The sequence below is a fragment of the Ictalurus punctatus genome, chromosome 15 (genome assembly GCF_001660625.3).
Source record: "Ictalurus punctatus breed USDA103 chromosome 15, Coco_2.0, whole genome shotgun sequence".
Taxonomy (NCBI): Eukaryota; Metazoa; Chordata; class Actinopteri; order Siluriformes; family Ictaluridae; genus Ictalurus; species Ictalurus punctatus.
In genome coordinates this window covers 7,491,245-7,622,500 of record NC_030430.2, presented here as the reverse complement: position 1 = coordinate 7,622,500, position 131,256 = coordinate 7,491,245, and the positions used below count along the sequence as shown (strand labels likewise).

At 39.6% G+C, this 131,256-nt stretch overlaps 12 protein-coding genes across 18 annotated transcripts in view; 2 read left to right on the top strand and 10 right to left on the bottom strand.

The window, feature by feature from the left end:
* The window catches only part of LOC108261346 (urokinase plasminogen activator surface receptor), a 15,567-nt gene extending 919 nt beyond the window's left edge, over positions 1-14,648 (bottom strand). The window contains 10 exon segments of the mRNA XM_053686070.1: positions 1-78; positions 81-115; positions 1,087-1,200; positions 1,348-1,407; positions 3,358-3,447; positions 3,617-3,727; positions 9,588-9,734; positions 12,350-12,460; positions 12,548-12,607; positions 14,534-14,648. The exon segment at positions 1-78 is cut by the window's left edge and continues 40 nt beyond it. Coding sequence (XP_053542045.1) covers positions 1-78; positions 81-115; positions 1,087-1,200; positions 1,348-1,407; positions 3,358-3,447; positions 3,617-3,727; positions 9,588-9,734; positions 12,350-12,460; positions 12,548-12,607; positions 14,534-14,633 — 906 coding nt within the window. The 5' untranslated portion in view covers positions 14,634-14,648.
* Positions 14,649-18,038: 3,390 nt separating this feature from the next.
* LOC128635099 (urokinase plasminogen activator surface receptor) lies at positions 18,039-20,916 on the bottom strand. Its single transcript, XM_053686069.1, has 5 exons — positions 20,758-20,916; positions 20,561-20,668; positions 19,288-19,434; positions 18,863-18,973; positions 18,039-18,649 (listed from the first exon to the last, which is right to left on the bottom strand). The coding sequence occupies exons 1-5, from the start codon at positions 20,804-20,806 to the stop codon at positions 18,447-18,449; spliced, it is 618 nt and encodes a 205-aa protein (XP_053542044.1). The 5' UTR covers positions 20,807-20,916; the 3' UTR covers positions 18,039-18,446.
* A 3,096-nt stretch (positions 20,917-24,012) lies between these two features.
* Positions 24,013-30,170, bottom strand: LOC108276002 (urokinase plasminogen activator surface receptor). Its single transcript, XM_017487239.3, has 5 exons — positions 30,056-30,170; positions 28,520-28,633; positions 25,182-25,325; positions 24,701-24,811; positions 24,013-24,531 (listed from the first exon to the last, which is right to left on the bottom strand). The coding sequence occupies exons 1-5, from the start codon at positions 30,105-30,107 to the stop codon at positions 24,329-24,331; spliced, it is 624 nt and encodes a 207-aa protein (XP_017342728.1). The 5' UTR covers positions 30,108-30,170; the 3' UTR covers positions 24,013-24,328.
* A 3,019-nt stretch (positions 30,171-33,189) lies between these two features.
* LOC108276000 (urokinase plasminogen activator surface receptor) lies at positions 33,190-35,274 on the bottom strand. 2 transcript variants are annotated; one of them, XM_017487236.3, is made up of 5 exons: positions 34,919-35,274; positions 34,668-34,778; positions 34,347-34,499; positions 34,120-34,230; positions 33,190-33,689 (listed from the first exon to the last, which is right to left on the bottom strand). In XM_017487236.3, the coding sequence occupies exons 1-5, from the start codon at positions 34,965-34,967 to the stop codon at positions 33,484-33,486; spliced, it is 630 nt and encodes a 209-aa protein (XP_017342725.1). In that variant the 5' UTR covers positions 34,968-35,274; the 3' UTR covers positions 33,190-33,483. The 2 variants fall into 2 exon arrangements, with proteins under 2 accessions (XP_017342725.1, XP_017342726.1); XM_017487237.3 differs by having other exon boundaries at positions 34,347-34,490; positions 34,919-35,273.
* An 8,113-nt stretch (positions 35,275-43,387) lies between these two features.
* LOC108276114 (urokinase plasminogen activator surface receptor) lies at positions 43,388-48,588 on the bottom strand. Its single transcript, XM_017487507.3, has 6 exons — positions 48,470-48,588; positions 45,833-46,092; positions 44,840-44,944; positions 44,608-44,751; positions 44,347-44,454; positions 43,388-44,016 (listed from the first exon to the last, which is right to left on the bottom strand). The coding sequence occupies exons 2-6, from the start codon at positions 45,999-46,001 to the stop codon at positions 43,799-43,801; spliced, it is 744 nt and encodes a 247-aa protein (XP_017342996.1). The 5' UTR covers positions 46,002-46,092; positions 48,470-48,588; the 3' UTR covers positions 43,388-43,798.
* Positions 48,589-48,643: 55 nt separating this feature from the next.
* On the top strand, positions 48,644-70,176 carry itchb (itchy E3 ubiquitin protein ligase b). 3 transcript variants are annotated; one of them, XM_053686232.1, is made up of 24 exons: positions 48,644-48,793; positions 52,345-52,435; positions 53,326-53,467; positions 53,911-54,035; positions 56,029-56,169; positions 56,309-56,354; positions 56,445-56,608; positions 56,726-56,909; positions 57,276-57,371; positions 57,705-57,879; positions 58,779-58,842; positions 59,197-59,281; positions 60,016-60,144; positions 61,235-61,307; positions 62,149-62,220; positions 62,454-62,542; positions 62,650-62,809; positions 64,414-64,547; positions 64,662-64,802; positions 65,222-65,342; positions 65,657-65,761; positions 66,660-66,756; positions 67,264-67,336; positions 67,590-70,176. In XM_053686232.1, the coding sequence occupies exons 2-24, from the start codon at positions 52,366-52,368 to the stop codon at positions 67,687-67,689; spliced, it is 2,586 nt and encodes an 861-aa protein (XP_053542207.1). In that variant the 5' UTR covers positions 48,644-48,793; positions 52,345-52,365; the 3' UTR covers positions 67,690-70,176. The 3 variants fall into 3 exon arrangements, with proteins under 3 accessions (XP_053542207.1, XP_017342995.2, XP_047016256.2); XM_017487506.3 differs by having other exon boundaries at positions 48,645-48,793; positions 58,773-58,842; XM_047160300.2 differs by lacking the exon at positions 48,644-48,793 and adding an exon at positions 51,133-51,419 and having other exon boundaries at positions 58,773-58,842.
* Positions 70,177-70,516: 340 nt separating this feature from the next.
* Positions 70,517-80,562, bottom strand: LOC128635136 (zinc finger protein 341-like). Its single transcript, XM_053686363.1, has 8 exons — positions 80,553-80,562; positions 78,883-79,073; positions 76,417-76,566; positions 75,996-76,211; positions 75,398-75,581; positions 74,841-75,024; positions 73,299-73,489; positions 70,517-71,272 (listed from the first exon to the last, which is right to left on the bottom strand). The coding sequence occupies exons 1-6, from the start codon at positions 80,560-80,562 to the stop codon at positions 74,906-74,908; spliced, it is 870 nt and encodes a 289-aa protein (XP_053542338.1). The 3' UTR covers positions 70,517-71,272; positions 73,299-73,489; positions 74,841-74,905.
* Positions 78,944-87,237, bottom strand: LOC128635135 (zinc finger protein 341-like). Its single transcript, XM_053686361.1, has 7 exons — positions 87,228-87,237; positions 85,615-85,805; positions 82,398-82,547; positions 81,979-82,194; positions 81,387-81,570; positions 80,830-81,013; positions 78,944-79,073 (listed from the first exon to the last, which is right to left on the bottom strand). Exons 1-6 carry the CDS (start codon positions 87,235-87,237, stop codon positions 80,895-80,897), a joined length of 870 nt encoding a protein of 289 aa, XP_053542336.1. The 3' UTR covers positions 78,944-79,073; positions 80,830-80,894.
* On the bottom strand, positions 85,668-106,301 carry LOC128635115 (zinc finger protein 341-like). The gene is made up of 7 exons (XM_053686233.1): positions 106,196-106,301; positions 91,532-91,722; positions 89,097-89,246; positions 88,676-88,891; positions 88,062-88,245; positions 87,505-87,688; positions 85,668-85,805 (listed from the first exon to the last, which is right to left on the bottom strand). Exons 1-6 carry the CDS (start codon positions 106,299-106,301, stop codon positions 87,570-87,572), a joined length of 966 nt encoding a protein of 321 aa, XP_053542208.1. The 3' UTR covers positions 85,668-85,805; positions 87,505-87,569.
* LOC128635116 (zinc finger protein 341-like) lies at positions 101,030-105,051 on the bottom strand. Of its 2 annotated transcripts, none has more exons than XM_053686234.1 (5): positions 104,835-105,051; positions 102,578-102,727; positions 102,157-102,372; positions 101,575-101,758; positions 101,030-101,201 (listed from the first exon to the last, which is right to left on the bottom strand). In XM_053686234.1, exons 2-4 carry the CDS (start codon positions 102,641-102,643, stop codon positions 101,687-101,689), a joined length of 354 nt encoding a protein of 117 aa, XP_053542209.1. In that variant the 5' UTR covers positions 102,644-102,727; positions 104,835-105,051; the 3' UTR covers positions 101,030-101,201; positions 101,575-101,686. The 2 variants fall into 2 exon arrangements, with proteins under 2 accessions (XP_053542209.1, XP_053542210.1); XM_053686235.1 differs by having other exon boundaries at positions 101,030-101,198.
* Positions 106,302-112,526: 6,225 nt separating the features above from the next.
* On the bottom strand, positions 112,527-124,897 carry znf341 (zinc finger protein 341). Of its 3 annotated transcripts, XM_017487583.3 has the most exons (16): positions 124,773-124,897; positions 123,384-123,491; positions 122,432-122,622; positions 121,473-121,622; positions 121,053-121,268; positions 120,407-120,590; positions 118,964-119,057; positions 118,282-118,478; positions 118,001-118,173; positions 117,716-117,924; positions 117,470-117,566; positions 116,825-116,957; positions 116,036-116,147; positions 115,233-115,303; positions 114,712-114,912; positions 112,527-114,444 (listed from the first exon to the last, which is right to left on the bottom strand). In XM_017487583.3, the coding sequence occupies exons 1-16, from the start codon at positions 124,801-124,803 to the stop codon at positions 114,203-114,205; spliced, it is 2,409 nt and encodes an 802-aa protein (XP_017343072.1). In that variant the 5' UTR covers positions 124,804-124,897; the 3' UTR covers positions 112,527-114,202. The 3 variants fall into 3 exon arrangements, with proteins under 3 accessions (XP_017343072.1, XP_053542373.1, XP_053542374.1); XM_053686398.1 differs by having other exon boundaries at positions 118,001-118,478; XM_053686399.1 differs by having other exon boundaries at positions 118,001-118,478; positions 118,964-119,054.
* A 1,491-nt stretch (positions 124,898-126,388) lies between these two features.
* Positions 126,389-131,256, top strand: part of e2f1 (E2F transcription factor 1) — a 7,251-nt gene continuing 2,383 nt past the window's right edge. The window contains exons 1-6 of the mRNA XM_017486341.3: positions 126,389-127,575; positions 128,014-128,116; positions 128,242-128,461; positions 130,573-130,725; positions 130,932-131,046; positions 131,170-131,256. The exon at positions 131,170-131,256 is cut by the window's right edge and continues 121 nt beyond it. Of these exons, the coding sequence (XP_017341830.1) occupies positions 127,336-127,575; positions 128,014-128,116; positions 128,242-128,461; positions 130,573-130,725; positions 130,932-131,046; positions 131,170-131,256 (918 nt within the window). The 5' untranslated portion in view covers positions 126,389-127,335. The remainder of the gene's footprint in view (positions 127,576-128,013; positions 128,117-128,241; positions 128,462-130,572; positions 130,726-130,931; positions 131,047-131,169) is intronic.

Sequence of the window (131,256 nt, the reverse complement as noted above, 5' to 3'; positions counted from 1 at the left end):
TTTGGCATTGTTGACTATTTTTAGTATGCACAGGTTCATGCTCTCGGTTACACACGAATCTACCGTGCCGCAGAGACATGTGTCTTCGTATTAACATCTTGCAACTTTGCACCACCTATAGGACATTATACATGTCAGTGTAAACACTTGCTCTACATAATAATAATAATCATCATCATCATCATCATCATCATCATCGTTTGTTAATGCGTAATTTTGGAAAGTAAGTTTATTTGTCTTTTGAATATAGTAAAAACAAATGTGTATTTGCTGCTGTGTGAAAATTCATACTCGTAAACATGAATACATGTGGGCATGGATGATCAATAGCCATGTTTTCAACACTAGAAGGTTGCATCCTCTAACATCGTACCGTTAAGCATAGTTTACAAAACAGACACCGAACTACGCCAGCAGACACGTTTGCCAAGCGTCCCTAATGTGGGTAAAATGGCAGATTTCTGGACGAATTCAGAAAAGAGATTGTGGATCTCTGGGAAAAGAGGCCAGAGCTTTGAGCTTTTTTTAGTGAAGGCTGAAGATAGAGCGGACACTGACATATTCTTTGTAAAAAAAAAAAAAAAAAAAAAAGAAGGTAATTATGTATCAATGTGATATTGAAATAAGTGTTTATTTTGACGCCTCGGTTTGCAGACAGAGAAAATTTTTAAAGCGCCACACATCCTCTGTCTGCAGTTCTCTGCATAAATTTAAGTAAATACCCCATCAAACTGTTTTTGTTTTTTTTAGAGCGAGAGAGAGAGATACGGGTGAGGGAATGACTGTTTAAAACAGTCACTAAAAAATTAACCAAAAAAAGAAACATTGTATTTATTGGCAAATTGCTGTGGTATAAGCAGAATTATATATATATATATGTATGCATGTATATATATATATATATATATATATATATATATATATATATATGCATATATATATATATATATATATATATATATATATATATATTTATATATATATATATATATATATATATATATATATATATATATATATATATATATATATATATATATATATATATATATATATGCGTGCACGCACACACAAACACACACTTACCAATGGTTAAAGAAGTGGTACTAGTGACACAGTGATCGCTTTGTAAACAGATCTGCTGTGTGCATGATCCAGATACTGAGTTACAGTTGCCAGCCATACATTTCAGTGAAAACCCTAATGAGAATGAAAATGAAAAACAGAGGCAGCAGCATGATGAAAAAAAAGAAAATATTTTCATTATACACAATATCTGAACTATAAACACAAAGGAACTACCGACCTACTAATTTACTGAAATGAGCTGCATGTGAGATTCAGTACCTTTGGAGAAAAGCATGCAGATGAGCAGGAGTGTGACCTGAGACTTCATCGTTGGTGTTTCTGTAGAAGTTAAGATGTAAAGGTCAAGCAGACAGGATTAAAATGCGAGTCTGACAGGAAATCTGGTTTTATGATGATGCACAATGGGGTCTGTAGATACAGAAAGGAGGGAGGGATTTATTTCACATGATCTAAATATGCCTTAGGGTTGTTTTTTTAAAGGGAGGGGGCTTAACAGTGGTCTGAGTTTTGGGGTTCAAGATTTCACACAATATTTAAACCCCATACATGAAATGGCAGTGGTTAACACCTTTTCCTCATTTCATTTTCTTCTCACTTTTTTTCTTCTAATTTTCGTAAAAATCATTCATCTTTATGTGGACTATTCTATCAATACACATTTTGCAAATGTTTATGCATGTATGTAATAAGGGTATTTGGCTTTGTCGTCAAATGTCAGTGTTTTAAAGGTGATGCTTGTGGCTACTTCGAGTACAACATTATTTTGTTGTATAATTGGAGTAAAGTTAATAAAATAATTGATTAGTATGCATAGTTCATATTTTTAATTTCATATAAAACTGTTTTTCTATTGAATGTGTACCCTTTGCCTTTCCATAATCAAAGCGTGGCCTCAGTCATTACAAGAAATCCTACATTGTAACAATGATTGTAAGTTTGAATGTATTAAGGACTGACACATTTTAATGGTTTATACTAGGGATGCACCGAAATGAAAATTCTTGGCCAAAGCCAAAATCGAATATAATGAAAAACTTGACCAAAGGTCGGAGGCCGAACACCGAACACGTTTTTTCCATTTATTTTGCCATTTTTTCACCATTGCATAAATTAAATAGTCAAAATATGCTTTTTACTATTTTGTCTTGCTTTTCAAAGAAAAAATCAATTACAAAAACTACAATTTAAAAATATTTATTTTACACAGAACATTTTTTTTCATTCCAGCAGGCATAGGCTACCAACAAGGCACAATATAACTTTAAATAAATAAATTAGTAAAATAAAAATATTTTTATGTGGTCATCTTTGAACCCCCCTTGAATAGCCTATGTTAGGCCTATAACTGACTGCTGAAAGAATGTAACACTCTGTCACGATCTCGCTGGCAGATGGCGCTGCGGCGGTGACGTGCACGGAGAGTGAGCATTCACGGAGAGCAGGCGTGCACGTGCTTTAAGTGCGCATGGATGATGGGACTTTGTTTACAATGGACTTGAGTCTGGCAATGAGTCTGGCTGGCAAACCTGCCCTGCCGTTTACCCACTACTATATGCAGGCAAAGGAGGTCAACCAGGCGACCTCAGAGCTCCAGCTTGAGACCTACGGGGAGGTCTCAGCTCCGGAGCTCCAGAACGAGGTCAACTTGGCGATGTCAGAGCTCGAGTTTGAGACCTACGGGGAGGTCTCAGCTCCAGAGTTCCAGCCCGAGGTCAACTCGGCGACCTCAGAGCTCCGGCTAGAGACCTACGGGGAGGTCTCAGCTCCGGAGCTGCAGCCTGAGGTCAACCTGGCAAACTCAGAGCTCCCGCTTGAGACCCACGGGGAGGTCTCAGCTCCGGACCTCCAGCCCGAGGTCAACATGGCGACCTTGGAGCTTCAGCCCGAGGTCAACGTGGCGACCTCGGAGCTCCCACCTGAGGTCAACATGGCGACCTCAGAGCTCCAGCTAGGGACCTACGGGGAGGTCTCAGCTACTGAGGAAGCCTTTTCACAGTCTTCTTTGCTCATATATAACAAGGGTGCCAATATTAATGGAGGGCACTGTGTGTATATATCACAGTCACAGTTAACTCTAAAACAATCAATCAAAATTTAAATCACATGCTAAAAAAAAAACTTCTACTTTTCATGAGCTGCTCCATCAGTGGAGATTTCAGTAGAAGAGGACGGAGGAGAGCAGAGGGACGATCATGAGCAGGAAACTCAGTGTGAAGTTCTCAGCACCGTTACACAGATTCCCCTCACAACAATGGATGTTTGATTTACCAATTCCTGGCATGCTTGTTGATCCAGAAGCAGCACAGAGGCTCTTGGATACACATCCTTTCATAGACGTGGTCTTGCTCCCTTCTTGAACTGAGAGAGAGAGAATTTATAAATAAAGCAATAAAGAACAAAACTTAAAATGCCCCGTGTGGTGAAAATTCCTAAAAAAAAAAAAAATCTGTTCAGAGCAGTATATATGTTCATTCTGAATAAAGTATTCATATTCCATTACATCCATAACAGAGATGAACATGTTCACCTGATACACTGATGCAGCGATTTTCACTTCCTTCACAGTTCACTGTTCCTGAGCAGCCGTTAGCATCACAGCTGTAACACGATCTCCCATTGGGAGCCTGCTTCGGAGGAGCTTAGCAGAGAAATAAAATCAAACAAGCAGCTCATTGTGTCTCACATCACCAAGAATTACTCCAATAATATCTAATACTATACTTGGAAGATAAAATATAATCTACTGTAATTATATAAAAACTTTTTAAAAATGCATTTAAACACGCATTATCCTCCATCACGCAAACAACACACCTATAAAGAGGAACTGCCAAAGATTAAGTAACAAATTCTAAGTTTTAACTGTGAAATAAAAGCGATATCTAGAATTCGAATAAAATGGAAAATAAAAACAGAGAACTGAACCGCTTTCAGAGTGTGTTGTTTTACCTGGCAGCGTTTCAGTGTTGCAGAGATCAGTTTTGCAGCATTTGGCATTGTTGACTATTTTTAGTATGCACAGGTTCATGCTCTCGGTTACACACGAATCTACCGTGCCGCAGAGACATGTGTCTTCGTATTAACATCTTGCAGCTTTGCACCACCTATAGGACATTATACATGTCAGTGTAAACACTTGCTCTACATTAATGTAAGAAGTACTGAACTTGAGATTGTGCAATAGTTTACACGATGTGGTTTGCTTGATTTAAAAATAATGTTGAACTGCTTATGTGAAAAAGGAAAACGGTGTATTGTGTAATCCTGCAGTAGGTAAGCATGTGATATGGTTGATAATGAAAGAAAAAAACAGCAGGAAAAAAAAACGGTATGTTTGGATTTTTCAGAAACTGCTGATTTTCTGAGATTTTAATACACATTAGTTTTTTAAAAGAAAAAACATTTTAAAAAAAAAAAAAACATCCAGTGAGAGGCAGTTCTGTGGCAGAAATGTCTTTTTGCTGAAAGAGTTTGAGGAGAATGGGCAGACTGGTTCGAGCTGACCGGAAGCCTACACTAACTCAAATAACCAGTCTTTACAGCAGTTGAGCAGAAACGCAACTCAGAATGCACAACACGTCGAACCTTGAGGTGAATACGCTACAACAGAGCCAGAGTTTCACTCCTGTCAACCTGGAACAGGAATTTGAGGCTAGAGAGAGCACAAGCTCACCCAAACTGCACAGATGAAGATTGGAAAAAGAGAAGGTGACATTCTTCTACTGTTATAACCCATCTGCTTCAATGTTTGACATGATTTAATTTCTTTATTTTTGAATTCATCTGTGTTTTACAGTATTTCTTTACATGTGCCCGAGACTTTTGTACAGGTTTATATATTGATGATGATTCTTTGTAGGTACAGTGGCAGAAAAAACTATTGAATGTGTCAGCATTTATTTTAGTAAATATATGTCCTATGACGCTATTCACATGAAATTTTCACTAGACATCAGTATTAACTCAAGAAATCCGGAAAAACTTTTTTCCTGTGTCATTCCACTTTATTACACATAACTTCATTTTTGGACTTTAATGTTGTGAATTCTTTATATTTCCGGATTTCTTGAGTTAATACTGATGTTTATATTTGCTGAAAAAAATGTTGACGCGCTCAACACTTATTTCCCCTATTGTACATATTCATAATTGGAGTTAAGTTAATAAACTAATCGATTAGGATGGATAGTTTATATTTCTTATTTCATCCAAAAGTGTATTTCTGTAACAGGTGATTTCTTTAAGACTACATGGGAAGCCTAAATTTTATTCAAATGCAGCAATGAAATGTTTCTGCATTAAAGGTAGGAATGTGTATGTATTATTCATCACTCCAGGTGAAAATGAAACAGCTGGTCACAATCACTCAGTGAGTCTCTCAGTGCTCAGAGAAGCAGGTCATTAGCCTGGTACATAACAGTTTTACACAACTACTGTAGCTTGTTATTTTATCATTGTAAATAAAGTAAGTATATAAAATAAGTATAAAGTTATGTTTGATTAGTTGCGTTTACCCAATGGGCTACAAGGACTGCAGTCCGGGTCTCAGCCACTAGGGGCCTCAGCGGCAGTATCGAGAAGAATTTTTAATCTGTTTATATACTTTAATAACACAGTTGTACTACCCCATTTTAAAAAAAACACCAGTGATTTCTATATGACCCCTTTGGCTTTCCATACCACTCCTGCGTATGCTAGCGAGACAAATACAGACTAGGAGTGTATTCTGGAGGAGACACGCAATGGGAAATAACGCCACACCCTTCCGTGATAGAGAAAAGTAGCTCGTGACAGGAAAACCTACATTATTACAGCGATTACAAGTTTCATTTTACTGAGGAATGACACTTTTTAATGGTTTCTAGTTATATTTAATTGTGTGGAACAGCTGTAAAGATGTAAAGGCATGGAGTCTTCAGCACAGAGGAGTTTACACTTTCAGTTTCTCAGAAACATGACAAGCTGTTTTTTTTTTTTGTCTTATTAATTTCACAAGAAATAAAGAAAAAACCCACTTCAGGACCTACTGTTATAGTAAAATAATCAACTGCCTTATTCCTTACTAGGTATACATAAATGTGTTTTATTTATTCATAAGGAACTGAAGTAATGATTTCTTTTACTAACCAGTGAACAGAGTGGTGGAAGTCACCTATTTAACCGTGCATGTTCTAGATATTTGTGTATCACACTGTTGACAAGTCAGTGACAGCGCTGAAGAAAAAGAATGAAGATTGAAGAAGATAAACAGTTGCCTGATGGAAAAAATGGACTAATTTACTGAAAGCTCCATGTGAGATTCAGTACCATAGGTGAAAAGCATACAGATGAGCAGGAGTGTGACCTGAGACTGCATCGTTGGTGTTTCTGTAGAAGTTGTGGTGTGAAGATGAAGCAGACAGGGCTCAAATGTGAGTAAGGTCTGAGAGGAAGCCTGCTTTTATGATGTGCAATGGGGTGTGTGTATGGAGGGAGGGAGGGATTTGTTTCACACATAAATATAGCTTATACTTCCTTTCTTGAAATGGAATGGTGTAACTTTTTTCGTTTTTTCTTGAAAGCCACAGATGGAGGTCAGACCCTAAAAACATGATAGTGTTCTGCAGTGTTTGGAAGTGTTCCGTGTACCGTGACATGATTTCTTAATTTTGCCTCTGTACACCACCGCAATGGATTTGAAATGAAGCAGTCAAGATGTGATTGAAGTGTAGACTTTGTAGTCAGCTTTAATTCAAGGGTTGAACAAAAATATTGCATTAACCGTTTTACAATCTTTTTTTTTTTACCAAGCCCCACCATTTTCACAGGCTCGAAAGTAATTGGACAAACCGATATAATCATAAACATAAGGGTTGTTTTTAATACTTGGATGCAAATCCTGTGCAGCAAATGACTGCCTGAAATCTGAACCCATGGACATTACCAAAACCAAATGAGTTTCCTTCCTTAGATGCTTTGCCAGGCCTTTACTGCAACTGCTTTCAGTTGCTGCTTGTTTGTGGATCTTTCTGCCTTCAGTTTTGTGTTCAGTAAATGAAAAGCAATTGGGTTGAGGTCATCGGACATTTCAGAGCATTCAGTTTCTTTGCCTTCAGAAGATATTGGATTGCTTGTGTGGTGTTTTTTGCAAAGAGAGATGTAGCATTTTGCACAATTACATTCTTTAAGAAACAGGATTTTACCCAAAATCACATGCTACAGCACATTACTTTTATTACTTAATTATTTTAAGCAAATATTATGCAATTCATGTGTATTATATTTATTAACCCCAAATCATTTTTTACAGTGTAGTACTTACCCGGCGCTGCACTACTCGCAATTCGTACAGAAATGTCTATAATATTAAAAATAAATAACTTAGGGAAATAAGATCTGGCATTTTTTTCAGGCAGAATAGTATGTTTCTTTATTTTATAAACAGCACAAACATCTCAGCCACAAAACAGTTTGGTTCTCTTACAATAAAGCATTTGGTAATAATAATAAATAAAGCATTTCATGGACAGTTTGTGATTTAAAATGTTTTAAAAGAAATATAACAATCTATAGGTATGAATATATATTGTGCAAGAGCGCACGGTGGCTTAGCACGTTTGCCTCACACCTCCAGGGTCCGGGGTTCAATTCCCGCCGGGGCCATGTGGGTGTGCGGTGTTTGCATCTTCTCCCTGTGCTGTGGGGGTTTCCTCCCCAGTCCAAAGACATGCATGGTAGGCGTGTCTAAAGTGTCCGTAGTGTATGAATGGGTGTGTGAGTGTGTATGTGAGTGTGCCCTGTGATGGACTGGCACCCTGTCCAGAGTGTGCCTTGTGCCCGATGCTCCCTGGGATAGGCTCCAGGTTCCCCCGCAACCCTGAAGAAGGAGTAATGTATTGCCCTGCAATGGATTGGCACCCTGGCGTCCTTGTGCCCCATGCTCCCTGGGATTGGCTCCAGGTTCCCCGGTATAGAAATTGTGTGGGTGGATAATAAAATCAGCACTCACCTTTCTGTCATTACGGAGCCTTTGTTCTGTGTTCCGATTTCCTGCTTCTTGATATACTTTTGCTATCTCATTTACAGTCTTGTATTTTTTTAGACTAGACTATTGCCTAGTCTTTGCTATTTGTTGATCAGCTGACCTCTGTCTGTTTCCCATTCACGGTGTTGATTCATGTTTTGGAGTTGTATGTCTGCCTTATAAATACCTTATGGAAAATAAGATCTGGCATTTTTTCAGACAGACAAGTATGATTTGTCTACAGTATATTGATATATTTGTCTACAGTCATGGCCAAAAGTTTGTGATCACTATAAATATATAATATATAGTATAGTGATCGCAAACTTTTGGCCATGACTGTATATGATATTTATAAACAAAGTAAACATGTCAGCCACAAAGATGTTTGGTTCTCTCGCAAATAAAACATTTGGTAATACTAATAAAAAGCTATAATGTATTTCATGTACAGGTTCTAATTTTGAGCACAAAAATGTTTTTAAAAAATAATAATAATTAAAAAATCTATAGACCTGAATAATATTCCGTTTATTACTGGACTTTTTAATTGCTTTACAAACAAAATAAATCTTTTTTTCCCCTTATAGATTCTGATCATAAACATTTGCATCATCATCATCATCATCATCATCATCATCAACATCATCATCATCACACACTCTCCCAATAGAACATTGAGAAACATGACTGAATTATTGAACAGGAAATAAAGTCTTTAAATGATAAGGCTTTAAGTGAGATGCTCCATCAGTGGTGGAAGCTCTCAGCACCTCAATTGCACAGATTTCCCTCACAACACTTCACATTTGACATATCGATTCCTGATGTGCTTGGTGATCCAGAAGAAGTGCAGAGGCTCTTGGATACACATCCTTTCATAGACATGGTGTTGCTTCCTTGTTTAACTGAGATAGAGTACATGCGAGAGAGACAGACAGAGAGGGAGAGCATTTAGAAATAAAGGAATAACAATAAAGAGCAAAAATCATGAAAATGCACCCGGTACACACCGCTAGTCTCAACCAGATGCCCTGTGTAGAGCTGTATACATGTTCATTCTGAATAAAGTATTCATATTCCATTACATCCATAACAGAGATGAACATGTTCACCTGATACACTGATGCAGCGATCTTCACTTCCTTCACAGTTCACTGTTACTGAGCAGCTGTTAGCATCACAGCTATAACACGATCTCCCATTGGGAGCCTGCTTCGGAGGAGCTTAGCAGAGAAATAAAATCAAACAAACAGCTCGTTGTGTCTCATACGTCACCAAGAATTACTCCAATAATATCTAATACTATACTTGGAAGATAAAATATAATCTACTGTAGTTATATTAAACAAATGTAGACATGTATTATCCTCCATCACACATACAACACACCAATAAAGAGTTTTTACTGCGAAATAAAGTAGATATCTAGAATGAGAATAAAATGGAAAATAAAAACAGAGAACTGAACCGCTTTCAGAGTGTGTTGTTTTACCTGGCAGCGTTTCAGCATTGCAGAGATCAGTTTGGCAGCATTTGACATTGTTGACCATTTTCATCACTCCCAGGTTCATGCTCTCGCTCACACACATCTCTGCCGTGCCGCAAGCCTTCATATTAGCATCCGACATCTTTGCACCGCCTATAGAACATTCCACGTATCAGTATGAACACGCGTCCTACACTAATATAAGAAGTACTGAACATGCGCTTGTGCAATAGTTTACAGCATGTGATTGATTTTAAAATAATGTTGAACTGGGAAATGGTGTGTTGTGTAATCCTGGAGTATATATTGATTATTATACTTTTTATGTAAATATCCATAATTGGAGTAAAAAAATAAACAAATCGATTAGGATGCATAGTTTATATTTTTACTCCGTACAAATTAAAAAAAAGTGGGAAAGATGAAAATCATAAAGCCAATGTTGGAAAGGGGTCAAATATGCGGAAGATTCTGGAAAACCAAAGAATGTGGACATTGGGCGGTTTAACTGCTCAGGACAAACAAGGGTCTCATGAAGAACTACCACAAAGCAGTCGTTGAATCATCCAGGTTACAACACACAGTATTAAAAACCAATTGTATGTAAATCTACGCTGGTGTTTTCATACATCTCCCAAAAACGTGTTATAGTTGAAAATGTTTTTGTTTAACTGGTTTCTATGCCTACGTACAACTGCAAATATATAAGCATACAATCTGTATTTATAGCTTGTGTTACATATTGAATGTGTTTTGCATTTATAACTTTATATACTGAAGATATTTCTGCTCCAGAAATTATTAAAAGACCCTGTTAAAGATATTAATGTAACTTAAGAAAAGGACAAGTGTAAACTTTGATGTCTATTTCAGTTTTTTGTTTTTCAATTCATGCCAGCGGTTTGCGTAATCTTTTGAAAAGGAAATCTTTATTTTTAGGGAACACATGCATGTAAAGAAGATGACAAGTTCTGGAGGAGTCAATGAGGAAGTGATATATGGTTTTCACATTATAGCACTAGATCAGCAGGGTTCGCTGTACTAAAAGAAATCGTCAGAGGTCAGGTCCTTTGCTATGAAACTGATAGTTTGGGAAGAATGGTAATAGTACATGTTAACATTGATCATACTCTTTAAACTCTTGTGAATTCATATGCCACCAATAACAGACAACAAAATTATACGTGTTTTTAATAATAATAATAATAATAATAATAATAATAATAATGGAACTAAATTGAAACAAATATAAAAATCTATTTCCCGGCCTTAGGACTAAGTATCTGAAGGAGTTCAATGGCCATCAAGAAGTAATGAAACACCTTGTGAAATTAAAACGTGTGTAATGATGGACTTTATAGGATCTTTAGAGACAAATTAGGTCCCTTTTTGCTGGCTCTATATAATGAATCTATTGAAAAAGAGGGATTTCCCACCTCTTTAAGACAAAGTATTGTTAGATTAATTCTGAAGCTGTATTCTTCATTTGGAAAAGTGGAGACCCGTAAGTTTATTAAATAACGATGACAAGTTATTTACCTACATTTTTTTTACACAATATTATCGACAAAAAACAGACTGGGTGTATTAAAGGAATTCACCTTAGTAATAATATCAGATTGATACTAGACATGCTGGAAATCAAGGAATATATTTTGGAAAATAATTTTATCCTATTTATTGATTTTCACACGGCCTTTAATACCATAGAACATATATTTCTATTTAAAGTGAATTTTTTGGGTTTGGTAGTTATTTTCTAAAATCTTTTTAAAAAAATACATTATACCAAGGATGCACCAGTTCTGTAAAATTAGCATGGGGCACTTCTGGTAGATTTGAAATGGGCAGAGGGATAAAACAAGGGTGTCCAATCTCCCCTTTTTATTGAAATTTTTTAGTTAGCATCACAAATAATGGCTCTTCACATTAAAAGGGGATATTTTCAAGGCATTACAGCTTTAGGAAAAGAATCCAAAATCGTTCCAATTTGCTGATGACATGGTTCGGTTTCCCCCTAAACAATACACTAATTTATGTAATGTTCCAATTGAAAATACAGTAACATATCTTGGAGTTGTTATTTGAAAAGATAAAAGCATGCACAGTGATTTAAATTTCAATATAATTATTGATAAAAAAAAATGGTAAAAGTTTTAATATGTGCTTGAAAAGGGATTTGTCAGTTCAGGGGAGGGAGGATATTTGTGTCAAAAGCTGAAGGAATCTCCATATGATAATGTTACATATGTGGTACAATTTTCCTTTTTGTTTTATTTTATTGTTCTGGTATATGACATTAATTTAAAAAAGAAAATAAAGATGTGTGTGTGTGAGATGGAGGAACGGCACTGTAAGGAAATTACGGTGTAGTGAGACACAATGCCACGCCCCTCCATGGTGGATAAAGTAGCTCTTTACAAGAAAACCTACATTATTACAGTGATTACAAGTTTGAATTTACTGAGGAATGACACTTTTTTAATGTTTTCCAGTTATTTTTCATAGTTATTATTATATAGTTTAATTGTGTGGAACAGCTGTAAAGATGTAAAGACAAGGGGAAGTCTTCAGCACCGAGCAGTTTACACTTTCGGCTTCTCAGAAACATGACAAAATGTTTTTTTCTCTTATTAACTTCAAGAGAAATAAAAAAAAAAGGATATTCTGTTAAAGAAAAATAATTAACCACCCTGTTGTGTTTTATTCCTTACTAATTATATATAACTTTAGATTTTATTCAAAAGGAATTCAATTCTTTTACTTACGCATGTACACAGAAGTGGTGGCAGTGAGACACTGATCTGCACAGATTATCTTTTCATTGGTGCATGTTCCAGATAAGTGTGGCACACTTTGGTGACAAGTCAGCGACAGCGCTGAAGAAAAATGAGAAAGAAAATGAAAAACAGTTGATGATGACGATTACTAATTTACTGAAATGAGCTCCATGTGAGATTCAGTACCTTTGGAGAAAAGCATGCAGATGAGCAGGAGTGTGACCTGAGACTTCATCGTTGGTGTTTCTGTAGAAGTTGCGGTGTGAAGATGAAGCAGAAGGGGTTAAAATGCAAGTCTGAAAGGAAGCCTGGTTTTTTGGTGATGTGCAATTGGGTGTGTGTATGGAGGGAGGGATTTATTTCACATATAAATATAGCTTATGTTTTGTTCTATGAAAAGGGAAGGAGTTTAACTTTGTCTTTCTTTTCTTTGTCTGCCTTTGACTGTTGTACATTAAAATTCAACTCGAATCAGCAGCTTCTGAAATACTCAAACCAGCCAGTCTGAAAACAGAAACCTTGCCACAATCAAAGTCACTTACATCATATTTTCCCCCATTTGTTAACATTAACCGAAGATCTTGACCTGTATCTGCTTGATATTATTCATTGTGCTGTTGTCATATGATTGACTGATTAGATGCAGTATTGTATTGAGCAGGTGGACAGCGGTTCCTAATAAATTTTTCAGTGAGCAAAAGAGTGATCAGAGGTCATAAAATTTGTTGTGGGTGTATAGAGTGGCCTGGGTGAGGTTTTTTTTTGTGACCCAGTCCAGTCCTGAATGCACAGTTTATTATTTCTCAATTTCAAACAAAGCTGCATTTTGATTCTGTGTGTCCCCTTTGGCTTTCCATATTCACCAAAACCAAGGAAAAACTCCAATCAGGTTTTATATTTTGTTTCTCCTGTAAGACAGCGAAGCAGATTTGGGAAGAATTACTCGAATAGAAAGTGTAATTATTGCTAGTGAAGGGGTCGTTGGAAGAATGAGTGTCCGAGATTGAAGTTAAAAAAGCAGTCTAGTGCTTCACCTACTAAATCTGCTGTGTTAGCCATTTCCTATTAGCAAGTCAAAGATAAGTAAAAATGTAACAGGTATGGAAAACATTCCATAAATTTATGGAATGTGTACCTGATGTGGCTGTCTGTTTGTCTGAGTATTTTTCCTTTTAATTGTCATGATGTCATTGGTTTGTGTAATTTCCTGTTTTACAAACAAATTCAAATGAGTACATAAGCATATAAATGATGATTTAAACAAGATTACAGAGAACTCAAAATCAAACCTACCTCTCCCATTCAACCGTAACACAAAAGGGAAGAGGAGGAGCCAAAACAGGAAATTACACAAACCAATGACATCATGACAATTAAAAGGAAAAATACTCAGACAAACAGAAGCCACATCAGGTACACATTCTTTTTGTGTAATTCTACACATTAAATTTAAGGAATGTTTTCCATACCTGTTACACTTGGTCGAGCGGCAGTTTAGGAATGGGGGTCAAGTTGGGAGAGGGAGTGGTAATGATTAGCCTGCACCTGTGGGTGATTTATTAACTAACAAGTGTTCTGTGTTTAGGTGAGTGGTGGTAAGGAGATAAATTCCCAGTGCTCTTTTTTTTTTTTTTTTTTTGTCTCTTAATTTTTTGGAACATTTGATGCCTTTGTGATGCATTTAGATAGCGACTCTTGTCAAATAATACTTTTTAGTTTTGGTGTAAAAAAAGAAAGAAAAAGTAAACGTTAAATGTAAATAGAAATATAAATCATACATGTAAATGTAGAACTTTATCTAAATTAGTCAGAATGGCCTCAAATTATTTTTTCTTCTTAGCCAATTATCCAATCACGTGATTTATTGAGGCAAACTGACATGACTTTTTGTTGGTGCTTATCAAGGAATTCATTCAGTAAGTGTTTTCATCATAGTTTATGTCTTCTTATCAAATAAAACATTTATCCGCCTCAATTGAGCGCATTTTGGAGATTTTATTCGTATCTAGTGTTTCCGTCGAGCATTGTTTTTAATGTGATATAGCAAAATTCACATAAAAATACATGGATGGAAACACAGCTAGTGACTCAGCTGTTCGGACATCTAGGGGACGTTCATTCCACAACTTACTGTAGGTGCTAGAACAGAGTGGAGTCTTGAGGCATGCCTACCTTGCACCCCGAGAGATGGCGGGACCAGTCGAGCGGTGCTAGGCGCTCGGAGAGAGCGTAGTGCAGTGCGGGGTCTGATAAGTGCTTGGAAGTAATACATACAGTACACCACATAAACTCAGATGCCTTTTAAAAATTGGGAAGTCAGAAAAATAAGAAGTGAGAAAAAGTAAGAAGTGAAGGGAAAACATAAGAAGTGGGAAAAAAGATTGCATTGCAGTTCTTCAACATCCAGTGTCTCATATACTTGAATATTCTTCAACTTAATGACGCTTTCTAGCCTTTTTAAATGCAAAAAGATTTTAATAAACATGCATGTTCTGAACCCAGCGCTTTACTGACTGCATTTAAAATCCGTGCTTCACCGTATGGGTCTTTCAGCACAATGCATGTATGCAGTGACCTCGTAGAGGCCCTTTTTAAACCGTGGTTGTGAAACCGTTTCCTAGAAGATGGGAAATAAAATGGCAGAAGTAAAACTAAAAGTTTTATCAGCTCCTTTAGCAAAAGGTTTGGTAAATTATGACTTATTGATTTAAAAAAAAAAAAAAAAAACCCTGACAATTTAAAGCAGATTTGAAGTGGAAACTTTATCTAACCTGCCACCTCTTTATGCTTAGTTTGGGTCTTTGCTTCTTAAAATTCTTGCCATTGCGTGAAAGACAAAAACAAGTCTTGTAAGAGGAAGTCCACGTGCATGAGCCTGCTGATGCCAATGTTTTGGAACTGGCTGATGCCATTAAAAAAATATAAAAAAAATTTAAAAAAAATAAAATAATAAAAACTACAAAAAGTACATTTTAGCAAGTAGAAACATGAATATAAGCACATTCAACAAATATTTTTCTTTCTCTTTTTTTGGCAGATACAAGATAATTAAGCATATTTCTGGATATTTTACTTTTGTCTCATTCTATTGGCAAATAATTTAGCTTATTTCAAGCATTTATTTTATGAACGAACCAGAAATCATGTGCCAATAATATTCTGCCTTACTTACAAAATCCTCTGCCAATTAAATAAGACCATTTAAAGCTTAAGATTAGTACAAAAGAAAGTCAAGAAATAGCCTTAATTGTCTTATTTATGTTATTTAATAATCCCATAATGACAAAGATTAGATAACCTTTACTTTATTCAGATGTCTTCACTTGCTAAGCTATCATTTTTATGCAGTCTATTTATTTATTTTAACACTAGGACAGTTGTTACACTAAGAGCAAACCACAGATTATACAGAGCTCTTAGAGAAGTAAAGTCATTTCACAGAAGCGTATTGCAGTCCAAATATATCACCGATGCACACTGACTACACAAAATTTAAGGAAGAGAAACTTCTACATCTAATCTTAAGGAAGCTAATAGACCTTATTCACACTTCCATGTCACAGAAGAATGAGCTGGCTGTTTGTTTTTTTTTCTTTAAAGTCTTTACACTTTAATTGTTAGTTACCTTTTTTGTAATTTTTTTAAAAAGATCAAAATAAAGAAGTTTTAAAATGTTTCACAGAAGCTCCATCCCTGCTGTGGTCATCATTATTCTAGGTTCTAATAAAGAACCTGCACATTTTGATTGGATCATGATAGATCAAAAGGTCACACGAGTACTCCAGGACGAGACCATTCAGAGGATTATAGTGCTTTATTAGTGACGTTTTATAATTAGTACCAAATTTTACTGGTTGCCAGGACAATATGGGTCAGATAGGGGTGATATGAGCAAACTTTTTGGTTCTTGTGAGGACTAGCTGAACTAATCTGGCATTTTAGCGGTGTTACTGAGGACGCTTTCTGAGTAATATTATATACCTGAACTTGGAGACAATAATCAAACATTTTAAGATGTTTGGGAAGATTCTATCTCTTTTAGACAGAATTTTGGAAGAGGATGTTAATATTATATTACCTTTTTTTGGATTCAAGCAATGGTGGATTGAAGTGCTGTTAAAGTGGTAAGGGATGCCAGAGCCTACCTACAGTTCTTGCCTGGTTTTCTGCTGAAGTTAAATAGGGTTGAGCCTGACCTGGATGGGAGAACTCCTGGGGAAAACTAAGGTTGCTGCTGGAATCGGTATTAGTGAGGCCAGCAGGAGGCGCTCACTCTGTGTTCTGTGTGTGGCCTAATGCCCAAGTATATTGACAAGGACACTAAACTTTAAAAATAGCACCATCTTTCGGATGAGATGTTAAACCGAGGTCCTGACTCTCTATGGTCATTAAAAATACCAGGACACTCCTCGTAAGGAGTAGGGGTGTTTCCTGGTGAAATTCCCCAATTGGCCCTGCTATCATGTCTCCCTAATAATCCCATCATGGCTCCTACTCCCATGGTTTTCCAGTAACAAGCTACTTTTTTTTCAGCAAGAAAAGTTGTACCGCTGGAGACAGGAGGTCTTCTATCTAGGAACCGTTATTTCTTTCCACTACTTTCCTGCTGCTTCATCTCTCGCTATCATACATCAAAGTGCTCATGAGGTCAAACTGTGACTACGGAAGGACAAAGAGTTCAAATATATTTTTTGTGGCCATATACTGTATATTTGAACACTTACACAGTATAATGCATTCTGCACTACATAATTAGCTAGGCTATTTGTCATAAAATAGTACTTATTTTATGTGAAGTGTAATAAACATTTAAATTTAATCAAGCCCTGTTTAAAACAGCATGCTGCTTTTCCAGGTGTGAATCAATACGCTAGCATACTAGAGCCAATGTAAGCAGAAGCTGGAAGATTCCTTCAAATGTTTATGGTCTGTGGTAAGAGAGCACTAAAGAAAAATGAGAATGAAAAACTATGAAAAACTTGCAATAATTAACTGTACACACAAAGGAGCTACTGACCAACTGATTTACTGAAAGCTCCGTGTCAGCTTGAGTACCTTTGGAGAAACGCATGCAGATGAACAGCAGTGTGACCTGAGACTTGATCATTGGTGGTTCTGTAGAAGTTGAGGTATGAAGATGAAGCAGTCGGGGTTCAAATGTGAGTAAGGTCTGAGCAACAACTACCATGCCACGGTCAAAGTCACTTAAATCACATTTCTGACCCTCCCAATTAATTGCGCTGCTGCCACGTGACTGGCTGATTAGATACAGTAGTAAATTGGTTGGTGAGCAAACATCAGGTGGGCAGTGGTATTAAAATTTATTGTTGGTGTATGGGTGAGTGTGAGTCTCCCAGCATGATTTTTTTTTGTCCCAGTTCAGGCCTGCATGCATAGTTTATATTTCTCAATTTCAAACGAGGCTCCATTTTGTTTCTATGTGACCCTTTTGGCTTTCCATAGTCACATGCTACATTATAGAAACAGGATTTTATCAAAATCACATGCGAATTCTTTTAAGTAAATACTATGCAATTCATGTGTATTATATTTAACCACAAATCATTTTTTACAGTGTAGTACTTACCCGGCACTGCAATACTCGCAATTCATACAGAAATGTCTTTGATATTAAAATTAATTAGTTAAAAAAAACTTAGGGAAATAATATCTATCATTTTTTTCAGGCAGAATGGTATGTTTCTTTATTTTATAAACAGTACAAACATCTCAGCCACAAAACAGTTTAATAATCACAATAAAGCATTTGGTAATAGTAAAAAATTGTTTGATATCCATGAGAGCGGAGTTTTTTTGGGGGAATTATTTTAAGAAAAGATCAAAAGGTTAAACAAATACAATTTTCACCACCTTCTTTGCTCATATTTACCAAGGGTGCCAATAGAAATGGAGGGCATTGTGTGTGTGTGTGTGTGTGTGTGTGTGTGTGTGTGTGTGTGTGTGTGTGTGTATGTATGTATGTGTGCATATATGACAGTTAACTCTAAAACAATCAATCAAAATGTAAATCACATGCTAAAAAAGAAACTTCTACTTTTCATGAGCTGCTCCATCAGTGGAGATTTCAGTAGAAGAGGACGGAGGAGAGCAGAGGGACGATCATGAGGAGGAAACTCAGTGTGAAGTTCTCAGCACCGTTACACAGATTCCCCTCACAACACTGGACGTTTGATATACCGATTCCTGACGTGCTTGTTGTTCCAGAAGCAGCACAGAAGCTCTTGGATACACATCCTTTCATAGAGATGGTATTGCTCCCTTGTTGAACTGAGAGAGAGAGAGAGAGAGAGAGAGAGAGAGAGAGAGAGAGAGAGAGAGAGAGAATGAATTTAGAAATAAAGGAATAAAGAACAAAAATTATCAAAATGCCCTGTGTGGCCAAAATTCCTACAAATAAATCTGTTAAGAGCAGTAAACATGTTCATTCTGAATAAAGTATTCATATTCCATTACATTCATAACAGAGATGAACATGTTCACCTGATGCACTGATGCAGCGATCTTCACTTCCTTCACAGTTCACTGTTCCTGAGCAGCCGTTAGCATCACAGCTATAACACGATCTCCCATTGGGAGCCTGCTTCGGAGAAGCTTAGCAGAGAAATAAAATTAAACAACCAACTCATTGTGTCTCATACGTCACCAAGAATTACTCCAATAATATCTAATACTATACCTGGAATATAAAATATAACCTACTGTAATTAAATACAAAAACTTTTTTTAATGCATTTAAACACGCATTATCCTCCATCACGCATACAACACACCTATAAAGAGGAACTGCCAAAGATTAAATAACAAATTCTAAGTTAGTATTGTGAAATAAAAGCGATATCTAGAATTTGAATGAAATGGAAAATAAAAACAGAGAACTGAACCGCTTTCAGAGTGTGTTGTTTTACCTGGCAGCGTTTCAGTGTTGCAGAGATCAGTTTGGCAGCATTTGGCATTGTTGACTATTTTCATCATTCCCAGATTCATGCTCCCGGTTACACACGTATCTGCTGTGCCGCAAGTCTTCACATTAACATCTGACACCTTTGCACCACCTATAGGACATTATACTGAACTTGAGATTGTGCAATAGTTTACATGATGTGATTTGCTTGATTTAACAATAATGTTGAACTGCTCATGTGAAAAAGGGAAATGGTGTATTGTGTAATCCTGCAGTAGGTAAGCATGTGATATGGTTGATAACGGAAAAAAAAAAACAGCAGGAAAAAAGACTGGCAAGTTTGGGTTTTTCAGAAACTGCTCATGTTCTGAGATTTTAATGCACAGTAGTGACTTAAAAGGGGAAAAAAAAACCCAGTGAGTTGCAGTTCTCTGGCAGAAAAGTCTTTTTGCTGAAGAGTTTGAGGTGAATGGCCAGACTGGTTCGAGCTGACAGTAAGGCCACATGAACTCAAATAACCACTCTTTACAACTGTGTTGAGCAGAAGCGCAACTCAGAATGCACATGTCAAACCTTGAGGTGAATATGCTACAACAGAGACGGAGTTTCACTCCTGTCAACCCAGAACAGGAATCTGAGGCTAGAGCTCACCCAAACTACACAGATGAAGATTTAAAAAATATGTAAAAAAAAAAAAAAAAAAAAAAAAAAAGTACTTTAATAACACAGTTGTACTACCCCTATTTCAAAAACCACTAGTGATTTCTATATGACCCCTTTGGCTTTCCGTACACCGTACTACTGCGTCAAACTCCGAGTAGGGGTGTATTATGGAGGAGACACACAGTGGGAAATAACGATGTAGTGAGACACAACGCCACACCCTTCCGTGATGGAAAAAAAACCAACTCGTTACAGGAAAACCTACATTATTACAGCGATTACAAGTTTAAGTTTACTGAGGAATGATACTTTTTAATAGTTTATAGTTGTATTTAATTGTGTGGTACAGCTGTAAAGATGTAAAGACATGGGGGGGTCTTCAGCACAGAGGAGATTACACTTAAAGTTTCTCCGAAATATGACAAGCTGTTTATTTTTTATTTAAAACAATTAAATTTTTTATTTAATCAGTTTCAGGAGAAAGAAAGAAAAAACCACACACTTCAGGACATACTGTTACAGTAACATAATCAACTGCCTTATTCCTTACTAAATACATATGAATGTATTTTATTTATTCATAAGGAACTGAAGTAATCATTTCTTTTACTTACTCATGTACACAGAAGTGGTGGAAGTGAGACACTGATCTGCACAGGTCTGCGTATCCGTGCATGTTGCAGATAATGGATAAATACACTGCTGACAAGTCAGTGACAGCGCTGAAAAAAAAGAATGAAAAAGATCAACAGTTGCCTGATGTGAAAATAAATGGATTAATTTACTAAAAGCTCCATGTGAGATTCAGTACCTTTGGAGAAAAGCATGCAGATGAGCAGGAGTGTGACCTGAGACTTCATCGTTTCTGTAGAAGTTGAGGTGTGAAGATGAAGCAGATGGGGTTCAAATGTGAGTAAGGTCTGAGAGGGAACCTGCTTTTATGGTCATGTGCAATAGGGTGTGTGTATGGAAGGAGGGGGGATCTGCTTCACACATAAATCTAGTTAGGTTTCATTTCTTGAAAAGGGAAGGTGTGTAACTTTTTAACTTTTTTCTGGGAAGCCACTGCCGGAGGCCCCACCTAAAACCTGATAGTCTTCTGCAGTGTTTGTATGGAAGTGTTCCATGTTGTCCAATTTTGCACGATTTTCTTCTATAAGACTGTACTAACCGTACTAACTCAGAATCGGACATGTTCTGAGAGCAGCCTATGCCTCATACCATGAAGAAAGGCGTCAATTACGTTTTCCCAAGAGTTTGTAAGATTTAGGATTGTGTATGCCTAATGCCTGGACTTCATCTATGCTGACCAAAGTTATTAAAATATTTTCTCGCTTGCACAGGGTAACTTTAACCCTACCCCTTATAATGCGGAGTATATGAAAAATCAGAACTGATCTTCTAGATGCCACAATAACAGCTGACATGTATGGCAGGGACATAGGATCATCCCTCACCAGAATATCTTCATTCGTGTCACGGTTCCCCTTTTAAGCAGAGTGCGGGAGAGAATGTGAGCGTGTATGCACAAGCAGGTGCATGAGGACCTGCTTTTGCTGTTTATGCCTGTTTGCCGATAAAACTGTTAAACTGCACTTGCAGCCGTCCCTTTCTGTGTTACGTCTCGAGACCCCTTTTTGTACGAGGCAGACAAAATGAGAGCAGAGCAACACTTTTCACAGTGTTACCCCAAACTTTCAGTTGTTTTCCGACAATACTGTCAATTACAACTATACTCCATTCAAAGAGAACTTGATCTACTGCAGAGATGTTCCTAATTGCGTGCGTTTTCAATCATGAGGGGCCTTGTCATGGATTGAGTTATAGCCTCAGCTGTGTGGGAATGCAACTTGCTTCAGGACCTTGTACACGTAGATGGCGTAGCTCTCCTTCCTGGACTTTCTGCGCTTCTTGCCTCCTTTGCCGGCCGTCTTGGTCACGGCTTTCTTTGATCCCTTCTTGGGCGCGGTCTTGGCTGGATCGGGCATGATGCTGCTTGTCGAATAAACGAACAGAAAATGACTAACGCCCGCCTCGCGCCCGCTCTATTTACAGACCCACATGCTAATGACGTCCACACAAGTCACCTTTTTTTGATTGGCCAAAATTCGATACCTCCTCCTGCATGGCGCCTCCTACTGCTCCACCCTCCTCCGCTACGCTTTGTTTCCCTTCCCGCCGTTGTATTTACAGTGCAACGTGCACTATGAAAAAACAATTGGCTTGAAAAAAATTATACACATATACATATTGCACTTGCAAGTGCATTGCATTGCACTTAAGAACTCTTAAGTTCTGTTTAAGTAGACATACTGTAACTATGGACTCCAGCATTATGTAGTCACTACTACTGTATACGAGGGTATAAGTATAAATGTCACCTGTCTATCTTGTTACCATTTAAAATAAAACCCGATGCCATTCCATTTTGTTTACTGTGATCGTGTTCATATTACACAGTATACACAGGACCGTTTTGTGGGAAAATATTTATATTCCTGAACACCAGGAAGTGCTTGATGACGAAACACAAAGTGAGTCCAACTTTGAGAATGTACACATGAAAATGAAAGCAGTAAATACATTTTCATCAAGTGTGTGTTCAACAGAAAAGCCTGTCAGGACAACATCCTGTCACATTTTCTAACTCTTATCAAATCCAGCTAGACAACTCCATTTGCCATAACAAGTGTAAGCTTGCTCTCGATCACTTGACTGCTGGTTAAGTTCTAAGTTGGGTCGATCTGGTCCAAGCTCCTTCATTCTTTTTTTTTTTTTCATTTGAATTTTTTATTTTCTTTTGTAAAGATAAAAATGAATTTTCTTTAATCTGGAAGAAATGTTGTGTCGACTTCTACATTATTAACAATCTCTTGCAGCGCCCATCAGCAGACACGCTGCTGAATGGTAAAGAGAGTCGTTGAGATCAGTCCAATCATTTTGATGTCAAAAAATATCAAAACAATATTGATTCACTAACAACAAAAGTGGGCGTGTCTGGGGCGCAATGAGCTGCACCCCAAGGACAATCTGAAGCAAGCCAAATAGAGAGCAGCCTCAAATCACATCAGCTGCTTTTCAAAAGTTTAAGGACGTACATATACACACATTTGGCGGCACCCCGCACACAGATATAAACGAAGTACTATATATATATATATTTTATTAACAAATGCTAACATGACTTAAAGGCAAATGGTACGATAATCATTTTATTTCATAATTATTTTGCAATATATATTTACCTTATGTTTAACATGTTTAAGTATTCAGGCTTAAAGGTTTTTAGATTTACAATGTGTAATCAGCATTCTGTAGTGGGTTCAACTTCTCTTGGCTCAATTTGATTCCCTGCTCTTGTTAAACTTGAAGCTGAAATATGCGAACTTTCTAGAATAAAATTAATAACCTTTTATTTTGCACAGAATGTTTTAGACGGCCCTGCCTCTGATATGGAGTTTTCAACCTCCTGTTGCGTTGCATCTCCTATCTCAACAACTGAACAAATTACACCCAGAAACAAAACTGTAACTCTTGGTACCTGCTTCCCGAATATTACTAAAGCCTCCATCAGAGGACGATCTGACATCTCATACTGCAAAAACATCCGGCAGGAACAAGAGAAGAGCAAGAAAGGAAAGAGCAGAAGAAAAGGCAAGAAGACTAAAGAGTCATTGGGAATCACTGACAACTACCATATGATCCTGCAATCGCTGAACGCTCAACAGATTACTTTAGCTGCAATGGCGGATGAACTTTGGGAGTACCATGGAGATGTTCAGAGACAGATAAGAAATGTCGTAAGAATACATAGAACTTTAAGAACTAAAATGTATGTAGAAAATATTGATGTTAATGAAGCAAACACACAAGTCTGCTCGCTGCGTGAAAAACCCTTCCTGACCCACACCCCAGCTTTCCCTATCATGTGACCTGGATCAACATCAATCTCTCTGAACAGGATACAGACAGTAAAAAGCGTAATAATTTATATATGAGGATTGGGTTTTTCTGTTTACTCATACCAGCACAGTACATATTCAAATAAATTCCTTCAGACACATAATTGTGTAGCTTTCTTTATTTTGTAATTCTGTAATTCCCACTTCCTGGTGGATTTCTATTCACAGTCTTCCTAACTACTATATCACAAGTGCAAATGATAAAAATCTAGCTTTAGGCGGTTTTATATACAGATCACCATCACGGACAGAAAAGTGGGTCACATCAAAACAAGTCACATTTGAAACAGCAATACAGCAGAGCTGATGCCACGAGAAACATATTCATACGACCCCTTAAATATAAAACGTCCGTCTATAGTTTTCGTAAACTTAGATAAACGTAGATAAAGTTTTCAGTGAGATGCTTCCTCAGCGCGTTCAGTAGAAGAGGATGGAGGAGAGCAGAGAGAAGAACACGAGGAGGAAGCTCAGTGTGACGCTCTGAACACCGTTACACAGATTCCCCTGACAACAATGATTATCCATAGTGTTCATTCCCTGCAAGTTTAATATTGCAGAATTATTGCAGGCGGATTTGTCTGCACATCCTTTCATAGTCACGGTCTTGCCTAGTTGATAAACTGAGAGAGAGAGAGAGAGAGAGAGAGAGAGAGAGAGAGAGAGAAGAGAAAGTTCCACAACATTAAATTGAACTATATAAGGGATACAAATGAAAATTTATGGAATTCAATGGAACAATTTCAATTCATTTCGTAGTTAAATGCAGAGATGAAAATAATCCATATTCACCTGTCTGAGAAATGCATTGATATTCGTTGCCTTCACAATCCACCGTTTGTGAGCAGTCGTTACCTGTACAGCTGTAACACATCTTCCCATTGGCCCGCAGCTTCGGAACATCTTAACCGAACAATAAAATCACCAAGAATTACTCGGACAATGTTCAAACATTCATACAATACAAACTCCAGGGGACCAAACCGATTTCCGGGGATCAGCCGAAAAAAACCTTACAGTTGATACACTGCCCAATAAGAACATTTTGATTTTAAAATAAAGTTTATATACAAAACAAACACACTCAGTTAATAAATAAATAAATAAATAGTAAGCATTATTATAATTGGCGGTTATGTTTCAAGATCGACTGCATTTAACATCTGGTACATTGAACAGCTGTTTCTCAGATTGAGCTTAAATTTGGTGCACTGCATTAGCATTTGGTAAAAAAAAAAAAAACATCACCTGCTTTCGTCATTCAGCCTTTTACCTGCCAACGTTTCAGTGTTGCAGAGAGTAGTGCTGCAGCATTTGGCATTGTGGGTCACTTTCATGTCTCCCAGGTTTACACTCCCAATCGAACACAGTTCTTTCGTGCCACAAGTCTTTACAACTTTTGTTGAACTTTTGCCATCTGAAAAACAATACACGCACCATGCGATTAGAAAATATGATGCAAACCTTAAAAGTGAATTTTAAAAAAAAAAATTACACCTATTTCTGATAAACAAGTACAAAAAAAAAGAATTAAAAGGTTTTTATTTGATTCAACCTTCTACAATCATGATTAATCGTAGGATAAATAAAGGCTCGGAAAAACATCCCTTGTGCAATGTGGTATGACACCTGGATTATAGAAAATACATTTATATAAACAAACAATAAATAAACAGAGCAGGAAACCCTGGAATAGGAGTATAAGAAAGGAAAGGATAGAAATTGTAGGCCTAATCTTAGATACTGAACTTAGGCTTGAGCATGCCCCAGTTCCTCGGCTACCTTTGCTCTGCCGTCTTCATACAAGTCCTTTATTTTTGCCATGATGGTGACTCTTGGAGGCAAATCATATGTACAGCAGTTGGATGTATTTACATTTACATTTACATTTACATTTACATTAATGGCATCTGGCAGCGCGACTCACGGAAGTCACAATGTAAAAGAATCAATATATCTATCAGTATAAAAAACACACAAACCACACACGTATGATTTTTTTAAATAATGGGCTTATTTAAGTACTTCATGACGAGGTAGCTACGGGAAACCAGTGGATGGAGCATATAGCAATGGGATGGTGTGGGAGAACTTGGGAGGGTTGAAAACAAGTTGTGCAGCTACGATTCCAACCCAAACCAGAAGCCATCAGAATTGTGTCATGCAATTATGGCTGCCACAATGTTAATTATCCTGTAACTACCTCGTAGTAGTGCACGGATTTCTTTTGCACGCTATCAAGTGTGGTCTGCTGCAGGTCCAGGGCTAACATTAACACTGGCTGAATTAGCTTCATACTTAGCTTGTAAATGTTATTTATTCAATTCAAAAAACTTTATTGTCCATCCCCAGGCTCAAACAAACAAAACAACAAACAAGACAATTAGAAACAAAAAAAAAAACACCACAACTCTTGTAGGAGACCTCTTACATTAGCTACGTTTATCTTAAGATCCTGTTTAATGTTTCAATTGCAGTAGGGATAAAAGTCTATATTCAGCATTTTTCACTAGAGGTACCTTATATTGTCTGCCCAGATGGAAATACCTGAAACGAATCATGAAGGGGGTGGAAAATGTCCAATGTAATAGTGTAAGCTTTCCTTTTGACTGCCACAATAGATGTAAAGATCAGTGCTGCTTTCCAATAATTTTACCAGCTAGCTTTATAACTCTTCACGGTTTGTTCTTGTTTTGAGTGAAAGGTTTAAACCAAGGTACAATGTTAAAAGTGAGTACAGATTCGATCAGTGATTTATACGCAACTCCTAAAATGTCCTTTTCGACATTAAAGCATCTAAATTTTCTCAATAAATTTAATAAAAGTGTTGGTAAGCCTTTTTTTTAAAATACTGTCTGAGTGTTTATCAAAGGTAAAATTGGAGGCACTCACTGTTCCAAGATATTTAAAGGATCCCACCTGCTCTATATCATCTCTGTTAAGTAACAAAGGCTTAAAAAGTGTGTGTGTGCCTTGTCAGCACCACAGCACATTTCCTTGGTTTTGTGCAACTACATGTGCAAACCACATTCTCTGACCTGCATCCATTTACCAACACATGTTGTGGGTGGTCCTGTAGAAAACTTTTAATCCACAAAATCAGGGTTTGGTGCACTTGTAGGCCCTCCAAACATCTCAAAAGTGTATTTATACACACTGAGTATAAAAGCAGAGGAGAAGTCAATTAATAAAATCCTAAAACTTGGAATCTACTAAATCAAAGTGCTTTGTGGCCTTATTCAGCAGGGTGAGGGTAGCATCTTCGACTCCGCGCCACACCCTGTATGCAAATTGTAGGGGATTGAGTTTGCCAGTAATTTCCTCGGAGAGTTGCTGAGAAGCCACTCTCTCCATGCACTTGCAAAGCACAGGTGTTAACACCATCGATCTGAAGTCCTCAAGCTCCTTAGCCTGTACCTTTTTTGGCAGTGGTATAATGGTATTTTCCTTCCAGGCCTGGGGTACATCATTACAGTCTAGAGACAGCTGAAAAAGTTGTGTCAGCACCCCTTCAGCTTAGTTGCATGTCACATCAGTACTTTGCCCTTTATTCCATCAGGCTCTGGTGTCTTTCAAGGTTTGACTTGAGATAGAACCTCCTCCACAATTTGTTCCTTGATGATTATAGAAGAAAAGTCAGGATGCTCTGTACGAGTCCTTTTTAGCAATAGTCCTATCTGATGAGAATTTGTAATTGAACTTGCCATTTATAAGACCTTGTCCTGTATCCATATAACAGTAACAATGCACCGACTTCTGGTCTAAACTATGGGTGATGCAAAGGGTCTTATGAAAAACGTGTGCTAACAGTGTTGAAAAAAAAATGGGGGGGGGGGGGATTGGGAGAAAAAAAATTCTCTCAGTGACTTTGAGCAGGTGATGTTTTACCATCCTTCAAATGCCAGGTTTGTGTGAGCCTCAGTCCACTGTATCCTCAGATTTTTTTCCTTGTCTGACAGGAGGACTGTTGTATCCCATCCACCTCAAGGCCCAGTGCATAAAGTATTCAGAGGTGTAACACAATTGTAAAAAGTGGTTATTTGAGTTACCACAGCCTGCCTGTCAGCAAGAACCAGTCTGTCCGTTCTCTTCTTACCTTTCTCATCGTTGAGATTTCTACCCGCAGCTCTACCATTCCTTCGTTAGACCCCCCCCACACACACACACACACACAGACACACACACACCATTGTGTGTAAATTCTGTGTGAATCCCAGAAGATCAACACTTTCTGAAATACACAAACCAGCCTGTCTGATCACTGAGATCACAGTTCTTCCCTGTGACGTGTATCTGCAATCTGTATCTGATTGGTTGTTTGGATAATTGCATGAATGTGAAGATCCCCAGATGTTCCTAATAAAGTTGTCGGTAAGTATTCTGACGAACAGTCCAGTAAGCAACTACAGTGTACTTCAGTAATAAGGGTAGAGGGGGTAAATGTTCAGTGTGGTGCACAAACATTCCAGTGAAACAGAACATATCAGACAAAAGTCCCTTGTATATGGAAATTTTCCTTATATTTACAATATACAGCAGGGCCTACAATGTCCTATGTAATATATATGTACAATTTAAGTAAGTACACATACTGTATATAGATGCATTTACCTGTATACTTTATGCTTGTTATACTGACACACTGGTTTGGACAGTTTATTTCTGTGCTTTTGCATTGTCCAGATCCTGACAGACAAACGCTGTACTGACACACCATCGACAGCACTGAAAGGCAAAGAAAGAACTGAAAACAAACAGCCATTTGCATAAAGAAGAATAAAAACAGCCCCCCTTCCTTCAAAAATAAAAGATATCAACGTAAATTGTTTTTTTGTTGTTGTTTGTTTGTTTGTTTTTTTGCATGTCGATCAGCTTATTTGCTGTTAAACCACAGCACTGTTGAATTCTCGAAACAGAATCTCTGGAGTAATTTGCTGTCGGCAACGATGAACGATAGATCGAAATCGTCAAGCTAGTTTCGTGAATCGAGTGTATCATGACACTTATTTCCTTATTTGTTTGTAAGACTATTTTGCAAGGTACCGAGGTAACAGAGCAACCAATAATAACTCTGCATTCATGTAAATATACTATAGCTCTTCAAGTAATGATAGCCGGAAAGAAAATAAATAAATAAATAAAACGATTTTCGAACAAATTTCTTTAAAGTACACTTCGATTCGTATTTCATTGTTGTGGCTTTTATTGCACTTTTCATGGCATCCTATGTGAGGAATTGCAGCATCAGGAAAACATTTCCAACTCTGTAAGCTGGAACAACTATTTTTCGAAGATATCATGACGTCTTGCCAATGCTTCATTATTTTCTCATAACGATTGCCTTTTTCCTACGTGTTTGTTTACTTCAGCGCTGTTTCCGGCTGCAGTGCTGTTCACATGCACTCACTGTGATATCAGGCTTTTGCAACACTCTTTCTCGAGCGCTTTCTTGGAGGAGAAACAAATTTATCGTGTTTCCGTGCCGATCTTGCCTTTGCGTATTTTTGTACGTTGTGTAAAACCTGACGATTCCATGTAATCTATGTTGAATCGTTTAGGCCTCCGTTTTGTCAGTCATGCTGCCAATTTGCCAAACGAACAGATGAATAAACGTAAGCTACGGACCTGCGTACTATTGTTTATGATTGGTTTGTTCACGTGTGGAGCGTGAGCTGAACTAGCAAACAAAGTAAAGTCGGTTTAATAAAACAGCTCAGGGTGCCATGACAACATTTTCAACTGAAAAAAAATAGCATCACGGTACATCGTAGCGATATCTCTCCAGAAACATATCATTCACAATCTAATCTCGTCATATCACTAATCCCTACTTAAATCTCCTTTTCAATCAGAGAGACCTCATGACATACTTGCTCAACATTATTGTAGCGTAGTAGTAACAGTTACTATTAGTTATTATCAGTAACTATTAACTGGTACCTAGTAGTATTAATAGTGTAATCATTTCATATTGCTAGTTAGATTTTTAGCCCTCACATCTAACATCACCACCAGTCATCCCTGTGTAAAAATACGGAAAAATTTAATAATGTATATCCCCAAGGAACGGCTCGAAACATCCCTGAGTTCTGAACATTTCAACGAATTCTGTTTCAAACTACGCTCACAAAATGGGAGACGTCTTACCTTCAGAGAAAAACATACAGATGAGCAGCAGTGTAATAGCCAGGAACTTCATTGTTGTTGGGTTGGAGAAGTTAATAAGGTGATGGTAAAGGTGGATTTCGAATGAATCAGGTGAAAGAATACATGTAGGATGTACCAAGGGAGGGATTTGTTACAGACTTATTCATTCCTTTCATAGTCATTGTTTCATAGACAACATCGAGAACATAGACAAAATAGGTGTTTCATAGACAACACCCTTGCTTTGTTTATCTAGTTTCATGTTTGTGTAATTAAGTATGAACACGTAATTAAGACATGAAGACAATATGAGTTCATATTTAACCTTCAAAGTACAGATCAGTGTGCGATCAGCTAATAGACCAGCTTTAAAGGTTAACAGATTCAATTTATAAAACAGATGTGCCTTTGTAGATTGGAATACTGTGATTACAAAAAGCCAAGACTGAGAAATATGAAAACATTTATTCTGAAAACACTTTGCAGGTCTTAAATGCTTCACTTAAATGTGAACTAAAGATAGAGTTACAGGAATGCAGGAAGTATTAACAAATAACCGTAACGGACGATAATAATGATGTGGTCCTACCGGCTGGGTTGGAAAAATGACTTTGGTTGATATCTCAAATCAAGCAGTGCTGATTCATTTTCTCTAACAGAAGCTCTGAGAGTAATACAAATCATTTATGTTTATATTAATGCGCACGTTCTAATACAGTACGCTATCATTTCTGTAGTAAGAGGTCGTTCACAGAAACTTGTATATTGGCACTTCAAAGAATATGATTTTTTTTAAGTACATCCTGTTATTTAAGAAAGAAAAATGTATAATTGTTGATGTGGACCGGCTTTCTGTTAGGAGATGTTTATATTTAATATTTATGGAAGGAGTCTCCAGTGTCAGCACTTTATAACTGTCATAGGTAAAGCTGTAATGTTAAGTTTTCAGGCATCTTCAGGACAGTGGAGTTTATGCTTTACAGTTTTTCTGCTTTTATGACAGATTTACGGCAGAGAAAACAGAGCGGATGTTGAGGGAAGGACCGTTTATACTGTAGCTTCTATAACATGAGTGAGAACAGGAAAGAAAGTTGTTAAATGTAATTATAAATGGTTAAAATCTGTAGGGAATAGCCCTCCGCTTTGCATTGGGTCATATCACAGAACCCAGGAGTGGATTTACTTACTGTATATAAGGGAATTATTCCTTACATAAGCATCACTACTGAAAGTTTCCATGTTTTCTAAAATTACTTCACCACTTAAACATATACAGACACTGCAGGTAGTCTTAAAGGGACTTTAAATGGATTAATTCTGCATCGAGGAGGTTTATTTAATATTGAATAGCTTTCGAATGTTTACATTTTACATGATACATTTCTACATACGTCATAAAGAAGAAAATATATAAAACAGACATTTTAAAGTGGACATTTAATTTGTAGTCAGTATGTAAATTAAATAAAAAGATTCTGAGAAAGTCCAGTTCCTAAAGACCTGTTAAGACACGCTTTTATGTTCACACGAGCCAAAATGAAAGATGTTTAAAATATGTATTTTTGTAAGATAGGTGTGATGAAGGTGAATGAAGTTACTGATAACACTCTGAAGCGCATTATTTTCCAATAATAGCATGCCCCTAAGTGTTTTATTCTTCATATATCACAGTGTTTTGATAAGAATTAAACTTTTTTTGTTTATTCAATAATGACACATCACATTTTTAATTGTTTATTGTTACATTGTGATGATGATGTTATGGAACATCCAGGAACCTGTTCTCACTTACTTTATAGGAGCTATAAACTGCCGCTGCCTCGCGTTTCTCTCTCTTTTGAAGTCGTTTTTGTTTTGTTTTTCTTGGACGGGTGAGTTGTTCAGTATTCAGAGGAAGCAAAAATACCTGTACAAGCTTTTTGCTGCGTTACTGTACCACGACCTCGCCCTGGTTGCTTACTCATCATTGGAATGCAGGGTAAATGAAAACGAGCTTGATTTGAATTTGATTCCCTGCCATCTTTCTATCATAATGCATTTAATAACGTAATTTACATTATAAAAGGTGTTTCTATGGAGATCTTAGGGAGTGGTTGATGTTTTTTCAGCCGGTAACCTAGCTGCAAATACAAAATATGTATTCAGCATAATCAGTTCAGGTCAACTAGTAACCCAGCCTACAAGGTTTTGCAGGTTAACTAATAAAAAAAATATATTAGAATAATCAGCAGCAGCAGCATAATTCTCTCTCTCTCTCTCTCTCTCTCTCTCTCTCTCTCTCTCTCTCTCTCTCATTTAATAGGACAAAAAATGTTGCTTGTGTGACAGAGAAACCACAGAACAATATGTTCAGCATTTATAGGAAGTTTAACACAATAGGCTTAATTTGTATTTGATTCCCGACTGTCTTTCTAGTGTGTTAAATAGCAACACTTTCTAGTGTGTTAAATAGCAACACTTTCTAGTGTGTGAAATAGCAACACACATACACACACACACACACACACACACACACACACACACAAAAGCGACCATTATTACAAGCAATACTGGTGATTAAATATCACTTGACGCTCATTTATGTTATATTAACTTACTTCATTTGAGTAAAATACAACTATATGACTTGATAGTGAACTGACTTCCTGTCATACCAATCTCTTTTGTCAACATTCTTTTCTGAAGTGAGAGAAGTGCTGAAATATATTGCTAAGAATGCAAGAAAAGTAATGAGTGTGCTTGGAATGACAGCGGTGGTAATGAGTGGAGGTAATGATCGATTCTGTGATTGTATCAACAGGCAAGCAGTATGTTTTGGACGCTTTTTTGAAGAAAGAAGCAGAGCTGTCGACTGATCACCGCTTCGTGGTGAGTGACGAATTGAACTCCTTTCCAAAAGGACTACTCTCATGTACCATGTGAGGTTGAGGACATCACGCACACACACACAAACTCGCATACCCATTTCCATAGGAGGAATTTGGATAAGATATGGAAACACTTTCAAGGTGCCGGACAGATGTTCTGGTAAACTGACACTATAGAGTAAGGAGACGAGACCATGTGCATGTTCATTGTTATTTGTCATCCTTGTATCAGTGTAAATATTCAACCAAGTGAGATCAGACACATAATGATGTACTTTAATTTATTATTATTTTTTATTTTAACTGCAGGATACCAAAAATGCGTTTTAGTTCCATTACACTATTACCAGGGTTTAGGAATTTTATGAACTGCCATACAATCCCAAATTCATTCTAGTATTATATGATTTTATACCGATCGTCATCACAGTCACCAAAAGGAAAAATGTGATAAATTGCATTTGAAACAGCAACACTGCAGAGCTGGGAAAAATGAAAAAGGTCTTCAATTAAACCAAATTTCTTGTTGTTTCCTTTTAAAGATTTTAAAAGTTTTCAGACTCAATGGAAGAGGATGCTGCAGATCAGAGGGACGATCATGAGGAAGAAACTCAGTGTGAAGATCTCAGCACTGTTACACAGGTTTCCAGCACAACACTGCACATTTACCGGGGCAACTCCCTGTTGGCTTGACACTCCAGCAGACGCATCACAGGCACTCTTGGTGGCGCATCCTTTCATATACAAGGCATTGTTCCCTTGTTGAACTGTGTGTGAGAGAGAGAGAGAGAGAGAGAGAGAGAGAGAGAGAGAGAGAGAGAGAGAGAGAGAGAGAGAGAGAGAGAGTGAAGGAGAGAGAAACAGAGAGAGCAAGAGATAGTAAACTCAGTTTATTAAACATTTTTTGCCCTGACGTGCTGACTACTTAAATATTGCAAGAACCCAAACTATTCAGAACTAAGCCTTCAGAAAGTCATTGATTATTATAGTTCTCAGTTAAGATAGAAGTTTTAATCAAAGTTTAATTTTAATTTTTAATTACAATTCTATATTATAAAGGGGCTCACTGTATGAGGTACGAGACTGTTCACTGTACGAGACTATTTACTGTATGAAACTGATTAATTACATTTACACTTTGCATTTGGTGCTTCCTGTATTTCCCCATTATAATTTGTGGCCTTACGAAAGATTCACCTGAGGCAGAAATGCAGAAATCTTGATTCCCCACACAGTTTACTGTTCCTGAGCAGCGGTTAGCAACACAGGTGAAGCAGGATTTGCCATTGGGGAACTGCTGTGCAGGAGCTAATAAAGAATAATAAAATTAATCACATACAATAAAACACAATCCAACAACATTTTGAGCAATAATTTAGCAACTGTAAAATACAAGCATACGTTATTTTCACCGCTATTTTTACCTGCCGGTGTTCTGTTGTTGCAGAGATCAGTGATGCAGCATTGGACATTGGTGGCTATGTTCATTATTCCCACGTTCATGCTTTCATTTACACACAAGGATGATGTGCCGCAAGTCTGTAAATTTACATTCATGTCTGTACCACCTATAGAACCTTAGAACATTAGGAAACATATACAGCGACATATATACAGAATTGTATTTACTCCAACTGTGTGTACTGTAAATAATTTAAATAGTATATATTACATATTATATTGTTGGCCCTGCTATATATTTGAGATAGATTTCAAACATCAATTCACAATGTACATTCACTTACTTGAGGACACTGAAACAGTTGCACTGAGACACTTGTCTGGACAGGTTATCTGTGTCCTAGTGCATGGTGTGATTCCTGATGGAATGCACTTCTGGCACATTAGTGACAGCACTGAAAGAAGAACGTAAAGGAGAAAATAAAAACTTGATACTATAAATCACAGCGCCAACTATACACACCAAGGTACTATGCAAACAATACAAACAAATTCCATTTCAAATTACATTCACAAAAAAAGTGAGATTTCTTACCTTCAGAGGAAAGCATAAAGATGAGCAGCAGCATAATTGAAAGCTTCATTGTTGGTGGATTGGAGAAGTTGAGAAGCTGGATATAAAATGAATCCAGGTGGAAGATGATGTTCAGTTTTATAGGAATTCACAGCCATGAGAATGAGCAAGGGGAGGGATTTACATTTGCATTAACATTTACATTTATGGCATTTGGCAGACGCTATTATCCAGAGCCACTTCATCTCATTTATACAACTGAGCAGTTGAGGGTTAAGGGCGTTGCTCAAGGGCGCATCAGTGGCTGCTGGGATTTCAACTCACAACCTTCCGATCAGTAAACCAGCATCTTAACCACTTTTTACGCAATCTGTATTCTACAGTAATACTTTCGTTTCTTTTACAAGGCATCCTGACAGTTTATTAGAATGTGCCAAACATCTGTAAATATATATATATATATATATATATATATATATATATATCGCAGGGAACCTGGAGCCTATCCCAGGGATCATCGGGTACAAGGCGGGGTACATCCTGGACAGGGTGCCAATCCATCACAGGGCACAATCACATACACACTCACATTCATACACTACGGACACTTTAGACAGCCTACCGTGCATGTCTTTGGACTGGGGCAGGAAACCGGAGTACCCAGAGGAAACCCCCGCAGCACAGGGAGAACATGTAAACTCCGCACACACAGGGCCACGGTGGGAATCGAACCCCCGACTCTGAAGGTGTGAGGCGAACGTGCTAACCACTAAGCCACCATGTGCCCATTTTAGTGATTTATTCACTTTAAAAAATGACATATCCTGCTTTTTTTAACCAATTAAATTTACAGTTTAAACAAGTTAAACAGCTAAACAAGTAAAATCCTGTTCATACGTACAGGGCATCACAATTACATTTGATATTCAGTCAAAAATGCAGGGTTGTAGATATTACAAATGACTTGGGCCTGAAATTGCCATCTTATTTTAAAGTGCACCTATTATGGTTTTTCAGATATTACCTTTCGTATAGTGTGGTATAGAGCTGTTTTTGAATGAAAAAACGTCTGCAAAGTTTAAAAAATCAAAGCACACAACAAACGGAGTTATCGACTCCCAAAAGAGGGAATCGATTCCGAACAGCTGAAACGAATCGTTATTGATTCCAGACTTTACTTCCTGTAGTAACCTAGGTAGGTTTGTAACAAAAAGCCCCACCTCTGGTCTTCATCGCTGCTTGCTGACAGTGGTAGACCAATCACAACAGACTGGCACAGTAAGTGTTACTAAAAAGAAACAGTTGGAGGAACATTTTGCAACTTATTAGGGGAAAAGGTCAGTAAGATGATTGGGTATGAAAAGAGTATCTTTGAGAGGCAGAGTCTCTCAGAAGTAAAGATGGGATGGAATCTGGATGGAAACAATACAGTATGTTGCTCGAAAACATGTATATACATTTCAGTATTGATGGTGCCTTTCCAAATGTGCAAGTTGCCCGTTCCGTAGGCACTAATGCACTCCCATACCATCAGAGACGCAGGCTTGTGAACTGAGAGCTCTCCTCTTTAGTTCTCTTTAGTTTAGAGGATGCGGCGTCCGTGGTTTTCAAAAAGACTTTTAAGTTTTGATTGGTCTGACCACAGTTTTTCCACTTTGCCTCGATCCATTTTAAATGAACTTTGGCCCAGAGAAGACGGCAGGCTTTCTGGATCATGTTCACATACGGTTTCTTCTTTGCATGAGAGAGATTGTGGATGGCACAGCGAAATGTGTCCAGCGTTTGTGGATGGCACAGCGAAATGTGTTCACAAACAATGAGTTCTGGAGTTGTTTCGGAGTCCATGCAGGGATTTCCATTACAGAATCATGAATGTTTTTAATGCAGTGCCGCTTGAGGACACGAAGATCACTTACATGCAATATTGATTTTCACTCTTGTTCCTCGGGCACAGAGATTTCTCCAGATTCTCAGAATCTTTTGATGATATTATGTACTATAGATGAGATATTCATTGTCTTTGCAATTTTAAGTTGAGGAACATTATTCTGAAATTATTCCACAAATTGTGGAAGTCTGTGTGTGTGTGTGTGTGTGTGTATGTGTGTGTGTGTGTGTATTAAAAGAGAATTTATTTGGACAAACACAACGATTAATGTAGTTATAAGTCAACAAAATTTATTGAGAGAACTTTGTTATAAATGTCAGTACAGTGAAGTGCGAAAAGAGAATAATCTCGTATTTATTGTGTAACATTGTAGTACATAAAGCTCTAAGTGAGATTTTTCCTCAGAGGTCAGTAGAAGAGGACGGAGGAGAGCAGAGGGATAAACATGAGGAGGAAACTCAGTGTGAAGGTCTCAGCACCGTTACACAGGTTCCCCTGACAACACTTCACGTTTCCAATAGTAGCCCCTGGTAATAACGATTGAGCCACGTCACAGAGCTGCTTTGTTGCACAAGATTTCAAAGTAAAGCTCTTGCCGAGTAAAGTAGCTGAGAGAGAGAGAGAGAGAGTGAGAGAGAGAGAGTGAGAGTGAGGGAGAGAGAAACAGAGAGAGAGTGAGAGAGAACAATTGGTCTCATTAAGTGCTACTAGTTTCTGAGTCCTGGATTACATAAACATTGTGTGTAGACTACGTGGCTGATTTATTAGTAATGAAGCATAATGCTTAATCATTTGTTTCAAATAGTTACTAATATAGTTCATGATTTGTTCTTACACAGGTGATAGATTATTAAGAATCCATAGTATAAAGTGTTACTGTGAATATTTTTCAACGCACACAGATTTGCATTATTCACCTGATGCACTGAGGCAGGAATCATAACCTGAAGGACAGGTCTCCGTAGTATATTTTGCACAGACAGCATCATTACAGGTGTAACAACTCAGTTGGCCAGCATCAGCTAAACGAGGGAAATAAAATAATAAAATGAACCAAGGTCAACATAGACGGTATACATGGAGCATGACAATTTATCATAAAATAAACAAACGCTGACTTCGTAAGCATAAAAAGTGTTAATTTCCCCTGTGTATGGAGACTTTTGGGATACTTTCTATCTCAAGCGACTGTATCACTCTCTTTCTCTTTCTCTCTCTCTCTCTCACACACACACATACACACACACACACACACACACACACACACACACACACACACACACGATATTCCTTACCTTTGGGTAAAAGCATGCAGATGAACATGAGTGTCACTAGTGGCCTCATCATTGCTGGTGGAGTGCAGGCAGAAGTGTGAAGTTGTGAAAGTGAAGCAGGTTGTCCTGAGAGAGTGACCTGACATCTGGTTTTATTCATGTGGAGTGAGGGGGAGGGGTTTCGTGCACAGGGGGAGGGGTTTATTGCATCTTTGCCTAAGCCTGTCAATTCTTTTAAATAACTTTCTAAACTGCGATCATTGAAGTTCTTCAGAATCTTTGGCCTAATACTGCACAGAACTGAACGTTTCTATAATCTCCGTCAGTGAAAGACATTAAATCTGCTTTATTTTGCTTTCATTACTTGTCCTTGAAAGGGTCATTAACAATATTCAATGTATTTCTCTATTTAATATTTCTCAAAACCACAGCTGAATAGACTGTATATCTGCATCAGAAGCACCTGTAACTTCTGGAAAAATAACAGTTTTTGATCTGCATCTATATTTCCTGTGTTGTTTTTCCATTACTGTGTAGTTTCTTGATGTAATGGTTTATTCCTTTATTTATGTGGAAAATTGTTTATTTCCATAAAGTTAAAACTCTCTATAAATGTGTGCATTACAATATGTTAATCATGTTGTTAACTCTGTATTGGGTCAGTTCATCTCAAGTGGTCCAATAAATGCAAAGTTGGTTGCTCGGTTGCTCAGTGATTACCTCTATGTATTGGCATTGCAGAACCACCAGTTTTCATTTTTAATTTTACTTGCTTTTCAATTCAATTCAATTTGATTTGCATAGCATTTTTAACAATGGACATTGTCTCAAAGCAGCTTTACAGAAACATATAAACACAGGATACAGATTTTAAGTGTGTGAATTTATCCCTATTGAGTGAGACAGTGGTGACAGTGGTGAGGAGAAACTCCCTAAGATGATAAGAGGAAGAAACCTTGAGAGAACCAGACTCAGAAGGGAACTAATCCTCATCTATGTAACAACGGATAGTGTGAAAGTAAAAGAAAGTTCATTATGGTTTTAACTTGAAGTCTGTTTGTTGAACTAGTCCACTGTTCACTAAAGGAGACCTGAGTGCAAAACTGTATGTGGTAATTGCAGTCCTAATGCCATAGCAGCAACCATACTTCCAGCAACATAGCGCAACTGCTCATGTGAAATTGAGGTCCAAAACCATTTCCATGGTATTTCAAGCGGCATCTTTCTCAGCAGTCTCCAGGCTGCATCGCTTGGGGTCATCCTCAGTGGCAGAACGTAGGCTCCAGTTGATGAGAGCTCCATCCAGAGGCTGGATCAGGTAGTTCCGGAGAGCAGAAAGGGTCAGGATCACTGGAATTTTCATAAAATCACATGTAGCTCGACAGAAGGAGAGAGGGAGAGGGAGGTAAAAAGATTGTTAGATATGCTTACTGTTCCGTAATGGATAAGACTGTGTACGTTATGTAAGAGGAAGACTATTCATAGTTAGCTTGAGTAAACAAATATGTTTTCAACCTGGACTTTAACACTGAGACTGTGTCTGAGTCCTGAACACTTATTGCAATGCTGTTCCATAACTCTGGGGCTTTGTAAGAGTAAGCTCTTCCCCCTGATGTGTCCTTCACTATTTGAGGTACCAACAAATAGCCTGCACCTTCTGATCAAAGTAGGCATGGCAGCTCATAAAATACCAAAAGTTCACTCAGGTACTGTGGTGCGAGACGGTTTACTGCTTATAAGTCAATAGTCCTTTAACCTCAATATCTCGGCTCAGCTTGGTTCTACCGCCTTCAAACAAAAACTGAGCTCTAGAGCACAGTACAAGGTACACAGACATATATAAACATTTTGTACCACATCAATCTTGATTTTTTTCAGAGTTACCTAGGTAAGTATAGTGCCTTTTTCATAAGATGAAGCTTGTTGAAACTGATATCATAATTTCATGTCAATATATCAGAATTAAAGTGTTCTGTGCAACAAGGACTCCTATTACCAAGAATATTTTTCATTTTAGCTAAAACATTACATTTTGGTCTATTTTACTTAGACACTTAGTTTCATTTCTGCTTTTCTCCAAGTTAAAATAGTTTTTTGAATTGGTGTAAAGGGAAAGCAGAATCTCACAAAACATCCTACCGTTATTTCTTTTAAATGTCAACACTGTGACCTCACCTATTTCTGTGAAATTACTTCAGTTCCCTGCAAGTATACTTCCTGAGTGATAACTATATAAATAGAGAGTTAGTTAATTGGTTAGTTATTAACTGCTGCACCTACATGATTTCAGTTGTACCAAAGGAAAGAATGTGATGCCTTTTCTTTTTATCTTAGCATTCACAGCATGGGTTAATGCTATATATTACAGCATGCACTGTATGGCTATGAAAAGCATTTTTAAGTGTAAAAAATGTTGTCCCCAAAGTCTCCATACATACGGGACATTAACACTTTTTGGCAAAATTTCTTCTAAAAAATGTTCATACTTAGTATTTTTTCCCCCAGATAGCCTTCAAGAATTCCTTCAATAAAAGTATTGAAATCATTCTCGGGGCCAGATCAGGAAGTTGTCACAGGGTCGCAATGGACGTGAAATTACATATATAACAGCAGATGTGTTAATACAAGTTCATCATGAGTCAGGGAGATGACGTGTGTTTTTACAAACAAATGGCAATCATGTACAGGATGTTTTGTAAAAAAATAAATAAAATTTTTTTTTAAAAGTGTTAATTTCGGCAATGTGTGGAGACTTTTGGAACACCTTCTATTTCATACCACTTTAGAAGTCTCTCTCTCTTTTCTCTCTCTCTCTCTCTCTCTCATTCTCTCTTTCTCTTTCTCACACACACACACATACACACAAATGAGATTCCTTACCTTTGGGTAAAAGCATGTAGATGAATACTAGTAACCTCATCGTTGCTGGTGGAGTGCAGGCAGACGTGTGAAGCTGTGAAGATGAAGCAGGTAATATATCCCCTATAAGAAGAACTGTTTTGGGGCATTTCAGTCACACCCTTTGCTAACTCATACCGAAGAGCTCTGTGACCTTCAACATGACATTGTCATACAGCAGAACTCCACCTTTCCAACAAGTCAATTCATCAAATGTCTGAGCAGCAAAAGTGACAGAAACTTGTGTAAAACCTTTCCTTAGTTGGCACCTCTCACTAACAAGTTCCAAACTCTGATACTTATAGCAGCAAAGACATGCCAAGTTGAAGATGATATTTAACAAGCACCTAAGAGGGTGATGCTCTGGTGTCCACCTACTTTTAGTTGCACTTTTTATCCACACCCTCAGTATAATTTTACATTGGTTATAAAACATTACTAATAAAGAACCATAAAGCAGTGAGTGGTCATGCCCCACACAACCTGAGTGAACTTTGGTCTGTTATGATCCAGTCAAAAAAAGTGCAGACTTTTTATGAATAAGTACACTGTAAACAATTGTTGTAAATTTTTTACAGTAACTTACTGGCAACTTGGGTTGAATCCATAAAAGCTACAGTAGTTGAGCTAGTTGTGGTGTCTCTGTGGTTTCGAGACACATGAAAATGCCGTGTGTTCAAATCTCAGAACCACCAAACTGCCTTGATTGGGCCCTGAAGCGGAACCCTTCAGCGTAGTTGTATCCTACATCGAGCAAGTGTACCGTGTATTATGTGTTATTTAATACTATGTATGATATTATGGTACTTTACTGTCAATGTTTTACACCTGTTGCCATCCCAGGTTTCCAGTAAATTACTGTGCAATTGCTAAATTGTATAAATTTTTTACAGTGTAGAATGATGAAGACAACAACAGGGGCCAGAGTTTTTTCCTGAATAACATCCGGCCACTCAAACGTCACAGTAGCTTAGCAAATTAAATAAATATGAAGAACAATGTAAATTTTTATGAGAGCTTTTTATCACCTGCTACTGCAGATAATGGGCTAATATACCGCTACTGATACTAACGTGGTGACAAATTGTTATATAAGTTTGTCTGTCTGTGTGTGTGTGTGTGTGTGTGTGTGTGTGTGTGTGTGTGTGTGTGTGTGTGTGTGTGTGTGTGTGTGTGTGTGTGTGTGTGTGTGCGTGTGTGTTAAATGAGAATTTATTTGGACAAACACAACGATTAATGCAGTTATGAGTCAACAAAATTTATTGACAGAACTTTGTTATAAATGGCAGTACAGTGAAGTACGAAAAGAGAATCATTTCATCTTTATTGTGTATCTTTATTGTGTAACCTTGTAGTAGCTAAAGCTCTAAGTGAGATTTTTCCTCAGAGGTCAGTAGAAGAGGATGGAGGAGAGCAGAGGGATAAACATGTGGAGGAAACTCAGTGTGAAGGTCTCAGCACCGTCCCCTGACAACACTTCACGTTTTCAATAGTAGCTCCCGGTAAAAAACGATTGAGCCGCGGAACAGAGCTGTTGTGCTGCACAATATTTCAAAGTAAATTTCTTGTCAAGCAAAGTAGCTGAGAGAGAGAGAGAGAGAGAGAGAGAGAGAGAGAGGGAGAAAGAGAGAGAGAGAGAGAGAGAGAGAGAGAGAGAGAGAGAGAGAGAGAGAGAGAGAGAGAGAGCAATTGGTCTCATTAATAGTTTCTGAAACCTGGATACATATTACATAAACATTGTGTGTAGACTATTTGGCTCATTTATTAGTAATGACGCATAATGCTTAATCATTTGTTTCCAATAGTTAATATCATAGTTCATGATTTGTTCTTACACAGGTGATAGATTATTAAGAATCCATAATTTAAAGTGTTACTCGGAATATTTTTTATAAATGCATAGATTTGTATTACTCACCTTAGGCAGTGAGGCAGTAATCAAAACCTGAGGGACAGGTCACCTCGACATATTTTTCACAGCCAGAAGGACTACAGGCGTAACAACTCAGTTGTCCAGCATCAGCTAAACGAGGGAATGTTTTTTTTTTCGCCAAAAAATAAATAAATAAATATTTTTTCTGCTCTCAGTTCATTCACTGTGGAAAATGCTGTTCTTTGTATTAACATCATGGAAATGTGATTCAAAGTCTTTTTCTTTCACCTATTTGTGTTTGTATCATATAATTAATAGAGGCTTAACTGATGTAACTATTATTTCACACATTTCACACATTTCACATGCGATCATGTTTTTGGCGTGCGATTAAAACAGTGTGAGCATTGTGTGAGTACTGGATGTGACCACATGAGAAAAACATGAACATTTCAACACATTATGTCCTAAAACTGGACATAATATGTTCAGAACGCATGGAAATACCATTTCAAAACCACACGTCCTACATGTGAAACATGAACATGGAAACACTCGACATTTTAATGCAATTTTAATACCATTACACCATATCATGATTTACATTCCCAGCAATTTCTGGTGTAACACCTCAACATCTCTTGCAGTTCAGACAAAATAAATTATTCTTTTATACGTTATTGTAGGTGGAGGAAAAAGTGTGTGACAGATAACTGATAAGGTAAGGTCAATGTATGTCCACGAGATTGTAGTGAAACTTTTCAGTTTCAGTAAGTGCTTTACAGATGTCAGGGTCACGCTGGATCTGGAGCATGTCCCAGGAACGTCGTGTGTGAGGTGGGAATACATCCTGGTTGGGACGCCAGTGTATTATCAACGTTGATTAAAATAATAATTAGTGTTATCATTAAATTTAACAGCGAGAGAGGACAGAAATGTAGACTGAGAGATCTGACTTGACCTCAAGCTCAGTAGAGGAGGAAAGAGGAAAGCAGGAAGAGCAACACGAGGAAGAAACTCAGTGTAGCACTCGCAGCACTGTTACAGAGGTTCCCCTTACAGCACTTCCAAGTCACCTGTCTGTTGGTGATAATCATTCTGGTTAAAGCCAGGCCAGATGGAGAAAAATCACACAGGATTTTACTTGCACATCCTTTTATATTGAGCTCGTGGCCAGTGAGAGCATCTGAAAGAAAAAATGTGGAATCATTTTCAAATATTTCACTTTCAATTCAGTTGCCAGTTAGGGATTAATAGTGATGTTGCCCACATTGATATTCAGACAGTTGTGCAGGAGTTAGGTTCTTAGGCAGAGTTTATGTAAAACACATGCATGTCTTAGTTAGACATGACTGATGTAGTTTGGTCTCATTTAGTCTGATGCCATTTGAGGTCATTTTTGAGTATATACACACACTTTATGTGTATGTGACCAAAGGTTTAGGAACACCTGACCTTGTGTTTGTTGAAAATCCCATTTCAGATTTAGTTCCCCCTTTGCTGTAAACAATTTTACCTATGTAAGTGATGCAGTGATCTTCAAGTCCCTCACACTGCAGATTTCCTAAGCAGTTGTCTCCAACACAGAAGTAACACTTTTTCCCATTGGGACGCAGGTCTACAGCTTAACAGGTAAAGAAGTAAAAATAAATAAATTAACCGCATTAGCATCCTGATTGCAAATTCCAAATGTTCGGTCTCATTTTGTATTGTTGCAGGTTGAAATAATATTAAAGAATGTGAATGTGTAAAAATGTGCAAAAATCTCTGGTTCTACCTGGAAAAGGTCCACTGTTGCAGAGATCGGAATTGCAGCATTCCTGGCTAATGGCCAGTTTGGCATATCCCAGGTTCACACTATAGTTTATGCATTCCCCACTATCAGCACATGACTTAAAGCCATATTCACTCTTCATGCCATCTAAAGAATACAAGAAATGATTTAGTAGAGAAATGTATTTCAGAGAGCATCTCACCAAATTTATTTCATACCGAATGGGCTTTCTTACTCTCATATGACATGACGTAGTTGACAGAACATGCGTGTGAGCAGTTCATAGTGTTTGAGTTAGTTTCACAATCATGGGAGCAATGATAACACTTCAGTGTCAGAGCTGGAATGTGATGAGAATAAATTCGGTTACAAACAACAAAAAGAGAGAGATTGAAAACCATAAATCCAACAGTCTATGAATTAGTACATTTATCCACATCTACTGACATTCAAATAACTTCAGATTTCAAAACCCTGCACTGAAAATCAAACTACGGTTTCAATAAGGAATAAAACACTCTGTCTCATATCGTTATGGAAAAATCATTTGTGGAGCGATGTGATGAAGATGAATTACTCTTACGACAACAAAAAAAAAGTTGATTAGTTTCCCATAGTAGGATGTCCTGAAGTGTCTTATTCCTCTTATACAACAGCAATTTGACAACAATTAAGATTTTTATTGATTAAAGAAAATCCACAAAGCTAATTATTTCCTGTCATTACACAAAGCGTAAACTGCTCGGACATGAAGATGTTGGAAATCCTAAAGCTACAGCTCTACATCTGACTGTTTCACAGCACTGAGACTGGAGACTCCTTCTATAAATGTAGCATTAATTTCACCATATTACGATTATGCACGTTATTCCTTGTTAATTAACAACACATTTTTTTTTTAATCTAGTTATGTTAAATCTCAGATTATCTGGAGCATCTGCCAAACAAGTCCCTGAGAACAAGCTGTTACTATAGAAACATATACTATTTAATGTATTAGACCGAGCGCATTGATATAAACCTGCGATTTGCAGCTGCGCTACTGTCAGAACTGCTGTTATAGAAAAAGAATCAACACCTTCTGACCAATCAGAATCCAGAATCTCCCAGCACTGTGGTATAATTAATAATACTATGTGTTAAGAGAATACTTCAATAATATATGTAAATGTTACACATTACACAAAGTCTTAAGTACTTATTAAATATTTAAAGAAATATCCCATACCTCTGGAGAAAGACAGGCAGATGATTACGGAAGTGAGCTGCCACATCATCGTTCGTGAGAAACCGTCGTTGTGGTAAAAAGCTGTCATTTGGATCATATATGAGTCTGATCTAAGGGGTGTAGCTCTTAGAGACAATTCAGATGATCTGAGTAAGCAGCATTTAGGCATGGTTGTGAAATGAACAGCTTGGCCTCGTAGCACACATCAAAGAAATGAAGCTGATAAAGTGATTTTACTGCTCGCTTCTGCATCTGTATACCTACAATAAAAGTTTATAAAAGTTTATTATTATTACACACATACACACACGCTTAAAGACAGATAAACAGGACAAAGTCTGGTTAGGGACCAAATATGTGGAAATGTATAACATGTTGAATGAAAAAATATTTCCCTGCTAAAAAGAAGAACATCTATTTACGTCTATATATAAAGTCTATTTTTAGGACATTCACCAGTACACAACATGACAGTGCCAAATAATCTTCTTGAAACATCAACCTTAATTATACTACATCTGTAATGTTATAATAAGCATTGTAAGATCTGATTTCATTTCAATTCATTCCACATCCAACTTCACCACGTGGGTTAAGTAACATTACTTTAAAAACGCCTGACTTTACAAATTGAAACAGAAGAGAATGTTATCATCTCATCATAATACTAATGTAAAAGCCATTTTTTCATATTCATAGATTATTTATATTTATTATTCATATTCATATTCATAGATATCTCATTGTGTGCCACTCTTGTGAATTCGCTCTGAAATTACGCTGGACTTTCTCTCCAGTGCTGTTGCTGAGAAACCTCCACATAATGTTATGACAATGCAACAGTGTTATGGTAACTCTCTCTCTTATCTGGTTTATCCAAAGACGTGAGTAGATAAGCAGGTCGTTATGTCCTTGTCTTAAACGCATTTATCGGCTTATTTTTTATTTATATTTTGAATAAAAGTTTACATAAATCTTCCATTTCTTAGTGAATAAGTCATTCCATCTCAAGTGGTCCAATGCAAGTTGATCGACTGTTTTTAATTTGTCTAATTTTCCAAAACTGAAACCTCAGTTTCTCGGCTCCGGATGGTTCTAGTGCCTTGGAACAAAAGTTGTTCTCTGGAGCATGTTACAGGGTACGTGTACATATATAAACATTTTGCTCATTCGTGTTTCTTAGACTTAGAATTTAAGTCCAATCGTAATGCTCAAGATTGCTCACAGTTCCACATTTAGGGTCATAGTGGGAAGGGTACGAGTCTCAGTCTTAATTTTTTAGGGGGGTAGCTAGACTAGTCTAGTGTGCATGCAGAACATTTCAGGTTTAAGACTTCTCTTATTTATTATTTATTTTTAATGGGAATGAGAAAGTGCAATTTAAAAAAAAAAATTCCCTCACTTTCGGGTTGAATATCTCTGGTGAAGGACCAGATACGAACCTGAAATTTTTTACAGAAATAAGTCCTCTATAGTAGCATTCTGCTGTAAAAATTTTGAGGTTCAGATTAGAGCTAAACTCTGCAGGACAGTGGACCTCAAGGGCCAGATTTGAAGAACCAGCCTGATCGATCATATTGATACAGGTGTAAAGTTGGTATGCATTAATCGATTTGATCTAAATATGGAAGTGCAGCGTTTAGGTAGGTGTTTTACCATTGAACAGCATCATAAACAAAGCTGTGGTGTTGTTTCTCCTGTGATAAAAGCAACAAGTGTAGTCACTTGAAATGTTCTACATGCACACTATACTTACCCAGGCACCAACTAAAAAAAATTAAGACTGAGGCTCTAACCCTTTATATATAATGCTCAACCCCATTATATATAAACTGACCCTAAAAGTGGAACTGTGACCAATCTTGATCGTTACTATTGGATTTAAGTTCTAAGTCCTAGGAACAAGAATGTGCAAAATGTTTATATATGTACTAGAACACATGTACCTTGTAATGTGTTCTAGAGACCAGTTTTAATCAGAGGATAATGAATTCTCAAGAAATCTCCTTAACTTTCCTTAATTTTTCAAAAGGAAAGAAAGCGTGACAAATGAATTAGTGTAATGTCGAATTAGGCCCGCAAGAGGGCAGTGAAATTTCACAAGAAATTCCACCAGATCAGTGCAGTTTAATTAAATACAGACAGGTCAAAAAATTAAATAAAAATCTTGAAAAATGTCCGAAGAAAATAAAAGACTTGTTTCTCAAAAAAAAAAAAAAAAATATATATATATATATATATATATATATATATATATATATATATATATATATATATATATATATATATATATATATATATATAATCGCCCTTAATTCTACTAAAGAACAGAGAGAGAAAAAAGGGAGAAAGCGTTTAACAATTAAATTAGTGTAATGTCAACTTATGTCCACAAGAGAGCAGTAAAGTTCCACAAGATTGCCTGTGAGACAGCTGAGTATACTTTAATTGTATACATGAAAAGAAAAGACGAAGGATGTGGCTGGAGGAAACTGCATATATTTAAATATGCTGACGTTTACTGTCCTGTGATTGGCTCCCGACTAGCACGTGACCCGGCTCAGCAACAGTTTATTTAACTGCTGTTGTAATAAAAAGCTATAATTGAATACACATAAAATAATGTAACATATTCACCATTCCTGCGTGTAACTCTTCTAATTGTATTCTGATTCTGAGTTTGATTTATATTCACTGCAGTTACAGAGTCTTTCAGACTGTGTGTGTATGTGTGTGTGTTTGTTTGTTTATTTGTTTGTTTTCTTTCTTTCTTTGTCTCCCACGGATTCACTAGTTGGCGCTAATCAGTCGCCCCGCCTTACTTCCGGTCACGCGACACCGACCGGGAACAGGAACATGGCGGAAGTTTATCTCCCGAAGTAAGCCGGAGGATTAAAAAAAATTGAAAATAAAAACAAGGAGGAGTTTGGTGCTTCAAATTTGACCCGCAACTCTATTAAGGTAGGAGATTTATTATATAAAAATCGATAAATATTCCCGAAACGTTTGTGAATATCGTCGCTGGCTAAGCTAACAACGCTGTCATTATTAGCTCGCCGCTGTCAGCGATACTGGGCCGTTATCAATTGAACGAGTAGTGCACTAGATAGTGCAGTTGAGGTTGTTGTTTTGCGCGCTATGTAGTGCGCCTGTGTAGGGAGTGGGAAAGTATTTGAGATTCCGCCACTGACATTTACTTGCCAAGCAGGTGCCTCCAGTTTCAGGCAGAACTCTTCTCCGTGTTAGTTTTGTTTCTGGTGTAGTTTTTAACTTTAGTTTAGCAAATTTGCTAGCTGGAGATTTATTTAACAGATTAAAACAAATTACATGTAAGAGATTCATGGGTCATTTAAAAGTAAAACATTCAGTTTAGACAACAAAGATCAAGACGTTTATGAATGCGGCGTGTTGTTTGGCCTTATTACTGATTTCACTAGGAAGTTTCACCTTTAGGTCGAGTTCTAAGACTTTAAAATTCTTTGTTTTAACATTAGTACATTAAAAACTGTAGTGGGAAAACATCTCATTTTTGTACTTAATGTTTCTTTTATAAGTTTACCAACAAAATGTGCAGTAAGCACATATACAACTCATCCTGATGAGTCAAGCCCTTGGTGTTGAGCTTTTACAGGAAAATAATCAACAACAGGGTGGTATGATGAACTGGTGTTACTCTTACCACCTGAAGTTGATTTTCCTATAACAGCGTGTTTAATTCTTGTTATAGGTACCACATACATTTGCCTACTCTTACAGGTGGTTGTTGTTTTTATTTACTCACTCAGGAACAACACTCTTTTTTTTATTTATGTAAGTTTACATTTAATGTTGTGGAACATCTGAGGAACAAGTTCACTTTAGAGTAGCATCTCTAAACCGCTTATTCCATCACCAAGCTCTGTTTTTTCGTCCCTCTTGTAGTTAATCGGGCAGGACAACAATAACAAAAACAATGCAACTCGTCACGTTACTGAGAAATCACAAAAAAAAACGTAAATGCCGGGAAACATAACGTTACGAAACTCGTCCACGGTGTCGTGACGTTGTTGCAACTTTACGTGTCCTGACATCTTCAGGACAGAAGAGTTTATGCTTCCATAAATGCTAAATGAATGTCCCGGTACAGAAAACGTCACCATGGCAACACGTACACACTTTATAAATAAATAAAACGTATAAAAACACTTTATGATGTGTTCTGTGAGACGAAAAGCCAACTTTGTGACGGTTATCTCACCGAACCCTACAATTTGCAAGATAGGAAATGTTCACAGAACAAGCGTGAAACAATTTAGATAGTGTCCTGATTAAAAGTCAGTTTTCACTCAAAAAGACGTCGCATAACGGTGTCGGTTTTACGGAAGTATTTACAACAGAACGTTAATTTCATGCATCGCCTTCTTCGTAACCGACACGCAGGCCTGCAAGTTAGCACGTTGGTTAATTAGCTAGCTATATATGTTAGGAACATATATACACGTAAAATCAGACCTTGTACACAACCAATGTCGCCTCAGCTTTATCTCAGCTATTGAGATTATTAAAACCTCCATGGGAATGATTTCTCAATCAATGTAGAGTCATTGCTGACGTCGATGTGACTAATTTATTTTGTTGTTGATCATTAAAACGTTCGGAAGTTCTCCAGCGCAGAAACGAGGATGTTCTTTATACTTCATGGTTCAGGATTATCTGCAGCGTTTACGTGTGAAAGTCTGGGATAGATCACGCAGTGTGATTTATTTCTCTGCTAGAGCAAGTTCTGATCATTGAGCACACTGTAATTTCATATTAATGACGTTTAACTTTGTTTCCTTCAAACTAGGTATGAAGAAGACGATATCACATGTACGGTCGGTCAGCTCGAGAATTATTGACACTTACTGTTACAATAAACAATTATTGTTGTTTTTAAAAATAATAATAATAAATAAACAGACACAACTTAATTTCCAATTAGATTTTTCCATGTTTGTGTTATTTTTCATTCAAAATGAATAATTATATAAACAAACAGCTACTAAATTAACACATCATTCTTTATTTATAAGTAAAACAAATAAAACATTAAATTAATAAATAAAATTTAAAAATCTAAATTGATAGATATTTTCCAAATTGTGTGTGTGTACACACCATATACACACTTTATTTTTGCGCACTTTATTTGCATATGCTTTTATTAAAAAAAAAAAAAAATCCACAGGGTTACTTGTGACAAAGTACAGCCACGTGAACATCAATAAATTATTAACCCCGAGCCTGAAAGTTTATACGAGTTGTGTGTGTGTGTGTGTGTGAGAGAGAGAGAGAGAGAGAGAGAGAGAGAGAGAGATGCATTGTTAGTAAGGTAATGTTAATGACGGAGTGAGTGTGTTGTATGTCGCAGTAATCAGCTCTGTGTAAGAGTCAGACCGTGAAACAGGAAAGTTTAGATCGGATTTGAGTCTGACAGGAGCGCTGAATAAACTGGAGTAATGAGTGAGGAATAAAGAGTAATGAGTAATGTAATGTGACTGTAGCGTAGCTCTCAGCTCGTCCTAGCAGAACCTGAGGTGGGACGAGCGATGGTCCGTGTCGTTTGCAGGTGCATGTTCTAAGCTACTGTTACACTGTACTGTACGTAAAGAGTTATTCAGTCCTGAGTCGAGATAACAGCAGTCTTACAACGAGTAACCTGAACGAATTTGCCCAAGACAAAACGTAAAGGAAGTATGATAACGTTTTTTTTTTTTTTTTTTTTTTTCGGGGGGGTGGGGGGTGATGATATCGTAATACCTCAAGCTGAACGTTATCACTCAGTCTGTTATAGAGCTCGGGCAATATTTTATTGCGTTCTCGTAAAGTGTGAGACGTAAAATCCATCTCGGAATTACTAGAACACCTTCCTTTTCCCTGAGAAGGGAACGTGATGTCAAAATGTTGCAATACAAGTTGCAGAGTTTTTGTGTTGTTTTTTTTTTTTTTTGCAGAAAACTTCTTGAATTGGAGAAATTGCAGTCGCACGCCCTTTTGCAGCGATGTTCGTTGTTTTGGTAAATGAGACGTTTTAGCTGTACTCATGTTCGACGTATGTGAATCGAAGAGGGCTTTGGCCAAGTGCGCGTCTTGGTTGTGTTGCGTCTCGGTCCAAATCTACAGAACACTTGCGAGCTCCTCTGAATATTGCGGCGTTTTTGTTTGATTCATTTCTGTGAGCGCAGAATGACAAAAGGCTGGAGGGGCTGTAAAAGGACAGCTACGATGATGTAGTGTGTGTTTTAAATAATGGGACGTATTTCCCTGTGGTGGTGTTCTGCTGTGTTTCGGAGAAAGTTCTGCTTAGTGAAAGCGTGTGAGCGGGGAGTAAACACAGGTGTGTGACTGGAGGAACTCCGCTGCTTTCTGATTCTGGCCGTATAAAGCTGGACAGTGTAGCGTGTAACCAGAGACACTAAAACACCTGCTGAGTATAAACTCATGTCATGACGTGGCTAAGTGTGTGTGTGTGTGTGTGTGTGTGTGTTATTCAGGTCGCAGGCCCAGCGTTGTTCATGGCCACCAGCGTTCCCAAACCAGGCCCTGAAAATGGCCAGCCCATGAAGGCTCAACTGCAGATCACTGGTACCTCATCTCTCTCGTTCTCGCTCGCTCGCTCTCTCTCTCATTTTCTCTATCTCTCTCCCTCTGTCTCCCTTTCTGTCTCTCTCATTTGTGTCTCGTTGGGAATTTTTCATTATTCGTTCTTTGTTCTTGGGTTGTTGTTTTGTTTTTTTGCATGTTTAATAAAATATGAGACAAATTGTGCGCTGTATAGTGAATAAATAATAAATAACTAGCTGGTGTCTGTTCTTTTGGAAGCAGAACACACAGGATACAGGTGTGATTATATACATGATTAAAAAAATCCCTGTAAAAAGGAATAAAACACTTGGTCATGCTGTTCGAGGAAAATAATCAAAGACGAGGTGGTGTGATGGTGTTACTGTTCCCACACTGAAGCAGATTATTTTCCTCCAACACTACAGCAAGCGTTTTGTTCCTCTTACTCCACAGCAGTTTAAATTTTTTTTTAAATACACATCATACTTTTTTTTTTATCCATTTATGGTTACATTTAATGTTCTGGAACATTAAGGAAAGAAGAAAGATGAGAAGAAATGGAGTGGTGACAGCTGAATATGGCTAATGAAATATTTTTGATTTAGTACATCGTACATTTTCTTCTCTTCACTCCGTAACATGAACAGAAAGAGCGTCCTTCGTCTTCACCTCGTGACGTGCGCTCGATGTTACTCAGCTTTTTTCCTGAAAACCTTTTTGACCGTGATGAAATGACTTCTTTTTTTTCTTCTTTTTTTTAAAAATAAATAAATAAGTAAAACATCGATCCAGTCAGTCGTGCTTCCCAGCACCTCTATAAACCTTCATCACGAGACACTTGATACTGAAAGTAAAAGCTGATCTGCTCGCTCTCGATTTCCTGATAATCTTCTCCTCTTTCGTTCCTGCAGTGATGTCTGCCAAGCTGAAGGAGAGCAAGAAGAACTGGTTCGTTCCCAGCCTGTATGTGGAGGTGACTGTAGACGGCCAGTCCAAGAAGACGGAGAAGTGCAGCAACACCCACAGCCCCAAGTGGAAGAACCCTCTCACTGTGTGAGTGTGGAGATGTGAAAGAATCGCTGGACCAGGAAAAAAAAAAAAAAATGAATAGCTGATTGATGAAGTCGGCTGCTTCTAGGATGTTTTTAATTATTTATTTATTTCTATGTTAATGCCAAATGAAATCATGCTAATGGCATGTATGATGTATATTGTGTGATGCATGCTGCGTACAGCTTTACCTCCGACACCGGAGACTCCTTCCATGAGCGTTAAATAAAAGCACAGGAAATGAAACCATATCAAAGGGTTACACTTTTACGCTGCGCAAGATCGGGACAAGGTCCTGTGAATGAGCTGTTTCTATTGAAATGAGTGCGTTTCTATACACCCGCTGTTGTGATAGAAACTTACTCTGCATTTTCTGACCAATCAGAATCCAGAATCCATAGTGTGATAGTTCCTAACAGGCTTGTTTTTGTGTTTTTCGTGTGCAGGATCGTGTCGCCCTTCAGCAAGCTGAACTTCCGCGTATGGAGCCAGAAGGCGCTGAAGTCCGACCTACTCTTGGGCACGGCCACGCTCGACATCAGCGAGGCGCTCAAGAGCAACGACATGAAGCGTGAGTGCCGTGTTTAACCGTAAAAGCCAACAGTAGGCGTTTTGATTAACTCACCGTGTTCAAGTAACACGAAAAATGTTTTTACATCACGATCTGTTTAGCGGTAACGAAGCTCGGGTAAGGAATAAAACGCTCAGCGTCACACTGCTGTATGAAAACAATCAGCGACGTCTGGCGAAACAGAATAAGAGATTTAAGATCTTGTCGTAGAGGTCATGGGTCAGCGGCTAGATTTGGCACATGGTGACGTTCTCCTGGCGTGAATGACGTTTCTGTCTGCAGCCTGTAAAGAAAAAGGTACGCAGACCGAACATATGTAAATTTATGCGTAAACTATGCAAAACAGTTGTGTCACTGTTAATACTAAGCAGGTGTAGGGTGTAGAGACGCTTAAAGCGGTGTATAGGAGGCTTTCTCAAATCTTTTGTAGCCAGGGACATACAGATTTATTTCATGAACGTTATTTAAACACGCACAATAATATTTTACGTTCAAGCTGACGTTATTAATAGCCGAGTTATTGAGTGACATGGCATTGCTGTGTTTCAAATCAGTCAAGAGAGCAAAACCTGAGTGGGGGGGTGTAGTGTCTCTTTCACTTGTCAGTCACAGTGACGCTGTCCAATCACCGCAACTGTGAGCTGGTGTACTGTATGTGGAAGAGGGCGGAGAGCTCTTTCCTCCAAGCGTGTTGCAGCACGACACGGGACTAGAACGTGCAAAACGACTTCTATACAAAGACACACGCAAGCATGTTTTTTGTTAAACTGGATGATGATCATGAGGTGTAATTTAAAAAAAAAAAAAAAAAAGTGCACGATTTTACTCGATAAACAAAAAAATATTTCCTTTACCATGCTGAGGTTAAGGTTAGAGTTAGGTTTAAGTGTAGATATAAGATTAAATTGCAATGGTAATCAGTGTGTCAATGGAAAGTCCTCACAAAGGTAGAAAAACAGGTGCGAGCGTGTGTGTGAAAGAGGGGGAGAGAGAGAGAGAGCGCTCGTGTGTTTCCATAAGCATGACACAATGAGTGTCTTGTGTACTGACTGGGCCTTTGTTTGTCTGTTTTGGGTTTGTGTGTGTGTGTGTGTGTGTGTGTTGTTGTTGGAGCCATATTCTCTGCCCAGTGTTTGTTTAGTCATTGTGGGTGTGTTTGCAAATGTACTCGTCAGTGAGTAGGAGCGTTACCTTTTATTACGTCAGCGATGTTAAACGTGTCGTTATTGTAAGAAGACCTCACATCATGTGACTTCACCACGTGAGTCATGTTTGTGTTTTTGTCCCCCGCCCCCAATGCATCCCGTTGTGACATCAGGTTTCAAGCTGAAGGATGTACGTTCGGTGCACATGCACAGAGGAACTGAATCAGTTTACCTGTTATAGGTGTGTTTGTGTGTGTGCACGGCATGCACAGCTTTCGGAGCACTCCAGCCAACTGGAGGGACCTGCTGAACCACATTTCACTGCTGTGAGAGAAACCCCGGAACATTATAGTGCGTGTCAAAAAAAAGGAACTCAGTTTAATAAAACTAAATAGAATTAAATGTAAAAAAAAATTTCCTTAAAAATGAAAATGTCAGTAAAAATGTACATTATATATAACTCGCATGTCACTAGTATGCTGGTCAGTTAGAACTTTTTTTTTGTTGCCAGGAACCTTTATAGTTCCTCTTCCAAAACTGGTACTGAACATCACTCACTCATCAAATGCAGAAGCTCATTTTCTGTAAGAGGTGGTGTTAGGGCACACACACTTGTAATGGCACACATGTTCATTTACTTGTTTATTCCGAGCTCTGTGTGTGTCTGTGTGTGTCTGTGTGTGCATGTGTTATTACACTACTGTTTAGTATATATATAACTAGAATGTCAAAATTCAAGAGAAATTGCAATTATGTGTGATCATCAGTCGAAATTTCATCATCCTGACTCTTCTGTTCTCTTGTTTGTATGTGTGTGTGTGTGTATGTGTGTGTGTGTGTATATACAGTGTGTGAAGTGACGCAGACGCTGACACTGTGCGCAGACAAGGAGCAGACGGATGTTGTTGGAGATCTGTTTGTTCATCTGGACGGCATGCAGGTCGACCCGGAAGCGTTCGCCTCCGCCTCCGCTGAGGCTAATAATAACAGTGAGTCTCTCTCTCTCTCCCACTGTCTCTTTCTCTCTCTCTTTCTCTCTGTCTCTCTCTCTCTCTCTCTCTCTCTCTCTCACACACACACACACACACACACAATGAGAAACTGATGAATATTTTTCTGCTGTTTCAGCCATGTCAAACGGAGAGTCACAGCAGAGTGAGGACGTCAGCACGAGGTACCCTTTACCCGTGTGTTATATACATCACTATTGTTTATAAACTGTAATAAGTCACTCAGCTGCACGCATGTGTGTGTTTCGTTCCAGGAGGAGCAGGGAGGGTTCTCCGAACATAGCAGGCATTCCTAATGGACGTGCCGTCAATGGAACCGGCTCTCCCTCCATTTCAAATCGAGGGTCACGACCCCAGAGGCCACCCAGACCCTCTCGACCACCGCCTCCAACCCCACACCGACCGCTGTCCTCTCCGGGTCAGTGATCATGATGTCATTAATGTCCTGTGTTCCCCAAGAGTCCACTCCTACACCGTGAACACTTCTCAGATTTTAATATTTATTTTGATTTTGCATCTTGTTTTTTTCCCCCAGCATGCCCCTCTAATGCTTCAGTCACAGACGGCAGCAGCTCGACTCAGCCAGAGACACCAGTGCGGATCCCTGGCCCCACCCCTGGTCCTGCCCCTGGCCCCACCCCTGGCCCCACCCCTGGCATCTCTATCGCACCTCTGCCGAACCAGATGCCCATCACGAACACCGGGCCTCTGCCACCAGGGTATAACTAACACACACACACACACACACACACACACACACACGCACGCACACACAAAAAAACCCTGGAAATCTTAACCTAACTTAAAGAAATTAGCACAATAATAATAATAATAATAATAATAATGTTACTTATATCTATTTTTATATACGTGTGCATAAAATGCAGCTCAATGTGCTTCATAAGGAAATTAGAACATTAGACATTAAAATAGATAATAAGAATTGAGTAGGAAGATAATTTGAGCAGTAATAATAATAATAATAATAATAATAATAATTGATTAGAAGACAGATCATTTCACTGAGGTAGAAGCGTGCAGGTACAGTATTTAAAGAAGAATAATGAACGCGTGTGTGGCTGCAGGTGGGAGCAGCGGCAGGACCAGAGCGGACGTGTGTACTTTGTGGACCATGTGGAGAAGAGGACGTCATGGGAGAGACCTGAGCCTCTGCCTCCTGGGTAAAGCTTCAGCTTCATCTGATGATTACAGTACTGACAGAAAGAAAAGTAAACATTTCATTACGGAGATATCAATTATGCCTTAAAATGTTAGAGCAGTTATATCAGTCAAATGCCCGTAAAATACCCGTAAAATGCAAGTAAAATGCCAATAATATGCCAGTAATATACCAATAAAATGCTCGTAAAATATCAGTAATATACCAATAAGTAAAATACCAATAAAATGCCAGTAAAATGCCAATAAAATGCCAGTATAATACCAGTAAAATGCCACATGACCAGCAGCTGCCTGAACACACATACGCTAATGTGTCGTGTTGTGTGTCACAGTTGGGAGCGGCGCCTGGACCAGTCGGGACGTGTGTATTTTGTAGATCACGTGAGCCGGACAACGACGTGGCAGCGTCCCACTGTGGAGACGGTGCGCAACTACGAACAGTGGCAGCACCAGAGGAGCCAGTTACAGGGGGCCATGCAACAGTTCAACCAGCGCTTCATCTGCGGCGTGAGGAACACACACACACACACACGCCAGGGTTACATTACATATTATTATCCTCATGTTTTGCCTTGATTCACATCTCAGCTGATGATTTAGGAAGCATGTTGTGAGGGGCAAAGTTCCCAGTTTCACAATTCCGTATCCAGATTCAGGACACTCAGTGTCGGTTTGTTTTTATTATTATTTAACTTGTCCCTGGATGTGAGAAATTGGAGCACGTTGATAGTCACTGTCAACTGTGAGCAATGAAAGTAAATGCAGGAAGTAGATAACAAAGTCCGCAATTGAAAAGTGTGTACGTCTGTGTGTGTGATCAACAAGAAGTTGGTACAGGAACACAGGAAATATTCGAAGCGTACACGTGCCCACCACGTGCCCTTTTTTTAATCAATAAATCAGACACTTAAAAATGAATAAAGAAAACCAAATAATTTTCATTCAAACAGAATATGGCCTGAAACCGTAATGCAGAATATTAATAACTCGTATACTACTGAGTTTACATCACTCTGCCGAACTGTAGCTCTATAAAACGCACACATTTCAGTTCAGGGCTCGACAACATCCAGGATTCTCTTTTGGACTAGTTAAAAACATTTTAAAGAACTACAGGCTCATAGCTAAGATGATCGTGTGATAGCTTAGGGCATTCTGCCATTATCGTATTTTACCTGACATCTGTAGTCTGATTTATTTAATTTTTTTCATATTATTCATCGTTAAATACTTTTCTCAAACGTAATCGTTGAAATGAAAAATTACTTGAAGTTTTTCATCTGCTTGACTTGTGTTATAACCGTCTTGTTATCAAACTCTCTCAAAAATCACTTTTATTATTTATATATTCTGCTTTTTGTTTTTTAGCTTTTCTTTAAAATGTCTGTTTTATTGTGAAGGTGCAGGATCAGGCTGCAGCCCCTCAGAATAAAGAGTATGACCCACTCGGCCCACTGCCACCCGGATGGGGTAAAAAAAATAATAATAATCTACTTTGTTTACCTGTGATGTTAGTTTTCTTTAATATGTTTTATGCTGTGTACTGTGATTATTATAAGTTGCTTGATATAAATCTTACGCTTAATAAAATCCCAGTATTGTATTCTCCACGGTGGTCTTATTTTTACATACATATACATACATTTTATATATATATATATATATATATATATATATATATATATATATATATATATATATATATATATATATATATATATATATATATATATATATATAATACATAAAATATGTGTGTATGTGTGTGTGTGTGTGTATATATATATATATATATATATATTTGGTCTTACCTTTGTCTTTCAGAGAAGAAAAAGGACGCTAACGATCGAGTGTATTATGTGCACCACCCGACTCGCTCCACGCAGTGGGAGGATCCACGCTCTCAAGGGTCAGAATTTCATTATTTATATATATATATAAAATAAATAAAATAAATAAAGTATATTATCCACGTCTGTATGAATCGCATCGTTATACGTCGCTCAGCACGATGATGTTTAGACCAATCTTAAAGATATTTTCGAATTCAAATGTTCACAGTGTTGTCTGGGTGGGCGTGGCCTAATATTCTAATGAGCATTCTTGATCGAAAATGGTGCACAGTGGTACAAGTGGAGAGAACCGCGGGTGTTCAGTGCAACGTGTATGAACTTGGATAATTATCAGATCAGACTACTTTGCTGAGATTTGAAATGCATTCGATCCTACCGGCCACGAGTCAAGAACCATGCCTTCTGTATGGGAGGGGCAAACTCGCAGTCCCAATCTGTCAATCAAGGAAGCCAGTCACTAGCCAGGAATCTGTGAACTCACGTGTGAGCTCACTGTGATGCAGCATGAGCAGCAGTTTGATAAAGATGCTAAGGTCGGCTCGGCGTGCTAGAGTAAGATTGTGCTAACCTTTGCCCTCCACCCCTGTTGGTAGCTGGCCTGAGATATGGAAGAATTAGCCAATGGGTGGGAATTGGCCAGACCGAACTGGGAGAAAATGGTGATAAAATCTGCATTAACAAAAAAAAAAGAAAGGAATTCATGTAATGTAAAAATGTACCAATTGTCCATGTATTGTACTGCATATGACAGATTTTACATAACTACGCTCTCGCCCTTTGATTCGTTCAGGCTGCTGAACGAGAAGCCGCTACCCGAGGGATGGGAAATGAGGTTCACCGTGGAAGGCATTCCGTACTACGTGGATCACAAAAGGAAAACCACCACCTACATCGACCCGCGGACCGGAAAATCATCATTGTGAGCCTTAACAGCGCACAAATACATACATTATTTTATGTATACAGTATATACAGCATGCTATGCACGTGTGTATATAGTGGGGTCCAGAGGTCACGTCAGGTCAAATTTATTTATATAGACACGCAGTTTAAAAATCAAATTTCTGTACAGACATAGCATAAAAAGCTAATGATATTAAGAATGACAAAAGCTAGAAAATAAAGCAGTGGAGCTAAGATTTATATATATATATATATATATACACGTACACGTACGGAGAGAGAAGTAATAAACGAAAGGCTATAGTTTTGATGAATAGTTTCTCAAACACGTTTACATTACGTCACACTTTACATTAAAGGTTATGTAGCATTATTTACTGCGTAGGGTAACGTTGACAAACCATAAACAAATAGAAATCGTTGTTGCGGTGCAGTTTTTTTAAAATGGAGAAATGCATTTGTGTGACGTTTACGGAAGGAGTCTCCAGTGTCAGCGCTTTGTGACGGTCTGAGGTAAAGCTGTAACTTTCAGTTAAGTACATTTATGGGGTTTTTTTGGGGGGGTTTTACATAACAAACTGCACTTATTTGTTTTATAACTTCATGAGAAAATGCAGGAACGACTGTTTATCGCTGCTGTAACGTAACATAAAAAAGCATGACGTGTCGTTCTGTAATAAATTTAAAAAGCTCTTCTTCAGGGCGTTGCAGTAAATCCACACACCGCTCTGTCGCTGATCTATATTGTTCTATAAATAGCATGACGCTGAATGTTTTATTGCATATTTTCCTTCTCTGTGTATACAGTAAATTAAATTCCATTTAACTGAAACCTATACCGAAACGGGTATAACGGGAAGAACCTGTTACAAAGCAGGAAGGTTTGCCATTGCTACTTCAACTGTAAACACTTCACTGGATCTTTACTCTCCAGGTCAAAATGAAAAATCGAGACGGCGAGCCAACCTGAGCCTTAGAGCTAACAGTCCTGGGATTTGAACTCGCAGCCTTTCAGTCCCAAATTTTAAGTTTAAACCCCTAGATATGTTTCAATGGGATTGAAGTAGATGCTCATGCGATTATACGTACGTGTCCTTCCTCCTCAGTGAAAACGGCCCTCAGATCACCTACGTGCGTGACTTCAAAGCCAAAGTTCAGTACTTCAAATTCTGGTGTCAGGTGTGTATTCACGAACACTGTTTAACTGTAGAATTATTCATTAACTCTAATGACATTTATTAATAATTAAAGAAATATGCATGTGATAATCCAGAGTTCACTTTTTCCCTTTACTTCTTTCTAACCAAAACAGTACCAAAAGAACCTTTTGCTTCCCCAATTTATGGGCATTTTATATATATATATATATATTTTGTACTGTATTTATATATAAATACACACACTACCGCGCAAAAGTTTAGACACACCCGTTCTTTATTTTAAACCGAACCCTCATTTTATAATAATAATAATAATAATAATAATAATAATAAAGCCATCAAAACTCTGGAACAAATGGAACTATGGGAATTATGTTGTTATAAAAATCACAAATAAATCTAATTTAATACTAGCATCTTCAAAGTAGACACACTTTTTGCCTAGAATTTCCAGAAATGTATTTTTGGCATTTCCTCACCTGATTTCTGGAGGAATTTCCCTGAGATACTTTTTAAACAGTATTAATGGAGTTCCCACCTACGCTGGACTCTTATCAGCTGCTTTTCGGAATATTTCTCTCGAGTCGTCCATTAAAAAAAAATTAATATGTTGGCATGATTATATTTTTGTCTATAACACCGATTTCAAACATTTAGTCATACACCTTCAGATCAGAAGATTTTTAAGATTATGAGAAACATTTCAGTCGTGTGTCCACAAACTTTTGACCGGTTGGGTGTGTATCTATCTATCTAACACATATATATATATATATATATATATGTGTGTGTGTGTGTGTGTGTGTGTATGTATGTATGTATGTATGTGTATATAAAATATATATTTTTCCTTGTTGTAGCAATTAGCGCTGCCACAGCACACCAAGATAGCAGTGAGCCGCAAATCACTTTTCGAAGACTCCTTCCAGCAGGTGAGCTCCATCTGTATTTATCATCAGATTTGAATATTTATTGTAATTTTCATACGTATTGTTGGCCAAAGTGTACACAGTACAGTGTCAAAAATCACATGCATCTATTTGAGACTCTGAACAAGTCCTCAATTTTGTGATGGCATAGTGCTAAACAGGAAACTGTAATTATGCGCGTGTGTGTAGCTATATGTTATTTCCTTAATTAATTATTAAACATTTTTCTGTGTTAGATAATGAGCATCAGTCCCCAAGACCTTCGCCGAAGACTGTGGATCATCTTCCCCGGGGAGGAAGGACTCGACTACGGTGGTGTCGCAAGGCAAGATCTCCAACATCTCCATCTCAATAGATTTTTATATATATATATAAATAAATGTAACATGATATACTGTGGCTTAACTCAACATGTCGTAACGTCTCCTGTAGGGAGTGGTTCTTCTTGGTGTCCCACGAGGTGCTGAACCCCATGTACTGCCTGTTCGAATACGCTGGCAAGGATAACTACTGCCTGCAGATCAACCCGGCTTCATCCATCAACCCAGACCACCTCAAATACTTCCGCTTCATCGGACGCTTCATCGCAATGGTAACCACTGAGCTGCACTCATCATTGTATTTTTTAATCATTCAAAAATGTGTTAACACAAGAGACTTGATGTAAACCAGTAATTACTGATGGGTCCTGTTGTTGCTGCTATTGTTTAGGGATGCACCGATACCAGTACTCGGGTGTCGGCCCGATACTGTGCTCATGTACTCGTAAAACTACCCCGATACCACTTTGACAACGTGACATAGCCTAACCTCTCGTCAGTTGAGCGGGTAGTCGGAAGAGGAGCAATGTCAGCAATTTGGAGATATTTTAAGAGAAGTGATGATGATAAGAGTAAAGCAGACTGCAAACTATGCTCTGCTAAACTATCAAGAGGAGGGGTAAAAAAATAGCTCATTTAACACAACCAATTTGATTAAACATCTAAAGAACAAACATAACGCTGAGTGCAAAGAGTTTGCTAATGCTAGCAGTGGGAAACAGCAACAACCAACTTTGCAGCAAACGCTGGAGAAGCGAGAGAAAATGTCCAGAGACAACCCACGGGCAGTCAAAATAACAGAAGCTCTTACCCAGTTCATTGCTCTTGTTGACCAACCGTTGTCAGTTGTAGATAATACAGGATTCCATCATCTTCTTGGTGTACTTGAGCCGAAGTATGAGATTCCCAGCCGTCACCAAATTACAGATATCGCATTACCAAAGCTGCATGACTTGGTGAAAAAGCACATCAGGAACCTGTTCCAGGACATTTCGGCCTTCCGCTTCACCACTGATATTTGGACTAGCAGTGTCAGCCTAATGTCTCTTATAAGTTTAACAGCACAGTGGATTGATGACGATTTTACTCCCCAGAGAGTCGTTTTACAAGCAACGCAGTTTAGGGGTTCGCAGACTGACCAAGCCATAGCAGGTGCGTTTGATGACATGCTTCAGACATGGGGCATTCCAAAAAGTGCGAAGTACTTGGTATCGGCAAGTACCCAAATGTAAGTACTTGTACTGAAAAAAAGTGGTATCGGTGCATCCCTACTATTGTTGTTAATAATAATAATAATAATAATAATAATAATATTATTATTAATTTGTTACTGTAATATTCAGTATTTCCTTCTATTCATCCTTTAAAAGAACTAAAAGGTAATGAGTTATTTTGATGGTCATAGTAAATAGCATTAACTGACGATAATCCATCATTAGCAGCTGCAGTAAAAATGTTTACGAATTAGCCGAATGTATACATTTACAAATTAGAAGCCCAGAAATGTTTTTTTTTTTTTTTTTTTTTTTTTGCTTGAGATGATTTAAAATAGCAGTTCCTACAACCTGTAGACTTACAGTATATTAATAATAAAATAGCCACTCCGCTGGCTGATGTGTAACGTTGTCGCTTTGTCCCATAACAATAACAGTTCAAACGGAGCATTGGTACTTGGCCCCCTAGTAAGGACAGACACTAGCAGTATAGGACTGCTTAGTCTTTAGTGCTTGGCCCTAAAAATGGCAACATTTAAATATTAAATATACCTAACTGAATGAACGACTTAATCAAACTAAGGTTGATTAAAACGTGCCTAAAATAACGTGATGACGTGGATATTTGAATTTCATTCGCACAATGCTGCGTGTTTCCTCAGGCTTTGTTCCACGGGAAGTTCATCGATACAGGCTTCTCGCTGCCTTTCTATAAACGTATTCTTAACAAGCCTCTGACTCTGTCAGACCTTGAGTCCATTGACCCCGAGTTCTATAATTCACTCATCTGGATCAGGTGAGTGTTGCAGCCTCGTACACTTACAGCATTATACATCACTCTGACACAACAGTGTTAGAGTTGTTTTATATTAGGAATTGTAATTGTGTGTGTGTGTGTTTGTCTACACAGAGACAACAATATTGAGGAGTGCTGTCTGGAGATGTTCTTCTCAGTGGATAAGGAGATCCTCGGGGAGGTCACAACGCACGAGCTGAAACCAGACGGAGGCAACATTCAGGTCACAGAGGAGAACAAGGAGGAGTACATCGGGTACACACACACACACACACATTCACCACAGCGCTGATGATTTCTGGATTCTGATTGGTCAGGAGTAGTTGTTGTTGATTAATTTTCCGTAACAGCAGCTACAAATACCGGATTTATATTAGCGTTCTAATACGTTATTGTTTCTATAGTAACGGCTCGTTCTCAGGGACATGTACCATTTAAACACCACTTGAAAGGATTTTTATTTTGTTTATTGTGGACGTTTTCTGTAAATTATACATGTATGGAAGGATTTTCCTGTGTTCGCAGACCATGCTTTTTTTTTCTTTCTATATCCAATATACCATGATGTAATAACACAAGCAGCACACTGAGGTTATTGTTTAGGGTTTATTCAGGGTGTAGGGTGGACATAGAGCAGGTTCCTGACTCTGTGTGTCCATCTCTCCGTCCTTCAGGATGGTAGCAGAGTGGAGGTTGTCCCGAGGTGTAGAAGAACAGACGCAAGCTTTCTTCGAGGGCTTTAACGAGGTCCTGCCTCAGCAATACCTGCAATATTTTGATGCCAAAGAACTCGAGGTAAGTCCCCTTATCGTTATTACGTTCACTACATATCGACTTGAGACACATTTTATGAGAAATTACGGCTTCCATATAGGGCTGAATGAAATGACGATGTAATATTGTCACAATAATTAATTGACACAGTATACTACAATTTTATTTTTTATTGCAGTTCTTCTGTGTTGCTGACCATTTGTTAACTAAATATTATATATCATGATGTGATATACTTTTGTCATATCGCTCAGCCCGACTTCAAAATTGACACACTCAGTGTGTTTGCACTGCATTTGCTCTAGGGTCTGTGTGTGTGTGTGTGTGTGTGGTAGGTGTTGTTGTGCGGGATGCAGGAAATCGATCTGGCAGACTGGCAGAGACACACCATCTACAAACACTACACACGCACCAGCAAGCAGATCGTGTGGTTCTGGCAGGTACGTCGCGTCTCGTCTCCTCAACGCTTCAGCAGCCATTCAGTTTTATTTATGCAAATTAGGTTTTCTGTAGTCAAATACACATACATTTGCATATTTATTCATTGTATGTTAGAATTTACATATTGACTTTTACAGAAGTGTTGTTCAGAAAATCATTTTCTTTTTTATTATTATTATTATTATTATTCAGCCATTTTTCAGTATAAAAACATACAGAAGCTCTGAACAACGAGGTTAAGTGCTGCGTTATTATTTTGACTTGGTATCTTGTTATTTCAAGATACTCATTATTTTTTCTAAGTTTGAGATAATAACGAGATACCAGGTTAAAAAAAATAAATAAATAATTACTCTCTTCATTATTACCTACCAACTCATTATTTTGACTTTCGCACCTTGCAGTTCATGGCTTCTTTAAACAACTTACATAAATCCAAAAATATATATATAAACAGCCTGTTGGGTAATTTCTCTGTAATATCCTTCTGAATAGGTATAGAAGTTATTGTTAAGTTTCATAAACGCAGCTTGCCTAGGAAGAGAATTTTTTTTTTTTGTATATTCAGGAAAAAAGGTTTTAAAAGTACAGAAAGTGGTATGTATTTCTGCTCTAGTGTGTATAAGGATTATGAAGGAAATGTGCATGTATATCATGATGCCACATTAAATTGGCATAAGTGGCTTCCTGAGATTCATCTACAATGTCCTCACAGTATTGTGACATGGGCAGAGCTTAAAGTTTCAGCTAACGTGGACAGAACATTTTTCTGTCGAGTTTTGATAGTTGATATCATCATCATCATCATCGCTGTGATTTGAGAAGACATGTTACAGATGTCGTTCACACTCGCACACATTCTTTTTGGTAATGAGCTTCTTTCCTCCGGTGCTGTAGTTGGTTAAGGAGATGGACAACGAGAAGCGAATGCGTCTGCTGCAGTTCGTCACCGGTACCTGCCGTTTACCCCTGGGCGGGTTTAATGACCTCATGGGTGAGTGCGTCTTTATTTATTCTTAAATCTTACTGTCTTGTAAAGTTGTACGGGGGTAACACACTGTGTGGTTTTTTGTTTTTTAAATAAATTATTATATACTTAATAGCAAACAGGAAAATAATTTCATACAGCTCTGATATAAAAGAATCAAACAGAGCTCAAATAAATGAATAAATAAAAACGTTTTCTTAAAAATTGGAATAAGGAATACAACACAGTGGGATGGGCCAATTGAGGAAAATAATCCATCAATCAACAACAAACCCTGAAGCATAAACTCCTCTGTCTCGAAGTTACAGCTTCTTACCTCCGACTGTTACACAGCACCAACAATTGAGACTCCTTCCATAAACGTCTCCTTATAGAAAGAGACTTTCACCATATCTGTCATTACACACTTTTTGAACGAGCTGTTACTATAGAAACGTATTCGAACGAGCGCATTAATATAAACCTGTGATCGAAACCTGACTTCTGTCCATCTTTTTTTTCTTCTTTTTCCAGGGAGTAACGGCCCACAGAAGTTCTGCGTTGAGAAAACGGGGAAGGAGAACTGGCTGCCCCGGAGTCACACGTGGTGAGTGTATGCAGACTTTACACACAGCGCTGTGGTATAAGAGGAATAAAAGACTATGAGAGAGTGTGCTGTTGTAGGAAAGTCAACTTCGGAGTGGTAACAGTATCTCCGCTCCATCGCTGATTAGTTTCCCCTTAACAGCATTCTCTCTCCCTCTGTTAGTTTATAAACAGAGTAATGTACGCATACATGCTGGAACTATTTCAGATTTCCTCATGATAGTGTTTTGTGATGTTTCCCCTCTCTCTCACAGCTTTAACCGCCTAGACCTTCCTCCGTATAAAAGCTACGAGCAGCTAAAGGAGAAACTGCTGTTCGCCATAGAGGAGACCGAGGGCTTTGGGCAGGAGTGACACGCACGGACGATATAATACCATGATGCAGCACAGAAACAAATTCTTCTCGTTAGATCTGGAGAAATCTGGAACGAGGAGCTTTTTCTAGTTCATGTCCGCGGTTCTCATTTCCTTCTTAACAGGGGATTAAATCCATTTTTACTGTTGGTCAAAGAAAGAAAACATCACCACATGACCAACTATAAACTCTCAATTTGTTAAGAGCTGAAATTATTCACCGGACTACCGGGAGTTGTTTGGGCATGAACATATTTGGCAGGATCAGGATCGTGGGCATTTAGTTGTAATAAAAGTTTAGAACTTTTCACAATTTAAACAAAATAAAATAATATGGTGGTTATATTGCAATATTATTTATATATAACTGCAGTCTTTTGATGACATCAACCGGGATCAGTCGCACGACCCAGCAGATGGTTTAGAGACTGGCTGGAAAATTATTATTGTGTTACTTTGTGCAGCTCTACTTATAAAATTACTTATATCACTAATCCAGACTATAATTCTTTTATGAAGTGACAGAGTGCGTTCAGAGTGCGCTCCTGAAGAGAAAAATCAAGACGGAGTCTCATTCTAAAGTCATGCTATACAAACACAAACGTTGTACATGAAGCTTTTTTTTTTTTTTTTTTTTTGAAGTAAATGGAAGTGGAGTTTGAGATGCAGGCAAATACTGCAAAATAGCTGGCTGGCCTTGGTCTCAGAAATGCTCTGTAGTCTGCCCTCAGAATCTCTTTAGTCCTATAACTCCCTTTAGTTTGGCCTCAGAGCCCCTAGTCTTAAGAACTTGTTTAGTCCAGCCTTGGGCACGCTTTAGTCAAAGGCTTCCTTTTAGTTGGGCCTTGGACTCTCATTCTCAGAACTGCCTTTAATCCAGCTTCAGGACTATCTCGAGTCCTAGAACTCTCCAAGTCCAAGTCCAGATTAATGTCTCTTTTGAGCCCTAGACCTCTGTTTAGTCCAGCCTAGGACTCTTAGTCCTAGAACACGCTTTAGCCCAAGAGGCCCAGGACTCTTTAGTACTACAATTCTTTTAGTCTGGCCTCAGCCGGCATAGTCTTTAGGTACTAGTCCTAGGAACTCGATTTAGTCCAGCCTTGGGCACACTTTAGTCCATTTAGTCAGGCCTTGGACTTTCTTCAGCCCTAGAACTGACTTTAGAGAGATCCAGGAACAAAGTCTGGCCCTGTACTCTGTTTAATGTGGCCTCAAGACTCTCGAGCCCGAGAACTCTTAACCCAAGCACTCTCTTTAGTCCTACAGTTCTTTTTAATCTAGCTTAAATGTTTCAGTCCAGACCTTAACATTAATACATTTCACAGCTGTGTTAATTGTAAGGAAAGGTTTATAAGTAGCGCTGCATAAGGACAGAGCTGTATTGCTATACTGCGTGCTAAAGTGAAACCTTAATGTGACTTGGCCTTTAAAGAAAAAGTTATAATCTTTTATTAGCGTGAAGGCACCAGTGAGCAATACATTTTGAAACATCACTAGTGAAACTAACATCTCACACACACAGTTCGCTTTCAGCAATAAAATACTTAATTTCTCACAGATGGAAAGCAGGTGCTGCTTGTCTACACTCTTAATGCCCTCTGTTTTATAGGGAGTTTATTTCTAAATGTCTTTTAGTTTCATTTTCTGGCACGTTACTGGATTTGTGCCGATAGCCATTTATAGATCGTGTTTAATTTGTACGATATTGTTATTATGGATAAGGAGTACTGTAATAGTACAGAAGGTAGTAAGAACAGGGATAAGTAAATATTTCAAAGCAGTAGTTAATTAAACGACTAAAAAGGACACCACCATACCAATAATACAAACTGTGATAAAAACCAGTAAATAATCGGCACATGACTGGTTCGTACCCAAAATATCACTTTAGTGCATTTGAAATATTGGTCTTTACCACGGGAGTGATTCAGATCGTATAAGTACAAAGATATTGATCTTTAGATTAAACCTGATCTAGATCAGCACCTGATTTCTTCAATCATCACACATCTACGCATGCTCTCTCTGTACATGGAACAAAAACGTAAGAAAGATGTAGCCTGGTTTAACACTACAACTGTGGGGTGTTTTTATTCCTTTCATCAGTTCTGGTTATTTTTCATTTTTTCAGGATTAAGCACAGCTCTCATCCCCTTACTGAATCGAACACACTTGTGATCATAAATAAGAAGCAGGAGTCTTCGGTTTCCCGCTGTATGTAAACCTCACGTTGACACCAACGTTAACGCGACCCTCGGTTATGGTTTCTTTTCTATCGACGTTAAATACCGGCTACTGAAACTAAACTCTGTAAACTATACATCAACTAAAATATTGTACATGGTGTGAATAATTCTCTATGAAACAAATCCTTTTACAATGCTCCTCTAAAGTTTCTGCACCCTCATTGGTCGATTTATATGTACAGTAAATTGTGTATAAATAAATAAAAACAAATAATAAAAAAAGCCTTTGATTTTTGGTGTACATGCAGCCTTGATTAAGTGTCTGGGGTGTGTTAACAGGGAAAAGAGGGGAACCGATGTAATAGAGGAAAACAGGATACAAATTAGTTTTTACACTGACTGAAAATATAAAGTAGGTAACAAGTAAGGCAAGTTAATAACGTAAAGAAAGGAACACGGAACAAGTCAAGAAAGTAAAGCATCATGCAAAGAAAAAGCAACAAGTAAAGTAAGCGCTGGAAGGTACAATTGTTAATAAGTACAGAAAGTAACGCATGAATTTATGTATGTAATTCAAGAATGTAACAAGTAAGTAAGGAAAGTAAACTTTATTTTAAGTAACAAGGAAAGTAAATAGCGTATGTAAGTAATGCTAGTAGATAGAATAGGTAACAAGTAAATAAAGTAATAGTAAGAAAAAAGTAATGCAAGCAGTAAGGTAATTCCAGTAAATAACAAGAAAGGAATGCAAGTAAATTGACTCAAGTAAACTTAAATTAACACAAATAAAGAAGCAACACAAACTGATGCAAGTACAGAAAACAGAAACAAGTACAGAAAGTAACATATGTAAGCAAAATAAGTAAAGTAAGTAATGCTTGTAGTTAGAAAAGGTAACAAATAAATAAATAAAGTAACAGTAAAAGTAAGCTGACAAGTAAACTTACAATAATGCAAGTAAAGAAGTAATGCATGCAAGTTAAAAAGTCATGCAAATGTAAGTAGAGAAAGTAACGCAAGCAAACTGGTCACCAGCACCTTTTCCACTCTGTGGAAAAGAAAAAGAAAGGGTTTAAAAAGTATTATTCCAAATTATTGCATGAAGCTTTGAATAACGATAACGAGTGCCATGCCCAGGCTTTAATAAACATCAGCAGGAGTCGTAATAACCACGCTTTCACTAGTTACAAAAGCCAGGCAGTGTCAATGCTAGGTTACAGCATCTATGGCAGATAAATGGTGTGTACCTGAGAGGAAGCCTGCATGGCCGTGACTGGTGTGTCCATGGACGTGAACGCCGAGATGGCCGACATGAGAACCTCGTCGCTCACCAGAACGTTCCCCTGCACCAGGGTGTGTGTGAGAGGAGACGGCGGCACCGTGATGTACGTCGACACCTGCACAAAGAGAAGAAAAAACACAAATACCTGAAGTACACCGAAAATTACACACACCCTTTAAGTTTTGATTTGTTTAAAGTTCACGTCACCTTTTTGTTTGTTTGTTTTTGGTGTAAGAGTGCCGGCACCTTTTTGTTTGTTTTTGGTTTAACATCGCCGGCACCTTTTTGTTTGTTTGGTTTAAGATCGTGACACCTTTTTGTTTGTTTGTTTTTGGTGTAAGAGTCCCAGCACCTTTTTGTTTGTTTGGTTTAACATCGCCGGCACCTTTTTGTTTGTTTGGTTTTAGATCGCCGGCACCTTTTTGTTTGTTTTTGGTTTAACATCGCCGGCACCCTTTTGTTTGTTTGTTTGGTGTAAGAGCACCGGCACCTTTTGAGTTCTTTTTGATGCAAGATCGCGAGCACCTTTTTGTTTGTTTTTGGTGTAAGGCCACCTTCACCCTTTTTGGTTTGTTTGTTTAAACAGCACCAGTATCATGTGTGTTCAGATGTGTGTTGGAAAAATGTGTGAAACTCACCTGTAGGGTTCCTCCAGGGTTCTTCAGCGCTCAGGAGATGTATTAAAAAAAAAAAATCACCTATATATTCATACCCGTGTGTGTTTGCACGTGTGTATAAAGTATCAGCACATCATCACAGTAATAATCATGATCATATTGAGTTGATCTGTATGTGAACAAGCAAGAATAAAGATCACACTGTGCGTGTGATTTTAAAAGATACCAGTCCCAGTTTGTACTCAGGTGATTTTGTTTGTTTGGTGTAAGATCGCCGGCACCTTTTTGTTTTTGTTTGTTTGTTTTTGGTTTAACATCGCGAGCACCCTTTTGTTTGTTTGTTTGGTGTAAGATCATCGGCACCTTTGTGTTTTTGGTGTAAGGCCACCCTCACCCTTTTTGGTTTGTTTGTTTAAACAGCACCAGTATCATGTGTGTTCAGATGTGTTTCACTTGTGTGTTGGAAAAATGTGTGAAACTCACCTGTAGGGTTCCTCCAGGGTTCTTCAGCGCTCAGGAGATGTATTTTTAAAAAATCACCTATATATTCATACCCGTGTGTGTGTTTGCACGTGTGTACAAAGTATCAGCACATCATCACAGTAATAATCATGATCATATTGAGTTGATCTGTATGTGAACAAGCAAGAATAAAGATCACACTGTGCGTGTGATTTTAAAAGATACCAGTCCCAGTTTGTACTCAGGTGATTTTGTTTGTTTGGTGTAAGATCGCCGGCACCTTTTGAGTTCTTTTTGATGCAAGATCGCCGGCACCCTTTTGTTTGTTTGGTTTTAGATCGCCGGCACCCTTTTGTTTGTTTGGTTTAACATCGCCGGCACCCTTTTGTTTGTTTGGTTTTAGATCGCCGGCACCCTTTTGTTTGTTTGGTTTAACATCGCCGGCACCCTTTTGTTTGTTTGGTTTAACATCGCCGGCACCCTTTTGTTTGTTTGCTTTAACATCGCCGGCACCCTTTTGTTTGTTTGATTTTAGATCGCCGGCACCCTTTTGTTTGTTTGGTTTTAGATCGCCGGCACCCTTTTGTTTGTTTGATTTTAGATCGCCGGCACCCTTTTGTTTGTTTGGTTTTAGATCGCCGGCACCCTTTTGTTTGTTTGGTTTTAGATCGCCGGCACCCTTTTGTTTGTTTGGTTTTAGATCGCCGGCACCCTTTTGTTTGTTTTTGGTTTGTTTGGTTTTAGATCGCCGGCACCTTTTTGTTTGTTTGTTTTTGGTGTAAGAGTGCCGGCACCTTTTGATTTCTTTTTGATGCAAGAGCGCCGGCACCTTTGTGTTTTTGGTGTAAGGTCACAGGCACCTTTTTTGGTTTGTTTGTTTAAACAGCACCAGTGTCATGCGGGTTCAGAGTTCACCTGTACCTTTTCGATTGTTAGTTTCATTTACAGATCACCGTACCATTTTTTGTTTATAGTTCTCCTTCACCTTTGTTTTGTTTGTTAGTATCGTTTACAGATCACCAGTACCGCTTCGTTGCGGGTGAGTATTCAGAGAACATGTACCTGTCTGTTGGCCGGAGGTTGTGCCACGGCGCTGACCGAGGGTACAGGTGTGTAAGTGCTGCTGGACGCCAGTGACACGGTGGCGAGCGAGGGCGTGTTCTGCTGGCACTGCTCCCTTTTGTGAGTCAAGAACGCCGGCAAGGAGTTGAACTGCTTCTTACACTTCCCACACAGGAAGATGTCATCATCATCTGCAAACAAGCAAAGAGGATTAGATTAATAACATTAATAAATAAAATAATAAAAATCCCTGGGCTTCGAACTGAGATTTGGGTTGAGCTTTAAGAAGAAAAAATTAAAATAAATAAATAAATAAAATAAAATAAAAAAAAAAAAAGGAAGACACAAATTAACGAAAAAAAAGGCAGCCTTATAATTAAATAAAAATATAATAAATAATGATTTAAAAAGAAACTGACGCACAAACAGCGAAAAAAAAAACCAAACAAACGGAAAAAAAAAAAAACGGGACACTTTTCATATATAATCATATACATATCTGCATCCTCCAACCGCTCCCCAAGCAAGCCCTTCCTTATTTAAATAAAAGGTTTTCCATTCCTTATTTGTATAATAATGCATTTTACACGTTTAAAATATTCTACTCAATAATCCGGTATAAACATAAATGTACACGTGGCGAGAGCACAAAGCGCCGTCCGAGCTCCGCCGCTCACAGTTTACTGCAGAGGTCCTTAGAGTCTGTACAGTGTGAGAGCGTGCGTGTGTAAGTGTATAATGATGTTGGCCAGCAGAGGGCGCCAGAGAAACGATGAGCAAAACACGTATTCACATATTGCACATGAAATCGTTCGGTCTGAGCCGGAGCAGGTCCGGCGCCACCTTCTGACCGTCCAGGAGAAGACATGAACAGTGAGTGGAGCGTGTGGATGGAAACCGCTATTCTGGACATGACGACGCACTGTTTTTTCTGTACAAGCTAGTGCAGAGCTGAAATTTACTAACCAGAAGCGCAGAAAGTGATCAAATAAAATGTCTGAAAAGGGGGGAGAAGAGAAAGAAAAAAACCCACAGGAAACGTTAAGTCTGTGATCGAGGCGTGGAGAGGGAGAGAAGCGGTTAACTGTCACGTCACATTTTCACGAACTAACATAGATAAACCAGCAAACTCCAGAGTGGACAGCGAGATAAAAGCAAATGAAAAGATAGTTTAAAAAAAGAAAAATAATAAAATCAGGATCTTGGAGAGTTGAGGAGAGGGGAAAAATGTATCCAATCCTGTAACAAATGGAGAAGATTGGAAAAAAAAAATTTTTATTAAAATTTTTTTTAATAATTTTATTTTTATTTTTTATTTTTTATTTTTTATTTTTTTTTGGGGGGGGGGGGGGTTGTATACTCGGTATTAAACTGCCACGATATCCAGTGGACGGTTTTATCTCGGAGCGCCGCAATCGGACACGTAGAGCACGTGCGTGTGAGACGAGCGCCCGAGTCGTCGCACCAGAAGATCGCTCTGTTATCTCCACAATAAAACGGCACATAAGCAAAATGTCATAGAAATTAAATGACGATCCGTACCGGTGTTTTGAAATCGTCGATTCCACCGGCTCCACGTGGAAGCCCTGGCGCAGTCCCCCGATCTCTCACGCTCGACTTCTACTCGGACCGTGCTCTTGCTCACTGGATGTGTTCTCTTGATCCTGAGTAACCTCGTCACAGAAACTGCACTTCAGCTTCTGACCTTTGGCTTTTGTTTGACCTGCTGAGAAACAAAACATTATCCATAAAGAAATCTGTTGCAACACAAACACATTACAGTGCTATTACACAAAGTGAATGCCATGTAGAACGTACTGCTTTTTGTGGGTTTTTACACACGAATATAAAAAAATTTGAAATGAATAAATAGAAATTCCATTTCCTGTGACACGTATGTATTAAGCATGATGTGTATTTATTTTGACACTTTCAGGGATTTAAATCTGCCATTAAGTGAATCTGAATCCAGCCTTTCGTACCCATGTTTCTGGCCCAGAAATGAGCTCTGCATATTTTAGGCAAATTAAAGGCTGTGAAAATGACAACCTGCTCCTTTAAATGAAATGAAAAATGGTGTTCGAAGCGCTCTCCATTACCTTCGTGGCCTTTCTTGGAGTTGCGGGTCTTTTTGGGGATGATGACCTTGTCGTATTCGCTCAGCTCGCTCAGAGTCACGGTGCTGCTGCAGCTCTTCAGCTTCTGTGCCGGTTTAGCCGAACTGTAAACGGGAGCGCTGCTGAAGGCTGCAGTCTGACTGTCCACACACTGACCACCACCACCCTGAGACACAGAGAGAGAGAGCGAATAAATCAACAAGAAAAAGAAAGGACAAAAAAAGAAAAAGGACAAAGAAGAAAGAAACAAACAAAAACAAAGAAAGAAAGAAAGGACAAGTGCCAAAAAGACAAGCAAGAATGAAAGAAAAATGAAAGAATCAATAGGCAGGTGGAAGTGTAAATAATTTGTTCTAAAATAAAAAGCACTGAGTAAAAGGTGGTGAAACGTCGTATACAGTACTGTCAGTACCGACTGCATCACCAGTTCTACTTTACGACACATTACACTTACACTGTCACAAACATTCTGTGGTCAGTATCTTTAACTCTCAACATGATGGACAACAAGATGAGAAGGGTCCCAGTACTGTAACCTCATCTCTCTCGCTCACACACACACACACACACACACACACACCTGAACATACTGGAACTGTTGGAGGCCGAGCGTGTGGACCTCTGCATTTCCTCCTCCAGCCATCGGGGGCAGTGTGCTGTACACCTGCATTATGGAGCTGTTGATACTGGTGGGAGCCTGTGCAGAAAGGGGTGGAGCCTGGGCCAGTGGGAGGGGCTGAGAGGCCTGTGGGTGGTGTTGCAGGTATGATGCTGCACTGGGCAGGCTCAAATTACTCTGTGGAAAAGAAAAAGAAAAAAAAAGGGTTTAAAAAGTATTATTCCAAATTATTGCATGAAGCTTTGAATAACGATAACGAGTGCCATGCCCAGGCTTTAATAAACATCAGCAGGAGTCCTAATAACCACGCTTTCACTAGTTACAAAAGCCAGGCAGTGTCAATGCTAGGTTACAGCATCTATGGCAGATAAATGGTGTGTACCTGAGAGGAAGCCTGCATGGCCGTGACTGGTGTGTCCATGGACGTGAACGCCGAGATGGCCGACATGAGAACCTCGTCGCTCACCAGAACGTTCCCCTGCACCAGGGTGTGTGTGAGAGGAGACGGCGGCACCGTGATGTACGTCGACACCTGCACAAAGAGAAGAAAAAACACAAATACCTGAAGTACACCGAAAATTACACACACCCTTTAAGTTTTGATTTGTTTAAAGTTCACGTCACCTTTTTGTTTGTTTGTTTTTGGTGTAAGAGTGCCGGCACCTTTTTGTTTGTTTTTGGTTCAACATCGCCGGCACCTTTTTGTTTGTTTGGTTTAAGATCGTGACACCTTTTTGTTTGTTTGTTTTTGGTGTAAGAGTCCCAGCACCTTTTTGTTTGTTTGGTTTTAGATCGCCGGCACCTTTTTGTTTGTTTTTGGTTTAACATCGCCGGCACCCTTTTGTTTGTTTGGTGTAAGAGCACCGGCACCTTTTGAGTTCTTTTTGATGCAAGATCGCGAGCACCTTTTTGTTTGTTTTTGGTGTAAGGCCACCCTCACCCTTTTTGGTTTGTTTGTTTAAACAGCACCAGTATCATGTGTGTTCAGATGTGTGTTGGAAAAATGTGTGAAACTCACCTGTAGGGTTCCTCCAGGGTTCTTCAGCGCTCAGGAGATGTATTTTTTTAAAAATCACCTATATATTCATACCCGTGTGTGTTTGCACGTGTGTACAAAGTATCAGCACATCATCACAGTAATAATCATGATCATATTGAGTTGATCTGTATGTGAACAAGCAAGAATAAAGATCACACTGTGCGTGTGATTTTAAAAGATACCAGTCCCAGTTTGTACTCAGGTGATTTTGTTTGTTTGGTGTAAGATCGCCGGCACCTTTTTGTTTTTGTTTGTTTGTTTTTGGTTTAACATCGCGAGCACCCTTTTGTTTGTTTGTTTGGTGTAAGATCATCGGCACCTTTGTGTTTTTGGTGTAAGGCCACCCTCACCCTTTTTGGTTTGTTTGTTTAAACAGCACCAGTATCATGTGTGTTCAGATGTGTTTCACTTGTGTGTTGGAAAAATGTGTGAAACTCACCTGTAGGGTTCCTCCAGGGTTCTTCAGCGCTCAGGAGATGTATTTTTAAAAAATCACCTATATATTCATACCCGTGTGTGTGTTTGCACGTGTGTACAAAGTATCAGCACATCATCACAGTAATAATCATGATCATATTGAGTTGATCTGTATGTGAACAAGCAAGAATAAAGATCACACTGTGCGTGTGATTTTAAAAGATACCAGTCCCAGTTTGTACTCAGGTGATTTTGTTTGTTTGGTGTAAGATCGCCGGCACCTTTTGAGTTCTTTTTGATGCAAGATCGCCGGCACCCTTTTGTTTGTTTGCTTTAACATCGCCGGCACCCCTTTGTTTGTTTGGTTTTAGATCGCCGGCACCCTTTTGTTTGTTTGGTTTTAGATCGCTGGCACCCTTTTGTTTGTTTGGTTTAACATCGCCGGCACCCTTTTGTTTGTTTGGTTTTAGATCGCCGGCACCCTTTTGTTTGTTTGGTTTAACATCGCCGGCACCCTTTTGTTTGTTTGCTTTAACATCGCCGGCACCCTTTTGTTTGTTTGGTTTAACATCGCCGGCACCCTTTTGTTTGTTTGGTTTTAGATCGCCGGCACCCTTTTGTTTGTTTGGTTTTAGATCGCCGGCACCCTTTTGTTTGTTTTGTTTAACATCGCCGGCACCCTTTTGTTTGTTTGGTTTAACATCGCCGGCACCCTTTTGTTTGTTTGGTTTTAGATCGCCGGCACCCTTTTGTTTGTTTTGTTTAACATCGCCGGCACCCTTTTGTTTGTTTGGTTTAACATCGCCGGCACCCTTTTGTTTGTTTGGTTTAACATCGCCGGCACCGTTTGTTTGTTTGGTTTTAGATCGCCGGCACCCTTTTGTTTGTTTGATTTTAGATCGCCGGCACCCTTTTGTTTGTTTGGTTGTAGATCGCCGGCACCCTTTTGTTTGTTTGGTTTTAGATCGCCGGCACCCTTTTGTTTGTTTGGTTTTAGATCGCCGGCACCCTTTTGTTTGTTTGGTTTTAGATCGCCGGCACCCTTTTGTTTGTTTTTGGTTTGTTTGGTTTTAGATCGCCGGCACCTTTTTGTTTGTTTGTTTTTGGTGTAAGAGTGCCGGCACCTTTTGATTTCTTTTTGATGCAAGAGCGCCGGCACCTTTGTGTTTTTGGTGTAAGGTCACAGGCACCTTTTTTGGTTTGTTTGTTTAAACAGCACCAGTGTCATGCGGGTTCAGAGTTCACCTGTACCTTTTCGATTGTTAGTTTCATTTACAGATCACCGTACCATTTTTTGTTTATAGTTCTCCTTCACCTTTGTTTTGTTTGTTAGTATCGTTTACAGATCACCAGTACCGCTTCGTTGCGGGTGAGTATTCAGAGAACATGTACCTGTCTGTTGGCCGGAGGTTGTGCCACGGCGCTGACCGAGGGTACAGGTGTGTAAGTGCTGCTGGACGCCAGTGACACGGTGGCGAGCGAGGGCGTGTTCTGCTGGCACTGCTCCCTTTTGTGAGTCAAGAACGCCGGCAAGGAGTTGAACTGCTTCTTACACTTCCCACACAGGAAGATGTCATCATCATCTGCAAACAAGCAAAGAGGATTAGATTAATAACATTAATAAATAAAATAATAAAAATCCCTGGGCTTCGAACTGAGATTTGGGTTGAGCTTTAAGAAGAAAAAATTAAAATAAATAAATAAATAAAATAAAAAAAAAAAAAAAAAGGAAGACACAAATTAACGAAAAAAAAGGCAGCCTTATAATTAAATAAAAATATAATAAATAATGATTTAAAAAGAAACTGACGCACAAACAGCGAAAAAAAAAACCAAACAAACGGAAAAAAAAAAAAAACGGGACACTTTTCATATATAATCATATACATATCTGCATCCTCCAACCGCTCCCCAAGCAAGCCCTTCCTTATTTAAATAAAAGGTTTTCCATTCCTTATTTGTATAATAATGCATTTTACACGTTTAAAATATTCTACTCAATAATCCGGTATAAACATAAATGTACACGTGGCGAGAGCACAAAGCGCCGTCCGAGCTCCGCCGCTCACAGTTTACTGCAGAGGTCCTTAGAGTCTGTACAGTGTGAGAGCGTGCGTGTGTAAGTGTATAATGATGTTGGCCAGCAGAGGGCGCCAGAGAAACGATGAGCAAAACACGTATTCACATATTGCACATGAAATCGTTCGGTCTGAGCCGGAGCAGGTCCGGCGCCACCTTCTGACCGTCCAGGAGAAGACATGAACAGTGAGTGGAGCGTGTGGATGGAAACCGCTATTCTGGACATGACGACGCACTGTTTTTTCTGTACAAGCTAGTGCAGAGCTGAAATTTACTAACCAGAAGCGCAGAAAGTGATCAAATAAAATGTCTGAAAAGGGGGGAGAAGAGAAAGAAAAAAACCCACAGGAAACGTTAAGTCTGTGATCGAGGCGTGGAGAGGGAGAGAAGCGGTTAACTGTCACGTCACATTTTCACAAACTAACATAGATAAACCAGCAAACTCCAGAGTGGACAGCGAGATAAAAGCAAATGAAAAGATAGTTTAAAAAAAGAAAAATAATAAAATCAGGATCTTGGAGAGTTGAGGAGAGGGGAAAATTGTATCCAATCCTGTAACAAATGGAGAAGATTGGGGAAAAAAAAATTTATTAAAAAAATTTTTAATAAAATTTTTTATTTTTTATTTATTTATTTATTTTTTTTTTGGGGGGGGGGGGGGGGGGTTCCCCCTTGGAACTGGAAATATTAACATACAACAAGACTTTTTATTTTTTTTAGGACTGTAAATAGTGTTTTATTCTATATTTTATTCGCTATACAAGTGATTTCTGTGTAAAACATTTTAGCTGGGAAGGTTAAAAAAAAACAAAAAAAAAAGGGTGCAATTGTGTGCAAGTTGTGTTTTTAGCCATGTATTTAGGGTTTCTTTTTTAAATAATCATTTTAGAGCTCAGTAGTGATGAAGAAAAATCCGGAACGGTATCGATAATCCGCTGACGCTCAAGCTTTCAGGATCAGTATCGGGAGAGGAAAAGCGATACCAAAAGTCATCTCTACACAAACGTACTGCGGTTCAAAACGAAGTATCCTAGGAGTTCGTGTTTTACACCGGTGCGTACGAGATCACGATGTATACTCGGTATTAAACTGCCACGATATCCAGTGGACGGTTTTATCTCGGAGCGCCGCAATCGGACACGTAGAGCACGTGCGTGTGAGACGAGCGCCCGAGTCGTCGCACCAGAAGATCGCTCTGTTATCTCCACAATAAAACGGCACATAAGCAAAATGTCATAGAAATTAAATGACGATCCGTACCGGTGTTTTGAAATCGTCGATTCCACCGGCTCCACGTGGAAGCCCTGGCGCAGTCCCCCGATCTCTCACGCTCGACTTCTACTCGGACCGTGCTCTTGCTCACTGGATGTGTTCTCTTGATCCTGAGTAACCTCGTCACAGAAACTGCACTTCAGCTTCTGACCTTTGGCTTTTGTTTGACCTGCTGAGAAACAAAACATTATCCATAAAGAAATCTGTTGCAACACAAACACATTACAGTGCTATTACACAAAGTGAATGCCATGTAGAACGTACTGCTTTTTGTGGGTTTTTACACACGAATATAAAAAAATTTGAAATGAATAAATAGAAATTCCATTTCCTGTGACACGTATGTATTAAGCATGATGTGTATTTATTTTGACACTTTCAGGGATTTAAATCTGCCATTAAGTGAATCTGAATCCAGCCTTTCGTACCCATGTTTCTGGCCCAGAAATGAGCTCTGCATATTTTAGGCAAATTAAAGGCTGTGAAAATGACAACCTGCTCCTTTAAATGAAATGAAAATTGGTGTTCGAAGCGCTCTCCATTACCTTCGTGGCCTTTCTTGGAGTTGCGGGTCTTTTTGGGGATGATGACCTTGTCGTATTCGCTCAGCTCGCTCAGAGTCACGGTGCTGTTGCAGCTCTTCAGCTTCTGTGCCGGTTTAGCCGAACTGTAAACGGGAGCGCTGCTGAAGGCTGCAGTCTGACTGTCCACACACTGACCACCACCACCCTGAGACAGAGAGAGAGAGAGAGAGAGAGAGCGAATAAATCAACAAGAAAAAGAAAGGACAAAAAAAGAAAAAGGACAAAGAAGAAAGAAACAAACAAAAACAAAGAAAGAAAGAAAGGACAAGTGCCAAAAAGACAAGCAAAAATGAAAGAAAAATGAAAGAATCAATAGGCAGGTGGAAGTGTAAATAATTTGTTCTAAAATAAAAAGCACTGAGTAAAAGGTGGTGAAACGTCGTATACAGTACTGTCAGTACCGACTGCATCACCAGTTCTACTTTACGACACATTACACTTACACTGTCACAAACATTCTGTGGTCAGTATCTTTAACTCTCAACATGATGGACAACAAGATGAGAAGGGTCCCAGTACTGTAACCTCATCTCTCTCGCTCACACACACACACCTGAACAGACTGGAACTGTTGGAGGCCGAGCATGTGGACCTCTGCGTTTCCTCCTCCAGCCATCGGGGGCAGTGTGCTGTACACCTGCACTATGGAGCTGTTGATACTGGTGGGAGCCTGTGCAGAAAGGGGTGGAGCCTGGGCCAGTGGGAGGGGCTGAGAGGCCTGTGGGTGGTGCTGCAGGTATGATGCTGCACTGGGCAGGCTCAAATTACTCTGTGGAAAAGAAAAAGAAAAAAAGGGTTTAAAAAGTATTATTCCAAATTATTGCATGAAGCTTTGAATAACGATAACGAGTGCCATGCCCAGGCTTTAATAAACATCAGCAGGAGTCGTAATAACCACGCTTTCACTAGTTACAAAAGCCAGGCAGTGTCAATGCTAGGTTACAGCATCTATGGCAGATAAATGGTGTGTACCTGAGAGGAAGCCTGCATGGCCGTGACTGGTGTGTCCATGGACGTGAACGCCGAGATGGCCGACATGAGAACCTCGTCGCGCACCAGAACGTTCCCCTGCACCAGGGTGTGTGTGAGAGGAGACTGCGGCACCGTGATGTACGTCGACACCTGCACAAAGAGAAGAAAAAACACAAATACCTGAAGTACACGGAAAATTACACACACCCTTTAAGTTTTGATTTGTTTAAAGTTCACGTCACCTTTTTGTTTGTTTGTTTTTGGTGTAAGAGTGCCGGCACCTTTTTGTTTGTTTGGTTTTAGATCGCCGGCACCCTTGTTTGTTTGGTTTTAGATCGCCGGCACCCTTTTGTTTGTTTGGTTTTAGATCGCCGGCACCCTTTCGTTTGTTTGGTTTTAGATCGCCGGCACCCTTTCGTTTGTTTTGTTTAACATCGCCGGCACCCTTTCGTTTGTTTTGTTTAACATCGCCGGCACCCTTTCGTTTGTTTGGTTTTAGATCGCCGGCACCCTTTTGTTTGTTTGGTTTTAGATCGCCGGCACCCTTTCGTTTGTTTGGTTTAACATCGCCGGCACCCTTTCGTTTGTTTTGTTTAACATCGCCGGCACCCTTTCGTTTGTTTTGTTTAACATCGCCGGCACCCTTTTGTTTGTTTGGTTTTAGATCGCCGGCACCTTGTTGTTTGTTTGGTTTAACATCGCCGGCACCCTTTTGTTTGTTTGGTTTAACATCGCCGGCACCCTTTTGTTTGTTTGGTTTAACATCGCCGGCACCCTTTTCTTTGTTTGGTTTAACATCGCCGGCACCCTTTTGTTTGGTTGGTTTTAGATCGCCGGCACCCTTTTGTTTGTTTGGTTTAACATCGCCGGCACCCTTTGGTTTGTTTGGTTTAACATCGCCGGCACCCTTTGGTTTGTTTGGTTTAACATCGCCGGCACCCTTTGGTTTGTTTGGTTTAACATCGCCGGCACCCTTTTGTTTGTTTGGTTTAACATCGCCGGCACCCTTTTGTTTGTTTGGTTTAACATCGCCGGCACCCTTTTGTTTGTTTGGTTTAACATCGCCGGCACCCTTTTGTTTGTTTGGTTTAACATCGCCGGCACCCTTTTGTTTGTTTGGTTTAACATCGCCGGCACCCTTTTGTTTGTTTGGTTTAACATCGCCGGCACCCTTTTGTTTGTTTGGTTTTAGATCGCCGGCACCCTTTTGTTTGTTTGGTTTTAGATCGCCGGCACCCTTTTGTTTGTTTGGTTTTAGATCGCCGGCACACTTTGGTTTGTTTGGTTTAACATCGCCGGCACCCTTTGTTTGGTTTAACATCGCCGGCACCTTTTTGTTTGTTTGGTTTTAGATCGCCGGCACCCTTTTGTTTGTTTGGTTTTAGATCGCCGGCACCCTTTTGTTTGTTTGGTTTTAGATCGCCGGCACCCTTTTGTTTGTTTGGTTTTAGATCGCCGGCACCCTTTTGTTTGTTTTTGGTTTTAGATCGCCGGCACCCTTTTGTTTGTTTTTGGTTTTAGATCGCCGGCACCCTTTTGTTTGTTTGGTTTAACATCGCCGGCACCCTTTTGTTTGTTTGGTTTAACATCGCCGGCACCCTTTTGTTTGTTTGGTTTAACATGGCCGGCACCCTTTTGTTTGTTTGGTTTAACATCGCCGGCACCCTTTTGTTTGTTTGGTTTAACATCGCCGGCACCCTTTTGTTTGTTTGGTTTTAGATCGCCGGCACCCTTTTGTTTGTTTGTTTTTGGTGTAAGAGTGCCGGCACCTTTTTGTTTGTTTTTGGTTTAACATCGCCGGCACCTTTTTGTTTGTTTGGTGTAAGATCGCGAAACCTTTTTGTTTGTTTTTGGTGTAAGATCATCGGCACCTTTGTGTTTTTGGTGTAAGGCCACCCTCACCCTTTTTGGTTTGTTTGTTTAAACAGCACCAGTATCATGTGTGTTCAGATGTGTTTCACTTGTGTGTTGGAAAAATGTGTGAAACTCACCTGTAGGGTTCCTCCAGGGTTCTTCAGCGCTCAGGAGATGTATAAAAAAAAAAAAAAATCACCTATATATTCATACCCGTGTGTGTTTGCACGTGTGTACAAAGTATCAGCACATCATCACAGTAATAATCATGATCATATTGAGTTGATCTGTATGTGAACAAGCAAGAATAAAGATCACACTGTGCGTGTGATTTTAAAAGATACCAGTCCCAGTTTGTACTCAGGTGATTTTGTTTGTTTGGTGTAAGAGCGCCGGCACCTTTTTGTTTGTTTGGTTTTGGTGTAAGAGCGCGGGAATCTTTTTACGGAAACTTTTACAATTACGGTAACTTATCCTGTTATGTATTTCTCTCATTGCAATGTTTTTTATTCTGAGTGCATTGCTCATGTTGGTCGTCGCAGCTGTTTTCAGTGGTGATGATAAATAAACGATGCATAAAGCTGTTCATTTACCTGCACATTAATGCACACGTTTAACACGTGTATATCGTTCAGGGTGAAGTTTTCTTTTTGGATATTAGCAGTGATTGTCCATTCCTGCAAGTTTATTAAAACTAGTTAGGAAAATGACAGACGGTCCTTGCTGTCCAGTCCTTCCTGGATGATTGCTGTGATCCCTGATCACAGCAATCAGAACATCTCGGGAGCCGCCATCCAACCAATGGGTGAGTAGAGTGACTGTTTCAGCGTAGCCGTAAGTTTTAACATAAAACCTTACGTACGACAGTCTCTTTACTCAGGATCAAGAGAACACATCCAGTGAGCAAGAGCACGGTCCGGTAAAAGTCGAGCGTGAGAGATCGGGGGGACTGCGCCAGGGCTTCCACGTGGAGTCGGTTAATATCGACGATTTCAAAACACTGGTACGGATCGTCATTTTTGTTGTACGAGCACAAGCACCCTTTTGTTTGGTTGGTTTTAGATTGCCGGCACCCTTTTGTTTGTTTGTTTGTTTTTGGTGGAAGAGCGCCGGCACCTTTGTGTTTTTGGTGTAAGGTCACGGGCACCTTTTTTGGTTTGTTTGTTTAAACAGCACCAGTGTCATGCGGGTTCAGAGTTCACCTGTACCAGTTCACCTGTACCTTTTGGATTGTTAGTTTCATTTACAGATCACCGTACCATTTTTTGTTTATAGTTCTCCTTCACCTTTGTTTTGTTTGTTAGTATCGTTTACAGATCACCAGTACCGCTTCGTTGCGGGTGAGTATTCAGAGAACATGTACCTGTCTGTTGGCCGGAGGTTGTGCCACGGCGCTGACCGAGGGTACAGGTGTGTAAGTGCTGCTGGACGCCAGTGACACGGTGGCGAGCGAGGGCGTGTTCTGCTGGCACTGCTCCCTTTTGTGAGTCAAGAACGCCGGCAAGGAGTTGAACTGCTTCTTACACTTCCCACACAGGAAGATGTCATCATCATCTGCAAACAAGCAAAGAGGATTAGATTAATAACATTAATAAATAAAATAATAAAAATCCCTGGGCTTCAAACTGAGATTTGGGTTGAGCTTTAAGAAGAAAAAAATTAAAAAAAAAAAAAAAAAAGGAAGACACAAAAATTAACGAAAAAAAAGGCAGCCTTATAATTAAATAAAAATATAATAAATAATGATTTAAAAAGAAACTGACGCACAAACAGCGAAAAAAACAAACAAACAAACGGAAAAAAAAAAAAAACGGGACACTTTTCATATATAATCATATACATATCTGCATCCTCCAACCGCTCCCCAAGCAAGCCCTTCCTTATTTAAATAAAAGGTTTTCCATTCCTTATTTGTATAATAATGCATTTTACACGTTTAAAATATTCTACTCAATAATCCGGTATAAACATAAATGTACACGTGGCGAGAGCACAAAGCGCCGTCCGAGCTCCGCCGCTCACAGTTTACTGCAGAGGTCCTTAGTGTCTGTACAGTGTGAGAGCGTGCGTGTGCAAGTGTATAATGACGTTGGCCAGCAGAGGGCGCCAGAGAAACGATGAGCAAAACACGTATTCACATATTGCACATGAAATCGTTCGGTCTGAGCCGGAGCAGGTCCGGCGCCACCTTCTGACCGTCCAGGAGAAGACATGAACAGTGAGTGGAGCGTATACATGGAAACCGCTATTCTGGACATGACGACGCACTGTTTTTTCTGTACAAGCTAGTGCAGAGCTGAAATTTACTAACCAGAAGCGCAGAAAGTGATCAAATAAAATGTCTGAAAAGGGGGGAGAAGAGAAAGAAAAAAACCCACAGGAAACGTTAAGTCTGTGATCGAGGCGTGGAGAGGGAGAGAAGCGGTTAACTGTCACGTCACATTTTCACAAACTAACATAGATAAACCAGCAAACTCCAGAGTGGACAGCGAGATAAAAGCAAATGAAAAGATAGTTTAAAAAAAGAAAAATAATAAAATCAGGATCTTGGAGAGTTGAGGAGAGGGGGAAAATGTATCCAATCCTGTAACAAATGGAGAAGATTGGATAAAAATTTTTTATTTTTTTTGGGGGGGCGGGGGGTCGGTGGGGGTGGGGGTTCCCCCTTGGAACTGGAAATATTTACATACAACAAGACTTTTTTTTTTTTTAGGATTGTAAATAGTGTTTTATTCTATATTTTATTCGCTATACAAGTGATTTCTGTGTAAAACATTTTAGCTGGGAAGGTTAAAAAAAAACAAAAAAAAAAGGGTGCAATTGTGTGCAAGTTGTGTTTTTAGCCATGTATTTAGGGTTTCTTTTTTAAATAATCATTTTAGAGCTCAGTAGTGATGAAGAAAAATCCGGAACGGTATCGATAATCCGCTGACGCTCAAGCTTTCAGGATCAGTATCGGGAGAGGAAAAGCGATACCAAAAGTCATCTCTACACAAACGTACTGCGGTTCAAAACGAAGTATCCTAGGAGTTCGTGTTTTACACCGGTGCGTACGAGATCACGATGTATACTCGGTATTAAACTGCCACGATATCCAGTGGACGGTTTTATCTCGGAGCGCCGCAATCGGACACGTAGAGCACGTGCGTGTGAGACGAGCGCCCGAGTCGTCGCACCAGAAGATCGCTCTGTTATCTCCACAATAAAACGGCACATAAGCAAAATGTCATAGAAATTAAATGACGATCCGTACCGGTGTTTTGAAATCGTCGATTCCACCGGCTCCACGTGGAAGCCCTGGCGCAGTCCCCCGATCTCTCACGCTCGACTTCTACTCGGACCGTGCTCTTGCTCACTGGATGTGTTCTCTTGATCCTGAGTAACCTCGTCACAGAAACTGCACTTCAGCTTCTGACCTTTGGCTTTTGTTTGACCTGCTGAGAAACAAAACATTATCCATAAAGAAATCTGTTGCAACACAAACACATTACAGTGCTATTACACAAAGTGAATGCCATGTAGAACGTACTGCTTTTTGTGGGTTTTTACACACGAATATAAAAAAATTTGAAATGAATAAATAGAAATTCCGTTTCCTGTGACACGTATGTATTAAGCATGATGTGTATTTATTTTGACACTTTCAGGGATTTAAATCTGCCATTAAGTGAATCTGAATCCAGCCTTTCGTACCCATGTTTCTGGCCCAGAAATGAGCTCTGCATATTTTAGGCAAATTAAAGGCTGTGAAAATGACAACCTGCTCCTTTAAATGAAATGAAAAATGGTGTTCGAAGCGCTCTCCATTACCTTCGTGGCCTTTCTTGGAGTTGCGGGTCTTTTTGGGGATGATGACCTTGTCGGATTCGCTCAGCTCGCTCAGAGTCACGGTGCTGCTGCAGCTCTTCAGCTTCTGTGCCGGTTTAGCCGAACTGTAAACGGGAGCGCTGCTGAAGGCTGCAGTCTGACTGTCCACACACTGACCACCACCACCCTGAGACAGAGAGAGAGAGAGAGAGAGAGAGAGCGAATAAATCAACAAGAAAAAGAAAGGACAAAAAAAGAAAAAGGACAAAGAAGAAAGAAACAAACAAAAACAAAGAAAGAAAGAAAGGACAAGTGCCAAAAAGACAAGCAAGAATGAAAGAAAAATGAAAGAATCAATAGGCAGGTGGAAGTGTAAATAATTTGTTCTAAAATAAAAAGCACTGAGTAAAAGGTGGTGAAACGTCGTATACAGTACTGTCAGTACCGACTGCATCACCAGTTCTACTTTACGACACATTACACTTACACTGTCACAAACATTCTGTGGTCAGTATCTTTAACTCTCAACATGATGGACAACAAGATGAGAAGGGTCCCAGTACTGTAACCTCATCTCTCTCGCTCACACACACACACACACACACACACACACACACCTGAACAGACTGGAACTGTTGGAGGCCGAGCGTGTGGACCTCTGCATTTCCTCCTCCAGCCATCGGGGGCAGTGTGCTGTACACCTGCATTATGGAGCTGTTGATACTGGTGGGAGCCTGTGCAGAAAGGGGTGGAGCCTGGGCCAGTGGGAGGGGCTGAGAGGCCTGTGGGTGGTGCTGCAGGTATGATGCTGCACTGGGCAGGCTCAAATTACTCTGTGGAAAAGAAAAAAAAAAAAAAAGGGTTTAAAAAGTATTATTCCAAATTATTGCATGAAGCTTTGAATAACGATAACGAGTGCCATACCCAGGCTTTAATAAACATCAGCAGGAGTCGTAATAACCACGCTTTCACTAGTTACAAAAGCCAGGCAGTGTCAATGCTAGGTTACAGCATCTATGGCAGATAAATAGTGTGTACCTGAGAGGAAGCCTGCATGGCCGTGACTGGTGTGTCCATGGACGTGAACGCCGAGATGGCCGACATGAGAACCTCGTCGCTCACCAGAACGTTCCCCTGCACCAGGGTGTGTGTGAGAGGAGACGGCGGCACCGTGATGTACGTCGACACCTGCACAAAGAGAAGAAAAAACACAAATACCTGAAGTACACCGAAAATTACACACACCCTTTAAGTTTTGATTTGTTTAAAGTTCACGTCACCTTTTTGTTTGTTTGTTTTTGGTGTAAGAGTGCCGGCACCTTTTTGTTTGGTTTAACATCGCCGGCACCTTTTTGTTTGGTTTAACATCGCCGGCACCTTTTTGTTTGTTTTTGGTTTAACATCGCCGGCACCTTTTTGTTTGTTTGGTTTTAGATCGCCGGCACCCTTTTGTTTGTTTGGTTTAACATCGCCGGCACCCTTTTGTTTGTTTGTTTGGTGTAAGAGCACCGGCACCTTTTGAGTTCTTTTTGATGCAAGATCGCGAGCACCTTTTTGTTTGTTTTTGGTGTAAGGCCACCTTCACCCTTTTTGGTTTGTTTGTTTAAACAGCACCAGTATCATGTGTGTTCAGATGTGTGTTGGAAAAATGTGTGAAACTCACCTGTAGGGTTCCTCCAGGGTTCTTCAGCGCTCAGGAGATGTATTTTTTAAAAATTCACCTATATATTCATACCCGTGTGTGTGTTTGCACGTGTGTATAAAGTATCAGCACATCATCACAGTAATAATCATGATCATATTGAGTTGATCTGTATGTGAACAAGCAAGAATAAAGATCACACTGTGCGTGTGATTTTAAAAGATACCAGTCCCAGTTTGTACTCGGGTGATTTTGTTTGTTTGGTGTAAGATCGCCGGCACCTTTTTGTTTTTGTTTGTTTGTTTTTGGTTTAACATCGCCGGCACCTTTTTGTTTGTTTGGTGTAAGATCGCGAGCACCCTTTTGTTTGTTTGTTTGGTGTAAGATCATCGGCACCTTTGTGTTTTTGGTGTAAGGCCACCCTCACCCTTTTTGGTTTGTTTGTTTAAACAGCACCAGTATCATGTGTGTTCAGATGTGTCTCACTTGTGTGTTGGAAAAATGTGTGAAACTCACCTGTAGGGTTCCTCCAGGGTTCTTCAGCGCTCAGGAGATGTATTTTTAAAAAATCACCTATATATTCATACCCGTGTGTGTTTGCACGTGTGTACAAAGTATCAGCACATCATCACAGTAATAATCATGATCATATTGAGTTGATCTGTATGTGAACAAGCAAGAATAAAGATCACACTGTGCGTGTGATTTTAAAAGATACCAGTCCCAGTTTGTACTCAGGTGATATTGTTTGTTTGGTGTAAGATCGCCGGCACCTTTTGAGTTCTTTTTGATGCAAGATCGCCGGCACCCTTTTGTTTGTTTGGCTTTAGATCGCCGGCACCCTTTTGTTTGTTTGGTTTAACATCGCCGGCACCCTTTTGTTTGTTTGGTTTAACATCGCCGGCACCCTTTTGTTTGTTTGGTTTAACATGGCCGGCACCCTTTTGTTTGTTTGCTTTAACATGGCCGGCACCCTTTTGTTTGTTTTGTTTAACATCGCCGGCACCCTTTTGTTTGTTTGGTTTTAGATCGCCGGCACCCTTTTGTTTGTTTGGTTTAACATCGCCGGCACCCTTTTGTTTGTTTGGTTTTAGATCGCCGGCACCCTTTTGTTTGTTTGGTTTAACATCGCCGGCACCCTTTTGTTTGTTTTGTTTAACATCGCCGGCACCCTTTTGTTTGTTTTGTTTAACATCGCCGGCACCCTTTTGTTTGTTTGGTTTTAGATCGCCGGCACCCTTTTGTTTGTTTGGTTTTAGATCGCCGGCACCCTTTTGTTTGTTTGGTTTAACATCGCCGGCACCCTTTTGTTTGTTTGGTTTTAGATCGCCGGCACCCTTTTGTTTGTTTGGTTTTAGATCGCCGGCACCCTTTTGTTTGTTTTGTTTAACATCGCCGGCACCCTTTTGTTTGTTTGGTTTTAGATCGCCGGCACCCTTTTGTTTGTTTGGTTTTAGATCGCCGGCACCCTTTTGTTTGTTTGGTTTAACATCGCCGGCACCCTTTTGTTTGTTTTTGGTTTGTTTGGTTTTAGATCGCCGGCACCTTTTTGTTTGTTTGTTTTTGGTGGAAGAGCGCCGGCACCTTTGTGTTTTTGGTGTAAGGTCACAGGCACCTTTTTTGGTTTGTTTGTTTAAACAGCACCAGTGTCATGCGGGTTCAGAGTTCACCTGTACCAGTTCACCTGTACCTTTTCGATTGTTAGTTTCATTTACAGATCACCGTACCATTTTTTGTTTATAGTTCTCCTTCACCTTTGTTTTGTTTGTTAGTATCGTTTACAGATCACCAGTACCGCTTCGTTGCGGGTGAGTATTCAGAGAACATGTACCTGTCTGTTGGCCGGAGGTTGTGCCACGGCGCTGACCGAGGGTACAGGTGTGTAAGTGCTGCTGGACGCCAGTGACACGGTGGCGAGCGAGGGCGTGTTCTGCTGGCACTGCTCCCTTTTGTGAGTCAAGAACGCCGGCAAGGAGTTGAACTGCTTCTTACACTTCCCACACAGGAAGACGTCATCATCATCTGCAAACAAGCAAAGAGGATTAGATTAATAACATTAATAAATAAAATAATAAAAATCCCTGGGCTTCGAACTGAGATTTGGGTTGAGCTTTAAGAAGAAAAAATAAAAAATTAAAAAAAAATTAAATAAAATTTTTAAAAAAAAGGAAGACAAAAATTAACGAAAAAAAAGGCAGCCTTATAATTAAATAAAAATATAATAAATAATGATTTAAAAAGAAACTGACGCACAAACAGCGAGAAAAAAAAACCAAACAAACGGAAAAAAAAAAACGGGACACTTTTCATATATAATCATATACATATCTGCATCCTCCAACCGCTCCCAAAGCAAGCCCTTCCTTATTTAAATAAAAGGTTTTCCATTCCTTATTTGTATAATAATGCATTTTACACGTTTAAAATATTCTACTCAATAATCCGGTATAAACATAAATGTACACGTGGCGAGAGCACAAAGCGCCGTCCGAGCTCCGCCGCTCACAGTTTACTGCAGAGGTCCTTAGAGTCTGTACAGTGTGAGAGCGTGCGTGTGTAAGTGTATAATGACGTTGGCCAGCAGAGGGCGCCAGAGAAACGATGAGCAAAACACGTATTCACATATTGCACATGAAATCGTTCGGTCTGAGCCGGAGCAGGTCCGGCGCCACCTTCTGACCGTCCAGGAGAAGACATGAACAGTGAGTGGAGCGTGTGGATGGAAACCGCTATTCTGGACATGACGACGCACTGTTTTTTCTGTACAAGCTAGTGCAGAGCTGAAATTTACTAACCAGAAGCGCAGAAAGTGATCAAATAAAATGTCTGAAAAGGGGGGAGAAGAGAAAGAAAAAAACCCACAGGAAACGTTAAGTCTGTGATCGAGGCGTGGAGAGGGAGAGAAGCGGTTAACTGTCACGTCACATTTTCACAAACTAACATAGATAAACCAGCAAACTCCAGAGTGGACAGCGAGATAAAAGCAAATGAAAAGATAGTTTAAAAAAAGAAAAATAATAAAATCAGGATCTTGGAGAGTTGAGGAGAGGGGGAAAATGTATCCAATCCTGTAACAAATGGAGAAGATTGGAAAATTTTTATTTTATTTTTTTTTTTGGGGGGGGTTCCCCCTTGGAACTGGAAATATTTACATACAACAAGACTTTTTATTTTTTTTAGGACTGTAAATAGTGTTTTATTCTATATTTTATTCGCTATACAAGTGATTTCTGTGTAAAACATTTTAGCTGGGAAGGTTAAAAAAAAACAAAAAAAAAAGGGTGCAATTGTGTGCAAGTTGTGTTTTTAGCCATGTATTTAGGGTTTCTTTTTTAAATAATCATTTTAGAGCTCAGTAGTGATGAAGAAAAATCCGGAACGGTATCGATAATCCGCTGACGCTCAAGCTTTCAGGATCAGTATCGGGAGAGGAAAAGCGATACCAAAAGTCATCTCTACACAAACGTACTGCGGTTCAAAACGAAGTATCCTAGGAGTTCGTGTTTTACACCGGTGCGTACGAGATCACGATGTATACTCGGTATTAAACTGCCACGATATCCAGTGGACGGTTTTATCTCGGAGCGCCGCAATCGGACACGTAGAGCACGTGCGTGTGAGACGAGCGCCCGAGTCGTCGCACCAGAAGATCGCTCTGTTATCTCCACAATAAAACGGCACATAAGCAAAATGTCATAGAAATTAAATGACGATCCGTACCGGTGTTTTGAAATCGTCGATTCCACCGGCTCCACGTGGAAGCCCTGGCGCAGTCCCCCGATCTCTCACGCTCGACTTCTACTCGGACCGTGCTCTTGCTCACTGGATGTGTTCTCTTGATCCTGAGTAACCTCGTCACAGAAACTGCACTTCAGCTTCTGACCTTTGGCTTTTGTTTGACCTGCTGAGAAACAAAACATTATCCATAAAGAAATCTGTTGCAACACAAACACATTACAGTGCTATTACACAAAGTGAATGCCATGTAGAACGTACTGCTTTTTGTGGGTTTTTACACACGAATATAAAAAAATTTGAAATGAATAAATAGAAATTCCATTTCCTGTGACACGTATGTATTAAGCATGATGTGTATTTATTTTGACGCTTTCAGGGATTTAAATCTGCCATTAAGTGAATCTGAATCCAGCCTTTCGTACCCATGTTTCTGGCCCAGAAATGAGCTCTGCATATTTTAGGCAAATTAAAGGCTGTGAAAATGACAACCTGCTCCTTTAAATGAAATGAAAATTGGTGTTCGAAGCGCTCTCCATTACCTTCGTGGCCTTTCTTGGAGTTGCGGGTCTTTTTGGGGATGATGACCTTATCGTATTCGCTCAGCTCGCTCAGAGTCACGGTGCTGCTGCAGCTCTTCAGCTTCTGTGCCGGTTAAGCCGAACTGTAAACGGGAGCGCTGCTGAAGGCTGCAGTCTGACTGTCCACACACTGACCACCACCACCCTGAGACAGAGAGAGAGAGAGCGAATAAATCAACAAGAAAAAGAAAGGACAAAAAAAGAAAAAGGACAAAGAAGAAAGAAACAAACAAAAACAAAGAAAGAAAGAAAGGACAAGTGCCAAAAAGACAAGCAAGAATGAAAGAAAAATGAAAGAATCAATAGGCAGGTGGAAGTGTAAATAATTTGTTCTAAAATAAAAAGCACTGAGTAAAAGGTGGTGAAACGTCGTATACAGTACTGTCAGTACCGACTGCATCACCGGTTCTACTTTACGACACATTACACTTACACTGTCACAAACATTCTGTGGTCAGTATCTTTAACTCTCAACATGATGGACAACAAGATGAGAAGGGTCCCAGTACTGTAACCTCATCTCTCTCGCTCACACACACACACACACACACACACACACACACACACACACACCTGAACAGACTGGAACTGTTGGAGGCCGAGCGTGTGGACCTCTGCATTTCCTCCTCCAGCCATCGGGGGCAGTGTGCTGTACACCTGCATTATGGAGCTGTTGATACTGGTGGGAGCCTGTGCAGAAAGGGGTGGAGCCTGGGCCAGTGGGAGGGGCTGAGAGGCCTGTGGGTGGTGCTGCAGGTATGATGCTGCACTGGGCAGGCTCAAATTACTCTGTGGAAAAGAAAAAGAAAAAAAAAGGGTTTAAAAAGTATTATTCCAAATTATTGCATGAAGCTTTGAATAACGATAACGAGTGCCATGCCCAGGCTTTAATAAACATCAGCAGGAGTCGTAATAACCACGCTTTCACTAGTTACAAAAGCCAGGCAGTGTCAATGCTAGGTTACAGCATCTATGGCAGATAAATGGTGTGTACCTGAGAGGAAGCCTGCATGGCCGTGACTGGTGTGTCCATGGACGTGAACGCCGAGATGGCCGACATGAGAACCTCGTCGCGCACCAGAACGTTCCCCTGCACCAGGGTGTGTGTGAGAGGAGACGGCGGCACCGTGATGTACGTCGACACCTGCACAAAGAGAAGAAAAAACACAAATACCTGAAGTACACCGAAAATTACACACACCCTTTAAGTTTTGATTTGTTTAAAGTTCACGTCACCTTTTTGTTTGTTTGTTTTTGGTGTAAGAGTGCCGGCACCTTTTTGTTTGTTTGGTTTTAGATCGCCGGCACCCTTTTGTTTGTTTGGTTTTAGATCGCCGGCACCCTTTCGTTTGTTTTGTTTAACATCGCCGGCACCCTTTTGTTTGTTTGGTTTAACATCGCCGGCACCCTTTTGTTTGTTTGGTTTAACATCGCCGGCACCCTTTTGTTTGTTTGGTTTAACATCGCCGGCACCCTTTTGTTTGTTTGGTTTTAGATCGCCGGCACCCTTGTTTGTTTGGTTTTAGATCGCCGGCACCCTTTTGTTTGTTTGGTTTTAGATCGCCGGCACCCTTTTGTTTGTTTGGTTTTAGATCGCCGGCACCCTTTTGTTTGTTTTGTTTAACATCGCCGGCACCCTTTTGTTTGTTTTGTTTAACATCGCCGGCACCCTTTTGTTTGTTTTGTTTAACATCGCCGGCACCCTTTTGTTTGGTTGGTTTTAGATCGCCGGCACCCTTTTGTTTGTTTGGTTTTAGATCGCCGGCACCCTTTTGTTTGTTTGGTTTTAGATCGCCGGCACCTTGTTGTTTGTTTGGTTTAACATCGCCGGCACCCTTTTGTTTGTTTGGTTTAACATCGCCGGCACCCTTTTGTTTGTTTGGTTTAACATCGCCGGCACCCTTTTGTTTGTTTGGTTTAACATCGCCGGCACCCTTTTGTTTGTTTGGTTTAACATCGCCGGCACCTTTTTGTTTGTTTGGTTTAACATCGCCGGCACCCTTTTGTTTGTTTGGTTTAACATCGCCGGCACCCTTTTGTTTGTTTGGTTTAACATCGCCGGCACCCTTTTGTTTGTTTGGTTTAACATCGCCGGCACCCTTTTGTTTGTTTGGTTTAACATCGCCGGCACCCTTTTGTTTGTTTGGTTTAACATCGCCGGCACCCTTTTGTTTGTTTGGTTTTAGATCGCCGGCACCCTTGTTTGTTTGGTTTTAGATCGCCGGCACCCTTTTGTTTGTTTGGTTTTAGATCGCCGGCACCCTTTTGTTTGTTTGGTTTAACATCGCCGGCACCCTTTTGTTTGTTTTGTTTAACATCGCCGGCACCCTTTTGTTTGTTTTGTTTAACATCGCCGGCACCCTTTTGTTTGGTTGGTTTTAGATCGCCGGCACCCTTTTGTTTGTTTGGTTTTAGATCGCCGGCACCCTTTTGTTTGTTTGGTTTTAGATCGCCGGCACCTTGTTGTTTGTTTGGTTTAACATCGCCGGCACCCTTTTGTTTGTTTGGTTTAACATCGCCGGCACCCTTTTGTTTGTTTGGTTTAACATCGCCGGCACCCTTTTGTTTGTTTGGTTTAACATCGCCGGCACCCTTTTGTTTGTTTGGTTTAACATCGCCGGCACCCTTTTGTTTGTTTGGTTTAACATCGCCGGCACCTTTTTGTTTGTTTGGTTTAACATCGCCGGCACCCTTTTGTTTGTTTGGTTTAACATCGCCGGCACCCTTTTGTTTGTTTGGTTTAACATCGCCGGCACCCTTTTGTTTGTTTGGTTTAACATCGCCGGCACCCTTTTGTTTGTTTGGTTTAACATCGCCGGCACCCTTTGGTTTGTTTGGTTTAACATCGCCGGCACCCTTTTGTTTGTTTGGTTTAACATCGCCGGCACCCTTTGGTTTGTTTGGTTTAACATCGCCGGCACCCTTTGGTTTGTTTGGTTTAACATCGCCGGCACCCTTTGGTTTGTTTGGTTTAACATCGCCGGCACCCTTTGGTTTGTTTGGTTTAACATCGCCGGCACCCTTTTGTTTGTTTGGTTTAACATCGCCGGCACCCTTTTGTTTGTTTGGTTTAACATCGCCGGCACCCTTTTGTTTGTTTGGTTTTAGATCGCCGGCACCCTTTTGTTTGTTTGGTTTTAGATCGCCGGCACACTTTGGTTTGTTTGGTTTAACATCGCCGGCACCCTTTGTTTGGTTTAACATCGCCGGCACCTTTTTGTTTGTTTGGTTTTAGATCGCCGGCACCCTTTTGTTTGTTTGGTTTTAGATCGCCGGCACCCTTGTTTGTTTGGTTTTAGATCGCCGGCACCCTTTTGTTTGTTTGGTTTTAGATCGCCGGCACCCTTTTGTTTGTTTTTGGTTTTAGATCGCCGGCACCCTTTTGTTTGTTTGGTTTAACATCGCCGGCACCCTTTTGTTTGTTTGGTTTAACATCGCCGGCACCCTTTTGTTTGTTTGGTTTAACATCGCCGGCACCCTTTTGTTTGTTTGGTTTAACATCGCCGGCACCCTTTTGTTTGTTTGGTTTAACATCGCCGGCACCCTTTTGTTTGTTTGGTTTAACATCGCCGGCACCCTTTTGTTTGTTTGGTTTTAGATCGCCGGCACCCTTTTGTTTGTTTGGTTTTAGATCGCCGGCACCCTTTTGTTTGTTTGGTTTTGGTGTAAGAGTGCCGGCACCTTTTTGTTTGTTTTTGGTTTAACATCGCCGGCACCTTTTTGTTTGTTTGGTGTAAGATCGCGAAACCTTTTTGTTTGTTTTTGGTGTAAGATCATCGGCACCTTTGTGTTTTTGGTGTAAGGCCACCCTCACCCTTTTTGGTTTGTTTGTTTAAACAGCAGCAGTATCATGTGTGTTCAGATGTGTTTCACTTGTGTGTTGGAAAAATGTGTGAAACTCACCTGTAGGGTTCCTCCAGGGTTCTTCAGCGCTCAGGAGATGTATAAAATAAAAAAAAAATCACCTATATATTCATACCCGTGTGTGTGTTTGCACGTGTGTACAAAGTATCAGCACATCATCACAGTAATAATCATGATCATATTGAGTTGATCTGTATGTGAACAAGCAAGAATAAAGATCACACTGTGCGTGTGATTTTAAAAGATACCAGTCCCAGTTTGTACTCAGGTGATTTTGTTTGTTTGGTGTAAGATCGCCGGCACCTTTTTGTTTGTTTGGTTTTGGTGTAAGAGCGCGGGAATCTTTTTACGGAAACTTTTACAATTACGGTAACTTATCCTGTTATGTATTTCTCTCATTGCAATGTTTTTCATTCTGAGTGCATTGCTCATGTTGGTCGTCGCAGCTGTTTTCAGTGGTGATGATAAATAAACGATGCATAAAGCTGTTCATTTACCTGCACATTAATGCACACGTTTAACACGTGTATATCGTTCAGGGTGAAGTTTTCTTTTTGGATATTAGCAGTGATTGTCCATTCCTGCAAGTTTATTAAAACTAGTTAGGAAAATGACAGACGGTCCTTGCTGTCCAGTCCTTCCTGGATGATTGCTGTGATCCCTGATCACAGCAATCAGAACATCTCGGGAGCCGCCATCCAACCAATGGGTGAGTAGAGTGACTGTTTCAGCGTAGCCGTAAGTTTTAACATAAAACCTTACGTACGACAGTCTCTTTACTCAGGATCAAGAGAACACATCCAGTGAGCAAGAGCACGGTCCGGTAAAAGTCGAGCGTGAGAGATCGGGGGGACTGCGCCAGGGCTTCCACGTGGAGTCGGTTAATATCGACGATTTCAAAACACTGGTACGGATCGTCATTTTTGTTGTACGAGCACAAGCACCCTTTTGTTTGGTTGGTTTTAGATTGCCGGCACCCTTTTGTTTGTTTGTTTGTTTTTGGTGGAAGAGCGCCGGCACCTTTGTGTTTTTGGTGTAAGGTCACGGGCACCTTTTTTGGTTTGTTTGTTTAAACAGCACCAGTGTCATGTGGGTTCAGAGTTCACCTGTACCAGTTCACCTGTACCTTTTCGATTGTTAGTTTCATTTACAGATCACCGTACCATTTTTTGTTTATAGTTCTCCTTCACCTTTGTTTTGTTTGTTAGTATCGTTTACAGATCACCAGTACCGCTTCGTTGCGGGTGAGTATTCAGAGAACATGTACCTGTCTGTTGGCCGGAGGTTGTGCCACGGCGCTGACCGAGGGTACAGGTGTGTAAGTGCTGCTGGACGCCAGTGACACGGTGGCGAGCGAGGGCGTGTTCTGCTGGCACTGCTCCCTTTTGTGAGTCAAGAACGCCGGCAAGGAGTTGAACTGCTTCTTACACTTCCCACACAGGAAGATGTCATCATCATCTGCAAACAAGCAAAGAGGATTAGATTAATAACATTAATAAATAAAATAATAAAAATCCCTGGGCTTCGAACTGAGATTTGGGTTGAGCTTTAAGAAGAAAAAATTAAAAAAAAAAAAAAAAAAAAAAAAAGGAAGACAAAAATTAACGAAAAAAAAGGCAGCCTTATAATTAAATAAAAATATAATAAATAATGATTTAAAAAGAAACTGTCGCACAAACAGCGAAAAAAATAAAAAACAACGAAAAAAAAAAAAACGGGACACTTTTCATATATAATCATATACATATCTGCATCCTCCAACCGCTCCCCAAGCAAGCCCTTCCTTATTTAAATAAAAGGTTTTCCATTCCTTATTTGTATAATAATGCATTTTACACGTTTAAAATATTCTACTCAATAATCCGGTATAAACATAAATGTACACGTGGCGAGAGCACAAAGCGCCGTCCGAGCTCCGCCGCTCACAGTTTACTGCAGAGGTCCTTAGAGTCTGTACAGTGTGAGAGCGTGCGTGTGTAAGTGTATAATGACGTTGGCCAGCAGAGGGCGCCAGAGAAACGATGAGCAAAACACGTATTCACATATTGCACATGAAATCGTTCGGTCTGAGCCGGAGCAGGTCCGGCGCCACCTTCTGACCGTCCAGGAGAAGACATGAACAGTGAGTGGAGCGTATACATGGAAACCGCTATTCTGGACATGACGACGCACTGTTTTTTCTGTACAAGCTAGTGCAGAGCTGAAATTTACTAACCAGAAGCGCAGAAAGTGATCAAATAAAATGTCTGAAAAGGGGGGAGAAGAGAAAGAAAAAAACCCACAGGAAACGTTAAGTCTGTGATCGAGGCGTGGAGAGGGAGAGAAGCGGTTAACTGTCACGTCACATTTTCACAAACTAACATAGATAAACCAGCAAACTCCAGAGTGGACAGCGAGATAAAAGCAAATGAAAAGATAGTTTAAAAAAAGAAAAATAATAAAATCAGGATCTTGGAGAGTTGAGGAGAGGGGGGAAATGTATCCAATCCTGTAACAAATGGAGAAGATTGGAAAAAAAATTTTTTTTTTTTTTTTTTGGGGGGGGTTCCCCCTTGGAACTGGAAATATTTACATACAACAAGACTTTTTTTTTTTTAGGACTGTAAATAGTGTTTTATTCTATATTTTATTCGCTATACAAGTGATTTCTGTGTAAAACATTTTAGCTGGGAAGGTTAAAAAAAAACAAAAAAAAAGGGTGCAATTGTGTGCAAGTTGTGTTTTTAGCCATGTATTTAGGGTTTCTTTTTTAAATAATCATTTTAGAGCTCAGTAGTGATGAAGAAAAATCCGGAACGGTATCGATAATCCGCTGACGCTCAAGCTTTCAGGATCAGTATCGGGAGAGGAAAAGCGATACCAAAAGTCATCTCTACACAAACGTACTGCGGTTCAAAACGAAGTATCCTAGGAGTTCGTGTTTTACACCGGTGCGTACGAGATCACGATGTATACTCGGTATTAAACTGCCACGATATCCAGTGGACGGTTTTATCTCGGAGCGCCGCAATCGGACACGTAGAGCACGTGCGTGTGAGACGAGCGCCCGAGTCGTCGCACCAGAAGATCGCTCTGTTATCTCCACAATAAAACGGCACATAAGCAAAATGTCATAGAAATTAAATGACGATCCGTACCGGTGTTTTGAAATCGTCGATTCCACCGGCTCCACGTGGAAGCCCTGGCGCAGTCCCCCGATCTCTCACGCTCGACTTCTACTCGGACCGTGCTCTTGCTCACTGGATGTGTTCTCTTGATCCTGAGTAACCTCGTCACAGAAACTGCACTTCAGCTTCTGACCTTTGGCTTTTGTTTGACCTGCTGAGAAACAAAACATTATCCATAAAGAAATCTGTTGCAACACAAACACATTACAGTGCTATTACACAAAGTGAATGCCATGTAGAACGTACTGCTTTTTGTGGGTTTTTACACACGAATATAAAAAAATTTGAAATGAATAAATAGAAATTCCATTTCCTGTGACACGTATGTATTAAGCATGATGTGTATTTATTTTGACGCTTTCAGGGATTTAAATCTGCCATTAAGTGAATCTGAATCCAGCCTTTCGTACCCATGTTTCTGGCCCAGAAATGAGCTCTGCATATTTTAGGCAAATTAAAGGCTGTGAAAATGACAACCTGCTCCTTTAAATGAAATGAAAATTGGTGTTCGAAGCGCTCTCCATTACCTTCGTGGCCTTTCTTGGAGTTGCGGGTCTTTTTGGGGATGATGACCTTGTCGTATTCGCTCAGCTCGCTCAGAGTCACGGTGCTGCTGCAGCTCTTCAGCTTCTGTGCCGGTTAAGCCGAACTGTAAACGGGAGCGCTGCTGAAGGCTGCAGTCTGACTGTCCACACACTGACCACCACCACCCTGAGACAGAGAGAGAGAGAGCGAATAAATCAACAAGAAAAAGAAAGGACAAAAAAAGAAAAAGGACAAAGAAGAAAGAAACAAACAAAAACAAAGAAAGAAAGAAAGGACAAGTGCCAAAAAGACAAGCAAGAATGAAAGAAAAATGAAAGAATCAATAGGCAGGTGGAAGTGTAAATAATTTGTTCTAAAATAAAAAGCACTGAGTAAAAGGTGGTGAAACGTCGTATACAGTACTGTCAGTACCGACTGCATCACCGGTTCTACTTTACGACACATTACACTTACACTGTCACAAACATTCTGTGGTCAGTATCTTTAACTCTCAACATGATGGACAACAAGATGAGAAGGGTCCCAGTACTGTAACCTCATCTCTCTCGCTCACACACACACACCTGAACAGACTGGAACTGTTGGAGGCCGAGCATGTGGACCTCTGCGTTTCCTCCTCCAGCCATCGGGGGCAGTGTGCTGTACACCTGCACTATGGAGCTGTTGATACTGGTGGGAGCCTGTGCAGAAAGGGGTGGAGCCTGGGCCAGTGGGAGGGGCTGAGAGGCCTGTGGGTGGTGCTGCAGGTATGATGCTGCACTGGGCAGGCTCAAATTACTCTGTGGAAAAGAAAAAGAAAAAAAAAGGGTTTAAAAAGTATTATTCCAAATTATTGCATGAAGCTTTGAATAACGATAACGAGTGCCATGCCCAGGCTTTAATAAACATCAGCAGGAGTCCTAATAACCACGCTTTCACTAGTTACAAAAGCCAGGCAGTGTCAATGCTAGGTTACAGCATCTATGGCAGATAAATAGTGTGTACCTGAGAGGAAGCCTGCATGGCCGTGACTGGTGTGTCCATGGACGTGAACGCCGAGATGGCCGACATGAGAACCTCGTCGCTCACCAGAACGTTCCCCTGCACCAGGGTGTGTGTGAGAGGAGACGGCGGCACCGTGATGTACGTCGACACCTGCACAAAGAGAAGAAAAAACACAAATACCTGAAGTACACGGAAAATTACACACACCCTTTAAGTTTTGATTTGTTTAAAGTTCACGTCACCTTTTTGTTTGTTTGTTTTTGGTGTAAGAGTGCCGGCACCTTTTTGTTTGTTTTTGGTTTAACATCGCCGGCACCCTTTTGTTTGTTTGGTTTAAGATCGCGACACCTTTTTGTTTGTTTGTTTTTGGTGTAAGAGTCCCGGCACCTTTTTGTTTGTTTGGTTTTAGATCGCTGGCACCCTTTTGTTTGTTTGGTTTAACATCGCCGGCACCCTTGTTTGTTTGGTTTTAGATCGCCGGCACCCTTTTGTTTATTTGGTTTAACATCGCCGGCACCCTTTTGTTTGTTTGGTTTTAGATCGCCGGCACCCTTTTGTTTGTTTGGTTTAACATCGCCGGCACCCTTTTGTTTGTTTTTGGTTTCAGATCGCCGGCACCCTTTGTTTGGTTTAACATCGCCGGCACCGTTTTGTTTGTTTGGTTTTAGATCGCCGGCACCCTTTTGTTTGTTTGGTTTTAGATCGCCGGCACCCTTTTGTTTGTTTGGTTTTAGATCGCCGGCACCCTTTTGTTTGTTTGGTTTTAGATCGCCGGCACCCTTTTGTTTGTTTGGTTTAACATCGCCGGCACCCTTTTGTTTGTTTGGTTTTAGATCGCCGGCACCCTTTTGTTTGGTCTTGGTTTGTTTGGTTTTAGATCGCCGGCACCCTTTTGTTTGGTCTTGGTTTGTTTGGTTTTAGATCGCCGGCACCCCTTTGTTTGGTTGGTTTTAGATCGCTGGCACCCTTTTGTTTGTTTGGTTTAACATCGCCGGCACCCTTTTGTTTGTTTGGTTTAACATCGCCGGCACCCTTTTGTTTGTTTGGTTTTAGATCGCCGGCACCCTTGTTTGTCTGGTTTTAGATCGCCGGCACCCTTTTGTTTGTTTGGTTTTAGATCGCCGGCACCCTTTTGTTTGTTTGGTTTAACATCGCCGGCACCCTTTTGTTTGTTTGGTTTTAGATCGCCGGCACCCTTTTGTTTGTTTGGTTTTAGATCGCCGGCACCCTTTTGTTTTGGTTTGTTTGGTTTAAGATCGCCGGCACCCTTTTGTTTGTTTGGTTTTAGATCGCCGGCACCCTTTTGTTTGTTTGGTTTAACATCGCCGGCACCCTTTTGTTTGTTTGGTTTAACATCGCCGGCACCCTTTGGTTTGTTTGGTTTAACATCGCCAGCACCCTTTTGTTTGTTTGGTTTAACATCGCCGGCACCCTTTTGTTTGGTTTTGGTTTGTTTGGTTTTAGATCGCCGGCACCCTTTTGTTTGGTTGGTTTTAGATCGCCGGCACCCTTTTGTTTGTTTGGTTTAACATCGCCGGCACCTTTTTGTTTGTTTGGTTTTAGATCGCCGGCACCCTTTTGTTTGTTTGGTTTAACATCGCCGGCACCCTTTTGTTTGTTTGGTTTTAGATTGCCGGCACCCTTTTGTTTGTTTGGTTTAACATCGCCGGCACCCTTCTGTTTGTTTGGTTTTAGATCGCCGGCACCCTTTTGTTTGTTTGGTTTTAGATCGCCGACACCCTTTTGTTTGGTTTGTTTGGTTGTAGATCGCCAGCACCTTTTGTTTGTTTTGGGTTTGTTTGGTTTTAGATCGCCGGCACCCTTTTGTTTGTTTGGTTTAACATCGCCGGCACCCTTTTGTTTGTTTGGTTTTAGATCGCGACACCCTTTTGTTTGGTTTTGGTTTGTTTGGTTTTAGATCGCCGGGACCCTTTTGTTTGTTTGATTTTGGTGTAAGAGTGCCGGCACCTTTTTGTTTGTTTGTTTTTGGTGTAAGAGTGCCGGCACCTTTTGATTTCTTTTTGATGCAAGATCGCCGGCACCTTTTTGTTTGTTTTTGGTGGAAGAGCGCCGGCACCTTTGTGTTTTTGGTGTAAGGTCACGGGCACCTTTTTTGGTTTGTTTGTTTAAACAGCACCAGTATCATGCGGGTTCAGAGTTCACCTGTACCAGTTCACCTGTACCTTTTCGATTGTTAGTTTCATTTACAGATCACCAGTACCGCTTCGTTGCGGGTGAGTATTCAGAGAACATGTACCTGTCTGTTGGCCGGAGGTTGTGCCACGGCGCTGACCGAGGGTACAGGTGTGTAAGTGCTGCTGGACGCCAGTGACACGGTGGCGAGCGAGGGCGTGTTCTGCTGGCACTGCTCCCTTTTGTGAGTCAAGAACGCCGGCAAGGAGTTGAACTGCTTCTTACACTTCCCACACAGGAAGATGTCATCATCATCTGCAAACAAGCAAAGAGGATTAGATTAATAACATTAATAAATAAAATAATAAAAATCCCTGGGCTTCGAACTGAGATTTGGGTTGAGCTTTAAGAAGAAAAAATTAAAATAAATAAATAAATAAAATAAAAAAAAAAAAAAAAGGAAGACACAAATTAACGAAAAAAAAGGCAGCCTTATAATTAAATAAAAATATAATAAATAATGATTTAAAAAGAAACTGACGCACAAACAGCGAAAAAAAAAAAAAAACCAACGGAAAAAAAAAAAAAAAACGGGACACTTTTCATATATAATCATATACATATCTGCATCCTCCAACCGCTCCCCAAGCAAGCCCTTCCTTATTTAAATAAAAGGTTTTCCATTCCTTATTTGTATAATAATGCATTTTACACGTTTAAAATATTCTACTCAATAATCCGGTATAAACATAAATGTACACGTGGCGAGAGCACAAAGCGCCGTCCGAGCTCCGCCGCTCACAGTTTACTGCAGAGGTCCTTAGAGTCTGTACAGTGTGAGAGCGTGCGTGTGTAAGTGTATAATGACGTTGGCCAGCAGAGGGCGCCAGAGAAACGATGAGCAAAACACGTATTCACATATTGCACATGAAATCGTTCGGTCTGAGCCGGAGCAGGTCCGGCGCCACCTTCTGACCGTCCAGGAGAAGACATGAACAGTGAGTGGAGCGTATACATGGAAACCGCTATTCTGGACATGACGACGCACTGTTTTTTCTGTACAAGCTAGTGCAGAGCTGAAATTTACTAACCAGAAGCGCAGAAAGTGATCAAATAAAATGTCTGAAAAGGGGGGAGAAGAGAAAGAAAAAAACCCACAGGAAACGTTAAGTCTGTGATCGAGGCGTGGAGAGGGAGAGAAGCGGTTAACTGTCACGTCACATTTTCACGAGCTAACATAGATAAACCAGCAAACTCCAGAGTGGACAGCGAGATAAAAGCAAATGAAAAGATAGTTTAAAAAAAGAAAAATAATAAAATCAGGATCTTGGAGAGTTGAGGAGAGGGGGGAAATGTATCCAATCCTGTAACAAATGGAGAAGATTGGAATTTTTTTTTTTTTTTTGGGGGGGGGGGGGGGGGTGTCCCTTGGAACTGGAAATATTTACATACGTAGAGCGTGTTAGAAACCGTCACTCTACTCACCCATCGGCTGGATGGCGGCTCCGGAGACGTTCTGATTGCTGTGATCAGGGACGCCGGCTTGACCATCCAGGAAGGACTGGACAGCAAGGACCGTCTGATTGTCCATTCCTGCAAGTTTATTAAAACTAGTTAGGAAAATGAAAATCACTGCTAATATCCAAAAAGAAAACTTCACCCTGAACGATATACACGTGTTAGTGTGCATTAATGCGCAGGTAAATGAACAGCTTTATGCATCGTTTATCTATCATCATCACTGAAAACAGCTGCGACGACCAACATGAGCAATGCACTCAGAATAAAAAACATTGCAATGAGAGAAATACATAACAGGATAAGTTACCGTAACTTGTAGAAATAATGAAATGCTTAAACTGTGCATTTATGTGAGCGAGTCACGGAGTTAAATGATTGGTTTTCCTTCCTGTTTTTAAAATCATTCAAATAAAAATATACATATTTATACACACTGAACTCTAGCTGTTGTAGTTCATTTTGAAGGAATAATGTCATAATATCATATAATATCATAATATAAAATTAAAGGACTGCATCTGGTTTTATGTGCACATCTTGTTCAGGTAAAAATATAAATTCTCCATACACACACACACACACACACACACACACACTCAACTTTAATTGCTGTCTCGAATCTTTTAGTAATTCTCACATTAACTTCTTCTCCGGTAGGTTGCTCATCTGTACGTCACACTTGACCAGCATCTTGTGTAGAACTGGAGAAGTGGTGACGGATGGGAAAAATACATACATACCTTCCTCCGTATAAAAGCTACGAGCAGCTAAAGGAGAAACTGCTGTTCGCCATAGAGGAGACCGAGGGCTTTGGGCAGGAGTGACACGCACGGACGATGTAATACCATGATGCAGCACAGAAACAAATTCTTCTCGTTAGATCTGGAGAAATCTGGAACGAGGAGCTTTTTCTAGTTCATGTCCGCGTTCTCATTTCCTTCTTAACAGGGGATTAAATCCATTTTTACTGTTGGTCAAAGAAAGAAAACATCACCACATGACCAACTATAAACTCTCAATTTGTTAAGAGCTGAAATTATTCACCGGACTACCGGGAGTTGTTTGGGCATGAACATATTTGGCAGGATCAGGACCGTGGGCATTTAGTTGTAATAAAAGTTTAGAACTTTTCACAATTTAAACAAAATAAAATAATATGGTGGTTATATTGCAATATTATTTATATATAACTGCAGTCTTTTGATGACATCAACCGGGATCAGTCGCACGACCCAGCAGATGGTTTAGAGACTGGCTGGAAAATTATTATTGTGTTACTTTGTGCAGCTCTACTTATAAAATTACTTATATCACTAATCCAGATTATAATTCTTTTATGAAGTGACAGAGTGCTTTCAGAATGATCTGTGCATTTCGCTCCTGAAGAGAAAAATAGTAAGTAAGTAAATAAATAAATACACATTTTTAAAAAAAGTCTTCAATTTTTGGTGCAGATGCAACCCTGATTAAGTGTCTGGGGTGTGTTTAATAAGGAAAAGAAGGGAACTGATATAATAGAGGAAAACAGGATACAAATTAGTTTTTACACTGACTGAAAATATACAAAGTAGGTAACAAGTAAGGCAAGTTAATAATGTAAAGAAAGGAGTACGTAATACAAGTACAGGAACAAGTTAAGAAAGTAATGCAAGTAAAGTAATAGGGAACAAGTAAAGTAACACAGGGAAAAAGTAAAGAAAGTAATGCAAGTAAAGTAATAGGGAACAAGTAAAGTAACACAGGGAACAAGGAATGCAAGTAAAGTAACAGGGAATAAGTAATGCAAGTAAAGTAACGGAACAAGTAAAGTAACACAAGGAACAAGTAAAGAAAGTACTGCAAGTAAAGTAACACAGGGAACAAGTAAAGAAAGTAATGCAAGTAAAGTAATAGGGAACAAGTAAAGTAACACAGGGAAAAAGTAAAGAAAGTAATGCAAGTAAAGTAATAGGGAACAAGTAAAGTAACACAGGGAACAAGGAATGCAAGTAAAGTAACAGGGAATAAGTAATGCAAGTAAAGTAACGGAACAAGTAAAGTAACACAAGGAACAAGTAAAGAAAGTACTGCAAGTAAAGTAACACAGGGAACAAGTAAAGAAAGTAAAGCAAGTAAAGTAAAATAGGGAACAAGTAAAGTAAGTACTGCAAGTAAAGTAACAGGGAACAAGTAAAGTAACACAGGGAACAAGTAAAGAAAGTAATGCAAGTAACACAGGGAACAAGGAATGCAAGTAAAGTAACACGGAACAAGTAAAGAAAGTAATGCAAGTAACACAGGGAACAAGGAATGCAAGTAAAGTAACAGGGAACAAGTAAAGAAAGTACTGCAAGTAAAGTAACACAGGGAACAAGTAATGCAAGTAAAGTAACAGGGAATAAGTAATGCAAGTAAAGTAACGGGGAATAAGTAATGCAAGTAAAGTAACGGAACAAGTAACAGGGAACAAGTAAAGTAACAGAACAAGTAAAGAAAGTACTGCAAGTAAAGTAACACAGAACAAGTAAAGAAAGTACTGCAAGTAAAGTAACAAGGAACAAGTAAAGAAAGTAATGCAAGTAAAGAAAGTAATGCAAGTAAAGTAACAGGGAACAAGTAAAGTAAGTACTGCAAGTAAAGTAAGTACTGCAAGTAAAGTAACAGGGAACAAGTAAAGTAACACAGGGAACAAAAAGAAAGTAATGCAAGTAACACAGGGAACAAGTAAAGAAAGTAATGCAAGTAAAGTAACACAGGGAACAAGTAAAGAAAGTAATGCAAGTAAAGTAACACAGGGAACAAGTAAAGAAAGTAATGCAAGTAAAGTAACAGGGAACAAGTAAAGTAACAGGGAACAAGTAAAGAAACTACTGCAAGTAAAGTAACAGGGAACAAGTAAAGTAACACAGGGAACAAGAAAAGTAAGTACTGCAAGTAAAGTAACAGGGAACAAGTAAAGAAAGTAATGCAAGTAAAGTAACAGGGAACAAGTAAAGAAAGTAATGCAAGTAAAGTAACAGGGAACAAGTAAAGAAAGTAATGCAAGTAAAGTAACAAGGAACAAGTAAAGAAAGTAATGCAAGTAAAGAAAGTAATGCAAGTAAAGTAACACAGGGAACAAGTAAAGTAAGTACTGCAAGTAAAGTAAGTACTGCAAGTAAAGTAACAGGGAACAAGTAAAGTAACACAGGGAACAAAAAGAAAGTAATGCAAGTAACACAGGGAACAAGTAAAGAAAGTAATGCAAGTAAAGTAACACAGGGAACAAGTAAAGAAAGTAATGCAAGTAAAGTAACACAGGGAACAAGTAAAGAAAGTAATGCAAGTAAAGTAACAGGGAACAAGTAAAGTAACAGGGAACAAGTAAAGAAACTACTGCAAGTAAAGTAACAGGGAACAAGTAAAGTAACACAGGGAACAAAAAGAAAGTAATGCAAGTAACACAGGGAACAAGTAAAGAAAGTAATGCAAGTAAAGTAACACAGGGAACAAGTAAAGAAAGTAATGCAAGTAAAGTAACACAGGGAACAAGTAAAGAAAGTAATGCAAGTAAAGAAAGTAATGCAAGTAAAGTAACACAGGGAACAAGAAAAGTAAGTACTGCAAGTAAAGTAACAAGGAACAAGTAAAGAAAGTAATGCAAGTAAAGAAAGTAATGCAAGTAAAGTAACACAGGGAACAAGAAAAGTAAGTACTGCAAGTAAAGTAACAGGGAACAAGTAAAGAAAGTAATGCAAGTAAAGTAACAAGGAACAAGTAAAGAAAGTAATGCAAGTAAAGAAAGTAATGCAAGTAAAGTAACACAGGGAACAAGTAAAGAAAGTAATGCAAGTAAAGTAACACAGGGAACAAGTAAAGAAAGTAATGCAAGTAAAGTAACACAGGGAACAAGTAAAGAAAGTAATGCAAGTAAAGTAACAGGGAACAAGTAAAGTAACAGGGAACAAGTAAAGAAACTACTGCAAGTAAAGTAACAGGGAACAAGTAAAGTAACACAGGGAACAAGAAAAGTAAGTACTGCAAGTAAAGTAACAGGGAACAAGTAAAGAAAGTAATGCAAGTAAAGTAACAAGGAACAAGTAAAGAAAGTAATGCAAGTAAAGAAAGTAATGCAAGTAAAGTAACACAGGGAACAAGTAAAGTAAGTACTGCAAGTAAAGTAACAGGGAACAAGTAAAGTAACACAGGGAACAAAGAAAGTAATGCAAGTAACACAGGGAACAAGTAAAGTAACGGAACAAGTAAAGAAAGTAATGCAAGTAAAGTAACACAGGGAACAAGTAAAGAAAGTAATGCAAGTAAAGTAACAGGGAATAAGTAATGCAAGTAAAGTAACGGAACAAGTAAAGAAAGTAATGCAAGTAAAGTAACAGAACAAGTAAAGAAAGTAATGCAAGTAAAGTAACACAGGGAACAAGTAAAGAAAGTAATGCAAGTAAAGTAACAGGGAACAAGTAAAGTAACAGGGAACAAGTAAAGTAACACAGGGAACAAGAAAAGTAAGTAATGCAAGTAAAGTAACAAGGAACAAGTAAAGAAAGTAATGCAAGTAAAGAAAGTAATGCAAGTAAAGTAACACAGGGAACAAGTAAAGTAAGTACTGCAAGTAAAGTAACACAGGGAACAAGTAAAGTAAGTACTGCAAGTAAAGTAAGTACTGCAAGTAAAGTAACAGGGAACAAGTAAAGTAACACAGGGAACAAAAAGAAAGTAATGCAAGTAACACAGGGAACAAGTAAAGTAACACAGGGAACAAAAAGAAAGTAATGCAAGTAACACAGGGAACAAGTAAAGTAACGGAACAAGTAAAGAAAGTAATGCAAGTAAAGTAACACAGGGAACAAGTAAAGAAAGTAATGCAAGTAAAGTAACACAGGGAACAAGTAAAGAAAGTAATGCAAGTAAAGTAACAGGGAATAAGTAATGCAAGTAAAGTAACGGAACAAGTAAAGAAAGTAATGCAAGTAAAGTAACACAGGGAACAAGTAAAGAAAGTACTGCAAGTAAAGTAACACAGGGAACAAGTAAAGAAAGTACTGCAAGTAAAGTAACAGAACAAGTAAAGAAAGTACTGCAAGTAAAGTAACAGAACAAGTAAAGAAAGTAATGCAAGTAAAGTAACAGAACAAGTAAAGAAAGTAATGCAAGTAAAGTAACAGGGAACAAGTAAAGAAAGTAAAGCAAGTAAAGTAACAGGGAACAAGTAAAGAAAGTAAAGCAAGTAAAGTAACAGGGAACAAGTAAAGTAACAGGGAACAAGTAACATGGGGAACAAGTAAAGAAGCTTTTTCTTTACGTGAAAAACTAACAAGTAAAGTAAGCGCTAGAAGGTACAATTGGTAATAAGTACGTACAGAAAGTAACGTCTTTGATTTTTGGTGTACATGCAACCCTGATTAAGTGTCTGGGGTGTGTTAACAAGGAAAAGAAGGGAACTGATGTAATAGAGGAAAACAGGATACAAATTAGTTTTTACACTGACTGAAAATATACAAAGTAGGTAACAAGTAAGGCAAGTTAATAATGTAAAGAAAGGAGTACGTAATACAAGTACAGGAACAAGTTAAGAAAGTACTGCAAGTAAAGTAACACAGGGAACAAGTAAAGAAAGTAATGCAAGTAACACAGGGAACAAGGAATGCAAGTAAAGTAACAGGGAATAAGTAATGCAAGTAAAGTAACGGAACAAGTAAAGAAAGTAATGCAAGTAAAGAAAGTAATGCAAGTAAAGTAACACAGGGAACAAGTAAAGAAACTACTGCAAGTAAAGAAACTACTGCAAGTAAAGTAACAGGGAACAAGTAAAGTAACTAATGCAAGTAACACAGGGAACAAGGAATGCAAGTAAAGTAACAAGGAACAAGTAAAGAAAGTAATGCAAGTAAAGTAACAAGGAACAAGTAAAGAAAGTAATGCAAGTAAAGTAACACAGGGAACAAGTCAAGAAAGTACTGCAAGTAAAGTAACAGGGAACAAGTAAAGTAAGTACTGCAAGTAAAGTAACAGGGAACAAGTAAAGTAACACAGGGAACAAGTAAAGAAAGTAAAGCAAGTAAAGTAACACAGGGAACAAGTAAAGAAAGTAATGCAAGTAAAGTAAAATAAGGAACAAGTAAAGAAAGTAAAGCAAGTAAAGTAACACGGAACAAGTAAAGTAACATGGGGAACAAGTAACATAGGGAACAAGTAAAGAAGCTTTTACTTTACGTGAAAAACTAACAAGTAAAGTAAGCGCTAGAAGGTACAATTGGTAATAAGTACGTACAGAAAGTAACGCATGAATTTATGCATGTAATTCAAGAACGTAACAAGTAAGGAAAGTAATGAGTAAACTTTATTTTGTGTTTATTTTAAGTAACAAGGAAAGTAAATAGCGTATGTAAGTAATGCTAGTAGATAGAATAGGTAACAATTAAATAAAGTAATAGTAAGAAAAAAGTAATGCAAGCAGTAAGGTAATTCCAGTAAATAACAAGAAAGGAATGCAAGTAAATTGACTCAAGTAAACTTAAATTAACACAAATAAAGAAGCAACACAAACTGATGCAAGTACAGAAAACAGAAACAAGTACAGAAAGTAACATATGTAAGCAAAATAAGTAAAGTAAGTAATGCTTGTAGTTAGAATAGGTAACAAGTAAATAAATAAAACAGTAAAAGTAAGCTGACAAGTAAACTTACAATAATGCAAGTAAAGAAGTAATGCATGCAAGTAAACAAAGTAACATTCAAGCAAGTAACGCAAGTTAAAAAGTCATGCAAATGTAAGTAGAGAAAGTAACGCAAGCAAACTGGTGCAAGTAAAAGTAATGAAAGCAGAGTGATGTATGTAAAGCTAAAAAGTAATAAGTACATAAAATAGATAATCAAAGTCAAGTAAGAAAGTCATCCATGCAAACTGACAAGTAAACGTAATGCAAGTAAACAAACAAGTAAGCAAATATAGACAGTAATGCAATTAGTCAGTAAAGAAAGGACTGCAAGTAAACATGAACATAAGTAACGAGTAACACAAGTACAGTTAGGAACGCAAGTAAGACGCAAGTAAAAAAGAAAGTAAAGTAAGGTAAGTAATACAATCAGCATTTGAAAGTATTTTCATTGATATAAAATGCAGAAAAAAAAAAAAAGAAAAAAAAAGAAAAAAAAAAAACAGTACGAGGATATACTTTCACAGTGAGCGGTCTGTATTAAAACATTTATCATCAGTACATTATTTCAGTGCTGCACTTTCTGAAATAGTCAAACTTCGATCGTTTTGACAAAATTTTATAAAAATAAATATGACTTCCGTACAACAGATTAAATTGTGCTGCGACTGAATCACACCACAGAGAGGAAGTGAAACACTCATCTTGCACAGCCTTTCATTTATTTGCAGTTAGCCCGGAACTCAGGCTGGACCAATTTCACATCTCGTTTACAGTCATAAAGGGCACACATTCAGCCACACACACACACAAAAAAACCCACTGATCATTATTACAGCAGCAATTCATCTCTTCTCTACAACGAGAAAATAACTTTTTTTTTTTTAAAAACATGCAACGTTTTTAATATAAAACAAATACATTCATGAACGAGAGTTCGTTGCTAAGTCAGGGTGTAAAGTCAGTCCTAAACCAGTCAGGACTAGCACAGTGTAGAATTTCAGTTGCACCACAGAGACTTAAAGGTACATTTGTAAAGTGAAAGCACGTAACCAGACACAAGGGAACAGTTAGCATCGATCATTCTCAGGTCAGTCTCTGCGCTTGCTCCACAGGATTATGAGTACAGCCGGATGATTTTTTTTCTCTTAGATCGCGATTCTTTGTAACATATTTAGTAAAAATTCATACGTTGCTGTAGCTCAGCGTTTTAGCTCCGTTTGTCGTTCTGTTTTATGGAAATGCTGCAGAAACCAAATCGACATGCCAGTACGATCTGGGGGTTGCCCCCCCCTCTTTGTGCTGCCGGATTTCCTGTTAAACCAGACGACTTGAACAGACGTCAATGAGCCGTAGAGCCGAATACGGTTTCCTCCAGCAGTTCATCAGCCCCTCCACCTCCCTGCAATCCTTCATTCCGCTCCTCCTCCTCTTCCTCATCCTCCTCATCTGTTCCTCTCATCATCTCAGCTCCTGTTCCCATTTCAGCTCCCACAACTCCACCTTCACTCGTCTCTTCCTCATTGTCATAATCTTCATCCGGGGCGTCTGTGTAATCTGCTTCTCCGGCTGTGGGTTGTCCACCTACACACACACACAAATTCAGAATATCAGCGAATATGATGCATAATTTAGAATTTTCCGTAATTCTGATTAGTCATTAATTTCATTTTTACCCATTATTTGTTCCCATGATATCCTATTTAAATATCAATAAGCAGGCGGTGTGATGGAGTGAAGTTACTACTGCAATGTTGATTATTTTCCTATAATCAAGCACAGCCTGAGGTGTTTTATTTCCCTTATACCTGTGGTATAACACATAAAAGTAAGAATGAATAAATAAAAAACCTCCAGCTGTTCCAGTGGTGGTGTCCGAGGCGGCGGTCAGTGGGCAGCGGTGCTCACGGTAGTATTTGAGGCGGGTGAAGCCCTTGGCGCAGGTGGAGCAGCGGAAACGGTAGTTGTTGGTGTGAGAGCGCTGGTGCTCGAGCATGTGTGCACGCCGACTGAAGCTCTTCTGGCAGAACTGGCACTTAAACGGCTTAATGCCTGTGCACATGTACACACAATCAGTGCATGGAAATTTATCAGTTGAAAGAAATGAGTTAAGGTGCAGTGTGTAATTGTTAGAGCCCTCTGCTGGCCACATGCTGAATCACAGCAGTAATAAAAAAAAAAAAAAAAATTGCCTCTGGCAGGGGGGCGGAGCTAATTTCAGGTAACTCACAAGCCTGCAATGAAACTATTAGAGGAAGCGTGGCAATATGGAAAAATACAGGGTTTTAACTCCTTCGCCAAGAGACAGACGCAGAGGCCACGCCTTATATACACCATGTATTGAGAAGTGTGTGTAGGCAAATGGAGTGTACCTGAGTGAGACAGGATGTGTGCCTTCAGCTTGTCTGGTCTGTTGAACTCTTTGGTGCAGCCAACATGCGTCCTTATACACACACACAAAAATGCACCTATTTATACAGCATAGACTACTACAAAATACAGACAGACAATACACACCGAAAGTCTCAGGTAATATCTTGAATAAATGATCACTACAGTTATTTAATTAATTTTATTGACCAATTTTACTTCTGACCATTTTATTACTCTAACGAAAGCACCATGAGATGCATTCTTTTATTTTTGGATTACGCTTTGTCTTCCTTTTTGTACTGTCATTATTTTTGTAACATTTAATCTTCTTTAAATCACTTTAATTTGTTTTTGCATTGGGTTAACCTTCACATTTCATTTTTTGTATTGTGTTTTATTTTATGTATTATTTTGTTTTTTGTATAGTTTTTTCATATTATGGCTTTTTTTGTTTTATAATTTATGTTATTTGCCTTTAAGTCATTACATTTTGTTTGATTTTTTCATCATCTTATCTTGTTTTTGCATTTATTTTCTTTGTAGTTTAGATCATTTTCTGTTTTGTTGCTTTGGTATAGTTTTATTTTTATATCATTTTGGCGTTTTTTGTGTTATAACTCGTGTTTGTTTTATCTGACTTTCCCTTTGTTACATTTTAATTTTGTCCATCTCTCTCTCTCTGGCAGTCACACGTATTTAATCAGAATCTGCTCTTGGGGCAGAAAGGGTGTGTGTAAGGTGTGCGAGTGGTTATGTTTCCAGGTTAACGTGATCCTGGCCGTGTGTGAGGTTGGAGCTGTACCTGAAAGGACACTTGTACTTCTTAAAGGGTTCGTGGATCAGCATGTGTCTCTTAACCTTGTCCTTGCGGTTGAACGTGGCTTCACACACCGAACATTTATACGGCTTCTCACCTGCAGCGTGGACGAGTACGAACACCACATCACCAATAATAATAATAATAATAATAATAATAATAATAATAATAATAATAAAAAAAACACATCACAACCAAAAAAAAAGTTTACAACAGAAAATTAAACCAAGCCTAACTAGAACATGCTCATTTATTAGTGCTTACAGTATTTGTGCAACTCCAAATGAACAAACAATCCACACACTCCCACTTGGGCTCATGCAGTCGGTGTGATGAAGACGAGCTTCCAATCTGACGACAATTCAAACGTCCTAACTTAAACAAGGTGTTTACCCTTTTATAGTTACATTTAACGTTGTAGAACGTCCGTGTGACGAGTTAGCTCCTGTTCGTACTATAGCAGCTACAAACAATCATTCCCTCACCAGCCCTCTCCATCCTGAAATACAGTGTGTCATGTTATTGTTAGGGAAGGAGTCTCAAACGTCAGCACTTTTTAAACAGACTGAGGTCATGCTGTTAACGCTGCAAGTTTTCCGACTTCCTCAAAACAGAAGAGTTTATGCTTTATGGTTTCTCGTTAACGTGACTGGTTGTGTTTGGCGTTTTTGGCTATAAAGAACAGTAACTCCTCTTCATCACACCACCCTGGTGTACAGTAACGGCACAACGTGGAGGATTTTATTGCTTACGTAGCGCAGAACACATGCGTACCCGAGTGTATCTGTGTGTGCAGTTTGAGGTAGTGCTCCGTTTTAAACAGCTTTTTACAGATCTGGCATTTGAATCTGCCAACAGCGCCGTGAGTGAGCAGGTGTCTCCGGAAATATCGCTCGCACGGGAACACCTACACACACACACACACACACACACACACACACAGTTAGAAGACTAACAGTAAAGAAATCTTTGTGAGCCTATATAATAATCTGAGCAATCAGATACTTCATTCGATAAAATAAGACATTTTGACCATTTTTCAGTGACACCCCTAATAAATATACTTTACGCAACATCTCATTTGTACATTAATGGCTGTTACGTTAAAGTTTATTAATTAAAGCAAAGCAAGTATACGCTACCTGTGCACACCATTGCTAACTCGTTTCTCCTCAGATTCAATACTACAATAGTGCGCAGTTCTCAACACACCCACAAGATGGCGCCATTTAGCCATTTTCAAATGTTATAAAACCGATAACGGATTATGGGAAAATGCTTAAATAATCAGTAAAACTGATAATCGGTTGATCTCTACTTTATATCATAGCAAAGTAATATTGTACAACCCTAGCTCAAATAGGGGGGTGAATACTTATGCGGCGCACAGTAAAGTGTTGTGTGTGACGGCACTCGTACCTTGTGGCAGTGTGAACAGGGGAAGTTGTGTGAGGCGGTGAGGATGTGCTGCTCCAGAGCTTCCTGTGTGGAGTATTTACTCTGACACTTATTACACCTGCACAACAACAACAACAACAACAACAACTTTAACACACAAAATCTGATATTTATTCCTAATCCTAGCAAGCATCTGCAAAAATGCCATGGGTGTGTGTGTATACAGTGTGTACCAGACATGAGTGTGTATGTGTGTGTGAGAGAGACCTGTAGTAAGCAGTGTCTTTGCGCGTATTCTGCTGAGGACAGAAGCTGTGTGAGTACTGGTGCAGGCCGAGCTCGAACAGAGACTGGAACACTTTGGTACACAGGTGACAGCGGTAGGTCAGGTGCTCCTGGTGAGAGCGGATGTGCTCAAGGAAGAGCTCCAGCTTCTGGAAGGTCTGAGAGCATGCCTTCACCACACACCTGTACACCTGCATGGAGAACAGCTGGGCTATGATAGGATCTAAACACTGATCCAGCACACGTGGGACGTGTTGCTCGACGTACCTGCTCGTCTTTGTGTTGGGTCATGTGGGATTTGAGCTGGAAGTAGCTGCTGAATTTTGCGGCACAGAACTGGCACTGGTACGAGCTGTCGATGAGAATGAGCCGCTCATTTCGGGCCTGGTTGGATCCTTTCACCTCAGACGTGAGCTCAGTCTCGCTCTGATCCAGAACTCCTGGAGAACAGAAAAGAGGATCAGCCTTGTACAATCTCCTCGGAGACGCCCGTCTCAGTCCTCGCTGACCGTAAATGTAACTATAACGACGTGAACGGAAGCTGTTACCATGTTCTTCTTCGTGTCCGTCTGAACCTTGAGCCGTGTTCTCCGGGACCGCTTTTGCCGTTACGGGGAGTCTGGACGCAGTGCTGTGCACTCCAGCTGGCCACACCTTGTGCGTCTGCATGTGCTTCTTCACGTTGGACTTCTGGGCGAAAGCTCGGCCGCATACGATGCACTGGAACGGCTTCTCGCCTGTGTGACTGCAGCGCCGAGAGGAGGGAAACTGGGAAGTGAAACCGAACTGGACAAGATCACAGGGTTTGTTTTTTGTTTTGTTTTTTTAAATAAATATCCATGAAATCCAGAAAGTCTAATAGCTCGCTCTCACATACTTAAAGAAAATGATGAAAAAAATCAAAAAGAAAGAGACGGCAGAAAAAACTAGAAAGGACAAAAAAAAATGAAACAAAAAGGAAGGACAAAAAGAAAAATAAATGATTAAATATAATTGGTTTCACTTCCTGCAACAGGAAGTGATGTGTGCTTAACTAAACATCATTATTATAAGCCCAGAATAGAAAGATTGGAAAAATATATTTCTATGCATTTAATACATTATGAACTTCACTTTTTATTTTATTGTTCAAAATAAATGACATGATATGGACCAACAGTGCTGAACGTGACACAAGAGGAAGACGCGAGGTCGAACGTGACGCAAGAGGAAGAAGACTTTCTTCTTTACCTTCTGATGTGCTGCTGCAGGTCGAAGTTTTTAGCAAACACCTTGTCACAGAAATTGCACTTAAGCTTCTGACCTTTGGCTTTTGTTTGACCTGCTGAGAAACAAAACATTATCCATAAAGAAATCTGTTGCAACACAAACACATTGCAGTGCTATTACAAAGTGAATGCCATGTAGAACGTACTGCTTTTTGTGGGTTTTTACACACGAATAACTTTTTTTTTTAAATTAACCCTCTTACCCCTAAGTTCCCACAGTATTATGTCCCATAACCCTATATTCCCCAGAGAAACAGCACGCCAACCCTGAGTTCCTGGGCCAAAGTCAACATTTTAATTGTAACAATTTTAGGCCTTGAAACAACTTAATGAATTTGTGTGATATTACTTTGGAAATGAAGCAGTTCAGTGTTTAATTAACTTGGAGCACAATTCTTAACTAGAGAAATTACGAGAAAAATGCTCGCTAAAATCCTTCTACTCATTTAGAAGTACCATACGAGCATCAGCGTGGTCAATGCCTTTATAAATAAATAAATAAATAAATAAATAAATAAATAAATGCATTTTAGCACCAAAAGTCAAGTTTCTGGTGGTAAACAGACCAGCAGGTAGTGTTTTCACGAATGCACAGAAATGGTCCCGTTATGACTCCAGACCCCTGCAGTGTCAGTCACACTGGTTGATGCTGAAGATGAAGACGGATCAGGGTCTGAATCAGGAGAGTTTGCGTCTATCAGTTTCGGTTTCAACATCACCTGAACTTTCACTGCCGTCACTATCTAGAATCCTCGCTCTCGCCTGTGTAAGTTTTTTCTTTTTTTCCCCCACTGTTTTAGATGTACCTGTGTTCACTGTAGGTGTAACTTTAGCTGGAACACGATTAGCTTTTTGCTTTGGCATTTTTAGTTCACTTCTATTACACCAATATTCACGCTTGGATCAGTTTCATCGTAATGCCGGCGTAAAAACTTAATCACGTCGTGACGTCATCAACCTTCCGGGTCAAAAAATGATAATTAAATAAGTAAGGAATCATAGCAGATTAATGCCAGTACACCGGCCTTACGGGGATAACGTTTACACTGTAAATCCTCTATATCGGCCTTACAGGGATTTGGCATAGACGACCAAGCCGGTCAATCGTCCTTACGGGAATAGATCAAAGACGGGCAAGCCGGTTTTTCGGCCATACGGGGTAAGAGGGTTAATAAATATAAATTCCATTTCCTGTGACACGTATGTATTAAGCATGATGTGTATTTATTTTGACACTTTCAGGGATTTAAATCTGCCATTAAGTGAATCTGAATCCAGCCTTTCGTACCCATGTTTCTGGCCCAGAAATGAGCTCTGCATATTTTAGGCAAATTAAAGGCTGTGAAAATGACAACCTGCTCCTTTAAATGAAATGAAAAATGGTGTACGAAGCGCTCTCCATTACCTTCGTGGCCTTTCTTGGAGTTGCGGGTCTTTTTGGGGATGATGACCTTGTCGTATTCGCTCAGCTCGCTCAGAGTCACGGTGCTGTTGCAGCTCTTCAGCTTCTGTGCCGGTTTAGCCGAACTGTAAACGGGAGCGCTGCTGAAGGCTGCAGTCTGACTGTCCACACACTGACCACCACCACCCTGAGACACAGAGAGAGAGAGAGAGAGAGAGAGAGAGAGAGAGAGAGAGAGAGAGAGAGAGAGAGAGAGCATAAATCAACAAGAAAAAGAAAGAAAGGACAAAAAAAGAAAAAGGACAAAGAAGAAACAAAAACAAAAACAAAGAAAGAAAGAAAGAAAGGACAAGTGCCAAAAAGACAAGCAAGAATGAAAGAAAAATGAAAGAATCAATAGGCAGGTGGAAGTGTAAATAATTTGTTCTAAAATAAAAAGCACTGAGTAAAAGGTGGTGAAACGTCGTATACAGTACTGTCAGTACCGACTGCATCACCAGTTCTACTTTACGACACATTACACTTACACTGTCACAAACATTCTGTGGTCAGTATCTTTAACTCTCAACATGATGGACAACAAGATGAGAAGGGTCCCAGTACTGTAACCTCATCTCTCTCGCTCACACACACACACACACACACACACCTGAACAGACTGGAACTGTTGGAGGCCGAGCGTGTGGACCTCTGCGTTTCCTCCTCCAGCCATCGGGGGCAGTGTGCTGTACACCTGCACTATGGAGCTGTTGATACTGGTGGGAGCCTGTGCAGAAAGGGGTGGAGCCTGGGCCAGTGGGAGGGGCTGAGAGGCCTGTGGGTGGTGCTGCAGGTATGATGCTGTACTGGGCAGGCTCAAATTACTCTGTGGAAAAGAAAGAAAAAAAAAAGGGTTTAAAAAGTATTATTCCAAATTATTGCATGAAGCTTTGAATAACAATAACGAATGCCATACCCAGGCTTTAATAAACATCAGCAGGAGTCCTAATAACCACGCTTTCACTAGTTACAAAAGCCAGGCAGTGTCAATGCTAGGTTACAGCATCTATGGCAGATAAATGGTGTGTACCTGAGAGGAAGCCTGCATGGCCGTGACTGGTGTGTCCATGGACGTGAACGCCGAGATGGCCGACATGAGAACCTCGTCGCTCACCAGAACGTTCCCCTGCACCAGGGTGTGTGTGAGAGGAGACGGCGGCACCGTGATGTACGTCGACACCTGCACAAAGAAAGAAGGGGGAAAAAAAAAAAAACCTGAAGTACACGGAAAATTACACACACCCTTTAAGTTTTGATTTGTTTAAAGATCATGTCACTTTTTTTGTTTTTGGTGTAAGAGTGCCGGCACCTTTGTTTGTTTGGTTTTAGATCGCGAGCACCTTTTTGTTTGTTTTGGTGTAAGATCACATCACCTTCTTTGGTTTGTTTGTTTAAACAGCACCAGTATCATGTGTGTTCAGATGTTTCACTTATGTGTTGGAAAAATGTGTGAAACTCACCAGTAGGGTTCCTCGGCGCTCAGGAAATGTATTACAAATATACATCAACTATATATTCATACCTGTGTGTTTGCAGGTGTGTACAAAGTATCGGCATATCATCATAATAAAGTTGATCTGTATGTGAACAAGCAAGAATAAAGACACTGTGCGTGTGATTTTAAAAGATACCAGTCCCAGTTTGTACTCAGGTGATTTTAAACCATCACCACCTGGACCTTTGGTTTTCAGATATTTTTAAAGACAAACTGTACCATTTTGTTGTTTACAGTTCACCGGCACCTGTTTGTTTTTGGAGTAAGGCCACCCTCACCTTTTTTGGTTTGTTTGTTTAAACAGCACCAGTGTCATGCGGGTTCAGAGTTCACCTGTACCAGCTCACCTGTACCTTTTCGATTGTTAGTTTCATTTACAGATCACCGTACCATTTTTTGTTTATAGTTCTCCTTCACCTTTGTTTTGTTTGTTAGTATCGTTTACAGATCACCAGTACCGCTTCGTTGCGGGTGAGTATTCAGAGAACATGTACCTGTCTGTTGGCCGGAGGTTGTGCCACGGCGCTGACCGAGGGTACAGGTGTGTAAGTGCTGCTGGATGCCAGTGACACGGTGGCGAGCGAGGGCGTGTTCTGCTGGCACTGCTCCCTTTTGTGAGTCAAGAACGCCGGCAAGGAGTTGAACTGCTTCTTACACTTCCCACACAGGAAGACGTCATCATCATCTGCAAACAAGCAAAGAGGATTTAAAACCGCTATTCTGGACATGACGACGCACTGTCTGTACAAGCTAGTGCAGAGCTGAAATTTACTAACCAGAAGCGCAGAAAGTGATCAAATAAAATGTCTGAAAAGGGGGGAGAAGAGAAAGAAAAAAACCCCACAGGAAACGTTAAGTCTGTGATCGAGGCGTGGAGAGGGAGAGAAGCGGTTAACTGTCACGTCACATTTTCACGAACTAACATAGATAAACCAGCAAACTCCAGAGTGGACAGCGAGATAAAAGCAAATGAAAAGATAGTTTAAAAAAAGAAAAATAATAAAATCAGGATCTTGGAGAGTTGAGGAGAGGGGAAAAAAAAAAAAAAAAAAATGTATCCAATCCTGTAACAAATGGAGAAGATTGGAATTTTTATTTTATTTTTTTTTGGGGGGGGTCCCCCTTGGAACTGGAAATATTTACATACGTAGAGCACGTGCGTGTGAGACGAGCGCCCGATTCATCGCACCAGAATAAAACGGCACATAAGCAAAATGTCATAGAAATTAAATGACGATCCGTACCGGTGTTTTGAAATTTGATATTAACCGACTCCACGTGGAAGCCCTGGCGCAGTCCCCCCAATCTCTCACGCTCGACTTTTACTCGGACCGTGCTCTTGCTCACTGGATGTGTTCTCTTGATCCTGAGTAAACTCTAGAGACTGTTGTATGTAAAGTTCTACATTAAAACGTACGGCTACGCTGAAACCGTCACTCTACTCACCCATCGGCTGGATGGCGGCTCCGGAGACGTTCTGATTGCTGTGATCAGGGACGCCGGCTTGACCGTCCAGGAAGGACTGGACAGCAAGGACCGTCTGATTGTCCATTCCTGCAAGTTTATTAAAACTAGTTAGGAAAATGAAAATCACTGCTAATATCCAAAAAGAAAACTTCACCCTGAACGATATACACGTGTTAGTGTGCATTAATGCGCAGGTAAATGAACAGCTTTATGCATCGTTTATCTATCATCATCACTGAAAACAGCTGCAACGACCAACATGAGCAATGCACTCAGAATAAAAAACATTGCAATGAGAGAAATACATAACAGGATAAGTTACCGTAACTTGTAGAAATAATGAAATGCTTAAACTGCATTTATGTGAGTGAGTCACGGAGTTAAACGATTGGTTTTCCTTCCTGTTTTTAAAATCATTCAAATAAAAATATACATATTTATACACACTTAGCTCTAGCTGTTGTAGTTCATTTTGAAGGAATAATGTCATAATATCATAATATAAAATTAAAGGACTGTATCTAGTTTTATGTGCACATTTTGTTCAGGTAAAAATATAAATTCTCCACACACACACACTCAACTTTAATTGCTGTCTCGAATCCTTTAGTAATGCTCACATTTATCTTCGTTTTAGTCACACAGATGTTAATGTGTGACCAATATGTCTTAAAAAGCAAACTTTACACATCATGTGGAGAGACTTTTGTTTAGTTTGTGGTTTTCTGCTCATGTTGCTCAGGTGGAAACAGCTGCTTTTAGGGATTAAGATTAAAATATTATAAAAGAAAACTGTTGATTTAAGTTGATTTTACATGAAACATGCATTTAAGACCACACAATTTTACAAGAAGAGAGAGAGACCAAGAAGACAAACATGAACAGATGTTAAGTATTTAATGAATGTGTTGATAAAAGGGTGTAAATAAAACCTCTCAATTCAACAAGCTTCATTAGCATGACCAAATACATGTACAGTATTGACAAAGCATTACAGGAATGTAGAACTGCTATTAATAAACATTGTGTAAAAAATAAGTGTGTATACTCTCGCGCGCTCTCTCCCACTCTCTCCGTATGTTATAAATACTGAAAGCATAAATATCCAATACAAACGCAACTTTATAATGACAAAATCTCAATAACAGCCAATATTCTTTATCCGTGTTAAATATACATCCTGTAGGTTGATGTAAACAGTATAAGAAGGTGTGCAATGTTTATTTACAGGCGTTTGTTGTTTGTTTTTCTCGGAAGGAAAACACGGAAGAGACAAACACAAACGCACAAAAACCGCGCTTTCAGGAGAAACATCAATTCAGCAGGTATTCCAGATTTAAAAACAACAAGAAAAGTGCAAAGTTTTACCTTCTAACACCTCGAATATCGCCTGCGACATGGTGAAGATGATAGCGGATTCCCTGTAATCAAGCAGCAGCAACGCTAAACCGCGTCTTCTTCGTCGTTTTTATTCGCGGGCTTCTACTTCTTCTTCTACGGTAGGCCGCTCACTAGTGTGTCGCGCTTGACCGCCATCTTGTGGTCTGGTGTAGAACTGGAGAAATGGTGACTGATGGGTAAAATCCATACACATACATAGATACATATATATATATATATATATATATATATAGTGTGTGTGTGTGTGTGTGTGTATATATATATATATATATATATATATATATATATATATATATATATATATATATATATATATTTTATTTTATTCACTCAACTATTTATTTGTTAAACCACACTGTGGCTTAATGTTAAGCATGTTTGCCTCACACCTACAGTGTGTTCAGTGTTCTCCCCGTGCTGCAAGGGTTTCCTCCAGGTACTCCGGATTCCTCCCCTGGTCAAAAGACATGCATGGTAGGCTGTGTATATGCATAGTATATGAATGTGTGTGCGATTGTGCCCTGCAATGGATTGGCACCTCGTCCAGGGTGTACCCTGCCTTGTGCCCCATGCCCCCTGGGATAGGCTCCAGGTTCCCCGTGACCCTGCAGGATAAGCGGTATACAAAATGGATGGATGGATGGATCTGTACCATGCATGTTTCAACTTTATTTGAAGGAACAACAGGTTCATTATTAGTTTGTTTGTAATCAATAGCAGGGGTGTAGCTATATTACAGCATTACAAATAACAATTAAATATCACAAGTTGGAAAATATAAACAAGTACTTAAAAATTTTACCACACATGCATCAACTTATTTATTGGTTTGTTTATTATAGTATTTTACACCACTGTTCCCAATAACAAATCACTGAACACTGTTGTTCGTCACATCATTGTACTTCGTTTTAAACTCTCTTCTTGGTGACATTTACAGTAATAAAAGTGAGTTATTGTCTCTGTAACCATTTCCATCGTGTCTGATCCCTGACTCAAAGCTATCGCTGCTTTGTTTTGTTCAAAATTGTGTAAATACATCGATAGTTTGGGGTGCCGTGACCAAAGATTCATCTTTGCGTGAGAAATATGTTATAATGTATTATTTTCTCTTGTTCCATTCAATTAAGTGTCTTCATAAAATCTTCCTTCTTTGTAACCCGATATGGTAATAATCATAACAAATCGATGAATATGCAGATTAGTCTACGACGCCATCTGGTGACCTTCCGGCGACATTTTGTGCAAATTTTCCCCTGAAAACAGATGACCCCACTGGTTCACCACGCCCTGTTCAATCAATAATCCATTACATAGAGAGTTTAACATTTTCTAAATCAGGACCGAGAGCTTTAATGTTTAATGTTTTCTATGAAAAATAAAAATTAACATAAATTCAGTGAACATTTCAACAAAATGGTGGGCGAGTATATTACTAATACAGGGTTATGTGGTCAAGGGCCGTGATGATTGACAAGACGATATAGCCAATCACCAAGCAGAAAGCCTCTGACGTTCCGGCGCGTTTCAGCCAATCGCCTCGCGTGTTTCCGGCACGTGCCACTTTTCGCGGCAAAGTAGGATTTGGCGCGTGAAAATCGGCTCCTCTGTTTCCGATCAGCTGGAACAACAACAAAAACAACCGCGCGCGCGACGTTGATGCGGAAAACACCGAGCTGATTTACTGAATCCTGGACACTTAAAGCGGATATAAAGTACATCTGAGCGTTTCTGGAGCTTTATATTTACACTTGTGAGCTTTGGAGGATTGTTTTCTTGTTCGTTTTTTCTCCTAAAACCCGGCCAAACTTCCTGAATGAGCTGAGAACATCACGAGCTGCAGGAAGTCCTGAAAGAGAAACTCCTTTTGTGCTGTCAGATCCGCATCTTTTACATTTTCTTTCTAAAGAATTGTGTCTTTTATTTGTAGAACCTGCCTTTGCATGAAAGTTTGAGCGATTGCATTTTGAAAATGGGCAAAAAAGTTCGTTTTTTTAAGCTTTTCGGCCTGTTTCCCTTTACAGTGCTTGTTGCCGAATAGGCCTGAGCTTGTCTAGAAGTTGACGTGATTGTAACTGATATAAACTATAAAAACAAATCATAATATGCATTCATGTTAGCGTGCATTAGTGTCGTTTTATGTCTCAGTTTTTACACTTAATCTTTAAACTGCATGCGTGTTCGAAAGGTAGTGCCAAAACAAAGGAGGCTTAATCTCATTCATTACAATTAAAGTAAGATTGCATGAGTATTAAATAATGTGAGCTACAAATCTGCTGTATAACAACGTCATAAAGAACTGTAGATAGATATTTTAGAATTTTGTGTTCTAAATCTGGAAAAAAGACAAAACAAAAAAAACAACCATCATTAAGCACTTCAGATTAGTGATCAAATGGGTCGGCAATATCATCTTAAATTGACTCAGATTTTGCCACTGAACTCCCTCTCATCATCATCTGTGAAACTGTGAAGACAGGAAGCTGATATAACTGGTTATTATAAGAAAAGGTGAAAGGCCACATCTCGGATGGCGGACACGGTGGTTTCTGCTCACAGCTCGGAGGATCTCCTGGTCGACTTTGAGACTCTCCTGAACAGCGGCAGCATCGACCTGAGCGCAGATCATCAGATCGTCATAATCTCTCCAGCATGCGGCAACGTGGAACTCGTCCAGCCCCGGAGCGCAGGAACGGATCTGCTGCTGTTCTCCACGCCGCACAGCACCATGCCACTGCAGCGTAGAGACACCATGCCGGGCCGCCCGCCGGTACCACACGCACTTTTACACACACCACGTCGAGCCACACGTCGATACCACACACACACATTCAGTAGTGGCACAGAAGGTCAGGGGTTCAGCACTGCTGAGCTGCCACTGGGCCCTTAACCCGCTTTGCTCCAGGGGGCTGCATCATGGCTGACGCTGTGCTCAGACCCCAACTTCCTTACAAGCTGGGATATGCAAGACAAAGAATTTTACTGTGCTGTATATTTGACAAAGAAAGGCTACTGCACTCACGTACATGCTCACTCACACACACATACTGAAATTCATAATAATAACATTTACCGAGCATCGCTTCTTCTTTCTCATGATGTTTTGCTTCCTCTCCTCTCACTCTTATCCTTCTTCATTCACTTATTCTTCCTCTTCCTGTTCCTCTTCCTCATTCATTTCACCCTCTGTGTGTGTGTGTGTGTGCAGGTGAAGAGGAAGTTGGACTTGGACAATGATCACCAGTACATCAGCACTACCAGATCACCTCCACCATGTCCTGCTCCTCCTGCTACACCTGGACGTCCCAGAGGTACACACACACGCTGGTGTTAAATATAATTTCGCCAGTTGATAATCGTGCATGTTGCTCATTACTCTACACTGTGTTCCTGGTCAGTCAGCCATGTGAACATGTTCTCGTCTTTCTGTCCCCAGTCCCTCGGCTAAGCACGGAGAAATCACGCTATGACACGTCCCTGAACCTCACCACCAAACGCTTCCTGGACCTGCTGGCTCAGTCTCCGGACGGCGTTGTGGACCTGAACTGGGCCTCACAGGTGCTGGACGTCCAGAAGAGACGCATCTACGACATTACCAACGTCCTAGAGGGCATTCATCTCATCTCCAAGAAATCCAAGAACAACATTCAGTGGCTGTGAGTGTCAGAGATCTCTCTCACACACACTCTCACACACACACGTAAAATTCTGCATCACATTTTTTACTTTCTTTATTTTTCTTTTAAGTACAATTTTACAAATTTCATTTTAGTTTTAATTAGTGACTGACAATACACAGGCCACGCCTCCTTCACTGTGACTGACAATACACCGGCCACGCCTCCTTCACTGTGACTGACAATACACCGGCCACGCCTCCTTCACTGTGACTGACAGAGACACAGGCCACGCCTCCTTCACTGTGACTGATAGATACACAGGCCAAGCCTTCTTCACTGTGACTGACAGATACAGTTCATGCCTCCTTCACTGTGACTGACAGATACACAGGCCACGCCTCCTTCACTGTGACTGACAGATACACAGGCCACGTCTCCTTCACTGTGACTGACAGATACACAGGCCAAGCCTCCTTCACTGTGACTGACAGATACACAGGCCACGCCTCCTTCACTGTGACTGACAGATACACAGGCCACGCCTCCTTCACTGTGACTGACAGATACACAGGCCATGCCTCCTTCACTGTGACTGACACACAGGCCACGTCTCCTTCACTGTGACTGACAGATACACAGGCCACGCCTCCTTCACTGTGACTGACAGACACACAGGCCACGCCTCCTTCACTGTGACTGACAGATACACAGGCCACGCCTCCTTCACTGTGACTGACAGATACACAGGCCACGCCTCCTTCACTGTGACTGACAGATACACAGGCCACGCCTCCTTCACTGTGACTGACAGATACACAGGCCACGCCTCCTTCACTGTGACTGACAGATACACAGGCCATGCCTCCTTCACTGTGACTGACAGATACACAGGCCACGCCTCCTTCACTGTGACTGACAGATACACAGGCCACGCCTCCTTCACTGTGACTGACAGATACACAGGCTACGCCTCCTTCACTGTGACTGACAGATACACAGGCTACGCCTCCTTCACTGTGACTGACAGATACACAGGCCATGCCTCCTTCACTGTGACTGACAGATACAGTTCATGCCTCCTTCACTGTGACTGACAGATACATCGGCCACGCGTCCTTCACTGTGACTGACAGATACACAGGCCACGCCTCCTTTACTGTGACTGACAGATACACAGGCAACGCCTTCTTCACTGTGACTGACAGATACAGTTCATGCCTCCTTCACTGTGACTGACAGATACATCGGCCACGCCTCCTTCACTGTGACTGACAATACACAGGCCACGCCTCCTTCACTGTGACTGACATACACAGGCCATGCGTCCTTCACTGTGACTGACACACAGGCCACGTCTCCTTCACTGTGACTGACAGATACACAGGCCAAGCCTCCTTCACTGTGACTGACAGATACACAGGCCACGCCTCCTTCACTGTGACTGACAGATACACAGGCCACGCCTCCTTCACTGTGACTGACAGATACACAGGCCACGCCTCCTTCACTGTGACTGACAGATACACAGGCTACGCCTTCTTCACTGTGACTGACAGATACACAGGCTATGCCTCCTTCACTGTGACTGACAGATACACAGGCCACGCCTCCTTCACTGTGACTGACAGATACACAGGCTACGCCTTCTTCACTGTGACTGACAGATACACAGGCTATGCCTCCTTCACTGTGACTGACAGATACACAGGCCACGCCTCCTTCACTGTGACTGACAGATACACAGGCTACGCCTTCTTCACTGTGACTGACAGATACACAGGCTACGCCTCCTTCACTGTGACTGACAGATACAGTTCATGCCTCCTTCACTGTGACTGACAGATACATCGGCCACGCCTCCTTCACTGTGACTGACAGATACATAGGCCACGCCTCCTTCACTGTGACTGACAGATACACAGGCTACGCCCTCTTCACTGTGACTGACAGATACAGTTCATGCCTCCTTCACTGTGACTGACAGATACACAGGCCAAGCCTACTTCACTGTGACTGACAGATACACAGGCCACGCCTCCTTCACTGTGACTGACAGATACACAGGCCAAGCCTACTTCACGGTGACGGACAGAGACATGGGCCATACCTACTTCACCGTGATTGGTGTGTGTGTGTGTGTGTTACAGTGGTAGCCGTATTGACGGTGCTTCAGTCGCTCGTTATCAAGAGTTACAGAGAGAAGTGTCTGAACTGTCCGACGCTGAAGATAAATTGGACGAACTCATTAACAAGTGCAGCCTGCAGCTCCGCCTCCTCACTGAGGATTCAGAGAATAAGATATATCCTTCCTGCGTGTGTGTGCGTGCGTGTGCGTGCGTGCGTGTGTGTGCGTGTGTGTTACGGGACATGTCTCCCAGGTGCTAATATTTTAAAACACTTGTATACACAACACATAACGATAAATCACATAAGCAGTTACCATACATGTCGAGATGATCGAGATCAGAATACTTTGTGTGCGATTTCATCTTTAACACTTTGCCACGATGGGGTACGTGAGGTGTCAGGACCTGCGCAGCACCGTGGACCCTCCGGATCAGATCGTCATCGTGATCCGAGCCCCACCCGAGACGCAGATGACAGTCACCGAGCCCAGTGAGGTAATAAACAAACGTTTGTTCTAGTGACGCGACAGTTGTGAGTTGGCGCCAGAGCCTCAGTTATAATCTTAGCACCTCTTAAAATAAAAATGAAATGAATGGTTGATGATTTGGGCTGCACAGGGGTACCAGATCTCCCTGAAAAGCACTACGGGGCCCATCGACGTGTTCCTGTGTCCTGAGGACAGTTCTGGAGTTTGTAGTCCTGTA

Excerpts from the sequence above, each read along its gene's own strand:
- LOC128635099 (XM_053686069.1), bottom strand. The coding sequence starts at position 20,806 with ATGAAGTCTCAGGTCACACTCCTGCTCATCTGCATGCTTTTCTCCAAA. Across the intron at positions 20,669-20,757 it reads CTGCATGCTTTTCTCCAAAG|CGCTGTCACTGACTTGTCAG; the intron begins GTACTGAATCTC and ends CTTTTTTTTCAG. Across the intron at positions 18,650-18,862 it reads TCGCTGCATCAGTGCATCAG|TTCAACAAGGGAGCAATACC; the intron begins GTGAACATGTTC and ends TCTCTCTCTCAG.
- LOC108276002 (XM_017487239.3), bottom strand. The coding sequence starts at position 30,107 with ATGAAGTTCCTGGCTATTACACTGCTGCTCATCTGTATGTTTTTCTCT. Across the intron at positions 25,326-28,519 it reads AACAAGCATAAAGTATACAG|ATGGCAAAAGTTCAACAAAA; the intron begins GTAAATGCATCT and ends ATTGTTTTTCAG. Across the intron at positions 24,812-25,181 it reads CAACACTGAAACGTTGGCAG|ATGTTCCGAAGCTGCGGGCC; the intron begins GTAAAAGGCTGA and ends TGTTCGGTTAAG.
- LOC108276000 (XM_017487236.3), bottom strand. The coding sequence starts at position 34,967 with ATGAAGCTTTCAATTATGCTGCTGCTCATCTTTATGCTTTCCTCTGAA. Across the intron at positions 34,231-34,346 it reads CAACAACAGAACACCGGCAG|CTCCTGCACAGCAGTTCCCC; the intron begins GTAAAAATAGCG and ends ATTCTTTATTAG. Across the intron at positions 33,690-34,119 it reads TTTCTGCATTTCTGCCTCAG|TTCAACAAGGGAACAATGCC; the intron begins GTGAATCTTTCG and ends TCTCACACACAG.
- LOC108276114 (XM_017487507.3), bottom strand. The coding sequence starts at position 46,001 with ATGCCTAAATGCTGCTTACTCAGATCATCTGAATTGTCTCTAAGAGCT. Across the intron at positions 44,752-44,839 it reads CTACGTCATGTCATATGAGA|ATGGCATGAAGAGTGAATAT; the intron begins GTAAGAAAGCCC and ends TGTATTCTTTAG. Across the intron at positions 44,455-44,607 it reads CAACAGTGGACCTTTTCCAG|CTGTAGACCTGCGTCCCAAT; the intron begins GTAGAACCAGAG and ends TTACCTGTTAAG.
- itchb (XM_017487506.3), top strand. The coding sequence starts at position 52,366 with ATGGCCACCAGCGTTCCCAAACCAGGCCCTGAAAATGGCCAGCCCATG. Across the intron at positions 56,910-57,275 it reads ACCGGGCCTCTGCCACCAGG|GTGGGAGCAGCGGCAGGACC; the intron begins GTATAACTAACA and ends GTGTGGCTGCAG. Across the intron at positions 57,372-57,704 it reads CCTGAGCCTCTGCCTCCTGG|TTGGGAGCGGCGCCTGGACC; the intron begins GTAAAGCTTCAG and ends TGTGTGTCACAG.
- LOC128635136 (XM_053686363.1), bottom strand. Across the intron at positions 76,212-76,416 it reads CCATGCAGGCTTCCTCTCAG|AGTAATTTGAGCCTGCCCAG; the intron begins GTACACACCATT and ends TCTTTTCCACAG. Across the intron at positions 75,582-75,995 it reads AACAGTTCCAGTATGTTCAG|GGTGGTGGTGGTCAGTGTGT; the intron begins GTGTGTGTGTGT and ends TCTGTGTCTCAG.
- LOC128635135 (XM_053686361.1), bottom strand. Across the intron at positions 81,571-81,978 it reads AACAGTTCCAGTCTGTTCAG|GGTGGTGGTGGTCAGTGTGT; the intron begins GTGTGTGTGTGT and ends TCTCTGTCTCAG. Across the intron at positions 81,014-81,386 it reads CTCCAAGAAAGGCCACGAAG|CAGGTCAAACAAAAGCCAAA; the intron begins GTAATGGAGAGC and ends TTTGTTTCTCAG.
- LOC128635116 (XM_053686234.1), bottom strand. The coding sequence starts at position 102,643 with ATGTCGGCCATCTCGGCGTTCACGTCCATGGACACACCAGTCACGGCC. Across the intron at positions 102,373-102,577 it reads CCATGCAGGCTTCCTCTCAG|AGTAATTTGAGCCTGCCCAG; the intron begins GTACACACTATT and ends TCTTTTCCACAG. Across the intron at positions 101,759-102,156 it reads AACAGTTCCAGTCTGTTCAG|GGTGGTGGTGGTCAGTGTGT; the intron begins GTGTGTGTGTGT and ends TCTCTGTCTCAG.
- LOC128635115 (XM_053686233.1), bottom strand. The coding sequence starts at position 106,301 with ATGGACAATCAGACGGTCCTTGCTGTCCAGTCCTTCCTGGATGGTCAA. Across the intron at positions 91,723-106,195 it reads AGCCGCCATCCAGCCGATGG|ATGATGATGACGTCTTCCTG; the intron begins GTGAGTAGAGTG and ends GCTTGTTTGCAG. Across the intron at positions 88,892-89,096 it reads CCATGCAGGCTTCCTCTCAG|AGTAATTTGAGCCTGCCCAG; the intron begins GTACACACTATT and ends TCTTTTCCACAG.
- znf341 (XM_053686398.1), bottom strand. The coding sequence starts at position 124,803 with ATGTCGCAGGCGATATTCGAGGTGTTAGAAG. Across the intron at positions 121,269-121,472 it reads CCATGCAGGCTTCCTCTCAG|AGTAATTTGAGCCTGCCCAG; the intron begins GTACACACCATT and ends TCTTTTCCACAG. Across the intron at positions 118,479-118,963 it reads CTGCAGCAGCACATCAGAAG|TCACACAGGCGAGAAGCCGT; the intron begins GTAAAGAAGAAA and ends TCGGCGCTGCAG.